Below are 144,179 nucleotides of genomic sequence, written 5' to 3' on the forward strand. Positions count from 1 at the left end.
TTTCGAATGCATTAATGGATTATATTCCAGAGTGTTTTTCCTTTACTCCAGGCGATCAGAAATCAGCCTAGAGATTGCCGTTTGGAGGATTATCATGTTATTGTCTTTCAAACCTCATGCCCTGAATCTTACAGGATCGAGTGTTGTTAGCACAGGTTACCCTTTGAGACTAAACTGGAATAAGATGTGCAATGGTCCATGACAAGATTAAGGCATTTTCCCAAATCAGTGTAAAATAGCAACACATACTCGCAAGAATTTCGCAAGAATGTGTGTGCATTTCTATTTTTGTAAGGCCCTAGACGGATTACACAACACATTGGCCCTCATTTATCAATCTTGCGTCGAAACGGGCGTATATGTTGGCGTAAGATTATGCTTACACTCCTCTCACCGCCTGATTTATGAAGCTGTGCGTACCTTTGAAATTCAGGTGTACGCAAACCTGCCTCTTGATAAATGCCGCGGCTGAAAACGATCGTCATTAGATTAACACGCCCCTATATATTCACGTCTCCGCCTCCCCCACGCCCTCATTTTACGCCATGGACACACGGAAGACGGCAAAGAGGAGAAACTTCTCCGGTGGAAATCCAGTTTAAATCGCTGGTTGGTTGAGCAAATTACCTATCACAAACAATGCATTATTTTACAGCACGTGTTTTGAAACTATTAGCGTTGAATTTCGTATGACGTCACATGTAATAGGGTGTACAATAGTGATGATGATGTGAATAATTGCATGACAATTTGTAATATTTTTCTTATTAGTAGCCTAGCCTATTATGATTTTGATTATTAATGACGCTTATTGTTATTTAGAAGAAGAATGTCTTTGTCATTATTATTATTATTTGTATTAGGCTATAGGCTAATTATTGTTTATTTTATTAATTTAATAAAGAACTCTGTCTCTTATTCCAAAAGATCCATGTATAGGCTACTTTTGTGTCTATTCGTATTTCCTTTTTAAAGTAGGCTAATTGAAAAACGAAAATTAACGGTTGTCTTTTTAAAACGCAAAGTTGAACACCAAAAGTTTAATTTGAACTGGCTACACCAACTGCTGCGCAAAAAAAGTAAATATCGACGAATTTTCAGATTTTTGTTTAATGACTTTTTGCCCCTTTATTAAACATGTAAAATATACACAAATTAATATGGAAAACATGTCGATTTTACTGGTTTTCTAAGGTCAAATTAGAATCTGGAATTGATATTTTCCCGCAGTGATGAATGAGAAGAGCCAATATTAAACTATTGTTTTCTAAGTCGGCTAAGATCTCCATCTTCGCTGTTAATGCGCTTTTAGAGAGAAATGCACCTTTCATACGGATTACTTAATCAGAACAAAATGTATTAGCTTTCGATTCGAATTTGTTCGTTTTAAAGTGGACATTTCAAGCTTTAGATAGGCTATATTTTGTTTCAGTTCTCGCGCTCCAGTTCACGGAGATCATGAAACTGATTGTTTTATTTTATTTTACAAAAGCACAACGTTTTCTTGTAGTTACAAATAATGTATTATTATTTTCAGTATGACCAGAAATGATGGAGTATTTTAAATTGTTTCACTATTGATAGGAAAAAGTGTTCGCGCGCGCGCCTCCGTGCCATCCAGTGCGCGTTCCACACTCCGCTCCACAAACCCTTGGATATGCGTCAAAATCTTGTGTTTATTTGTGATAATCTTAGTCCTGTATTATTATTGTCTAACCCGTATTATGAATGTCATTTGACGAATTGCTTTGTTCCTTTTTTGGATAAAAGCGTCTTCTAAATATAGCCTAGTAATAATGATGATAATTATTATTATTTGCGGACACGGACCCCAAACACACCGCGTCTTCAGGTGACTGTAAATGCGCAAAAACTGTTTCCATTGCAGTTTTGCGAAATATTCCTTTTTCGAATTGCCTGAAAAACCACCTCATGCGAGCGTAAAAACTTTTTTTGCGATAAACGCCAGTTTTTGCGAAATTGACGTGTTTCCATTGGGCGTATTTTCAATTCGCAATTTCAATTTGCGCAATTTGAAGGGTAATGGAAACGCATTACTGAACCCAGTCCGTGCGCGCATGCCGGGCTTAACTCACAAAAATAAACACTGAAGTTTATAATTTCTGTTGTTGTTTTTTTACAGGGTCATAATATATCATATCTTTAGTTTGTCAGTGCGTTTTGTGGTGTTAGGAATTGTTTTTCTGCGCATTTCAGCACTAACTCAAAACGTGCGTACATGTACACCACCTCCTGAGGTGGCGTAGGATTTGAGCGTGCCGTACGCCAACGTCCATATTGATAAATCGCAAAGTCACCGTGGTTTTGGGTGTACGCCAGGTGTACGCTGGAAATTTGGTGTACGCACTTTTGATAAATGAGGGCCATTGTGATGAATAAAGCTGTAATCTTTTTTTTATAGTAACAGAGGACAGAAAGGTTCACATGCGTTTGCATGCACAGGTGAGGAGTAATGATTCTAAATTTGAGAACAATTTAATGTGGATCTTGATAATGTCGCCATAGCAGATTAGTCTGGAATGTAATTGGTTATAAATGATCTGAAGGATGCCATCACAGTTGAGCAACAGCACATACTCACAACCTTCAATACACCAATCTCTTCACTTCTTCCTTCAGCATTAGAATAAAACACGTTGCGTTGTTCGCGTTTAGCGTCAGTTTCAAAGTGAAGTGTCCTTGAGTGGCGCTAATAGTGTGTTTAGTTTTTTCCAGAACAAATGAACGTGAACATTCAAACGTTTTATCACTTTGGAGTTTGTACGTATCACCGCAATCCTGAGTTGAAATGACCGATGAGTGGCGCTAAAACATTACATTTATGCATTTGGCAGACGCTTTTTTCCAAAGTGATTTGCATTGCATTTCAAGGTACACATTTACATTCTTATTAGTTCTTGCTTTCCCTGGGAATCGAACCCATGACCTTGGCATTGTAAGCGCCAACACTACTGTTTGAGCTACTGGAAAGATTAATGCTCCATTGAGTTTTAAAATAGCATACACTAAACCCTAAACCTACCCGATAATGTAACATAAGCAAATGTGACACAAAAACGCAATCGTTATCATGGCGTTTTAGCTTGTTTGTGAACTCTTGTCTTTCACAGGATTCGGACCCGATCACAAGTACAATCCTGTATCAGCTGAGCTACCGAGCAAGCTTAATATGCTGGAAAAGAGAAGCATATGGAGCTAAGTTAAGTGATGCAAACCCAAAAATGTATTTGTTTACAAATCATGCACTTAAAAAATTAAAAGTGTAAAAGGTGTTTTGAGGTCATAATAACATAATTGTGCAACGAGCCCCGTGAAAAGAAGTCTTTATTAATCCATAATATGCCTTGTAATCATAATTGTGTATGAAAACGATTAAAAGTCCTCGCTGTTTTACTGCCTCTAGTGTTCATTTCTGTTGGAAACTGCAGTGATATGTACGTATTGGTACGTATTTTGCGTTTTGCACAAATGTTTTTGTTGTTTATCAGCTGCAAAAATACCTAGTAAAATACATAGTTACCGTCCTTGAACAGGTCTTAACTGGGCAAATGGGTTGTGTTTAAAGTAGTCTCGGCCGCAGACGGCACACCCACGGATCATTGGCTGAACTTCTGATGCATATGGCATGCAAATTTTAAGCACTTTGGAAGTTTCAAAGTCGCCTTCTGATTGGTTGAATTCTACAGGCTTTTCTTTAATAATCCACTGGAAACAAAGCTGTCGTGATGCCAAACCCCCTTATGGAAGAAGAAAACCGTCATGTTTAAAGCGGTGACAATGAGCGCTAATCAGGATCAACTAAACGCTGGAATTTCAGAAGCATGTGAACTACAAAAACATGAATTTGTGAAAACTGTGACCTCATGTGCATGTGTATTACGCGCTCAGTCTATAGGCGCGTGTGTTCCTATACAACGAGACATCGCCATCTACTGGCCTGACAGCAGAATACAGCATTTTTAATCGGTTTTGCGGTGAATGTGGATCGTTTTGACAATGTTGTCAACTGTACGTGAAAAGCTCAAAGGAGAAGCGCTGCAGTTTTTAGGACATCATTGTCGTGTAAACGTACCCCAAGATTCATACGAATTAGAATTCAGCAAAACATAAAATACACTCAAACTTGTCATAATTTACCCACCTTCATTTCATTCAAAACGGTTTTCTGTAGATCTCAAAATGAAATATTTAGCGTATATTAAGTGAATAATAATATGTAATATAGCACAAGTCATATAGACTACTATTAGTAGTTTGTGTCAATTTAGGGGGCTTTAGTACTTTAAGTATGGAAAAGCATAGTTTGGACATCAGAATTGGGTAATACTCATTGGCCTCTATGTTAGTCTAAAGGTTAATCAGTATTCATTTACAGATCTACTCTTTTATGTAACTGACATGAAAAAGTTATGTCCAGTTCTGAAATTTTTTTTTTTTAAATAATGAAATGACTAACTTGTAAATCTAGTCTAACCAACCAAAGGCACTGTTTAGATTTTCCCCAATGATATTGGACAAATTAAGCCACCTTTGAATACATAGTCCTGGTTCCACAGACGGGGCTTAGATTAAGCCAGGATTAGGCTTTAGTTGGAAACGTGCCTGATCTTGAGTCAAAACAATGGCACGGACATATTTTAAGATATCTCAGAGCGAGTTAAAACGGCTCAAGCATGCATTTTAGTCTGGGACTATAGACTTAAGCCGTGCAATAATGTTACATTCAGTGACTTAGAGAACCCAACACAGAAACATTTAAGTTTGAACATTGCCTTTGTAAAGTCTTTCATCTTTCTTAATGAAGAGGTCATGTTCGGAAAGTATACATGTTCAGTTCAATAACTTGACTAAATCATGAACAACAGCAAAAGGGAATAGATTTAAAAAAAAAGTTTTACTTTAAAAACCATTATAAAATGCTCAGTAAGTTCACTGTACAATCAGAACTGTTCAAAAAAGTGCTTTTTGTCTTGTTTTCCAGTTAAGAATATCTGAATATCATTAAAACAAGCTAAATAAGCAATGCATCTTAAGTTAATTGTTTTTAGTTTTTTCTTTCTTTCCAGATTGTAAGCATAAACCTTTTCAAATGTTGTTTTGCTTAAAACTAGGAAAAATAATTTTTCATACTTCATTCAAGATATGATCTTAAACCGGTCTGAATATGCAATTGTGCTGAATATCGTATCGTATGAATATAAGCATGTTTAGCCATTAAAAAACTGATTGAGGACATTATTATTATTATTATTTGTTTGCAGTGTGTTGAAAGTTTAATGACATTTTTGATTGATCTGTTAACCATTCTCTAGTACAGGTTTTCATTGAAAGCAAAACTCTAATAAATGTTTGGGTCAAATATGGACAAACCCAGCCATTGGGTTAAATTTAATTAAAGCACTTTTTGGTTGGTTATTTTTAAATTAAGAAAAAAAATGCTGGGTTTTAACCCAAATGTGGGTTGAATGTGGACAAACCCAACCATTGGGTTAAATTTAATGAATGTAATTAAAGCACTTTTTGGTTGTTGTTTTTTTAATTAAGAAAAAATAAATGCTGTGTTTTAACCCAAATGTGGGTCAAATATGGACAAACCCAACCATTGGGTTAAAATTTTCGAGTGAATTATGAAGTATTACCCCAAACTTTAGTGGAGCTGAAGGCTTCCTCTGAAGATCAGCCGGGGTGAGCTGACCGCTGAGACCCATGCCATTCTTCTGTTCTGTCTGGACAAAGGAAAAAAAGAAAGAAAGAAAGAAAGAAGTGGTCTCACCACTGCAATGTGACAAAACTGAGACAAATATTTAACATTGGTTTGGCCCTGTTTAATGGTAGGTAGCAATTTTCTGCTGTCTGCGTGTTCGTTTACACCAAACAAACAGAGAACAAAAGCTCTCGTGGCATTCCACACCAGCCCTGTCTCCACGCTCCACACAGATGGTCTGCCACACAAAGGTGGACCACCTCAAAGAACTGAGGAAATCAACTCGCCAGCAATTTATGCAGAATAGCGCAAATTCCTAGTCTTTGTCCTCCTCCATCCCTTTCTCACCGGCATATTTGTTCCTCTTTTAGAGGGGTGCGTGCAAACGTCAAGTTTTCTTTCACACAGTAAATGACGTCCAGTAACACGTTACAATGCATAATGTACTACTGAGGGTTACACTTTATTTTAAGGTGTAATTGTTAGTGTATACTGAGTGATAATAATGGACAGCATGCACTGACTGTAGGGTTAGGATTAGGGTTTGATTGAGGGTTGCATGCAATTATGCAAAGTTACTATGGTATGTAACAAGGACACTGTAAAATAAAGTGTTACCCTATGCTGAGATATTATAATCAAGTACATGTGCTTAAGGAAGCTTGTTATTATTGTATTGTAATTATTATTAAAATGAACCTAATTTATATAATGCAAATAATTTTCTGTATAAAAATCCATTAAAGCAAATGTTTCCACTAGCCTGCCTCGGTGTCTTCATTTTTAACTAACACTTTACAATAAGGTTCCATTATTGTAAAGCATTAACTATCAATGAACACAACTTTTGTTACTTTGTTTAATAATCTTTGTTAATGCTATTTAAAAAAATGTTGCAATTTATTGCATTTTAGTAACTAAGCTAGTTATCTAATGTTAACAGATTGAACCATATTTTAAGGTAAATCATATTTCTAAATTAGGTTGTGTATTTATTTTGCTTCATTTTGATTCCAAGTATAATAACGTTGTCAGGTAACACACTAAAAACAAATTACTTAATGTGGTAACTGCTTTATTAAATTTAGAAATATTATGACTTATTCAGCCTGACAATATTAGACCAAATAATATTTTTTTGCAGGGCTGTACAAGTGATCCAGTGAGACTCTTGTACTGCGAAAACTTTCAAATGAATGAAATTGTTTGAATTGTAGCCACTAGAGGGACACACACACACACACACACACACACACACACACACACACACACACACACACACACACACCCCTTCCCAACTCTGGAAACACTATCCAACACTCTTGGAGGAGCATGTGTGTAAACGCTCCTGCCGTCAGTGCTTTACCTGTGACTTCAGCACATCACGAGAGGAGGATCGCAAGGAGAGAAACTCATGTAGGACCGAAACATGGGCTGGTCTGCTTCCATCACAGTCTCACTCTTAAAAGACTGAAGGATCCTCACCAGAGCTCACAGCATACATGAGCTGAGATCCGCGATGCTCTGGACACCTCCGGACCTCCTGCAGACCCGCTCGTTGACTTCAACTTCAACTTCGGCACAAACAGCATCTGAATGTGCTCCATCCTCAGATATGACAGCCCGTCATGTTTGGACGTGTTCTGCGCTCACGAATTGTTTTTAAACATTGTTTTGCGAGTAGAGAAAGACAGAAGTGCACAGAGTGTGAATGAAGCTCCTTATTCATTGATTACTGATCGAATCAAAGAACCAGAAAGAAGACTCACTTTTGCCTGCAGAAGGAGTAAAAAGAAAAACTCCAGCTCGTAGAGCTTCATGGATTTGTGTATCTGGAACATTCGTCTTTGACAAAAGATTGTGAAAGAAGAGGAAAAGAAAAGAAAACAACAATAACAAGTGGAAAGGACTTTGGAGAGGAAGAGTGCGTCCGTGCGCAATTCTCTGGCCATCCTCCTCATCATTATCATCTCTCTAGTTTTTAATAAAATGAAAGTTTGGACTTTTCTCCAGTGTCTCGCCATCCTGCTCGTCCTGTGTGTGGGGTCAGACTGCGGGACGGTCCTGAGAAAGACCCGATCCAAACGCGAGCTGGTGAAGATCAGAGAAGCCAAAGCGGTCTTCCCGGGGGCTTGTGCCACACGGCTGCCCCGGGGCAAGCGCTCTTTGCCGGCACTGGACCGCCGGTTCCCCCGCCAGCGCGGCCGCTCCTCTCCAGCGGAGGATGCGAGCTCCTCTCGGGGGAAAGCCGTGTATTTCACGGGCAGAGGGGACCAGCTGAGACTCAAGCCCGGCGTGGAGATACCAAAGGGCAATTTCACCCTCCAGATGTGGGTCAAAGCGGAGGGTGGGCAGCGTTCCCCTACCGTTATTGCTGGTAGGAACACATTTATGCATTTTACGTGAGTTTGAATGTTGGTGGAAGAGTAATGTGAATGATGGCGCTTGACCGGGTGACTTTGACAGTATTAACTTCCAGATAACATCCAGATCGATCAATCAATCAGGTCCAGTAATCACGTCAACGCAGAGACTCCACGCGCACTTTAACTCATTTCTAATATTAGCTAACGAGACAGGAAAATTGTGTAGCTTAGGTTTGCTGTTTCAGATCTGAGCGAGCGCGCGCGCGTTTGAAGAGGCACCGGGTTTACGCGCACGACCCTCGAATCCCTGAAAGACCCCAACACCCCCCCCCCCCCCCCCCCCCCCTCAATCCTCCATTCAGTTCGGAGGGAAACACATGAGAAAAGTGAAGCTGTTCTCAGCGCGCAGATGTCTGAAGCGCGCGCATCGGTTACACACATTACCAAATCGCATTGCATTTACGTTCTCATCCAGTAGCCGCAGACTTCAGAAAGCACAATTCTGAGTTTGCAAACACCACAACTGTTCTGTACGTTGACGCTGGTTTTTCAGTGAGTAAGCATTACACCATCGCTTTCGATTCCGCTTTCTGCCGACAGAGAGCGTAAAAGACACAAAACTAGTCTTTTTCTGAAAGTCATGAGCAGAATTTTTTTTTTTTTTGCTGGCTGCTAGACGTGAGTTTTTTCTAACGCTGTCACGCACGACTAGAAAGACCAGAGTGAGAATCCACTAGTGATCCGGCAGTGGGCATCACTGATTTACGCGGGGCTTCTGATGTCAATGCCCCCCCCCCCCCCCCCCCCCACACACACACACACACACTGAGATGGGATGACATCATCTGTTTCAGGCTTGCAGTGGGTTTGCATTGGACTGAATGCCTGACCAGCACAGTATTACATCTCCCACACACACTTGAAAAACCAAGAATACAATACAAACTTTGTGTAAATTAAGATTCTGCACTATTGAACTGATTTCAAAAAGCTCTCACTAATCATATTTATGAATTATGTTAACCATGTGGAATGTTTTGTTCAGAAGGGCAGATTTCCTTGCTTCTGCACAAGACGTGTTTTCAAATCATGGTTATAACATGGATCTTCAAAATTAGCATATTATAGGGTTAGTTCACCCAAAAATTAAAATTCTGTCCTCATTTACATGATTGATTGATTGTTTGGTTGATTGGTTTATTGGGCACCATTACTGTTTGGTTTCTAACATTTTTGAAAATATCTTCCTTTGTGTTCTGCGGAAGAAAGTAAGTCATAAATGTTGGGAATGACATGATATTGAGTAAATTATTTCATAATTATCATATTTGATATTTAAACACATAGCAATTTAAATTGACAAAGCAAAAAGAGGACCATTCCATAAACGAAACTTAAATGAATGAAAAAAAAAAAAAATGATTAAAAAGTTTTTTTTTTATGTGGATGGAATTAAATATGGGTATCATAAATCAATGCATTATGATGTTTTGACTCATATAGATTTATTTTTGGCTGTGATGTACAGTATGCATTGAACTCTATATAGACTGACTCGCCCATAGACAGGGAGGGCTGTTACCTAATAAATTCCTTTAATATATATATTTTCAAGGTATTTCAAGAGCCCTTGTCAGCGCATATCTGTTGTGTTAGGATATAAAAAAAAAATAAAAAAATAAGTGATTGAAGTGGACTCTGGCTTATGTGGTCATGGTTAATCTTTTAAATCTAATTCATGCCTCTGAGAATGAAGACATAAGGCACTTGTTTTGAGGGAGGCCAGCGCTTATTTTCAGCAATCATTGTTCTTGTTGTTGTTTTTACGCAGCGCTAGTCTTAATGTCAAGACTTAATGTTGTTATTGTCTTGTTTTGTTTTTTGAGTCATGTTTTCAATCTATAGTGCAGAAGGTTGAAGAGTGTGTGGAGCGAGGCTGCTGAATACGAGTATTTGACAGCATTTGACGTAGGAAACATAAAGCAAAATTCAGCTCTGCAAAACGCTTATAAATGTCCTAACGCCAGTAAGTTCAGCACCCCGAACAGCGCTGAGCTTGTGTCTGCAGGACGGATGCTAGACTCGTCTGAGTGCTCTATAGACCGTGCACATTATTTACAGTCATGACTTGGCAGTTGGAGAAGAACCTGAGACGGACATCACCAGACAGCAGATTGGACAGGAGATCTAGCTTGTTTAGATTGTTGAGTTGGAAACCGTACAGGAAAAACCACATTGTCTTAATGTCTCCAACGGTTCGCCGCGTTAGAATGGTGTGAGAGCAAGAAAAAAGTGCTTAGCTGACACTGATCTTCCATAATGATGAGATAAAAAATTGACTTGCACAGCAGATCAGATCTGAGATACATTGCAAGCTTGACCGGTTAGGAGACATCAAAGGAAGGACATTTATGCTTCAAGATACTCAAAACATGGCTTGACAAAGACAACATACTGGACTGTACTTGTTTGTAATATAAACTTATGTAATGCATTTAAATCCCTAACCCAAGATAATATTTAAGTGTGCCACGTGCAAAGTATTCTTTTGATCTGGGACTGGCCCAAACACACCGACAGCCCAAGTTGTGCTCACTACTCATTCTTGTTTTTGGGTGCATTGTTCAGTGGCGCCTTTATGCAGGTTCATGTCATTTCCTGATCCCATCCCTGATCCCTTCCTCATGTACTCCGTTGTTTCCTGTCAAAGCAGATTTTGCATTATTGTTTCCTGACTTGTTGCGATTGCATTTCCCTCCTGATGCATTTGTTCTTGTGCATTCTCCACCATAGGTCTCTTCGACAAATGCTTCTATGCCTCCAGTGATCGTGGATGGCTGTTGGGAATTAAATCTGTGAGTGAGCAAGGAAACCGCGACCCGCGATTCTTCTTCTCCCTTAAGACGGATCGAGCACACAAAGTTGCCTCCATTCAGTCGAATGCCCGCTACTTGCCCAGCCGCTGGGCACATGTGGCTGTGACTTACAATGGCCTCTATATGAAGTTATATGTCAATGGTGCTCAGACTGCTGTTAGCAGGGAACAGTCAGGTGATGTCTTCAGCCCCCTTACTAAAAAGTGTAAGGTACGTTTAATTCTTTCAGCCTTTCAGAATTTAACTTTTTGAACAATCTCTTGGAGAGTCGCACACAACCATTTCTTTTAATATACATGTTTGTTATTAGTTAATGGTGAAGTGTGTAATTTCTAGATGAACCGAACTTTACAGAACAGAACTTTAGAGATATTTTTCCAAAAATAGGTTTCCAACCAGGCTCATTGGAAAAAATGTGTCTGTGGCAACATTTCTGCAAAATAAAACTTTACTTCTTGCAAGTTTCGTTACATTTTCAATGTGTCTCACTCTAAAAAGTGCTGGGTTGTTTTAACCCAAATCTGGGTCAAATATGGACGAACCCAACCGTTGGGTTAACATTTTTAATTAAAAAATGTAACCCAACGGCTGGGTTTGTCCATATTTGACCCAAATTTAGGTTGAAACAACCCAGCATTTTTTAGAGTGGTAAGTTGCACTACATGTGCATTCAATTTTATTCGATTGGCTGTTTGGAAATGAAACGTCCGATGAGTAGCGCAAAAAAGTTAATACTCTATTGTGTTTGAAAATAATGTTCCACCTTCCCTAAACATAACCGATAGTGTTAAAGGGATAGTTCATAAAAAAATAAAAATAAATCCTTTATCATTCCAAACCTGTACAGTATGAATTTCTTTAACCAAACAGTTCATGAGCCCCTTTGACTTTCATAGTATTTGTTTTCCATACTATGGAAGTCAATGTGACCCATCGACTATTTTGTGTTCAGCAGAAAGAAATTCATACAGGTTTGGAACAACTAGAGGGTAAGTAGATGACAGAATAGAGTGAACTATCCCCTAAGAAAAGCAAACATAAGAAACACATTTCCTGAGGCAACCGTGATATCTTAGCAGCTTCTGAAAGTCTTTGAGCTGTTTTATCATGATTCAAGTTTAACAGGATGTTTACCCAAGCTCTCCACATCGCAGCGCAGTGCTGTACCAGGTGAGCTTCCGAGCAAGTTTACTACATCAGAAAACCACAGGTTATGTGATGCAAACCTCAAAATGTATTAGTGTGCAAATCATGCACTATGGTAAATGTTTTGAGGTTATAACACGCAGTATTGTGCAAGGGGTCACCTGAAAATAAGGCTTTATTAATATGCCCCTGTAATCATAATTTGTGTGAAAAGTTGAGGTTTAACTGCCTCTAGTGGTCATTTCAGCAGTTTTGCAAAAATGTAGGCAGAATCACCTTTTTCCAATGAGCCGTTACTGAATTGATGTCATTCCAGCAAATTGTACTGATAGCACCACAATATACACAAATCAATCTACCAAAGGCTAACTTATAGAGATCTCCACATTTAACACTGGAGTATTTTATAAAAAAAAAATTACACTCTTCACCTTTGAAAAGCTGCCAGATCTTACATAATGCATGTACTGTATGCAATTACAAGTTAACAGATAAATGTAACGAAGTGATCTGATCTAAAACTCAAGGTGCTGATGGTGGGTGGAAATGCCTTGAATCATAACTACAGAGGCTCTGTGGAACGTGTCGGTTTGTGGCGACAGGCTCTCTCTCAGAGGCAAATCATGAGGGACATGCATGGACAAGAGGACCCCGAGGACCTTGTTGACCTGGTGATCCGCGAGACCTTTGAACACCCAGCGCGCAAATGGCTGGCAGTGAAGGACGGCAGTTTCCCGATACCTGATGAGGGTTCTCGTGCTGGGTTGTGGTCTTTGGACACCACCCTGGAGCCTCCAGCCTGCGGACAGACGGTGTGCGATAACACTGACGTGGTGCGCAACTACAATCATTTCTGGAGCTTCCGTCGCCCCAAAACAGTACGATACCGCGTTGTGAACGTTTTTGACGACTTTCAGCGTAAACCCACAGTCACAGATCAACAGATTCACCTGCAGCATCAGCATCTGAATGAAGCCTTTAGCATGTACAACATCAGCTGGGAGTTGACTGTGCACAACGTCAGCAATTCCTCTTTGTATAACCGACTGGTGCTCGCCAACTGTGACATCAGCAAGGTGGGCGATGAGGATTGTGACCCTGAATGCAACCACACCCTGACCGGCTTTGATGCTGGTTACTGCAAGCCCAGGACGCGATGCCCTGAACATAAGCAAGGAAATGGCATCTGTGATCCAGAGTGCAACTGTGAGAACTATGGTTACGATAATGGAGATTGCTGTAATCCTACCATCACCAATGTGACCAAGACCTGCTTCAATCCAGCTTCTCATTTAAGGTAAGAGCTTAAGACCAGCTGTGATTTATGACGCCAACTTGTTTAGCGAGCTGCACAAATATTTCAGATATTGTCACAAAGTCACAAAGACATCATAGTTGGTTGGGGTGAGTGAAGAAGAGGGCAGATAAAGGGCTTTTATTTTACATTTAATTTAAAGGCATTTATTTGATTTCAAGCCCTTCCTGTGTGGTTTGCTCCCTGTGTTTGTGTGAGTTAGGCATTAGGCATTTAGGTATTATAAACATTTGCATCATTAACTTCTGCTTCGAAACAATGTGTATTGTGGAAAGCACTATACAAAATAAAGCAACTTGACTTAGGTTAGGGTACAGGTTAGCGGTGGGGTCCGTTGGCCTACACAAGCTTCACTTCAAGTCCAGGCATAAGTGCAACTTTCCTAGCGGCTTGACTTCAGATTTGTCAGTCAACAGTGAATAGGCATGTAACAGTAGTCATATTTGCCGTTTTAGGTCTTCTTTTTTATTTTCAGTGTATTGTCATAAAGAGTTCTGAAAAATTGTCAGTTACATTTACACGACAACGATATGCTTGAAACGGATAAAAAACACTGTATTTTGCTGCCAGGCCATTATATGATGAAACAGACTAAACATGTAATATGCATGTGCATGACATTCACGTTTTTTGTTGTTTACATGGAGACTTCTTTCAAAAACTTGCACTTTGAAACCCGTTTTCAAAAATTTGCTTTTTCAGGCACCCAAATGGTGTTGTCGTGTAACGGACAAACAGCATAAAAAGTTTTACGTTTTTAGTTGAAAACGGTGTCGTGTAAACAGCCCATTAGTGTGCAGTCCGGTTTCAGGAGGGCCACTTTCCTACAGATTTGAGGTCCAACACACCTGCCTGGAAGTTTCTAGAGATCATTCAGTCCTTGATAATCAGGTGTATTTCATTTGCTAGAGTTAAGCTCTGCTGGATGGTGGCCCTCCATGAGCAGGAATTGACGACCCTGGAAAAGAGCAAAATTGGGGAGTACAGATTCATACCACTGCTTCCTCTTGGTATGATGAAGCTAAACATTTCTTTCAAATCTCCAGATCAATCTCCACACTTCAGTAGCATTAAAAGTTTATTGAAAGGGAGAAGCTGAAGAGCATGTATGAATAGTGGCCATGTCTCACTAGGTCAAGGGTAGCCCACCCTGCCATCCTGCAGAGTTTGGCTCCAACCCTAATCAAACACACCTGAACCTGCTAATAAATGCCTTCAGGATTACTTGAAAACGACAGCCATGGTGTGTCGGAACAGGGTTGGAACTGAAGGGTGTAGGAAGGTAGCGTACCCCTTGCCCTAAGCCAGTGTTTTCCCCCAGTACAATCTTGAAGTCTCTATGAGTTGAATCAGGTGTGTTAGATGAGGGAGACATGACAGGTATGGGAAGCACTGGTCTATGTAATCTGCCAAGGCAATTGTGGTTTATTACTGTCTCTCACAACTCTTCGTTTATTACAGTTGGATATTTCCTCCATGAGCACTTCAAGAAAAAAATGTTTTATCAAGGATTTTGTCTGGTCCATTGTATGATGATTTGCCCCAAGCTTTAAACACCACTATTTTCGCCAAAAGAAAAAAAAAATGATCCAAGGAAATTGGATTTCTAAGTCTGAGTACCTGAGGCCACTGGATAGAAAGCACAACATGTTTACAATTCCACCAGAATGTAGATGGTCTGGTTTAACTTTTGCTCTATGTGAATGGTAGCAGTGTTCATTTGTTTCAAAAAGCAGGTATAGCCCAAGGACACATGTAGTAATCCAAAGCTATGAGATTTGTTTTAAAGAGGATTTATTACCTTTAGATGTAGTTTTTTGATGCCTTTTTATTTTAGTTGGGTGGACTACAAAGTAGAAACCACAATTTCAAGGAAGCTTATTTCATGTTTAGAGTAGTCTCCAAGCAACTATTTTGTTTTCAAATTGTAGTCGTAAACGATTGTTTACAGGAGTGCTCGCAGCTTCATGGGAAAAGTTTAAACATTCCATGTTATGAGAAAATAGTGAATGAATCGATAAGTGAAAACTACCTTTTACATCTTTGTTTTGATCTGTATGATTCATCCAAATATTACAGTACTGTCCTTGAATTTCGTCACGCCTTAATTGAGCTTCTCGTTCAAGAGAAAGCGATGTTTTCTATTAGCCGTTTTGAAGGCTTTCCAGGCCGCAGAATCGCATCCAATGGTATTCCTGAAGCTCTTTAAATGACTCTGTGTGCGGGCTATGAGGTGACATCAGTCACAAAAAAACACGCAGGTGGTTTTTCCAAAATATTATCCCATCGCAATCATCAAGAGACTGTTTATCACTGGATATCCAATCCAGTAACAGAAATCAGCAGTTGGCCAATCCTGAGCATTCAATGGAAATATTGCAACTGATGGATGAAAGATGGTTTAGAAAGATTAGAGTGAGAAGAAGCAGAAGAAGAATTTTCAGATAAGCACCCCAAGTGGTTGTTTATTTTGTTTTGATTATGGGACGACTAGGGAGACAGACTGATGGCTGCACCGCGAACATTCGTCAACATTCCGTCTTAATTGTGGAATTCTGGAAGAACATTGCGCTGCATGCGTGGCACAACAATGGCTGTGTGGTCGGAGGTTTATTTTTGTAGACCCGAAGCCTGTTACCACTTTTCTTGTTTGGAAATCTAGCTAACAGGAGACATCGGGTTGGAGTCTCTGAAAAATGTGAATGATATCTGCTTAAGTTGTCTAACATGTTTTAGGCATGTGTTTTAAGTTATTTCTCCATGCTTTTTGAAGAATGTATACAGTGTCAGATTGTTATTACAAGCAAACAGCCTGTCTATAGAGAGAGAGAGAGAGAGAGAGATTTGTGTTTTTACCTTCACAAGCTCACTGATCGGATCTGACGGCATATACCTTTGTGGTTAACCCTGAGCTAAAGTTAAACACTTGTGTGAATCCTCACCCTGTGTGCATGCTTTATGCAGTAATTCATTCCTGGATTTGGATCCCATTGTAAATGTCTGTCATGGCTTTGGTCCAAAGACTAGTCACAGGTGAAAGGTGATACTACGTTATCATTTGGCTCTGTCTCGACGTCCATGCTTTCCCCTTGGCTATTGTGTGTGTTGGGTTAATTGATGATAGGGGTTTTCTGAGCTGTCACATGGGTCATCTCAGGGAGGTCCTTCATCAGGTGCTTTACAGTCGTGTGAACTCTCAGTGCCAATGAAGCCCATAAACATAACATAACCTTAATGGTTTAGCCCTAATGGAAAGCTCTTGTGTAAAACGAGCTCTTGGCATGTTAAGTTAAAGGAGCTACACACTCATAAAAGCACCTGTCTCTGGAAAGACACTTACATGTGCACGCCTGGTTTGGTCTGCTAGCTTGCTGCTAAAACGTTAATGTGGACCAGACTAGGGAGGCAGAGAACAAGGTGAAATGGATTTTTGAAAGCGATGTTAAGAGTTGCTATACAACTTCTCCACAGGCATAGTAGAGAGAGTGCTAATGAAAGAACAAAACTTAGTGCTGATTGCTATTGCAGATAAAACATTTTTAGTCAAGGGCAAAGATTAGCTTTTTTTCAGCCACTTTGCAGTGAGGGAAATGTAGATTCATGGGTGTGTCATAATGAGTGTCAAATAAGCAGTGAATGCATCAACCAAATAAATGATCTCTGTCTCTGGCTCCAGGGCCTATCTGGATGTGAAGGAGCTTAAAGAGATCCTCAAGCTGGACGGTTCAACGCACCTCAATATCTTCTTCGCCAATTCCTCAGATGAAGACCTGGCTGGAGTTGCTACCTGGCCATGGGACAAGGAGGCACTGACACATCTAGGTACTGGAAAATTACTACATAAGCATAGTCCAGGTCAAGAGTTTGAATTGCGTTCCTGCAGTCATTTAATGCTAAAAATATCACTGTCACAAACTATTCCTATTCTTCTATACCTACTCTTACTTGGGTTCCTACTCCCAAGACTCTCTGTTTGCTCGTCATAAGTGATTACATTTTTATAGAGGCCTTGAGTAAATGATTCAAAGAAATAAGTAAACAACGGAAGTCAAGTAAACAATGATAGCTATGAAGAGCATGCAAAAGAATATGATCAAAATTCAAGTACATTTCGGCTACATTTACTCTGCAAGAAAGTGCACAGTTCAGGGGTGCGTTTCCCAAAAGCATTGTAAGCCTACGTTGATCATAGAACCATTGCTACCAATTGTCTATTTTTGACCTCCCTGATTACAATTAATTACAAAGCACTCTAATGACTTCTTACAAATATTGAATATAGACACGACCAAACATGATGTTGATGCTTTTAAAATATTTTTTGTGGTCAACCAAACATCAGAACACTGCATATGATTGCAAAGGAAGACGAGAAAACATCTCAAACAATGATCAGGGATGCGTATCTCAAAAGCATTGTAAGCCTAAGTAGATTGTGGAACCATTGGCACCAATGGTCCCTACGATTAACTTAGCTCACAATGCTTTTGAGCAGATTGATCAAACAGATGAGTTGAATGTGAGACTCAAATCGGATTTCAAAATATCAGATCTTCCAACAAGAGCTAATTCACTTCAGTTTTTTACAAAAACTAAATCTGCTCAAAAAGAAAAGTTGAAGGATAACCTGTTGTAGAGTAGATCACAATGCAAGTGCAAAGGTCTAACATTTCAAAGGATGTAATTTAAACTACATGCAACCAAATTTAAGCTTGTTTGACATAAACACATTTGTATTTCAAATCACATAGTACTGTGACAAGAGACAAGCATGAGTATTTAAGTACCAGCACATCAGGGTTTACATTGTGTTTCTTCTCTTTTCATAGGCGGTATAGTTCTGAATCCATCTTTCTATGGTGCATTTGGCCACACTCATACCATGATCCATGAGATCGGTCACAGTCTGGGACTGTACCATGTGTTCAGAGGCATCTCAGAGATCGAGTCCTGCAACGATGCGTGTTTAGAGACAGAGCCCTCGCTGGAAACCGGAGATCTGTGTGCCGACACAAACCCCACACCCAAATACAAGCACTGCAGGGACCCTGAGCCTAGCAACGAAACGTGTGGCAACCAGAACTTTGTTAAAACGCCCTTTAATAATTACATGAGTTACGCAGGTAAGAACAAATACATGGAAACTCCCCTTTCTCAATCTGTCTTTTACTAATGAAATCACAAAGCCAAATAGTAAACAGATAGAAATACTGCTATAATTAATACATTGACTTATTATTATTCACCACAACAGTGTGACTTCTTAGTGACTTCTTATTGGTCAGAAACTTCACCCTTCTCTCACCTCATGCTTGTAGCTTGCTTAAAGAGCACTAAAGGCTTAAAGCATTGGTAGACATTTCCAAAACTACTAAATGGATTCTGGGATGCGCACAATAAAATAAGACTACAAAGCATCCATACATTTTGAAAATAGCATTTTAGATATGGTCACTAAAAATAGGGCTTTTTTTGAATAATCAGTCTAACATCTTGCCTAAAAAAAGTCAAGCAAAGATAAAAGCTGAGAGGGTAGGGCTGTCAGGTTGGAATAGCAGGTGAACTGTGTATCATTTGCAGATCAGTGATAAGAGCCATGTGTTTTTTATGCTCACTAAGCTTGTGTATGTCGAGAAAAGGAGGGGACCAAGCACTGAACCTTGAGGCACCCCAGTAATTTTACGACCTCTCCTGGAAACTTTAAAGCAGGGCTATGCAGTTTCGGGAATTTCTTCGCTGTATTCTCGCTTTTTGCTCGCAGTTTTCTCTATAGAGCTCCCCCTACAGCTTCGGAATAGATATTTGACAACACTGTTGAAAAACTTTTTGGCGACTCTTAGATACCAGAGGCTAGTAGACCAACGACATCAAAGCAGATGGGACATTCTTTACAATGTCTTCTTCATTCGGGTTAAAACAGCGTGAGGGAGCGCAATAATTATATAATTTTAGCTTTTTGCCGTAAAGCAATTCTTTACATTGTGAGACCTGATATTACACGATACTTCCTGACGCCGTGTCCAGCGGCCTGCCGGCTCAAAGTTGCAAGTGTGTTTTTTCCGCTCACAAGCGACCACCATTCAACCCGAAAAAAGTAATTTAACCATTCCAATGACTCCGAAGCTGTTCGGTTAAGGTAAAACAACCTGCATAGTTCACCTTTAACAAAATCTTATTCTTTATAAGTCTTTATAAGACAAGACTTAAGCCACTGAAGTACCATACTGGTGCGCTCAGGAGGATATCACATGAGGGCTCCCACTTCTGTGGCTGTAATTCTTGGACTACATTCCAAACAATTGTCTTACTAATGCTAATATCATAGCTAGCATTTTAAGTTCCGTTTACTAAATACACACTGTTAAATAATATTTTTATGCTTTTTGCATAATTGAAGACTTGTTTGTAAAAGACATAAAAAAGTATTCATATTTGCCTTTGATTTTTTCTCAACATGTCTCAAATATCATCTCAAACTGTCTCTTCACTGATTAACTGAGGGTCTGTGTAAAAATGGATATGATTTTTTTTATTTTTTGCACAGTGTATATTTGTTTATTTCACTCTTTATTTTGATTATAATAGTTCTTCAAATGTAATCAATATTTGTGTAATATTTTAAATTATGGGACATTTTAATTAACTTTTTTACTCAAGTTTGTCACATTGCTAAAAGTTACTGTTTCTCATGTCAATTCAATTTGCCAACTGTGAAAATTTTTAATTATCGATTTATACAATGTTGTTCTTTGATCTTCTCGAAAGGATTGCCTTTTTATGTGCCATGTGCTATCAGAAACTATGTAAAATATCTGAACTTACACATTTTTCCCCAGATGACGACTGCACTGATTCCTTTACACTTAACCAGGTGGCTCGCATGCACTGCTATCTGGACCTCATCTACCAAACCTGGCAACCCGATTACCGGCCCCCTCCAGTCCCCATGGCACCCCAAGTGGTAGATCAGGAACAAGACTTCATTACTTTAGAGTGGTTTCCGCCCATCTCTGGCCACTTCTATGACAGGTGAACTCAGGTTGCAATGGCATAGCACATATCCTAGTGACTATTTTAAGAATATATTTAGCAATATATATATATATATATCAGCATTTGTTGTGCTCTCTGGGAAAATGCAATCTGATATATGAAAAGACGTGGAATATAAATGTGGACGTAGGCAGAGAGGAGACATGTCTAAGCATGTTCTGTTTAGTAAATATTGAAAGAGGAGAAGTCTGAGAGATTTTGTAATAGTTTTTGAGTACAGTGAGAGGATAGATTGCAGGAAGTGCAAAACAACCGAGAATTCTCAGCGTCTGCCAAATCGCTAACACATGCTATCAATTAATAGCGCTATTTCTAAACTGTGTTTAACTGGCTGTGTTGTAGATACAGTGGAATTGTTCACATTGCCTTCCAAAATCTTCTTGTTGGCACTGGATATCCACATTTGATGACTCAGACATGTGGAACTTTGTTGGGTTGAGTCTCTTTGTTATTTTGCATCAGTTTCCTTAGAGCTGGATGTAGTCAGAGATATTTATTTGTGGGCCTGCAGACAGTCCACGAGGGACCGTTATGTGAGAGACAGGTGGAATTCACCAAGGCAAGCGGCAGGGGAATCCCCTCAGAGGAGCATGTCCAGACATGTCGCTCTGAAACTCTCCACTTGGACCATGTGACATTGTTTACTGAATATCCATATAACATTCTAACACCACAGTCTGACTGCTTAAGCAGCAACCAGATTTGTCATTGCCCTCTGACTAAAAGTGCTTAATGAGTCATTGAGGCTGATAAGCGACTTCTCACACCAGAGCAGTCTTGGGGTGTAACATTTTTAAGTAGTGTGACAGAGCATAACTGTTTCCAAAAACAGTGTACAGTCGTTTTTCAAACAAGTAGTGGTGTAGCACAACAAAAACTCTGTGATGCATTTGGTAGATGCTTTTATCCAAAGCAACTAAGGCCCTAGTTACACTTAGTATTAAGATGCGTTTTGGTCGATCCAATCACAAGTAGACGAGGGAGACACACACCTGTTTACACCTGGTGTTTTAATCTGTCTCTTTTGTCCACTTTCAACCACTTCTGTCCTGATTTCTTCGAGAGGAGGGTCTATGGGCGGGTGAATGTACGTTTTTTTTCCCAGATCTTTCAATCTAATGGGCAAAATAAGCTTGTGCAATTTACATATGAACACGATTGGAGACGACGGAAAACATGTAGAGCAGCAGCTTTCGGTCCTGCTCTGACAGCCGCAAGATCGCGTTTGGTAGGCTACATTTGTCGTCTTCAAACCAAACTTGGGTATTAATACCGACAAAGTTTAAATCCCATCTGGCCAGTACGCTTCCCATAATGTCTTTTGAAACTGTTTGAACACATTCAACCACATGAGGGTTCATACTATGAAAGCAATCCGGTCTAATGAGTTTTCGACTACCTCTGAAAGTGGTCGAAAGTGGACAAGCTCAAAATGTTTTATACCCTGTTTACTCCTGTATTGCATTCAAGATGCACATTTTATCCCTTGTTTCCCTGGGAATCAAACTTGTGACCTTGGCTTTGCTAGTGATCTATTGCTTGAGTTACTTGAAGGCTTTATATAAATTGGAGAGAACAGAATTTGTAATTTTTTGATTTTTGGCTTTTTAGAAATTGAAATATTTTGGTAAATGCTGCTATGCAGTATTATGTTTTCAAAGTTTACAGTTTTTGCCCCCTATTGAATATTCCCATCTAACTTGCCATCTACTTGAATTTGCTGTATCTAAGTTGCATTTTGTCTGTCTCTGTTGGTTTCCTAGAGAAGTGGGATCAGTATGTGATAAATGTTCAGAGGGTCACGTCCTTCTACAGTACGCCTCCAATTCTTCGTCCCAGCGCCCCTGTTCCCCGTCTGGCCACTGGAGCCCCAGAGAAGCCGAGGGTGAGTTGCCTTTGGCTAGTCCTGCACCCAGTCAATGCTTCTTTAGAGAATCGACGTACTGACTGCATCACAGGCTATTGCGTGTGTTGTGTCTAAGATGCAAGTGCCAAAAGTGCCTGAATATTACACATTTTTTCAACTTTCCCGTTATAGAGAATGTGTCATAGAGTTGATTAACTCGTCTACTGTCTGCATTCCGGATAAGTGTGATTTAGACTCAAGCAAAAGCCTTGAGAAAATATTTGTGGTCTGTGCATGTCCCTGGACAGACGCTTGTGTGAATTTCTGGTCCAGAATTTGTAATACTGAACTGTCTCTGCAACCAAAAAAGAAAACCTCACTGTCTCTGGCCCATTGAAACTCAATGCAAAAAGGTCTGTATGTCTCAACGGGATACTTGCTTAGCAGAGTCAAACAAGTGTGCCGGCTCTCCTGGTCAAAAGCATGTGATTGCCAAAGTCTCATGAGTTCATGGCGGCAGCATCCCAAAGGAAATGTTTGTTGTCTGTTGCCATGGCAAATTTGCATCCCAAGAGCAAGATTCTCATTTAATATTCCTCTGGTATAGTAGGGTATCCAAACCCGTAGATCTACACTACTTGTCAAAAGTTTGGAATAATGGATTTTTTTTCAGGTTTTTGAAAGAATACAGTTATTTTGTGAAATAATATGATTCGAATTTAAAATAACTTATTTATATTTTAATACATTTTAAAATGTAATTCATTCCTGTGATGCAAAGCTGGATTTTCAGCATCATTACTCCAGTCTTCAGTGTCACATGATCCTTCAGAAATCATTTCAGTGAAAAGAGGAGTGTGTTCCGGCGCAAACGTTCCTTGGTGATATTTTCCAGTTTCAAAAAACAATTCCGCCACTGACCAGGAAAAACCCAGTCTAAAGACAGTGGCGAGTTGCGCGTTAGTCATATGCTACTTTAAGGGCGCGTGCTTGGCCATTATGTAGCGTGTGAACAACACACACACACTTTGATTCTCTCATCTAAACAGACGCAGCAGTTTTCATTTTTGCAAATCATACATTATTGCAAGGAAAAATATTAACACACGAGGGAAATCATTGTTGTGTCCATGAAGATGTGAAAAAAATAGGCATAAATCTAGATTACACATTTACCCAAATTATTATACGCCTGTTTAACCGAAGATAATTTGTGTGTGTTTCTCCATCATCCTCATACAATGTCACTTCTCTGTGTTTTACGGCCCTGACAAGAGCGTCGGTCTCCTCGGCTGTGAACCGCTCCTGGCGTGCGCCGGCAAACCCGCCGTTATAATAGCGATCCGCCTTGGAACAAGCGCGCCGGCTCTTAAAGGGAATGTGAGAGGACGCTCTGATTGGTTTATTTCACGTTACGCCCAAACCACACCTATGAATAATGAAGCAACTTCTAAAGATTTGATTGGTCATGTGAATCACAGCACTGATTGCCACCAAACACTGATCCTAAACCTACCCGTCATTGTAACCTTTACCAATGAAATTAGCTGCAGGGCGGGTTTTCTGCTTAACTGGTTTGCGCCCAGGGGTAAAAAAAAAAAAAAAAATAGAAACGGGAAAATATTTAGATGGGATGATAGCGTGATAGGAAGGTAAAATACGGGAGAATCCCGGGAAAACCATGAGGGTTGACAGGTATGCTGTTTTCAGACAGGTGTCTCGAACACTGTAGTCCTGTCTCAAACTCTCACCTCTAAATGTGATTGTTTCCATGTGAGGTTGCTCAAACAAACCGACAGGGTCGATGTTTGGCGGGTTAGCATGGTCCAGTTAGTCCCTTTTAGTTTACGTCCCTGTTCAGGATCCCAGTGAAGGATTTCGGACTATGTGTGTTCTTGCGGCAGCATCAACGATGCCATGATGGAGTTTTCTATGTCTGTGTCCATGTAGAAAAACGTCAGACTGCGAGTGGCTGTTGTGTGCCAGCCGAGCAACTGCCATTGAGGTGAATGAATTGCATTGAAGGCTTTCTCCAGGTAACATAGAGCTCAATGAAACAAACAGAGGAATGTTCTGATAGTGCCATGGTGAAATCAACCCACGGCTTATAGTTGGCTTGGTAATTTACAGTGTTCTTGTCCAGTGTAGTGAAGAATGATTTAATGCATGTGCACTTTGAATAATTCCTCACCATGTCAGGGCATTGTGACACTGGCTTCTCACACTGATCTCATCAAAAGCACCCTAGATCTCTAACAACACTTTAAATCTGGGATGAATGAATGCATCCATTTTTTTCTCTATTTTCGTATCTTTTTTCCCCCTCTCAATATGTCTTGTGCTTGTTCTCAGTGTAACTGTGAACAGCTAAGTGAACAGTTAGCTGGCGATGGAAATTTTTTCCTTTATAAATAGTCTACACAGCTGTGCTGCTCCAGAATTTGCAGACAGCTGCTTTATTAATTATTGTTTGTGAGCATGGCTGGCATAAAATAGCATTGTGTTAGGTATACTCTTACTCTGCACATCAGAGCATTCTGGGTTCTTGTGGGAGTTTTGGCCGGTGATATATAGCGTATATGTTTTTGTGCTGTTTTAAAAGCATTCCGGTCATTTTTTTGGGTGCTTTCATGAGACATTGCATTTCTTTGCCATTAAAATTATTCTGATAGTCAGGACGCATTCGTTCATGCCTTTTCGGTGAAATGGTGTCTTGCAGTTTTGAATCAAATAAATGCGGCCTTGGTGAGCATACAAGACTTCTTACAAAAGAAAAAACGTAATTATGACAAACCTTGGGGAAAGATACTTTTAAAAGTAATGCGGTACAATATTGTGTTACTCCTTAAAAAAGTAACTATATTGACCCCTCGCAGGGAGTTTGATTGACAGGCGATCATAATCCCCCATCCGCCGAATCCGCCATTTTGTCTGAAAAGCAGTCAGGAGAGTTAGTAGATTAACGTTGGAGGATTTGAACTTGAGAAGCGGAGTGTACTGACGCCTTTCCGCGGTTAAAACAACATTCCTTCTGATGTTCATTCATGTTTATTTGATGCTATAAATGAACTAGAAGGAAGAGATGATCGGTTCACGAGCGGCTTTAACTGAGGCGACACAGCGATCTGTCAGACACATTAAAGAGACACTAAACGCTATTTATTGTTTACATTTCTTTTAAAAATGACCAAATTTGAAAGGTGAGACTTTGTTTAATATCAAAGGTAACCGAAAAGTAACCTGGTCTGTCCTGTCTGTCAGTGTGTTGTCAGTGTCCTCTCTGCTCCGCGATGTATTTTTCACTGCGTGAGAACATGGTGTGTGTGAGAGCGGCATGGCTTGTCGGACATAGCAACAGTAACTAAGGGGGGCGGGTCTTTGCGAACAGTCAATTGTGTTACTTAGTAACTTTTTATGGAAAGTAATGTCACCTTTTCTCACCTGGGCTGCGCTTGCTTTATTGTTTTAATAATAAAAACACAATGGCTCTATTTTTTGGCAAATGTAAAGGCCATTTGTACTGTAGAGGGCGCTGCTCAATCAAACCTTTTTAGCTGCTTTTCTGGATCACAGTAGAATAGGACATGGGAGAGGACATTTCATTACTCTGACTGCATCCGAAATCGCATACTTCCCTAATATATAGTAGACGAAAAACAGTACGTGACAAATTAACTATGTTCGAATTCACAGTGCATATGATGGACACTTTACTATCCCATTCATTCATACTACACAAATTTATACTATATAGAACATACTTTTTACGGAGTCGTTAAGTTATTACTTAACGCGCTTTCAGACACCATCCCACCAAAAAGTGTGGTTGAATTGGATCATCAAGGGTCAGCAGCAAACACATTGGTTAATAAAGTGAGATTAAATACATAAAGTATATTTGTAATATTAAACATGTTTAATTATTGCAGGTTTGCAAATTATTTAACTCAGAATATTAAACAGGTTAAAAAAATTAACTCAGATATTTTGTTGAAAATGTCAAAGTAATGTGTTACTGTACTTGAAAAAAAGTAATCTGATAACATAACTCAACACTGCCTATGACCGGTACTGTAATTCAAATCATATTTCAAATTGTAGCGCTTTAAGTTCATGAGACATTTCATTTCTATGCAATTAAAACGATTCCCACGGTCAAGACACGTTCGTTCATGCCTTTTTGGTGAGATGGTGTCTTGCAGTTTTGATTTATATCTCTAGCAGAAGGAAAGGCTCATTATCAATTGGAGGAGTGTTTCCTCTCTAAAATCCTGCTTTGATGATAATGAACTCATGCAGACAGTGATGGATGCGGGTCAGCGATTGCTGTTAACCTTATGAGAGGGCACTTCACTTCAGAACACATCATTTTACTGAAATGTTCTACAACTGGAGACAGACCGTAATTTATAAGTTCCTTGATATGGCACTCTGTTTTTAGGCAGCACACGTTCACAGTATTAAAAATAAACACACGCGCTCTCTCACACAAACATTAACACTTGTTGCAGTGTTGCGGAGACATGCCTGGGCTTGCCGCTGCTTCAGCGTGTAAACGGCTCTCTGTTTTCCTTCTTGGATTGATGCCCTGTTAATCTCCGTCCCCTAAACGCGCCTCTCTTACGCCAGTACTCATCCTGCGTGACGTGCCCCGAAGACCCCAGCACAGCTGCTTGGCGATCTGTTTGTTTGTGCTTCTTTGCAGCGTCCACCCTTTTCTCCCGATGGCATTGCCGCTCCACCTGCCGGCGCTGGAGTTCACAGGGTTTGTGGCTCATGTCCTCAAGCCACTCCTGCTGTTTGTATTCGCAACCTTCATGAGTCGGAGTGCCTCTCTCGTAAATCTTTATGGCCAGGAGAATTATAGCAGACAAAGAAGGGGGAAAAAAAGCACGGGAGAAAGTTAGAAAGGGGGAAAAAAAAATGCAGATTGGGGAAAACATAAAACCCACTCTTGGCACTTTAGGCCACAGAAAATCACATGCGGTTTGTGCCGTTTGCAGACAAAGGATGCAGAGCAGAAGACTGAAGGGTGGGTTGGGCTGATTGAAGAGTGAAAAAGAAAAACTCAAAAGATTCATGTCTTAATGACTAACAGTCTATCCGCATCTGGTCAATCTACATTTTGTAGCAATTTGTCCAGATGTTTGAGGCATGTTTTAATCATGGAACAAACAGACAGTGCTTCTTCTCCATGCTTCCCCAAATGTACGCTACTGGTCAAAAGTTTGGAATAATTACGATTTTTTTATGTTTTTGAAAGAAGTCTCTCATGTCAACAAACTGCCTTTATTTTGATTAAAAAAATACAGTAAAAACTGTGAGATATATTTTACAATTTAAAACAGCTTTTTTTATTTATTCCTGTAATGGCTAAAGCTGAATTTTCAGCATCATTACCCCAGTCTTCAGTGTCACATGATCCTTCAGAAATCAGTATAATATGATGATTTGCTGCATTTTTTATTTATTAATATACATTTTGAAAACATTGTTTTTCTGCTGCTGAAAACACTACATCAATGAAAAAAGTTTAGAGGAAGATAAAAAAGAAAAGAAAAGAGAAAACAATACTTTTATTCAGCAAGGATGCACGAAAGTGACATACAAAGACAGTAAATACATTTTTAAAGTTACAAAAATGTATATTTCAAATTAATGCTGTTAATTTAAAAGAATTCAGAAAATTCCCACATCAATTTTAAGCAACAAAATTGTTCTCAACATTGATAATCATAAGAAGCATAATAATTTCAGTTGCTCAGTTGGGGATGTTCAATTTAATTAATCAATGAATAATACTATTGATTAGCATTACCAAACATGGACGTTTTATTATTATTTTAATTTAAAACTGTGAAGCTGCTTTGATGCAATCTGTATTGTGAAAAAATAAAATTAGAATGATTTCTGAAGGATCATGTGACACTGAAGACTGGAGTAATTATGCTGAAAATTCAGGTTCGATCACAGGTATAAATTACATTTATATTATAAATATAGTAAAATAGGGAACAGTCCTTTAAATTGTAGTGCTATTGTGTTTGACTATTTGTATCAAAGAAATGCAGTCTTGGTGAGCATAAAAATAAAAAAGGTGGCAATCACATGCTGTAACTATCACACCACATTGAGGGAGTGCATCACAGTGTAAAAATGTCAGTTCCTGTTGCCAGTAGGTGGCGCTATGATGTGACACCCATGTGATCAGCCCCTACGAACAAACATACCGCACAAGTTTGATCTCAATAAGACAATGCACATCATAGAAGATATACGTCTTTTACTATTTTCCTTTTTTGCTGTTAAAAATGTTGAGTCTTCTGGCTCAAATAACTGTTACACAGTCTTTAGTTGAGGCTTTGATCTCATTCAGTCACTCAGCCAGAAGACTCAACATTTTAAACAATAAAAATAATCTAAACTGGTTAAAGTAGTCTTTAAATATGTCTATGTAGATATATATCTTCAAATACACTACCTTATAAAATGAAGTAATTATTTCTGAAAACATAGTTTTCAGCAGCAAGGTATTGTACAACCCTGTTTGAATGTAGGGCTATATTAGTTGACAATCTAGTGGTTATAATATGTAATTACATTTGATTTATTATGTTGACCAAATTTGGGGGTGAAGGCATGAATCCCCTAAGAGTATTTTAAAGTTCACCACATGTGCTTTTCAAACGATCCAAAATTAATTTTTACGTTAAATAAAGTTACAGGAAATGCAAAGTAGAAATGTTGCCTGGGCAACCCGCTGAAATAAAATGTTTAAGTTTATACATATACTTTACTTCAGTTAACTTTTACTTTATCTCAAGTGAAGAATGAGGGTGTTTATTTATGGCTTTAATTTGAGTTTATAATCCTGGTCACTATCAGTCACATGGCTCTAGGAAATATGCAGCTCACTTCAATCGGAATCTGTTTACTGTTTATCAGTATCATTTACTCAGCTTGATCTCAGCTGTTTTCACTAGGCTTTTCCCAACATTGTACTGAAGCAAACCTGTGCTCACAGGTCAACGTACTGCAATTACCTTAAGCGGGATGTTTTCAGCCATATAACGCCACCCCCCCACCTTCCTTTTTTTCCATGAATGAGCACTTTCCTAGACAAGCTAATACCCTGATGGGATTAGCTAATCAAGTGAAAATGCAAGGCCCTAATTCATGGGCGAATTGTCAGGTCACCTTGAAAATCAGCCCACCGCTGCTGTGGCGGCTGAACCCTGACTTGAATGCCTCCGGGACAGGGTTATTAGTCCACCGTGGAGTCATTTAGATAAAAGATGACAGTTATTCAACTTGTGAAATGACTACCTGATGAATGCATTCAATGCAGATGTCTAGGCACTCTTTTTTAAATGTGCTTGCAAGAAGATATGCTCCCATCTTGAAAAGTTCTGTGGCCGGTCAAATGCAGCGTAAGCAAGGTTAGAACGTAAACCTGCGGTATCGAAGACATTTTTATTGTATGTTTACTTCTATTCTGGCCACACACATACTCACAATAATAAACGTGTTGAGATGATGTGGCCTGGAAAGCCAAAAACTCAGTGCTCAGTTGATTAAACACTGGAATTTTGTGCACTGCCCAGAAATGAGGTTAGCAAATGGCGTTTGCTGTTTCCAGTTTGGAAGTGCACAAAGGAAAAGCAGGAGAACACACTGTCTACAGTGCCCTGGCTTCTCCCCACATTTGATGAATGTTGGGGTACGTCACTCCCCGTAAAATGAGTTGCTGTTGACTCCAAATATGGCTGGACTGCAGCACATGAGAGGTAATTGCCAGGCTGAAATCGAAAGCCTTGTGCGGGCCTCATCCTCAGGTCGCTCGGATTTCTGGTTCTTGCCACAGAAACGAGAGAGAATGTGGAGGAGAAATGGACAGACAAGATTTAACAACATGCATCAAGTGTGTGACTGCGTTTCTCATTGTGCATGACTCCTTTTTCTGCTGTACCTTATGATTTATTGTTCCTGCTTCACTTCAGACACTGCACAGTACTGGGTTACTGGTCTTATTTTATTGATAATATGATGCAATGTTTCCTTGAAATGTTTACTACATCAGCTCTTTACACTGTCAGAAAACATCTGCAACAATTGTACCTTTAGGGGTACAATAACTTGTCACTGGGTTAGTACCTTTAAAAAAGACAACTATGTACCCTGTCAACCCCTGGAAGGTCCTACTATGAACTTTTAAGGGTAAATAAGGTACAAAGTTGACCTTTTAAGGGTGCTACCACATTGACAAGATGTCGTATCCCTAAAGGAATACATTTTTTTTATTTTTTTTTATAAGACTTATAAGGATTATTTTTTTAATTTATTCAATATTTGAATGCAATAGTAAGCGATCATATCCATACGATTTAAGGCTCTCTGTTTGCAAAAGCTTGGCTTGGGTGCCGTAGAGTTATTATTCTTGTTTGAAAAACTGGTTCATATCCTTCGCTGAACAAGATAAACTGTAGAAATCAGGAAGCCTCAAGTTAGTCCCCCTTCTACAAAAACAAAAGAAAATGCTTAATTTTTTTTATCTGTATTGTAAACAGTAGCCTTTCCTGTTAAAACAAGTTAAGATACGATGTACAAGTTAAAACTCTCTCAAACTGAACAGTGATTTGAAATACTCTAATAGATTTTCATGCAATTGATGCATTTCTTAGGACCACCAGATGTGGAGCAGGCATGCGAGCCCAGCGTCCGCACGTGGAGTCCGCATAACGGCATGGATCTGCGCATGGTGCCCCCTCCCTGCCCTCTGCAAGGCTGCATGTTACAGCTGGAGTTTGCTCATCCGGTTATCCCTGACTCGCTCACGGTGTGGGTGACCTTCTCATCCCAGGAGGAAACCGTTCTGCCTGCCATCCACAATATAATCTTATTGACTATAAGTGGCAACAACCTGTCTCTGGGTCCCAGCAATTTGTTCTGCGACACACCCCTGACCATCAAGCTGGATGTGCACGAGAAGGTGTACGGAGTGCAGTTTTTCACCATGGAGCAACATTTGGAAATTGATGCAACTCTGCTCACGTCCAAACCTGACTGTCCTCTGTGTCGAGAATGCGCGCCGCTGCACTATCGGCTTCTACGGCAGCCGCCGTTCATGCACGCACCCAAGGGCATCATCCTGAGTGACTCGATGCGAAAATACATGGATAGGTGAGTCTTTTGGATTTAATAATGCTGTAACAAATTGCTCATTTACACCTGATGAATTAATGAATGTTGACCTTACTGTGAAGATGGTAACAGTTCTTTGAAAAAATATAGCTGTATTCCTGGTTAATTATTTTCTGTCATTACATGATTTTAGGTCCTGGCTAGCGTTTAGATACTCTTGTCCTGCCAGAAAAAAAAAGTCGTATTGACTTTGGAACTTGTCTACGATTTGGAACTGTTTTACCATAGAACAAAAGTAACGTAATTCAAAGTTGGAGTGTGAAATGTGCCTGGTCAGTATAAGGCACAGCAAATCCCTGCTCAAATATTGCGGTGTGTCTCTGTACTTTTTCAATACTCGAAAGAAGCCAAGAGAAACAAAGAGAAGGATGCAGCTGCTGCTTGATTTCAGTCCAGGGCCTGGCTTCAGAATGCCAGTTAACATGCTCTGCTGTCTTGAGGTTGTTCTGGCCTCGACTGGGCACCTCTGGTTTGGGCAGTATTACACTAATGCTTACCCATTTAAGGCCAGATACTGGGTCTCTGGTCAGCGTTTCTGTATTGGCCACTTCTGGATGCATGTGAACTTAAGGGTTTAGCTTTCCACCCACTGATATAGTAGCACAACGTGTTTCCAATAGTTGAGGAAAATGTGCAGGTCCAAGATTTATCTACTACCAGCATTGATTATCTTTGCACAGACATTTTTTTCAGTAATGCTGACCCTTCTGTTTTGTTTTAGTTTTTTTATGAGCAACAAAGTGCAAAATATTTTCTGCACACCTGCATCCAATTTTATGGTAGAGGAGACCGGGGATGGTTGTAACATGGGGTTAGTTTTAACACTGTTGGTTTACTGTAGAAATTCATCAATCCAAATGAATCCAAACTGAATGTAGTATCTTAAACTTTGCATTAATTTACATGTGCATCACATCTATTCCAAACAAAACATCTTGCATCAGTTGTCGCATTCAGAAACGGAGAAAGCCACCTACTTTCATCTGTCACTGCCACTAACCTCAAGCATGACAGCAGTTTTTGCCTTGATGATATGTTAGAAAAGCTTATTTAGCAAATATTCAGTTTCTTCCACTGACCAAATCTTTCCACCTGCAGCCACGTTTAATACCTAGTATAAACAGATGCAACTCAGCACTGTGCATGTTGCATGGTGCAGGTTTGCAGATGCATCTAATAGGCACTTTTTCCCACTTTTTCCACCTTAAAGGATTTTTTCTTCGCTAGGCTGTAGCTGAATAAAGGAGACATGTTTTTGATCTGAGGTAGGTAAGGTTTTGGCTCAAGTAAACTGTGGTCAACTCACAGCTGGGTTTGAGAGTCTGTTTTCTGAGTGACGTTGATTCTGAGATCTGAATCAATTATAATCACTTCTTCTCATGCTGAATGAATTCTTTACCTCAGCTCTGATCCAAGAGGGATATTGATCTTTGGTAAATATGTTCTGACACCTCTACCTAATTTGGGTCACCCATGTCTCTCTCACTTGGCACTCGCTCGTTAATTTGAACAGAACGCCTTCGGTTTTGGATTTATGTAATATGGAACGTTAAGGTCTGTTCAGAAATACGAGAGTAGGGTTGAAGCTCTGGGATATAGAAGTAAATCACTCTTGGGTTGACCCTGCATGTGTGTGACACTGGCCTTCAGAAACCCCCCAGCCATCTGCTATTCCCCTTCCTGACCTGGCCCTCTTTGCTCTCATGGCTTCAAAGGGCACCCCTGCTTTGAGCTGACAGGACCCCCCTGCCAATGAGAAAGAGGCCAAGACAACTGGCCAACTCATCCGCTTTAGGGGCCCCAGCCTCCTGGAACCAGGTCCCCCTTGGTCTAAGACTCTCACCTCATGACACGGTTGTGTCAAGTCCACTGGTTATGGCATTCCAGAAGCTCCACCCTCCTACCAGTTAATAATGCAATGATTGCATTGGTTTGATGTTGTGCCCCATAGTCTTTAATCTCACTGGGAAATTGCTTTATCCAGCTTACAGGATAAGTACATTTAATAGCAAATTGCATGGAAGCCAACTGACATTTCTAGATTTTGGAAAGCAAGTCAACTCTAGATCCACTAGATCTTTTAGAACAAGGTGACCTTTGGAACCAGGTTATTTCATAACCACTTCTGTAGGCGACTTTCACGTTTCCTTGAAGATCCTCCTAACTCCTAATTGGTTTCGGACCAAAACGTTACAAGAATTTGGCCTAGATTATATGTAAACCAGTTGCAAGTTGCATAGGAAATGTGCATGTGCTATACACCGCTGTAGAGCTTTTGACGTCATAGCTGACCGCAGTAATCCCTGTTTACCAGAAGTCATGTTCCGAGGGAAGATTTGCACTGTGGAAATGTTGGAGTTTCTCTCTAAATTCACCACTATAAGGTGATTTCCTTTATATGTGATTGACATAATTTATCAACCAGAACAACTAGGGATAACCCAACTAATGATTTATCTTCGTTGGGGCATTCACTTTATTACTGTAGTATTATCATCCCCAACTGAATCCCTAGAAATACAAGGAAAACCAAATCTTCTGTGGTTTCGGAAACATGACTACATGCGGGCACTGGTGGAATTGGAATTCTTTGAAACGTAGATTGTTTAGTGAGAACTCCTGACAGCCTGGTGAGATGTGGGCATCTCATTTAAGACCACCAGTTGCCGTTTTCCCAGAAACAACTAAACCTTGTCTATTCTGTTGCAGAAGACCCTTGTGGTGCTTGCGTATGGTGTTTCTCTTGAGGAGGTCACTTGAATAGCATGCTTTCTCTTGTCTTCAAGCACTTCATAAGTCTTGATGTGTTTCTGTGGAAGTCTTCCAACAAGTATCGAGTCTCTTTTTGATCAAGAATTCCAGGTTGGCTTTCTATTAAACGAAGTACTGTCTGAATGGGAAGCTTTCCTAAGCATTCTCTTCCTCTCTCGTTCTCTCTCCCGTCTATAACTTCAACACGGTTTCTATAAGTTAAACACAGAGAATGCTCTGAGGTGCAAACAGATGGTAGCATCACACATTTAACTGAGTCAGCGTTTGACCGATGAGCTGCAAGTGCAATTCTGTTGACATGTTAACTTATTTCATGCCATGTCATCAACATATATTTATGCCATAAGCATATTGGCGGGCCTGTTGATCTGTCAAGAGTGTCTGGCTCACATGACGTCATACGACATATCATCAGCTGCACCAGTTCAGGACAGTTGAGAATACAATGATACAATGCATTAATAAGACACAGATGAAGTTCTGTTGAAGGGTGGAGGCCGAGCAGACGATGATGGCATTCTCTGAGACTTCTTTCTTCAACACCTCAGCACATGTGTAACATAGAAAGTCTGGAGGCAGATGTCTCTTTATGCAATAGGAAGTGGAACCTTGTTATCCACAGGGATAGGCATGTGCACTTAGAATTAAAAGCAATTATCAATTACATAATGATCTGATAATTTTTTAGCTGAAATTTAAAATGCATTTTCCAGTTTGTCAGACAGCACTTCAGAACTGCACATGTTAACTTTCAATCAGGGGCAGCAACACTGCTAAACGCTCTGTAGGGTGTATATTTGAGTATTATATATAAAGGGTGTGTTTTTCCTTAGCTGAGTAATGCATTGGCATTAGCACAGTTACATATTGTTCACTGATCAACGCATCATATAGTCTAGTGGTCGGCCGATATTGATTTTTTTTTTATGGCTGATGCCGATATCTTTGAGAGCGGGGAGGCTGATATAAAGTCAATGCATATGATATCACACTATTGAATTTAAAGATCATAAAAACACATGATCTTGATTTCACGCCTAGTCAGCTAAACAGGGTTGAGATGTAATATTAGTCCCATTAAATGCCATGTCATTTTACATTGTGGCCTAACCAGGTGCGATATGATAAGTTTACTGCAAAAATCAATGTCTCTCCTTAAAGTGAAAATGTTGTGCCATGAGATAAAAATCACAGCCAATCAGCCTGGCATTCATTTACACACTTGAGCATGTTTAACATAACTTTACTTTGTTCCAGAAAATGTGGGCTGTTGCAACTATTCTCCATCTTTTTCACTCTCCATTTTTTGAGCACATGCAGTATTTACAGCAAAGATAAAGAGTCATGTAATTGAACAATATTGCGTTGCTTATTTAAACTAGCATAGACAACTTCACTGAAGATAGCAAGTAACTTAGTTAAGTGCAGTATTTTATCTGAACTTTTAATGTGGCATAGATAGCTATCTACCGGTACAGTGGAATATTTATAAACATTTATTGTTATAACTGGATTTTGCCACTGAACTGTGCTTAGATTTATCAAGATACCCAACATTTCTCATTACCGTCCCATAAACCCGTAACTCTCGGTTGATTTCTTGTGGTTACCGGTTTCAATAACTTAGTGGCAGTACGTTCTAACATGGCTGGGATTAACTACTAATAGATAAACAAACAGACTGCTGAGATCATGTAAGATATGCTGCTGCTGCTGCACAAATACACATACAGTATATAAATCCCGTATCAGATCTAGGCAGGTGGAGCTGGGGATGTGGAGGGTTTCAGAGGAACTCTGATGGTGCGCTGCAGGACTACCCTACAGAAAACCCTGAACCAGACTATTTAAATGCTGAGCAAGCAATCTCATTGGCTGCAGGATCAGCAGAGGCCAATTAGCGTGTGCCATTAGGTAATGATTTGATTGCTTGCAGATTGCATGTAAAGGACAGATCAGCCTAGAGTTTAATGGCTGAAATACTATACTATACCACACAAAAACGCACGCACGCACGCACACACGCACGCACACAAATACATGATTTATTTGTATTTATTGATGATGTCTCACTCTCATGTGAGCCTTTCATGATCATTGGCCAGGACTTGCAAACTCAAAAACTCCCTTTCAACGCACTAAAATCTCAGCTTTATGTGTGTACGTGCCTTTTTGTGTGTTGTGTAATTTGCTTTTCTCTGTGCAAATATTATTTGTGTTTTCTGTTTCATTTAATGGGACTTTCACAGACGTTTTTCCCTTTTCCAAAACACAGGAAAATTGCAGTTTAAACCTCTTGCCGGTGTCATTCATGTCAAGTGCTAATTTGAATGATTTGTTTAGCCTCTTATTAAACGTTACTGCTTCCCTGCCCATTAGAACAGACACCGTATAACTCTGCTGACGGCAGCACAAATACACTTGGCCTCACGTGAACCTGCGGCGTTCGTAATAAACGTAATATCCGTGGCACTCTGGTAATTTGGCAGTGTTGTTTTGTTAATCAGCAGAGATGTGCTTGCGTTTCTCTCTGGGAACGTGTCCAACGTAAATGCAAATAATGAAGGCTTTGTGTATTTTCCTCTCGCTCATGTTGACCTGTGTAGGTGTAGTTTTGGAGATGGAAAGCTGAGAGACTTGGGGTTCCTGTCTAGTAGTTAATGCACATGCTGTTTTGTAGCTTTGTGGGTGGGTTGTAGTTTACAATATTAGTGGATATGAGTGTAGAAAAAAATTTAGATGGATGTTTTGTGTGTATGGCTTTCTTTGTATTTCTAGTGATCGGATTTGTTTAGACTTTAAGAAATTGCTTAATGGGTGCAACAGTTTAGCTGTTTATGATTGCTGAGTAAAGTCACAGATGTTTGTATATTTGTTGACTGTTTAACAATGGCTTTGAGTGTGCAAACCCCCCCCCCCCCCCCCTTGGTAGAAAGAAGTGCACTTAATTGTATTGAATGTGCACTTAAAGTTCAGTCTTTTTTTTTTTAAAAGCAAGCTAAAGTGTGCTTCTTTTTCACAAGGGCCCCCAGAGACCTGAGCTTGGGCTCTTTTCACTTGGTTCGTGTGAAGGGCCTGCAGTAAATCTCGGCATCTACTGAGTAGCATAGAGGAGAGGTTATCTACTTTCATCACTTTATACAGTTTTACTGACCAAATGCAAATGTCCCCCAAGAGGTGGACAGCACTCCAATTCACTCAGAGAAGTGTTGAAGATGCGACTTGTGCTTGTTTACAGGTGTCCTCTGAGAGAGGAAACATGTCTGGCCTGTTTTGCTGGTTATCAGCCGCCGCAATCGTTCGCCGTGACCCTTTCCTCAAAGCCCAGTGCTAACTGAGCAAGTTTTGGTTACATTGTCTCAGCACAACTTCATTCCTCATGACATCCCACATGGTTCAGCTTGAGTATAGATCCACTTTCCTCTTCAGACTGACACAAGATCAGATGTCTCTTATCTCTGATCTCCACCACCACCAGCTGATGGTTCAACGTGATAGCTCATGTGCTTAGAATCAGCACTAAACCAGCACTAAAAGTTTTCAGGGTGTAGAAGGAGCTAGGTTGGATTGACATAATTCATGTAGTGTAAACTCTGGTGTCTTAGCATCCTAAATCAGACTTTTTCAGCAAGGAATGATTAGAATGCTCTGATTGACCACTGTTTGGAAGTGTCTGAGCTATGCTAGAAGCTATTTGCACTTGTGTTGTGCATTAGGTGGACACCTTAAAGCAGGGGTGTCCAATCCTGCTCCTGATGGGCCACTGTCGAGGAGAGTTTAGCTCCAACCCCAAATAAACACACCAGAACCAGCCAATCAAGAAACTTCCAGAACCTTCCAGGCAGATGTGTTGAGCTAAACCCTTGCAGGACAGTGGCCATCCAGGAGCAGGTGTAGACATCCCTGCCTTAAAGTCAGTGAACTGTCGGTCTAAGGCAATACAAGGCAAGGCAAGTTTATTTATATAGCACATTTCATACACAGTGGTAATTCAAAGTGCTGTACATAGAAGTAATTGAAATAATCAAAATAAATTAGAACAATTAAAACAGTTTAGAATAAAAAGGAAATAAAATACAGTGCAAACAGTCGGACGAACGGTGGCACAGTGCTCATGCATTAAATGCACAGCTGAACAGATGTGTTTTGACTCTGGATTTGAATGTGACTTCTGTAGGGGCACACCTGATCTCTTCTGGAAGCTGGTTCAGCTGCGGCTGGCATAATAGCTAAAAGCAGACTCACCACGCTTTGAGTGAACCCTTGGTATTTCTAGTTGATGTGATCCTAATGATCTGAGTGATCTGTTAGGTTTATATTCAGTGAGCATATCTGCAATGTATTGAGGTCCTAGGCCATTGAGTGATTTATATACCAGTTAACTCAATCCGAAATGTTACTGGAAGCCAGTGTAAAGACCTCAGGACTGGTGTGATATGTTCATATTTTCTGGTTCTGTATGAGCTGCAACTGTCTTATTGTATTTTTAGGAAGGCCAGTGAGGAGTCCATTACAATAATCCTGTTATATAATAAACCCTGCTGGTGATGAAAGCATGCACAAGTTTCTCAAAATCTTGACTGGAAACAAAGCATCTTTTTCTTGCAATATTTCTTAGATGATAGTATGCTGATTCAGTTATTGTTTTGACATGACTACTGAAGCTAAGGCCTGACTCCAGAATCACACCGAGATTCCTGACTTGATTTTTAGTTGTTTGACCCCTAGCGTCAATGTATGCGTTCACCTTGAGAACTTCATCTTTGTTTCCAAACGCAATGACTTCAGTTTTGTCTTTAACTGCGCAGGCTGATCGGCCCTTTACCTGCAATCTGCAAGCAATCACATCATTACCGGATGGCAGAAGCTGATTGGTGTCTGCTGATCCTTTCAGCCAATGATATTGCTTGCCCAAAATTTAAATAGTCTGGTTCACTGGTTGTTAGCTTGTCCTGCAGTGCACTATCAGAGTTTCTCTAAAAACACCTCCACCTCCCCCAGCTCCACCTGCCTTGATCAGTTTTTTTTTTTTGGGATTATGGTTTTGGTTATGGTATGTCTATTTGTGCAGCAGGAGCATCATATCTTACATGCTCTCATGTAAGCGTGTGTGTATTAGCTGTAGCAATAGCAGCAGCAGCAGAGTAGCAGATCTAGTCCTCCAAGGCCAAATACATTAAGAGTGTGTTCACACTTGGCATGTTTGTTTAGATTAAAATGAACCCTTGGTGCGATTGCTCTGTTAGTGCGGCTCATTTGAATAAGTGTGAACGCTGCCATCTGAACCCTGGTGCGCATCAAACAAGCGGACCGAGACGCTGAAACGAACAAACTCTTGTGCGATTCAAATTAAATAAGAAATGTTAACAAACCAAAAACAGGACATGATGTCACAAGATGCGACATTAAAAAGGAAAATGAAAATGTCCTGATAATTTACTCACCACAATGCCATCCAAGATGTTCATGTCTTTCTTTCTTCAGTGGAAAAGAAATTAAGTTTTTTGAGGAAAACATTTCAGGATTTTTCTCCACACAATGGACTTCAACCGCAACCAACATGTTGAAGTCCAAATCAATGCAGTTTCAAACGGCTCTGCACGATCCCAGCTGAGGAATAGTGTCTTATCTTGTGAAACGATCGGTCCTTTAAAAAAACAAAAATATATACTTTTTAACCACAAATGTCTTGTACCATCTCCGAGGTGCGCTACGTGTGTCGGACGATTTTGAAGTTGGAGGAGAAAATTAGATGATTTTTCGCCCTTCCCTACTTTTTTGAACCGGATTACACAGACAAATAACTTGGACAGATGACGTGACCCGTGACCTTTCCAGCATGATTACGTAATGCCTGGCGCGTCGCAGACCAGAGCAGCACAAGACGAATAATTGTGGTTAAAAAGTATATCAATTATTATTTTATTTTTTTAAATGACCGATCGTTTCGCTAGATAAGACACTATTCCTCAGCTGGGATCGTGCAGAGCCGTTTGAAACTGCATTGATTTGGACTTCAACATGTTGGTTGCGATTGAATTCCATTGTGTGGAGAAAAATCCTGAAATGTTTTCCTCAAAAAACGTAATTTCTTTTCCACTGAAGAAAGAGAGACATGAACATCTTGGATGGCATTGGGGCGAGTAAATTATCAGGACATTTTTATTTTGAGGTGAACTAATCCTTTAAGCAGTCTGTGTGAATAAACATAAATGCCATGTCAGATGTAGCTTCTGTTCCACCTTTGCAGTGTAAAGATTGCTTTTGATGATACAATTGAATTGGTTGCAGGAAGCCTATAGTATTTTCCTAGTGGCTCAATGTAAAAGTACATTCCTGACAGATGTGTGATATTTTTTTTTTGCATTTTTCCACAGGGATGTTGAGTATGGTGGTGTGTACACATACCAGGTCCAAACCATCTCCAGTCGGAGCGAGAGTGAGCCATCACCTCCGTTCACACACCGCCTTGGAGCGCCGTACTGTGGAGACGGTCTCATCCAGAGGTGAGATTGGATGTGTTTCCACAGCCTTTAGAGCAGTGGTTCTCAACCATCATTTGAGACAGAATTTGACAGAAATTTCCTGGTTTTCATTGTTATACGGTAGGGGGCGCTATGACGCATCTTCTTAAAGAGTACTCAATCTCCTGATCAGAAGACATGTGAAGAAGAAGCAGAAACAAGCAATAGCATATGTAATCATATGCATTTGTAAAACAACGCGATCATCAACATTTAACAGAATATAAATCAAAACTGCCTAATGTTCCTGAATGAAATGTCGACCCAGGACGAGCTACAGGACTGTGAAGCTTTAGGAGTGTTGATGGACTCGATTTACTCCATCTGTGTTTTGATCATCGCTCTGAATCCGATCGGGATGTAGTCTTTGACGAAAACAGATTTTCTCAGCTTTTTGCTCAAAATGTTGCTTTTTTAATTTAAGTTTTGATAAAAAAAAGGAATGCATTAAGCTAGAATTTTTTTGTTTTGTTTTGTTCTTGTTTATAAGCAGATGTTTTTTTTGGGATAAATTGCATGTTCAGATATTACAACAAAATATTCTGGGGCCCATGAACATTTTGTGAAAATGATCAGAAATGCTGGTGCTGGCTGGGAAAGAGTTAATCTAGCTTAATTAAAATGCTACACAAATCATACAAGAACCCCCTCAACTATACTGTTTTATTAATTAACGTACAGTTCTTGAAAAATCGGGAATTACAAAATGAATTGTGGTTCAATAGCTTACTTACAGTACATCAACTCTCCTAGAATCTGTTAATATATTTTATAGTTATTTGAGTGTCCTCCGAGTCCTCCGAGTCGAAAGATTGAGAACTACTGATTTACTGGATCATCACATTAACCTTGAGGCTCATCCACTGCCTCAACAAAACATTTTAAAGTTGTTGAAAACATACTGTCATATATCTACTGCACGAGGAGGTCCATGCTTTTAACAACATAGATTTATATCCACCAAGGGAAATCATCATTATTATGTTTATTATGTATACATTGATTTATTCCAGGTCCCAGGGAGAGGAATGTGATGATATGAACACTATGAATGGAGACGGCTGCTCCGGCCATTGTACGAAGGAGCCGTTCTTTAACTGTATTGGTAAGTGTGGAGAGAAACCGTGAGTGCATCATCTGCTCATTACAGCCGTCTGTCAAACGCTACGGCAAAAGTGTGGCACGCTTAAACGTACCCAATGCTGTACGTCAGTTTTGGTTGACGGTTTTGCGAGATGTGTTACCGTCTCGCTCCGGGGGGAAAAGCATCTTTGAGAGCAGCACTTTAGGAGTAATAGCTTAGCTGCGCTCTTTTATTCACTCCCTCCAGAGCCATTTTTTATCACCAGCATTATGACATCCTTGTAAAATCTGTAAGACATTTAAATTCAAAACGAACACACTAACAGATTTGTGAAGGATGCCTTGGCACCTTCTCTTGTGCTGTATTATTAATAATAGAAGGCTTTCCGGTTTCTGTTTTTATGGTCGAGCCTGAGGAAAGGTTACGTCATTGGAAGACAGCAGTAGGGAAATTTAGTTTACTTTTAGACACAAATGCAAAGCCTTTCATGAGTGTAAAATAGACAGCAATACTGCTCTTGATATGGAGCTCATCAATGACACCTTCAGTGTTCAGCAGCTTGGCTCGCCATGGGCCGTGCTCCCGAAAGCAAACTTGTGAGTGGAAGTACTTACTTACTGTATTCCACATGGTTAGAAATACAGTAGAAGTCTTAAAGGTACAGTACCAAAATAAAGGGCCTATTTGATCACAAAGGTCAGAGAGACAAACGAATGTAACTAATAAAATGGTAAATGTACTACCTTTCAAAAGTTTGGGTTAAGTAGAATTTTTAAAGGAATTAATACTTTTATTTAGGAAGCATGCATTAAATTGACCAAAAGTGACTGTAAAGACATGAAAATGTCAAATAAATGTAAATGTAAACTATTTTTCTATTTTCGATATAATTTTCTATTTCTTTTGAAATGTCTAAAATGCATCACTTTCTACAAAAATATGAAGCAACATTTAAAAATGTTTATTGGGCAGCAAATCAGCATATCAAAGTGATTTATGAAGGATCATGTGACACTGAAGACTGGAGTAATGGTGCTAACAATTCAGATTTGATCACAGGAATAAATTACATTTTAAAATATATTAAAAAGGCAACAGTCATTTTCAAATCGTGATAATATTGCACAATATTACCGTTTTTACAAACCCGGTCACACTAAATGCATCTATAGCATGCAGTGTGTTTATCGAAAATTAGTTTTTACGTGCATAGGATATGTATGGGGTGCGTGTGTATTACACTCAAATGTAGTGCGTATCAAATGCACGCGTAAAATGCGTATTATATGCACGTAAAAAAACTAAAAATGCAACCTTGGTAAGCAGAAGATACTTATTTTAAAATATGATTCCTCTTTGTAGACTGCTAGTGATATACTTAAGCGGCATTTTCAGAATATCAGGCATTGCATGTTTTTGTCCGAGAGTTTATTTCTACCATTTGCTGAAGGAGCCACATCTGTGTGGCAGCTTGAAATATTTGTTTTTGTGTGGAACCATCAGGCACCATCATGAATGAACCGTTTGTCTTTCTGACTGTGCAACTGATTGTTTTTTTAGCTGGATTCCGCTGAACCAAAAGATAGTGTTTGGTTTACCTATTGTGTTTGAATTAGGTTGTCCAGAGACAGTAAATTGCTCGTCTCATTGTCTCTGAGGAATATAACGATATCGCGGGTACGGTGTGGCACACACGTGCATATGGCTGTGTGCAATGCCATGTGGACGCTAGGTGTGTGTGTGTGTGTGTGTGTGTGTGTGTGTGTTTGTCCCCCTCTGCAGCCCCTCGTTTCAACATCAGTAGAGCTGAGCAAAGGGGAGCTCTGGAATTTATGTGAAGGCTCGAGCCAACTTGGCGCGGCATGCCTCCGTCCTCCTTGCTGGAAACCCTTACACTGAGTGAGAGACAGACAGACAGACAGACAGACAGAGATAGACAGACAGACAGACAGAGACAGATAGAGAAAAATATAGATTGACAGACAGACAGACTGACAGAGAGAGAGACAGACATACAGACAGAGTGAGAGAGAGAGAAAGACAGACTGACTGACAGAGAGAGATACAGAGAGACAGAGAGACAGACAGACAGACAGACAGACAGACAGACAGACAGACAGAGACAGACAGACAGACAGACAGACAGACAGACAGACAGACAGACAGACAGACAGACTGACTGACAGAGAGAGAGACAGACAGAGACAGACACACAGACAGAGAGAGAGAGAGAAAGACAGACTGACTGACAGAGAGAGATACAGAGAGAGAGACAGACAGACAGACAGACAGACAGAGAGAGAGAGAGAAAGACAGACTGACTGACAGAGAGAGATACAGAGAGACAGACAGACAGACAGACAGACAGATATATATATATAGATAGATAGATAGATAGACAGACAGACAGACAGACAGACAGACAGACAGACAGACAGACAGACAGACAGACAGACAGACAGACAGACAGACAGACATTACCTTCCATGAAGTGTGTAATATAGTTGTTTGTGAATGTAAAAGTACAGCAAAGATCAAAGTGCAGATAAATGGAGTTATTGTGGAGAAAGAAGCGATTCTGAACCCCCTAAAACGAGTCGTCAATAATTACAGTCTTGCTTCCTGCACGAACCCATGACACGAACCCATGTCATTTTGTTATTTTGTGACGAATTTGCGTAATGCCAGCCTAAGGTTTTCATTGGCTGCCAGTGAACAACGTCAACTTTGACCCTCAAACACTTTTTGCTGTTGAAGCAAATCCACTTTAATGCACTTCAAAAGGATGAGGATCCAAAGCAAAATTCAGATATGGTAATGGGCGTTTGGTTTCCGACACACACTGTAAGGAGCCGACCAATCACATACGACTGGGCCATCTGACCAATCAGAGCAGAGCAGGTTCTCATAAAGGTGGGGTTTAAAGAAACCGAATCCTTAATCGAAACGTTTCAGACACTGTGAGAAAAGAGCTTAAGCTGCAATGTGTATTATGAGAGTATAAAATTAAAGTGTTGCGTGCATGATGCATCTAATATAGCAGACCTCCAAAACTAAATCAGAAGCCTTTAAAATAATACAAAATTACAATGAGCAATACGGATAGAGAATATTTTAATAATGTATTAGTAAATATTAGAAATTAACATTAATTAATTCTTTAGTGTTAAAGTGTTGTTATTGTTTGTTCATGTTAACCAATGGAACATGTGGAGTGTTGCCATTGGATTGTTTAAATAATTTTTATCATTTTTTAAATGGTCTCTTTCTTAGTGTATTATGCACTGTTTTTATCATTCATTTTATTTGCACCACTAATATTCAGTTTGTTGATAAACTGCCAGACAGACAGAGTAGGAGTGGATGGAGACACAATGTGGGAGAGAGAATGTGAAATGGTGAGAGACGGACAGAGGAGGATTGGTGAAGGAGAGGAACAGCGGCTCCAGAGCCTGGAAAACTCATCCCAAATATCCCGAAACTCAACAGCTCTCCTGTCTCACTCACGGCCCTGGAAAACCTGATGGATCTTAAAACCTGAAGACTGCTGCCTTCGGTGGTAGGAAGGCATGAAGGCAACATCTTGTCTGCCAAGATGCCTTCATCTGCTCGGATTCTGACGGCAGCATAGATCCAAAATGAACACAAATCTGAGAAAATACTGGCCGGTAACTTTATTAGGACCTGCAGCATCATGGATTTAAATGGTATTTGAGAAGGACAATCTGACTCTCTCAGAAATGCAAGCCGCCTGCTAAATAAAACATGTGTTGACATTCTTTACAGCTCCATGTGCTGACACACCTGTTGAGTATTGCTCACATTAAGCCGTCGAAGTGAACATTTTAGGAGAACAATACAATTTTGGATCACTTTCACTTTCTTCTATGATATGATGCTGTGAGTGTAACAAAAGTCAAGTCAAGTCGCCTTCATTTAAATAGCGTTTTTAACAGTATGGATTGTTTCAAAGCAGCTTTACAGTGATAATAGAAATTGGCGTAACAGTGAAGTTGCGAAGGTCATCAGTCATTAACTTAGGGTGCACTGACATGACACCATGTTAACAGAAAACCCTTAACGCCGCCCATCCGCAAAGAGTGCCCGGTGTCTCGAGAACGCACTCCCTGAAATGGGTTCGAAGGTACAAACGAGTATCCTCAGCGCAAACCTCAGAAACGCAAACCCGCGGAAACGCAGACATGCGGATCACGTGTTCGGTCGATAGGTGTGTGCATTTGAATATGTGTGCAGGCGTGTAGTCCTTCACAAATCAACCCTCAACAAACTTGTTAGGCCTTAAAAATGTATAATGTTTGTTGCGTCTGCGAAGAGCTCAAAGAAAGGAATTTTATCTTTTATCTCACATTTGCTTTTGATCGGGTATGATTAGGGTTTAGTGCAGGTGGAACGTTATTTTTAAACGCGTTAAAGTCCGCATGAACCGGAAGTTGCAAACGACTTTTCTCAAGTGTTGTGACGCATTTCCGAGTGAAAGGGAATATTGAACAGAGGGCAGGGTTTTACTTCAGCGCTCCTCCTCTCCATCTCTCGCCCACAGCAGAGTAACGGTTTGAGGGGAGTGGTTAAGCGATTAACCAACCCAAGCCGTCAAGCCTACGTCATCAGAAAAATAACCATTCCAGACCCGGAAGTAACTTTTCAGACTTTGATTAAAGATAACTTCGGCAAACAATTGTTTTCCATGTATTAACTTGCACGGATTAATTGTTCACCACAAGACTAGTAATATCCGCTAACAAAGTAAATATAGGGTCAATTTTGATTTCATGCCGACTTTAAGCATAATTTTTTGGAGCTCTCACCAGACTTTTGATTTCCGAACTGCTGTGATGCGTATAACATCCAACGTCATAAAACACCGACAGATTCACTTTCTGTTTCGAATAACACTGAGCTTGCTTTCAGCGCCACTCACTGGATATTTGTGTTGCGGAAAGAAGCAGCAGCGTAATATCATTTTGCATGAATATATTCACATAGTGCTGTAAACTTAACTTTTAATTTAAAATTTTCTTCATTTTATTACATTTGATAACATTATTAAGTCCAACTAATTGTAATGGTACGTGCAGTTTAAAACAGGATACCTTTCCAGACCTTGATGGATAGAGTTGAGTGGTGCATTTTAGCCTGGCCCTTAAGAACTTGAGTATAGTAACAAATACATAATTTATGATATCCTTACATTTGAAAGCCATTAAAATACCGTAATAATTATTGATAGGATATATCGATATCAGTATTTTGTGTTTAGTCATACGATCCCACATTCAATTTTACTATATATATATTTGCAATAGCCTATAATGTGGGAGGGACAATGGAATTTAACAGATTATGTTTTTTTCTACCAGTAAGATCTACCAGGAGATCTACCAAACACCATGGATTATTTCCTCCTTTTTTACATTTTAAAAATGCACATGAAAAATGAGAAAAATTAACATTTTCCTTAAGAATATAAGCTAAAGCTAAAGCTAAAAGCAAAACAATCAAAAACTAAACAAAGACCATAAGCTATCAACCATAGTGTGAAAATAACTAAAACTAAACCATATTGTTATGAATAATTGAAAATTAAATTAAACCTAGGCCTACATTCAAAACTAATAAACCTTAAATACAAATGTCATGTGATTGATCTGCTGAAAGAACAAATGTATAAATGTCAGTTGTTTTCAGCATATTCTCCTGTGATCTTTATTTCCTCTTATTATTATTCGGATGAAGATGAAACTGTGAGGACGGGGTTTTCAATCTGCACACGGAAACCAAGAGAATGCTTTCTTTAGTTCAGGCTTTATTTACTGTCATATTACTGCACCTTTTTGTTTAAATAACAGTATATGTTAGTATATAATCTTTCTGAAACATGAATATGTACACGTGTGTGTGTGTGTGTGTGCAGATGAGCCGAGCATGTGCTACTATTACGACGGCGACGGCGTGTGTGAAGACTTCGAGCGGGAGACAGGAGTGAAGGACTGTGGCCTGTATACACCCAATGGTTTTCTGGACCAGTGGGCCACCACCGTGGAAGTGTCCAATGAAGATCGGCTGTACTGCCCAGCCGACGTGGCTGCAGGATATCCTGCTATTACTAAGGTTTGTGTCCACAGATTCAGCCTTAAGATGCATTCACACCGACAGTGACTTTGTGAGGAGGCCAGTCACGTCAACTCACTGCATTACATCACTGTGTGTTTGTATTGCTCGACTTTGCATTGCCAGCGGTTGCTCAACTGAACAATTCTTATTGACAACGGTCGCTTTGTTGTTATAAATTGGGGTCAGCTTGAATTATCTTTATGTGCTTTGAACATTCATGGACGAGCCACAGTCTTTTCACCTGCTATCTGATGCATGTCGCTCACTATTTTTTTTTTATAAGCTGTGATGTTATTGGCTGACTTGTCACAACTTATGCTATTAGAGCTTTTTACCAGTCCAATATCGTTGTTTGCAGGTTTGTGAGACTGATGAGAAACCAGATTTCATTCATCCTAATGGGAAGCATTTACAGAAAGATTCACTATCCTCTGTTTAGGGCAGCATGTGCCATTCTTCATACAGGGAATAGGAAATATGTCAACAAGTTAAAACCTAGAAACGCCCACTCTAAAAAATGCTGGGTTGTTTCAACCCAATTTTGGGTCAAATATGGACAAACCCAAACGTTGGGTTAAAAATGTAATTTAAAAATGTAACCCAACGGCTGGGTTTGTCCATATTTGACCTACAATTGGGTTAAAACAACCCAGCATTTTTTAGAGTGACAATTCAGAACATGCACGTAAATCTCTCTCTCTCTCTCTCTCTCTCTCTCTCTCTCTCTCTCTCTCTCTCTCTCTCTCTCTCTCTCTCTCTCTCTCTCTCTCTCTCTCTCTCTCTCTCTCTCTATCTCTCTCTATCTCTCTCTCTCTCTCTCTCTCTCTCTCTCTCTCTCTCTCTCTCTCTCTCTCTCTCTCTCTCTCTCTGTCTCTGTCTCTGTCTCTCTCTCTCTCTCTCTCTCTCTCTCTATATATATATACATATGTGTATTTTTTGTGTACAAAATTGTATTAAAACTATTTACAACCTTTTACTCCGTAAAGCCTGACATATGAAATAGTTAACTTGTAGGCAACATCTATTACGGTGCATATTTTGCATATGTGTTTTTGTTTAGTATGAAATATGATCTATCAGGCTTTTGGGGAGCGTTCATCTCTCAATCATCATTGCATTGCATTATATGTTTTGCCCTCCACAAATTAAAACTAAACAGAATCGATCATAGCTAAGCATTGACATATCATCTTACTGTTTATTTTTTTAGTGTGGAGGGCAAAACATGTAATGCAATGCAATACAATGATGATTGAGAGATGAACGCTCCCCAAAAGCCTGATGGATCATATTTCATACTCAACTCGTATAAAAAAATGATGTATGAACAGGCAAGTAAACAATAAGGCATGTGGTAGATTGTGAGCATCTGTTTTTCTTTTCTGCAAAATTGGGTCTTTTGGAAATCTTGTGGACTTTTGCAAAAGATGGTCCTTTTCATGAACATTGGCTTGCCACAAATACTTCCTCAGTTCCTTCCGTAAGACTGGAGATAAAATCTCCATAGCTGAGAGGACCGTAAAGATGTCTGTGAAATTACACGCCGACCTCGGTGTCAAGCAGCCCTTGTGCACAATGTCCCGGCCTGTCTCCTTCCATGAACACACAGCGTGAAGTTTTGCCGAGGAATGGCTTTTTCCTAAAATGTCAAAGAAATAAGCATTTCCAATAAGTATAATATATCCTGAACATGTTTCCGTGGGTCGATCCATTTCATTCACACTCCTAAACATGTAGCACACGTGGCTTTATCCTCATCTGACTCTTAGTGCCATCTGCCGTCTGTAGTGCGGTCTGAAGGCAACACAACCCAAGGCACGTCGGACATGGCTGTTTAAAGAGCTTTCAGTACTTGTGTTGTTTGGTTTTCTTCGGCTGTTTGTTGTGTCCTCTCATTCAGAGGGGGTTTGGACATGTCCCGTATACCTTCAAGTGCCCGTTCACCCCTGTAGGGAAAGAAGCGTAGCTGATAGGGATCTGCCGGGATGTTTTCAGAAGACGAGTGCAGAAGGGGAGGAAGAGTCTGTGTCTGTTTGCCAGGAAGAACAAACCAATCTTTAGGTCATTTTCATTCACTGAAAGCCACATCTGAAGACTTACACACTGTAACGTCTCTGCTCCCCACCTGACATTTTAAAGACCGTCTGTGTGTCTTACAACAAGAGAGAACACAACGTCTCTTCTTCTGTGTGGCCTGGGAGAGATACTCTTGATTTAGGTCATATACAGTAACACTATAGCCCAGTTTCATCCATTTGAACTAATTAACATTTAATACCAATTAATCTCAGAGATTCCAGTGGATAGTCAGTGATCTGTCTTCTACATCATGAGTGCAGAGGAAACGTAAATTATGAGTAGCTCGACAATCTTCAGTTTCAATTAAAGTAGTTATCTTGTGTCGGCATTCACACTGTTCATACACTTGGATTGACAATTACTCTTCGATATTCATAATCTGAGTTTGTAAATAATTGATTTTTCGACAGTATTTCCAGTGTAGACTTTTTGGACAATAGCTGTAATTATTCCAATAACTGTATTTACTCCAATTGGCACATTTTGCATTGTAATATTTTTTTTAATTAAGCATATTAATATATAGATGTTTATATACATATGTACTTTAATATACCAACATTAGATATGTTAACACAAGAAATCCCATTTTTAGATAAAACTATTATAACTAAGATATATATAAATGGGCTTTTTATTATTTATATATATATATATATATATATATATATATATATATATATATATATATATATATATATATATATATATATATATATATATATATATATATATATATATATATATATATGAATTAAACTCTTGATGTTAAATAAAGCTTCATAATAATTATTATAACCATTTCAAAAAGTAAAAACAAAAATGCATCATTGTAGTATCTCACTATCTTCATTTACTGTTACTCTTAAAACTATTATAACTAAGATATATATATAAATGGGCTTTTTATTATATATATATATATATATATATATATATATATATATATGTATATATATATGTATTTTTTTTACATTAAACTCTTTTATGAGCGTTTCAAAAATAAAAATAAATGCATCATTGCAGTATCTCAGTATCTCCATTTACTGTTACTCTTGACAAGTTCAGATTTCTAAAAACATGCACATTAATAAAAGATAAAAATGCGTACATTCGATTTGAACTTGATTTATTTTTCCATTTATCATTCATTTTGATGGCATTATTTGTGCCTTTCTGAATAGGGCATTCAGGTACGGGCACATCCCCATTTTGCATAATAATATAATATAATGCATGCAATGTGTGTGTGCTACTCACAATGACGTAAAAACAACTATAATTTGGCAAGTGTTTACAGTTGCTTTTATATATAGAACATGTTTCTTAAATACAACAGTGTGTGTTTGAAAGCATAGGAAGAAAGTCTTCGGGTTGTTACACAGACCAGCTAATCGAGCATCGGAATTACTGCTGAATTATTTCAATAATTACCTGCTCCTAATTTTACCTGTCTCCTGGGCAAACTGCTACCGGGATCATTTGAGGTACTTCTTACACCTGGCCAAGCACAAATGGGACTCCGCTGTAATAATGCTCGAACAGAACATCTTGTTCATGTAGTGGCACCATTAGGATTCTGCTTTTAGCTGACGCTGGTCCTAAGGGGAATTCACCAGTTAACAGTAAGTAAGCACATGTTAGCATAGCGAGGTCACATAATGCAGCCAGCTGATCCCTAAGGCGCCCATGTTCCTCAACGAGCGCTGACGCAAACGCCATTGCCCTGGAGGCGTAATGACGGCATACAGGAGAGCATTGTGCTGCTGGAGTCTGCGTGTGAACAGACTCTACCGCAAAACGCTGGCAAGGTCTTGCAAGGTGGGAGGGTCAGATGAGTCACGCCCATTTCTTGCTGGGTCACTAATCGTCTTCAGCAATGCTTTGATTGCTGTAATGTGGCAAGATAACTTTGTGCAGTCATCTCAGTGCAACTAAAAAAGGCGCCATTGATTCCTGTAGCTCAACCAGTAGAGCATGGCGCTAGGAATGCCAAGGTCATCGGTTCGATTCCCAGGGAATGCATGTAATGATAGAATGCATTCATTAAATGCGACGGATAAAAGTGTCCGCCAGATGCATACATGTAATGATTTGCCATATACTGTTGAGTCTTCTCCTGCTTCAATTATTCCAGATGGTTTCCCCATTAAAGACTGGACTTTAAAAGGCAACCTCCATTTACACTGCTGGCTGTTAACATGTCAGGGTTTTTGGAAGCCTGTTGAACTAGGGCTGTTTATGTGATGTGGAGTTAGCTCACAGACGGAGTGCTCTTGGGAAGCCATTGGCCAACCACACATTTTCCTTGTTTGCCCACAGAGGCAAGAGCCAATGCTTCAGGCCTGACACCCTAGACGAAGCCGTACCCGGTGCAGTCCTACACTGTAAAAAATGTGGCTGCGATTAGTTGAAATTTGTTGAGATAACTTAAATATCCAACTTAACCAAACTAAACTTAAGTTAACTAAACTTAATATTTTAAGTCAAGCTTGAACACATACTTTTTAAAGTTGAAACAATGTTGGATTTTAAGTTGTGCTAAATAATCGCAGCAATTTTTTTTACAGTGTAGTCCCAGTTATGAGATCAGTGCTGTCATAAACCATCTGGGAGAAGTTGATATGGCTGAGGTTGCACTCCCAACACATTTCCCTTATTCTGTGAGCACTTTTGTGGCAGATCTTTGAGGCTTGCTGCATGGCTAACGAAGGATGTTATCTCACATGGCGAATGTTGCGCAGGGTTCCCTCATGATGTTGGGATGGTGGTTTGAATCTCACAAAGGTCTCTCAATAAATAGCTTGCAGATGTTAATTGGCTAGTTGGCAAAGCCTCGTCTTATTTGTCCCAATTTTGCTGGAAAAACAAGTTCAAGTTTATCCAATGTGGGCAGGGAAAATAAACAAGCAAATATGCAAATAGATTCCAAATAAGAAACATTCATTTCCCTTGAAATGGTTTGTGTGTGTGCAGAGGAAAGTTATTTAGCAATAGTAGAGTTGAAAGTCTTTAAGCTTTTGGAAAACAAAGACAAAATGCCCGTAAATGTTCACTGTGACTCAAGAAGCCAAAAGTGGCTCATTTGTAAATAGTTAGCAATAGCGCTCAGTTGCACTTTTCATGCATATCACCTTGCAGCAGATCGAGGGAAATGCTTCTCCTTTGAGGCATCTTGCAAAATAAATGATTTCCCCCTCAAAAAATGCATGTTTGCTCAAAGACAAAATGACACTTAATACCTAAAAAACAGTTTCTGGTTCATTTAAGCCGCACTGTTAAAGGGGGAATTCACCGCTGGCAAGATGGGCTTTAATGAAAGTGTCTGTCTATGCAGTAGAAACTCACTTCTACATGACTAGAGAAAACAGAGTAAGATGTTTTGTTCATTTTTTTTTTTGCCTAAAACTTCAACACCCATACTGCACTTTTGATTTTGGAGCCGACTCTTTGTTGATCTTTGGCGGAAATACAAAAATGCGGAAGTTCGATCTGTAGTTTTAACAAAAGTTCAACAAAAGCAACATTATGCATTTCGTGTCATCCGATAGACTTTTGCTGGCAAATGGGGATATCAGGGTCCAGGCAACACAGAACAAGAGTGTATTTTCTTTCTTTATAAATACTACCGACAGTGTAACAATACAAAGCTGGTTGCAAATCTGCAAACTAATCCTTTAGTGAAGTGATCCAGGGGCTGATTTGTTGCCAGGCCGCACAGCTGAATGTGTTTTTGCTGCACCGAGAAGCGTGGGTTCCTCTGAGAATTGAGGTTTGCGGTGACTGAGCACTTTGTTTTACCTTTGCAGAGAACACCTGTTGGATGTCCACATCTTTTCTGAAGGACTGTTAAAAACATGCTCTCTTTTGGTGCAGCAAACATGGACACTGGTGAACTTTGACTGGCCTGAATCATTGGCTTAGTTCACATTAGGGATGGAAGATCTTCCCAAAATGACATATCACGATCTTATAACAAACAATCACGATCCACAATCTGAATTACTGAATCCCAATTTTGAGATGTACTATCAAGAATTTCCAGACTGGAACAAGCCAATGACGCAGTATTGCATTAAACAATCAGTTGTCAAAATAGTCATTAAATATACATTGATTCTTATTAAAATACTAAAGTTATTCAGTCAAGAGCAGTGAGTGATTTTGTCTTTTGTTTAACATTTAACGGCTTTAAGACCGAATGCATGGATCTAATATAATGACACATATCCGATTTCTTTCCCAACTATTCATCCGCTCAAGACATAACTGACTGTAAATACTTGCCAAGACATACATTTTGACATATTTCTGCATATATTTGATCATTTAGGCATTCCTGAAACCCCAAATATACTTTGCTCTTTCGTGTTGATCAGTCTCTTTTGCAGTTTAATACGCTTTTGATAACACTTTTTAAAATAAAGCATGTCCCACAGAAGACTGCATTTTTTCGACAGTCACGTTACATGATTCGACTGATCTGGATGTTAAGTTTAGGCTTTTAAGGACGGGAGAAAGCACACTGCTTAAAAGGAAAGAAACGGCATGCGGTACAATGATCATTTTATCTTGATTATCATGCTTTCATAATCGTTGGAAGCCAAAATCGAACCCAAAATTTGGTTCATCCCACAGCTGTTAAATTGTTTTTCAAATGCGTCATCACGCATGAAAGACACATGTTAGAGACACATGATATAATTTGGCCACTCAGCAAAGCCATCCAGTAGGCGGTCATTGCTGTATTTTAGCATTATTATGAAGACAAAAAAGATCACAATCTTTATTATTCACCAAAAAAAGTAGATTGTGGACGTCTTTAAGATCGATCACCACATAAAATCGTTAAATTGCCCACCCCTAGTTCACTTTCATGCTATTTTTAATGAAGAAGAGGTACGGTATATGTATTTGGCTTGATGTCCATGATGGAGGGTTCGAGCTCAAGACTCCACCCGAGCCCGGAGCACCAACTACGACTTCTTGATTGTTTTTTGTTGTGGTGGCGGAGGGATGCCGGAAGTCGGACAGAAGTAAGCAGTGGCTTATATGCTTGTTCATGCACTGATTGATCAGACTGCATAAACATGTCTCTCCCGAACGTTTGTTAGGAATCCAGTGAGTCCATATGGAACCTGACAGTGTAGCCTTAACCGAACTTTTGCCGAGTTTTGCCCTTGCAGTCTGAGGAGAGACGGCCTCCCCCTGTGGCTCCCAATGATTCTTCTCCATTTCCCTTTTATCTTAAGTGGTGATTTACAAACAAAATCTTGGGGTTTGGCTGTGGTTCTGTGTATATGAGTCTGTAGTAAGGTGGTGGAAGGGGAAACTACACAGCTGGTACATATTAGCTCTTGGACACAATTATTAAACCATCCAGGCTTACTTTGTTTTCAGGAGTGAACGCTTGAGGTTGTTTGCTTGTAGTTAAATTCACATCGAAACATCCAGTTGCTGGGCAATAAGTGCTATTTTTCCGCATGTCGCCTGCTCTGTATAAGACGGTGTGGGACGTGGTGACAAACACATCCGCAATTACATCACAGCGCAGAGACTGGCCTGGCAAACCGCACCGAGTTGAACTTTGCAGCTGTCAGTGATCCACCTTACTGACAGGACCGGCCTCACCACACAAAAGATCTCAATTAACTTTTTTCTTCAGATCGGTTTTCCCCAACCGGCTCCGAGCAATGAGTGTTGATTTTTCCAGCTCCTTTTATAATTTACAGCCTGTCCTCACATTCCAGTAACCTGTGGTTTGAGTCAATAAGTTGTAGATCATTTGTTTTATTGGTTTATTTAGCCCCTCATGCTGGGCTATTGGTGGGCCTTTCCTGGCGGTAGAGTTGTGGTTTTACAGTGATGTCACAGGCCTGCTATGCATCCGCAGGGAGACTTCCACCACCCACTGATAGGTAGCAGTTACTCCAATGATCTCATCAAATCAATGATAAGTACACGTGGATGAGCCCAGAAGCCAGTCTAAAGTGTTGTACCTTCCCTTGTGAAAAACAAGTACACTTTAGCATACTTAAAAAAAAAAAAATAGTACTTTTTAGAATAGACTTAAGTGCGAACTGAATGCAATGTTGGTTTGCAGATGTTGTTTATGATCAAACAGCAACATTACACACTAACTACAGTTAGAAAAGTGAAATCATAATCAACCACCCCTTTAAATGAAAATATGTTTCAGTTTAAATTTATATTAAAATGCAATTTGCCAAACTTTAGAGCGATTTTTGCACTCACTTCAGTTTTACTTCTGCACTGCCGAAAGTACCAACAGGCATTTATGGTAAACTAAAATATATTTTAAAATAGTAATTTCTATTGAAACTTTTATGTCATGTATTTAAGTAAATTTGCACTTATACATTTATAAAGATTAAATTTCATTTTTGTACATTTCAATTATTTTAGCTTTAAATGTAAAATTGAATAACATTCTTCAGCACTTAAGTACTTTACATGTGGTTTAGTATGTTGGTCAACACTTGTGTACTTGCTAAGGAATGGAAAAAGATTATTAAGACATAATAATTTAAAATGTACTTTAAATGAAAATGAACATTATTATAGTGTGCTTTTTAAAAGTTTCTTAAGTGTGTTAATAAACATAGTGCACTCTCGTTAAGTACACTTAAGTGGCTTTTTATTTAATTAATATTATATTGGTTTCACCTTTATAATAGGTGTCATTAACTACTATATACTTGTTTTGTACAATCTACGTATTGTGTTGATGTATTGCAAAACACTTTTTCTGCTATTGAGGTGGGATACTGGTAAGGATAGGACAGGTTTGGGGATTGGTCAATTATTAGAGATCGACCGATATGGATTTTTTAACTACTATATACTTGTTTTGTACAATCTACGTATTGTGTTGATGTATTGCAAAACACTTTTTCTGCTATTGAGGTGGGATACTGGGTAAGGATAGGACAGGTTTGGGGATTGGTCAATTATTAGAGATCGACCGATATGGATTTTTTACATTTTAATTGTAATAACCGATACCAAAATACCTAATATATTAAACCGATATTTATTTATTTATTGTTTTATTTCTGTTTTTGACAGTTATAACAACAGCACTGAACTGAACAAACAGTTTGAACAAAAAACACAAAAAAACCCCACAAACGATACCCGATTATGGGTAAATGCTTAAATATCGGGAAAAATACGTAAAACCGATTATCGGTTGATAGAAATGAATTACATATGTCTTTACATGCAGGTATTTTTCAATATAAGCACAATGTAAAAACATATGTACACAGTAATTGAACTACATGTGCACATTCAATACAATTAAGCACACATCTTTTCCACAAAGGGTTTCCATTACACTAGCGTATGATGTTTATCCATTGGTTTGAAGGCTTTTTGCTTTGCACATACATGGAAAAAGTGCATTCTGTGCATTCAGGGAAAAAAGTGCCACCTGCTGTTGCAATACTTGGAAATGCAATATAGCTTTATTCCTTGAGGGACCAGATCATACATGACACATCAACAGATCTCTTGGTCAGATGCTTCATTATTTTTCCGTGTGGTTTCCATAGTGTCTCCAATTACATGTGTCATATTTCATATGGTCAGGAGATTGGGCGAAACATGGTGTCCTTGTCTAATGTCATGATGTGTACAGCTCTTTTTTAAGTGAGGTTCAATAAAATCACTTTCACAGTATTCTCAAAACATTACACAATGCAGAGTATTGTAGAGTAGACACTGTTTTCTAGAGCTGTTCACCTAAAGTAGGTCTCTAACCAAACAACACTGACACCAGCCTCATGCTTCCTCCTTTCCAGTCAAATCGTCAAGACGTGTTAAAGACTATACACTTAAATTGGTCTTTGGCCCTTCATATTAACAGAGTAACAAACAGAAAAAGGCATAAACAAGACTGTTAGGGAACTGCAGGGAAAGCCCCCAAAACATAAATAAATAAATGAATAAATAAATAAAATCGTTAAAATGCCGTATCCTGTATTCTAGCTTTTGTAAAATCAGCAAACTACATACATTTTTTTTCCACATTTTTTTTTCCCAGCAGTATAACATTACCAACATGTAGAGAGAAAAAAAGAGCAGAGTTTGTCAAGACGAAGCCATCTATGTGTCACGGTCATGTTTAGTTCTCTGTCTTGTTTATTTTTAGTCTTTGTTTTCATCATCTCTGTGTTGTGTTTGGTCGTTTTCACACCATTTGTTTCTGAACCTGGTGCGTTTTCTCCCTTAGTTTGGTTCGTTTAGGCGTAAATGAACATGGCAATCGTGTTCCGATCCGCACCAAAACTATTGTTCCAAGATCGCGTGAACGAGGCGGTCTCAAACCCGGTTGAAAACATACTCTGGAGTGGTTCGGTTGAGCTGAGAAAGCAATCTGACCTAACGGAACAACGAACCAAGCAGTATCATAATTCATAACGCAAAATTCATAGTTTTTGTGATTGAGAACCTTAAAGGATAATTCCGGTATTTAACACCTTGAGTCTATATTGTAGTTTGTTTTGGATGAACAAGAGTGGTGGCCAAATTTTTTTTGACAATGGTTCCTCTCTCGAGTTTTTGACTATAAAAGAATTGGCCATGGACCCATTTAACATTGGAGTCAATGTGCATGTCCGAAAATGTCATTAAAACAGCCAATGATGTTCGTTTACAAATCTGTTAAACTCACCGAGTGGTTAGTGGTGTTCGTTGATGATTATAAACAATATATCGTCGCAATATATGATTCCAATCCGTTTATTTTGCTATAGTGGAACTATTTTTTCAACAATGGGATTTTACAAAATGACGAATAAAACACGACAGAAACTGTATTTCGCAACACTTTTTGTTTCTGGAACATCAACTAACATCACTAATCACTCGGTGAGTTGCACAGTTTTGAAAAATAATGTTAAAGGCTGTTTTAATGACATTTTCGGACATGCACATTGACTCCCATGTTAAATGGGTCCATGGCCAATTCTTTTATAGTCAAAAACTCGAGAGAGGAACCATTGTCAAAAAAATGTTGTCCACCACTCTTGTTCATCCAAAACAAACTACAATATAGACTCAAGGTGTTAAATACCGGAATTATCCTTTAAGAATCTTGAGAATCTTACAATGTTGTGCAATTGCAAGAAGGCTGGCCCGACGAAGCCCTGATTCCCGCTCTAATTGCATTATAATATATATCATTTTAAGTATATTGAAATATATATAATTTATCAGGATAAGTCAAGTCACCTTAATTTCTATAGTACTTTATATAATACAGATTGTTTCAAAGCAGCTTTATATGGTTAACCATGAAAATGATTCAATGATCTAAACAGAGTTCATTTTAGCTGTACAGCAACTCTAAAATAAATAGTGTCATTGTTCAGTGTTGATTCAGATCCATGGTAAAGATCAAGTATTAAATTAGTTTCATCTTTAAAGTAGCTCTGCAGAAAACAACTACTACAGGTAAAGCCACAATAAACCCGCAGAGCTAACTCGATCCATTTTGATGGATGACACAGGTGAACTCTTACCAATAAGAGGACAGTTTTACTCACATGTGACTTGCATAAGCACATTTCGGTACGCTTTGAAATGTTGCCTGACTCAAACCAAGAAGAAAATGCAACATTGTAACAAATTAAGGCCCTTTTCTGAACAAAGCAGACGCTCTGAGTTCCAGTCATCCAGTCGTCGTCATGGTTTCTCATTAGTTTCACCTGTTTCCTGTTTCTGTTGATTGGCTTCCTGGTGTATTTAAGCCTTCTGTCTTCCTCAGCTCAGGGTCTTGTGTTGAAGTTACGTTCTATTGCTGTAGTGTTCCTGGTGTTATATTATTTCACAGTTTTTCTGCGTCATGCATGTTGGTTTGGATTATCACTACAGCTAAACAATGACACGTTGAACGTTTACGAAAGTTAAAAAAGCTTTGATGCCATTTCCTGTTTTTCTTTATGTTTCCTCTCCCCAGACATGCCAGTCCAAGGTGTTTGACCTCTCGGATGGAGTGTCTCAGTACGCCTGGTTTCCATGTGATCAGGATCATGGTGTTCCCTGGTATCCCCTTTACTGGTTGAAGGTGATATTTTTTTCTTCTTCTAATCATCATAATTGTATTTGACATGTTGAGAAATTTCAAATGTAAATATGCTTCAAGCCAAAGCAGTTGATACATTTCCGACTGTGAGCTGCTGTGGTATAAAGGTGTATTAAGTGCTTTAAGGCAAGACACCACAGGTGTAATTATAAAAAAGTTTTTACTATACTTCCCCAGTTAATGAATCACCGTACATTAAGACATACAATTTTGTATCAGAAGTTTTAAAAATGAAAATTAGGCATGGCAAGTTTATTTATGTAGCACATTTCATACACTATGGCAATTCAAAGTGCTTTGCACAAGGAGTTAAAATAATATCAAAATAAAAGCAAGGGAAATTAACAGTTATAAACGGTTATAAAATGAATTGATATATATATATATATGTGATACAGTTATAAAATGAATTAAAAGAGTAAAAAATAATATATAGATAAACTTCTCATCTGGCAAAACACTGGTGTATCATATTTTTCACAACTCCCATTGAGATTTTCCCAAGAATGATTACACTGTGTCTGATTATGAGGCAATATCCAATTAAAAATGCCCTAATATTCATACATTTTTAGAACAAAAGTCTGAACATTGGATAAAGCCAGGTTCAACTTTTATTGTCATATTGGAGTTTTTATACTGGGGATTTTGGATATCTCTTTATATCATTCCATAAAGCTGACAATACAGTCAACAGGCAGGAAAATGAACACATTTCCACTGTGTGTTTTAGAAATAAAATTATATATGGACAAACCACTCCATACAACCGGTATATATTTGGTGTATACAGTAAGTGCTACGCAAGTGGCTTAAACCTTTACAGATATGTATTGTAATTGAAATCTACAGATGCAAATATATACATTATAGTAGAATAAACTCTTCATTTTTTTTTGTGTGGATGTTTTCTTTCCACTAGTCTGAACGAAGACGTTATTGAAGCAAACCAGTCCAAAAATTGACCAGTACATGTTTTTGCCTGTAGTGTCTTGCCTTAAACATGTGATGTGCTTTTGCTACAGTGGTTCTCTGAAGGTTAGACCCATGTCTCAACCTAAACACGCAGTTAGTTACTACAGTTTAGTGTTACTACAGTTTAGAACAAGACTTCTGCATACATGTAAACCAGATCTTGTCTCCAACAGGCATATTTCTCACACCCTATGGTTGCTGCGGCTGTTATCATCCATTTAGCCGCGGATGGAACGAGCTTCATCGACCAAGCCCAGTACAACATTACAGTCCAGCTGATCGACACCAAAGAGAACAACCACAGCTTAGGTGAGATCTGGTGACGTTGCATTGTTGTTTTTTGTTGGCGAGTGCAACTATTTGACTTGGATTCTAATATTGGCAATTGGCTAAATACGTCTATTACTTCCCCTGAAATGTTCAGGTGACTGGCGTTTGAGCTGCCGCACCAATCCTCTGGTCATCCCAGTAAGTCATGACTTGAGCATGGCCTTCTACCACACCAAAGCCATTCTCCTCAAGTTCCGCTCCGATCTCGTGGCCATCTCCGGTGTCGGCCTGCGCTCTTTCCAGTTCTTTGACCCAATCACCATCAGCGGCTGTCAGAGCAATGAAATATACAACCCCATGGGCCAGAGGTGAGCTATAAGGCCTACAGAGTCAGACCACTGCTTTCATAGACCTCTCACGCTCTTAGAAGAAAAGGATCTTAAAAGGTTTTGTCAGGTGCTGTCATCTTATGGATTAAGGTTTAATTTCATTTTAGGAATTAAACAGCTTGTAAACAGTTGAAAAAAATTTATGAAAGTATTATTCTGCAGTCATTTAAGACATTTCGCCACCTTGGAATTATAAGGTTCTATCTGCATTCTGACTGGTTTTGAGATATTGAGCTTTAAAGTTTTTGAAAATAAAAAGTTCCAAAATGTACACAACTTAAAAAACAACATCACATAATGTAAAGAAGTGGTCACAGAATAAGAATATGTGAATAACAAAATTTTTACAAAAATGTCAGATAGAACCTTATCATTCCAAGGGGACGATTTCTCCTTACATAGAACCTTTTTGCCATAAAATTATTTTTTTAATTGAATCAAGAACCCTAAAGTTCTATATATTATATATATATCAGTATATATATATATATATTTTTAAGGGTGTATAAGGTTTTCCTGCAGTGACTCATCAGTATCTATGCAGTTTGTGATGGAGAGTAAAACTAGATGGTAAAGTTTGTAGACAAATTTTCATTTTGGCTTTAGAAAGTCTAGCCAGATTTTAACAGCTTTAAGTTTGAAGATTTTAAGTTTAAGGTATTAAGTTTGAAATAGTTTTAAGTTTTAGTTTAGTAGTTTTTCAAAGCTCGAAATTTGGATGGATGAATGGATCATTTTAAATAGGCTAGTAGAACAGTTGGCTTTCTCCAACCAACACAATGAAGAAAATCTGAAACATTTTAGCTTGAATGATGAATTTGGTTTTGAATGTAAACGAAGTTTTATGAGAAAATACATTTTGCCTGGTCTCACTGTAACGTTCAAAACTCGAAACTTTCCCCCCGAGTCCAAAAGAGCATTCACTGAAACCAAGGCAGAACGTTTCGAAATCCTCAAGTTTCTGATGTCACAAACACATTAATATAAATTACCTCCCACATTTATTCATAATCAGCCTTGCTCAGAACTACCTTTAAGAGTAAAATGACCTTGTGCTATTCTTCTCTATCTTGTTTTCTAGGTAAAATAAGTATCTGTACACAATGTACAGGTAAGCTACACATATTTGAGAAAAAAAGTGAAATACTATCTTGTTTTCAGGCACATAAAACAAAACATGCCTAATTCAAGAAGAAAAATGGAGTATGAGAAATAAACATAATTCAAAGGGAAAACAAGTTTATTTTTTCTGCCCCACTGCCAAATAGCAAGCACAGCACTGTTGCTCAGCCTGTTTAACTGGTCAGAAAAAGGCTGGAATATGGTCATGAACAACTAAATTATGACATTTTTATGTATTTAAAAAAAAGTTTCAAATGACCTCTTAAGATAATCTGTTTTATATTGTTTCCTAATGTTTCCAAGGCATAACCTTCACTTTAATCTGGCTGTGCCACATTTACAGTCCATATGGATACTACAAAAACACAACAAAACACAAAACTAAAGAAATAAACTCAAAAACAAAAATGACTCGTGTATATATAGTTCCGTTCTGTATACATCCATTCTGTTCTGAAGCTCATGTAAGAATGTGCAATAAACATAATTTGCTTGATTTATAGAATGAGGTCATTTTGAAAGAGTTCCATTTGCATTCAGTTAACGCAGAAAATAATTTGTTGGCCATGAATAATCTGGCCTTTGAATGCAAAGTGACGCTGTATCGACAGCAGTTTGATTTGCTTCAGGTCCATAGTGTACTTTATTGAGTGGTTGATTTTCTTCAGATAATGCTCAGAGGCACGCATGCTGAATATTCAGACCTTGCAATATTTATCAGTCAGTATTTAATATGGAGTCATCTTTGTCCACCATATTCCCTGTAATACCGCCCGATACGAAACACCATGTCCCGGCTCACACTGTTTTTAACAACAGGGGCCGTTAACATGGTTTGGTTTTATGTGTCCCTTCCCTTTTCAGTTCTGTATGCCACTAAAGCATTAGTTTAATGTGTTCAGAGGGCTGTGTTTGGCTCTGGGATTTGGCTCACTGGTTAATGGGTGTACCATAAATTAATTTGCAAACTAATAAGATGAATTTAGGCCAATAGTAGCAATGGTAAACTCAAGAATGCAGTGTTTTGGAATCTTTGCTTAACACGTGTAAACATGTGGTTTATATACCGCATTATATTAATATAATTTTGAATGCCAAAATCTTAACGTTGCATCGTGTGCTTTGATATCTTGTACCGATAAAAATTAATTGAGCAAATGCTTACAATAAGCTGTCGGGGTAAATGGGTTGTCAAATAACTTTTTATAGGTGACCTTTTATGTGTATGTTTTAGGGAAAGTGTATATCTTCTGAAAGTTTCTGGTGTTACATCATTTGTTTTTGGTTCTGCAATGTCATTAAAACATTTAAAGTACACAATTGCATGTAATCAATACCAATTTATAAAAAATGCATCCACAACAGAGAATATAACTTTCTTCTGGAAAATATATCAAATCACAGGAAACTTCATGAAGTGAGGTTTGTGACATGAATCATTGGATACGTGGTGACTACAGTATAAAAGCCTGTAGTTTGTCTCCTGAAGTGCGTCATGGTCAAAGCCCACCTCTTCCTTTCGTCCTGGGGTTACGTGGCTTTAGCTGTTTAGCTTAGCTGTGTTTTCCAGTGACATTATGTGATTTTACTTAAGAGTGATGTTGAGCTACCGAGACTGTGTGTGTGGTGTGCTGCTTACACTCTGGTAAGTTTAATGCTGTGTGTTCGGGGTGTTGTGGGAAGTTTGGTTGGATTTAGCTTGAGCTACAGCTGTGTGTCAGTGCGGTGTGTCTTTAGGGCTCCCATCTGTGCGGCATTGCAGTTTAACATAGCTCGGGTCGGAGCACCAGCTGTCGCTGTTATAGCCTCTATAGAAGCTATTGTATGACTTATACGTGCGTCGTGAGTATTATGTCATCAGATCACGGTAGCTACCTTTTTTGGTTTCACTTTATTTTGATGATCCCTTTAACACATTCTGTTGACTATAACTAACGTTGCACCTACATGTCAACTAACTCTCATTAGAGTATTAGTAGATTATTAGGAGACTGGTAGGGTTAGAGTTAGAATAAGTTGACATGTAGTTGCAAAGTTACATATAGTCAGTAGAATGTCTGTTGGGGGGAGCATCACAATAAAGAGTTAGCAGATATTAAGCAGGCCGTCTATTAATACTCTAATGAGAGTTAGTTAACATATAATTTCAAAGTTACTTATAGTCAACAGAATTTTCAAAAGGGACCATCAAAATAGTGTTACCCATTTTTATTTTTGTAAGAGCTAGATAATCTTGCATGCCTTCTAAATTGAGGTTGAAATGTATGTCTGTGGTTCTTAAGGTCCTTTCTGACTGTGTTAAGGCAAGCTGAGTGAGAGCAGTCACCTTAACGCCGCTTTGCATGAACAGTGTTGCTCCTGATATTGTTAGTCCCAGCCTCCGTCTCCATTAGGATATGCGGTGGTTCATTGTTCGACTGTGACCGTTATGCTTTTGCCTCTATTTGGATGGCTTGTTGTTGCTTGCGTTTCTCCGGTATGTCTTGAATAAAGCCTTCGAACGCACACTGCAGCCGCTTTTGCCTACTTCTATCGGACACTTTATTTGCTGCTTTATAAAAGTTTGATAAAATTTCAGCAGGAAGAGCCGTCACAGCATAAGCCATGTTGATACCAAACCAGAGCCCAGATGAAGTTGACGGGCATAGCAACAGTAACTAAGGGGGGTGGGGCTTAGCCAAAGATGAATTAAATACATGGCTCAAACAACAACTGGATTGCCTAAAACATTTGAGTGATTCCATTCTCCTGCTTTAAAAAATGTGTCTGAAACCTTAAACCATGTTTCTTCATTTCTTGTTTACTGAAAAGGTCCAGTGCCTCATGATTGCCCCTATGACCACCGCCAGATCTGCCACGATTCTACTTGGTCAGCTAAGAGTTTAAAAATGCCAACTCTGCATTTACAAACTGACTCCAATAGAGATTTATTTTTCCTTCCCACTAGCTTTTTTTCCTCTTTCTGTGGATAGAGTTTAGCTCTCAATTTGTCCAGCATTGTTCATCTGGCCACATGAATTACTCTTTATATAACAAAGAACAGCGTAGACATCTGACACCAAAACTCCCCCACGATCCTCTCAGTTTCCTAACAAACATTTTTTTATTTTATCTTGTGAAAGATAGATATTGACTTTCATAAAAAAAAAAAAAAAAAAAAAGTGTATAAGAGCATCTGAAGGCATCCGGTTAAACTGCATTACTGTAAATGTGCTAAAAATCTGTGGTTTCATGAATAGGTACCAAAGCTGTTACAACTTTTTTTTTTCTTCTTCTTTCCAGTAAGTAGTAATAAACATCCAGAGTTCATTGATTTTAATAGAAGTTCTGACTCAATGTGTGCACTTCTCAGAATGAAAAGCTTGAAGCTTGGTAACACTTTATAATAACTGCACGCTATTAATCATTAGTTAAGCATTAGTAAACAGTTCATTCATAATTTATAAAGCATTAATATACATTAATAAGCAGTTTGTAAGTACAGCTATAAATGCTTTATTCTTGATCTATAAGCACATCTGTAATGCGTTTAATAATTGTATTGTCATACTTTATTAATGATCAATGAAGTATTGCATTATTTAAACCAGTTGTTTAGAGTTGTCAGTGGTTCATAAGATCACTTAGAAAGTGTAAGTAAATGATTAATAATCTATTTAAATGTACATTCACACATCTTATTATTCAGACATAATAGTTACTTAGTGTGTTAGTAAATGCTTTATCAACATGTATTTCTACTGTAATTCTACTGTTGTTATAAAGCATTTTGTAGTTGTTAGTTAACTATTGTTGTGATCTCATCTAAAGTGAGGACTAGTTATGTCTTATAAAGCATTTACAAAGGAGATTTAAAGGCTCATTTGTCTTCAAACTGAAAAAAAGAATAAAACACAATAACACATTGATACAGAACATAGAAATATTAAACATCTTTAAATCTCAAAGGCATAACTAGTCCTCACTTTATATGAAGTCACAAACATAGTTAACAGCTACTAAATGCTTTATAACTACCGGAATTAACCCTGAATTACATGTTAATAAAGCAATATCTAACACACTAAGTAACTATTACTATATTTCTGAATAATAAGATGTATGAATGTACATTTAAATAGTTTATTAATCGTTTACTCACACTTTCTAAGTGATGAACCACTGACAACTCCTAAATAACTGGTTTGTTAATAATATACTTCATTTAGAAATGATACATTGATCATTAATAAAGTATGAAAATACAATTAATAAACACATTATAGATATTCTTTTAAATCAAGAATAAAGCATTTATAGCTGTATTTATAAACTGCTTATTAATGTCTATTAATGCTTAATAAATTATGAATGAACTGTTTACTAATGCTTAACTAATTATTAATAGCGTGCCGTTATTATAATGTGTTACTGGATATGGATAATGTACATCATAATACATTATCTTTTCAAACGTAATTTTTACTAAAGTTAAAATGCATTACAATATCAGCAGATTCCTTGTTACATATGAAACTGGATATTTGTCTTGTTTTAATGCAGTATACTTTCTAAAGGTGTAACAATGAATAGTTAAAAATGATACCCGCGGTTATAATCATTGATGCGATCATTAAATGCATTATAAGGTGCATTAATGGATAATGTGGTGATGGTTGAGATTAATTGTGATGGGAAACCGATTGTAGTGCGTTGATGTGCAGCTCACTTGTTAACCTTCTCTCTTCCTCTCCATCTTTTCAGTTGTGTTCATTACTCCTGTGAAGCCATTGATTGCCAAGAGCCGTTGATCCGGAATGCGGAGGTGCAGTGTAGCGACGGCGGCTACTTCAACGGCGCACGCTGCACTGTCACGTGCAACTGCGGCTACGTCCTACAAATCCACCGGGACGATGACATCATCAAGAGCCAGGTAACAGATGAACGAGAATGATTATATGTTTGGTTTGTCTAAAGCTGGTCACACAGAACAATGCAAAAGAGTTTATATGTAGAGTTGTATCTCAACTAAGTTTAATGGTTAAACGCAACAATATTCAGTTGTGCATAAGTGCCCCTTCACGTCAAAACTAGGCTAAGGTGTAATTTACGCACAACTGGTGCAACTGGTACATCCATAGAACATTTTCCATCTGTTTCAAGCCAAGAATATTTTTTTGATCATCTCTCTAAAGAAGAAAAGCTAAAATACTGTATATGAAACAAACTGCCATTTTTGAGCTCTTGCGATTTATATACAGTTATAATTGACCCTTCACTAAGCCACGCCCGAAAACCGCCACAGGCCAATCGTGGCTTAGCAACAGTAACTAGGCGTGGGAGGTCTGACAAGCTTTCGAGCGAGGGAAATATGCTGAAGCGTTGTGCGTATGGATTGCGCAGCAAATCTGATACCTGGTATCCTAAAAGTTTGGACGGTGGGGTGGAATTTTTTTCCTTCCCAAAACCTAAAAGCCTGGGAATGTCTGACACCCATGCATACACACTGTAATAGACGTGCCAGGTGCGAAAGCTTGCCAGGTGTAGCAACAGTAACTAAGGAGGGCGGGGCTTAGCGAATGGTCAATTGAAACTATACAACCCCCATTATGTGGTTAAAAATAAGTCAAAAGAATGGTCCAAAAAGTTAAGAGAAGATATCATCGCCCTTCACAAACAAGGAACAGGATACAAAAATATAGCGAAGGCACTAAATATTCCTAGAGACACCGCTGAAAGTTTATTTGCAAGGTCAACGTTAAAGAAACAGTTGCTGGGCAGAAAAAGGAAGCTATCAATGCCTGCAACCAGATTTCTGAGAAGGCAGGTTCAGAAAAACCCTTGAGTGACTGCACAAGACCTTCAGCGAGACTTGGTGGCAACAGGCACTGAGGTTTCAGCTTGAACAGTGAGCCGCATATTAAACGCACGCGGTTTCCATGCAAGAACTCCAAGACGTACACCATCACTGACCCAAAAGCAAAAAAGAAAAGTACTCAAAACCATATAAATAAGCCAAATAAGTTTTGGTGTTCTGTTCTGTGGAGCAATGACACAAAACTGGAACTTCTCGGCCCGAAGGATCAGCGGTATGTCTGGAGAAAGAAGAATGCTGAAAAGAACACCCTTTAGCCCCGTTCACACCGCCAGCGATTTTGTCGCTGTATGTCGCTAGTCTCTGTACTGTGAAGTTGCTTGTTGGCGTTCGTAGTGCTGTCGCTCTAATGTTATTGGTTGACTGGACATCTGGCCATATCTATATTAAATACCATCACAAGTGATATACAACTATATCATTTTAATTTAACTAGGAATTATAGGCTCAAAAGAAACAGTATGATGTTGGGAGAGTGTTTTTATATTACCACAGCAGTGTTCAGTGGATTAAATCATTTACTAGATTAACGAACGATCAAGCAACCAATTAAACTCACTCATACTGCCATACATTACTAAAACGTCATTCGTATTTGACAAATAATACATTTTCTTGTCGTCAACATAATTGGGCAAAACTGTAAAGTGAACTGCAGCAGTGCTAAACTTGCATCACAAAATTACAACACTCGAACTATAAATGTATGAATTAAACTCGCTGAGACTGTCGACAGTTTCTTTTCCATGCATCATTTTATAATATCCATGAATGTGGTTACAGTAAAATCATATCAAACAGTGAAATTGCCCTCGAACTCTTCTGTCTTGCCTGTACTTCGAGACGGTGACGTGAGCTCCTCTGAAAGTCTTCTTTCCTATTGGTTGTTGCTCGCGAAAATCGCTTCTCATTTGCATAAAGTTTAAATTTCTGAAACTTTTGTCGCGTGTCTCGCATCGCTTGACACGCCCACATTCTGTCGCCAACGGTCACTGTCGCTCATGTCGCCGGAAGTCGCCAGCATGGGATAGATGGGATCTAGTCGCTTTGTCGCTGCGTGTCGCTGGCGGTGTGAACAGGGTTTTAAGTGTTTAACTTAACACAGTGAAGCATGGTGGTGTTCGATGATGCTCTGCGGCTGCTTTGCGTCCTGTCATCAGAATGATTGACCTCGCTGAAGCATCTCACACGATTGCGTTTCCAAACACCAGCATCCGAATGCAAGATAACATGACAGCATTTATTGGGTTTTGTCAGCCAAGTCATAGCACTCCCAATTAATTCCATTTCTGCAGAAATGTTTTCTTTGTGGCAATTCTGTGCGGGCCTGTTCAAGACGCCTCAGATCACCAACTCTCATTGAAACCGGTTGATCTGTCACTGGTTGATTTGTCGTTCTGTTTCGCTTGCAGGTAGAATGTCCCCTTTTGGTTTCATCGGTTGCCATTGCAGTAATTTAAGAGATTGATCAAGCATTGCCCAGAGAGATATGATCACGCCCTCGTGTTTGATTTCTTCATTCTTCGTCTCAGCAGCATTGATGACGAGGTCATGCAATAGAATGTCAGAACAGTGTGTTTCTGTGGCATCAGCATGGGAGCAAGGACAGTGGTATCAAGTTGCATCTTGTCGAGCTTCATTAGAAAGTGCACTCGCTTCAGTTGTGGCACGAAGCTTCCAGGAAATCTGCTTTAGATGGTGCAATCTTCAAAACGATCTGTTCTCTCCACTTGTTTGTGTCCTTGTTTGTTTTCATCATTGCAAAGACTATGCTCTGATGTTTAATAGATAACCAATATGAAATCTACAACAATACCAATATTTCATGGATCTCATCTAATCAGTGCTTAAATGATTTTGCCTAGAAAAACTATACTATATGATCTTTACTTGCCAACTTGATCCTTAAAATATTACTCAGTGTCTCAGAGAAGTGCTATAGTGGGCATTGATGATTTGTTTACAGCTACAATAGTTGTGTATATAACAATAACACATCTGGAATAATTTGTGTACCGAGAGCATGGTGCTATAAATGGATAGTTCACTTCTGTCACATTTACTTGGTCCTTTATTGGCATCTATGGTTCTACGAAGGATTGCACAAAATGTACTTTATAGTGGACAAAGTTTCAACGTCTCTAAGTGGCGTCTTACCTTGTTCGGCTTCATACTGTCAGAAGCTAATATTTTGAGACACACAACACACTGTGGTCTCTCTTCAGTAATCTCTTCATTAATCACCGTTTTACTGGTGAAATATGTCACTGTGTCTGCGCGAGTGCAAACAGGGCATCAGTTTGCTGTCTGGGATTGGTCGTGTCACACCACATCCAGTGTAGACAGCATCACTGATTATAATGGTTTTGCTTTTGTCCGCTTGCGTCTGGTGTAGACATGTTGTTCAAGTAGTTGTGACGAAAATGTATCATCTCGTGCAGCCAAAGGGCAAGTGGCACAGTTGTAGAAACTTCAAATACGAGAGGAGAATGAGTCAGCAAATTTCCTGCTGACATTTTTAATGCTTTATTTAACATCACAACTCCCAACACTCAATTCTGATTCTTCAGTTGCGCCATTTATATTGGTCTGTTATTGGACAACAACAGCCACGACAAATGATAACAGACTGAGTATTTCAGAAACTGCTGGGGTTTTCATGCACGACCATCTCTAGGGTTTACAGAGAATGGTCGGAAAAAGATGTCAGAGGATAATGACCAGACTGGTTCAGCTGAAAGAAAGGCAACAGTAACTCAAGTTAGCGCTGGTTACAACCGATGTCTACAGAAGAGCATCTCTGAACACACAACATGTCCAACCTTGAAGCAGAAGAGCATCTCTGAACACACAACACGTCCAACCTTGAAGCAGAAGAGCATCTCTGAACACACAACATGTCCAACCTTGAAGCAGAAGAGCATCTCTGAACACACAACACGTCCATCCTTGAAGCAGAAGAGCATCTCTGAACACACAACACGTCCAACCTTGAAGCAGAAGAGCATCTCTGAACACACAACACGTCCAACCTTGAAGCAGAAGAGCATCTCTGAACACACAACACGTCCAACCTTGAAGCAGAAGAGCATCTCTGAACACACAACACGTCCAACCTTGAAGCAGAAGAGCATCTCTGAACACACAACACGTCCATCCTTGAAGCAGAAGAGCATCTCTGAACACACAACACGTCCAACCTTGAAGCAGAAGAGCATCTCTGAACACACAACACGTCCAACCTTGAAGCAGAAGAGCATCTCTGAACACACAACACGTCCAACCTTGAAGCAGAAGAGCATCTCTGAACACACAACACGTCCAACCTTGAAGCAGAAGAGCACCAGCAGCAGAAGAAACACACCGGTGTCCGCTGAGAACAGCAAACTGAGGCTACAATTTGCACAAGCTCACCAAAACTGGACAACAGAAGATTGGAGAAAGGTCAGCTGGTCTGATGAATCTGGATTCTGCTGTGATATTTAAATTGTAGGGTCAGGATTGGTGTAAACATTATGAAAGCATGTATCCATCCTGCTTAATATCAGCGGTTCAGGCTGCTGCTGGTGTAATGGTGTAATGGATATTTTCTTGGCACACTTTGGGCCATTTAGTACCACCTGAGCATCATTTAAACGCCACAGCCGACCTGAGTATTGCACAGTGTACCATCTTCTGATGGCTACTTCATCTCAATTAATCATCTCAAACTGGTTTCTTTAACATGACAAGAGTTCACTAATCTCAAATGGCCTCCAGTCACCAGATCTCAGTCCAACAGAGCAGCTTTGGGATGTGCTGGAACAGGAGATTCACATCATGGATGTACAGCCGACAAATGCAATAATGATATCATGACAATATGGACAACAATCTCTGGGATATGTTTCCAGCACATTGTTGAATCTCTAGAATGAATCATTAAAGCAGTTCTGAAGGCCAACACGTGATGGTACTCCAACCCGGTACTAGCAAGGTGTACCTAATGAAGTTTTGTTGATGTTTTATTTTAGTATGTTTATTTTATTTCAAGTAACTCAATTGTTTTTTATGGTTAGTTTATGATGACTCTGATCCAGATGTATTGAATTGAATTGTACTTTAACAGATATTGAACAGGAGTTTCTTGCGTGATTCAGACTTCCTTCACAAAGGGCAGGATTTTATTTTGATTATTATATTATATTATTCGTTTTTTTCAGCTGTGCTATGATGCACGCATGCCTAAAGGTCAGCAGTTACCTTCATACCTCGTGTCCTTAACAAGAGCATACAACCTTGTCTGATTATATAAATTGTAATTGAGCACTCGCTCTCAGTTCAGGCACTTTCGGGAATTCTGTGCAGATGTTCTAAACATATTGATTGAGTTTATCATGTGGAAAGCATATGTTTTATATGGAGAAATAAGAAAGTGAGTAATGGCTGGGTAAGAAGATATTGTTATGGTGTATTAAATAATCAAAGAAAAAGCTGAAATATATGAGAAAGATAGAAAATCTGCTCAAGCGCATCAATAACTTGTGTGTCCAGTGGTGTATTACTAATTAGTGCTTTATAATGAAAGTATAAGTTCTGTTATGGGACAACATTTGCAAGTAATGGTTGTTACTAAAATGCTTAAATGTCACAGTGTATGTAATTCAATGTTAGAGATCCCTATCCAAAGATTTGCAAATTCAGAAAACATTGTCCCGGATGACATGCAGATGTTTGCAGGGTTGTTTGAAGTGCACGGGGTCATGTCGAGGTTCATTAGTGGTTTTTGCCAAACCAAACAAACTTCAATGCTTACGAATGAATGTATAACCCAACTTTGACCATTGTGAACCTTGGATTGGGCGGTTAAGGAGAAGGGAGCTGTCAATTTTCTACTTCACTAAAAAAACTAAATCTTATATTACATTTTCTTATATAGGTTTATCATGGATGCACCCAATCAAAATAACGGGCCGAAGATGCTTTTTGTCATATTTTCCTCAGTATTTCTTCGCAACTAAAAGCTACCAGGGAAGAAATTATCCGCTTGTTATTGTATTGAAATCAGATTCCAAAAGATAGTCTCTGTAGGTATTTCAAAAGCACATTATACATTGAAGTTACGACGAAATCCTGGGTCAGAGATGTGTCGAGCTCTGGAACCAGATGTCAGGTTGTTTTGGGGCATTTTTGGAATAACAGAGTTTTGGTCAAGAGTATGTGCCAACATTTTTGCACAGCGGTGTCCAAACTACACACATTGTCTTCTTATTTTCAAAACACTGTGCATCAAGTGAAGCTTTAAAGGAAGATGAATCTGTATTTTCATTGGATTGCAGCTGTCTGAAACGAGAGCCAGTAAGTGACTGATTTGGATGGTAGGCAGCAGCTCCTCGCACCACCAAACAGGAGCTCAGATCATTGCATTGATGGTCAATTATACTAAAAGGCCTTTCACTTGTTTAAAAAGTCTAAACTATCAATCAGATGACAGAAGACATAGTTTGAGTACAACAGTTTTTTTTTTCAGTAAAGTTTTCATCATGTTGATTATTTAGAGGCCATTTGGGTATCAAACATGAGGGTTAAAATTAGGGCTGTAAACGATTAATCGCGATTAATCGAATCCAAAATTAAAGTTTGTGTTTACATAATATATGTGTGTGTATTGTGTGTAATTATTTTGTATATATAAATAAACACACATGCATGTATATATTGGAGAAATATTAGCATTTATATACTGCATATATATTTTTATATGATTTAGATAATTTTACTATTTTATATATAAATAAAACAATTTTCTTAAATATATACATGCATGTGTGTGTATTTATATATACAAAATAATTATACACAACACACACACATATATTATGTAAACACAAACTTGTATTTTGGATTCGATTAATCGCGATTAATCGTTTACAGCCCTAGTTAAAATGTAATCTAATCTGGTAGGGTTTTGTTATCTGCAGAGTAAATGATAAATATGAATTGTATATACAGATTCAATCAACATTCATATTGTAATCAGAAGTATCACTTGCAAAGGATATTTTGTTCCTTATTTTGTCATAAAAAAACAAAACAATGCAAGACTTGGCACTTCAAACCTCATGCACAATACTAATGCACTAGTACGGCTTTCAGACCCATGCGTGAGAGGAAGAAATGTGTGTTTTTGAAGCTCCCTACATTGGTGTCAGCCGTAGTGCACTGTGTGGTCAGCATGACATATTGAACTCTAGCTGAAAATCTGACGTGTTTTCTCTGCAGACGGATTCAACCGTGACCATCACCTGTGCTGATAGGAAATGGAACAAGCAAGTATCGTGTGAGCCGGTTGACTGTGGGCTACCAGATAAGTACCATGTGCACCCTGCCCAGTTTGATTTCCCAGAAGGCACCACCTACGGCAAGAAGAGCACGTTCCAGTGCAAGGAGCCCGCTCAGCTTGTAGGTGAGAAATGCTGGAAAATCCCAGTTACCAGTGAATAGGTTACCTGGTAAAACTGTCCATTTTTTTATTTTTTCTATATATTTTTTAATTTCCATACACATTAATACGTACTTGATTCTAATGAGCATCCCCAGCATAAAGGAGGATAAATGGCTCATTGCAATAACAAGAACTACATCAAGAATAGAAATCTTAAAAAAATAACAACTCTGATTGTAATAATCAGAATAAACAATTCCTCCGCCAAGTAATTCGTGACTTGCAGCTGTTTGCAATTGCAACATCGGGCATTAAGATGGAATTCAGTCATGTGTGGCCACAGGTATTTCTCAGAGGTTTGCTACGTGACTCATCCAGTCAGCATTTAGTGGAGCTTTCGATTTTATAACACTTAATTTAAGTATTCTCACTATGGTTAACAACTATTACTATACTGATAGTCAGACATCATTTGCACTGAGATTTATGTAGTTTTTAAAGCAGTGAATTCATCACAGTCCCTAAATAATAATGATAAAAATAAAAATAAAGTATATATATAAATATATCGTGTGTGTGTGCCTGTGCGCGTGTGTGCGTGTACACATATAAATATACAAATTTGTGTAAAAGTGATGGTGTTTTTTTCTTGTTCCCCAAACTAAAGTTAACAATATGTTATTATTGTGATTATATATTATTAAAAATACAGAAAAAACTTCAATACTGTGAAATATTATTACAATTTAAAATAACAGTTTTCTATGTGAATATATATAGTAAAGTATAATGTATTCCTGTGATCAAAGCCGAGTTTTCAGCATCATTACTCCAGTCTTCAGTGTCACATGATCCTTCAGAAATCAGTATAATATGATAATTTGATTATCAAGAAACATTTCTTGGTCACACTTTAGTTTGGGGAACACATATTTGGTGGTAATAACTATGACTTTTGCCTCAACTTTACTGCTTATTAGTTATTAAGGTAGTTGGGTAGGATTATGTGATGTAGAATATGGTCATGACGTTAATGTGCTTTATAAGTATTAATAAACCGCTAATATGCATGCTAATGAGCAACTAGTTAATAATGAGAATTGGACCCTAAACTAAAGTGTTACCATTTTCTTATTATTATAAATGTTGAAAACAGTTGTGCTGCCTCATGAAGACTGCTGATTTTTTTTATTTTAATTGAATGAACTATTTTATTCTGTGATATTAATACGAGTCTGTCGCTCATCTGCAGGCAGTAATAACACACTGACCTGTATGGAGGACGGCCTGTGGTCGTTCCCGGAGGCTTTGTGTGAGCTCCGGTGTCCAGCGCCGCCTCCCGTTCCCAACGCCGTGCTCCAGACCAAACGCTGCAATGAAACGGGCCTTAAAGTGGGAACCCTCTGCAAATACAAGTGCAAACCCGGATACCATGTGGCTAAGAAGCCAAAGAGGTGTGCATACGAGTGTTCACAGATCAACAGAGGGACTGGATAACGCACCCAATCCAAACCATCATGAGTTGTCTTTATCATCAGAACAGTATCTTTCTCCTCTATATCCCTCCAGGAGAGCCTTCAAGAGGCAGTGTACTGAAGACGGCCGCTGGTTAGAGGGCTGGTGTGAGCCGGTGACCTGTCCGCCGCCTCCATCGGTCTTCTATGGCATGTACCAGTGCACAGACGGCTTCAGGTTCGACAGCACCTGCTGGATCCACTGCAACAGGGCCAACCACTCGCTGGGACAACCGCCGCCATGCAAACAGGTCTGTCTTTAGCCCTCTCCGGACGGGATTACCTCTACAAGGGTAGATGGAGTAATGTCATTTAACCACAGGACGTCTGTAATAATAATGGCGATTCGCACGTGATAAGATATCTCAGTAAAACTAGCAGAAGTGGATTAAAACACTCCTGTCGTCATGTGTGTATTACGTCATGTGCTTCCTTATATCACGTGTGCAAACCTATATTTATATATATAAAAAAGTGATGTCCGGTCGAACGATGTATTAATTAACTTCAGATTGGATTGTGTTGGTAATAGGCCTAATGCTAAAAGATGTTTCGTGCCTCTAACAAGTGCTGTCGATCTTCTTTCTGCTCTGAATGGTGTGTGGAAAACACTTGAGTTTGTCCCACCGTCTAGAACGCAACTGGATGCTTTTTCAAGCGTCTCCATACTCAAAGAAACGTGGAAAACTACTTTTAAACAGGAAATTATGAAATATTGACGTACATATTTACAGCAGGTCTATTCGCACAGGATTAGTATTACCTGAGGTCATTTTTCCAGACCTTTTTACTGAAGGTAAAAGTCGCCGTAATCTTTACTGGCACTGTCCGTGATGATCACTGAGATGCACATTCGGACGGGACTAAAATCACTAATTATTACTTATTACCCCACCTCTCCATGTTAAACCAGTCCCGTCCGAATACACTGTAAAAAAAAATGTTCATGATTTGTTATCACAACTTTTTTTCTTTTGTCAAATCAACTTCAATAACTAATGTGTGAAGATAACATACTATTTTGAGTTTCTGATTACTAAACCATTCTTCTTCATTGTATTAACTAAATGTTTTAATTACAACAAACTCAAAATTTTAAGGCAACAAGGTAACTTGCTTTTTTAAGTTAAATATATATTTTTTACAGTGTAGGGTTACTCTGTGGTTCCTTTTGTTTTTGGTTCTATATCCGGTAACACTTTATTTCGATAGTCCACTTTAGACATTCTACTAACTATAAGTAACTTGCAGCTGTCAACTAACTCTCATTAGAGTATTAGTAGACTGTCTGCTTAATATTTGTTAACACTTTATTTTGTTGGTGCCCCCAATAGACATTCTACTTGACAACTACAAGTAAACTTATTCTACTAACCTGGGGTCTCATTTATAAAACTGTGCGTAGGATCCTTACTAAAAGTGTACGTGCGCCCGAAAGCCCAAAATGGCGTACGCAAAAAAATATTCAGACTTATAAAACTGTGCGTATGCCAAAAACTGCACAGGATTCACTTTAGAAATCCCACTCAGTGGAAGATTGTGCGCACATACGTCTCCTCCCCGAAATAATCATATATGGAGCTTACAACGGCTAGTTTTACTATGCATATCCTCATCTGCATATCATTTGCATATGATTATTCATCCACGTGATAACATGTTTAACGATACAAGACATTAGAAAAATATGAAATACGGATGTGCCGTCACATTACATTAATAAAAATCATTTAGTAGCCTATCCTTGCCTTGTTTTTGAATAAATAAATCAAATAGTGTAAAATACATTTCAGAGAAAGTTTTTCTCAATCTTTTCCACTGACCAAATAGTATTTTTAATTGATTTGTATTTTTAATGGAAAAAGATCGACCTTGTTGTGCATTATATTTGCACAATCTGCTATTATCATGATAAGCAATTATCTCTGTAGCTAAAACATTAAAACACAGCATGCCAAAGGAAAAGTGTTCAAAAGCATTGCATCCACAACAAATATTTATAAATTTCATGTAGTGTAAGTTTAACTCCATTAATGAGAATGTCATATTTAATCTGAATGTTTATATCAGAAGTAAAACAGTTTAAATCAATATTTTATTTAAACTGTTACTGTGAACACGCACTAGCCTATTTATGATTAGGACTCATAATGAAGATTTACAGTTTTACTTCATCTGCCGTTAGATATGCGTCAGTTTCACTAAACGGCCAAACGCGCTCGCAGGCGCGGACATTCAAGGTGTGGATATTTGCTTCAAGTGATAGGCTTGGTGAGTGAAATTATATTTCTGTATATGTATAATTAATTCGAATAATCGAATAATTTAGATTTTCTGTCTAAAAGTGACCAAAAAGACATTTAACTCCAGCTCACCATCTGTGTCGCCAATTCCCTTTGTCTCCAGAATGTGCGTACGCACGGCTCAAAGTTTGCTTAAAGGTGCGTACATTCTCCCGTCAAGTTTGTTTTTTATAGATCACAACCTTTGCGTGGGAACTGGCGTACGTACGTTTCCAGCCCCGTTTTGTGCGTACGCACGCTTTATAAGATGGCGGATGTTGCTGCAACAAGTGCTCCTGGGTTTGCCAGAGCTCGTCTTAAACCAGAAATATATAAGACCATTGATGGCAAAGTTATAGTTGAAGATGAACTTTTACACTTCCTTTCGATAAAAATGAGAACTTTAAGTCAAGATGAAATAGTCCTTTTAGCTGCAAACCACTTCGGATCTGATTGGATTGAGGCTTCAAAGAAAATGTTGTTTGAACTCTGTTCCACTACGCAAAGGAATATATCTCACAAAGGAGCACAGAAAGACGCCAATAACATCAAGAGCTGTCTTAAAGTCCTTAATGAATGTGGGGACAATATTCCAAAATTTGTATCATATTATCTGGACGAGCTGCCACCTGTGACTTTTTCCAGCATGGACGTCTGTGGCCTTCTTCGGAAAGTTGAGCAGCTACATGCTGATGTATCCGTCTTGAAACATGCGATACACCGACAATCTGAAACAGGTGAAGATTTGAGTGCAGTCGCGGCGGACGTGAGCCGCCGGGTTTGTGCCCTCGAGCGGAACGCTGCCCACGGTGGTGCGGGCTTTGATGCGCCGGTGAGCTGGAAGAAGAATGCAAGCACCACGCGCCCTACTCACTATACGGATGTCGGTGACGCGGATGGTTCGGCGGAGGTGCCTGAAACAACAGGTGACAGTCGCCGAGGAGAGGCTCCAAGACCCGTGCTTCAAGCAATGGAGATTATGCCAGCAGCTAGCCCTGGGTTGACGAGGCTGTCGCCTGGTTTACCTAAGTGGAACCAGGTTGTAAAAAGGGGGCGACAGAAACGCACAGAGGAGTCCCAACAGGGAGTACGCACAGGCAAATCAGTGCTGGAACGGAGGGCAGTAAAAATTGTTGTGGGCACTGGTGCGGCAAGAGACATCAAGATGATAACAACAAAAAGGGTGAGTGTCTTCGCCAGTAGGTTTTCACCTGATGTAGATGTTGAAGTACTGCGTGCTCATCTTATGCATAAACTTGGGCATGAAGTATCATGCGAAAGGATTGTTACTGTAAACAGCAGATATGCATCATTTAAAATAGCTGCTGAATGCAAAGATGTTGGTGATATGTATAACCCGGAACTATGGCCAGAGGGAGCGTATGTACGGCGCTACTTTGAACCACGGAGAGCTGGAACCGCGGGTGCTAACTTTAAAGCGGCTACTCTACCCTCTGCCAATACGAGTATGCCTGATAACTGCATGAGTGCCAAAGTATGATGTCGCTATGGATATACGCGTCCTATCATATAACTGCCGTGGCCTGCGCTTGGGTCAAAGTGCTGAGGATAAAGCTCGCCGTTTTATTGTTGATCAGTTGCTGGAGCACAGTGATATTCTGTGCCTACAGGAAACATTTCTTGCAATGCAGGATTTACCGGGTCTGAACTCAATCAGTGACAGTTTTCACGGTGCTGGAGAGTCTACCACTGACCTCAGTCTGGGAATACAAAGAGGCAGAATTCCAGGAGGTGTGGCAATTCTGTGGAATAAAAAGCTGGACTCAGCGATTAATGTAGTTAGGCTTGGTGTGGACTGGTGTATTGCTATACGTCTGACACAGTGTGATAAGGAATTTATTATTTTAAATATTTACACTCCATATGAATGCCAGCAAAATGAAGAAGATTATGTAAATAAGGTTGCTTTTATTAGTTCCTATTTACAAAATGAGTGTTTTTCAAATATCTTTATTGTTGGGGATATGAATGCAGACATTTCAGACAACAGGTCAGTGTTTGCTAAACATTTAAATAACTTATGTACCGATAATAAATTAATATTGTCCAGCAGAGAGCTCCTGCCTGATGATAGCTATACACATATAAGCGAGGCCTGGCACACCACGTCTTGGCTGGACCATTGCCTCACTACAGCCGATGCTCATGCATCCTTGGCACATATGGAAATTTTATACGATGTATCCACTTCTGATCACATTCCTGTAAAAATGTTGATCAGGTCTGAGTACATACCGTCAACTATAAAGTGTGAAAATAACTCAAATCATGTTTTTTTGGACTGGTCCTCTCTTACATGTGAAGAAATGTCTTTGTACTATGAACATACTGATCAATTGTTGAATAATATATATCTCCCTAGAGAGGCACTCATGTGCAAAAATGGTAATTGCACAAATAGTGAACATATCACAGATATCTCTGCTATGTATACTGCTATTGTCTCTGCTTTACTTGAAGCGAGTAAGTCTCTTCTTAAGCATAAAAAGGGAGGAAAAACTCGGCCTGGCTGGAATGCATATGTGGCTGAATTCTATGCTGAGGCTCGTGAAGCTACTAGATCCTGGGCAATGGCTGGTAAACCAAGGCAGGGACCTATTTTTGAATATAAGAAGAGCACAAATGCAAAATGTAAATATGCAATACGTTTTATTAGAAAAAATGAGCAGCATTTGAGGGCAGAAGCTATGGCCAAGAAACTTCTAGATAACACAAATAATGATTTCTGGAAAGAAGTGAAACGTACAAATAACTGCAAACCCTCAATACCATGTTCAGTTGATGGAGTCTCTGGTGCAAATGCTATTGCTGAGCTCTGGCGAATGCATTATAGAAAATTGTTTAATTGTGTACAGACTAAATGTTTTAAAGTAGATAATGTTGACGAAGTAGATACAATCAAATTTCATGAGGTCTCTAAAGCTATTAGGAACTTAGCAGCTAATAAATCAACTGGCCTGGATTCTATCTCGGCTGAACATCTAAAAAATGCAAGCATACGGCTATATACACTTCTTGCACTAGGCTTTACTGCCTTCATGATCCATGGCTTTCTTCCTGACTCAATGATGTCTGTGATGTTGATTCCTGTGATTAAGGATAAAGCAGGAAAAGTGGGTTCTTTAGAGAACTACAGACCCATCGCCCTAGCTAATATAATATCAAAAGTTGTGGAATTAATTCTCCTGGATAAGATTAATGAATTAATTATCTCTGCAGATAATCAATTTGGTTTTAAACCGAAGCATGGTACGGATATGTGCATATATGTCCTGAAGGAACTACTAAGCAACTATAAGAGAAAAAACTCAACTGTTTTTTTATGTTTTTTAGATGCATCTAAGGCATTCGATCGGTTGAATCATTGGAAATTATTTAAAAAATTGGATGCAGCAGGAGTCCCTAAATACATTGTTAGAATACTATCATATTGGTATGCCCAACAGACCATGCAAGTGAAATGGGACAGCTGTATATCGGCTCCTTTTCATATTAGTAATGGAGTAAGACAAGGGAGCATCTTATCCCCCATTTTATTCAATTTTTACATGAATGATTTATCATATAAATTAAACCGAGGTAAAACTGGCTGTATGGTCGGCAGTACAGTGATGAACCATCTTATGTATGCAGATGATTGTGTGATTTTTAGCCCGAGCTCAGCTGGACTGCAGCATCTTCTTAGCATATGCTCTGTGTTTGGGGAAGAACATGATGTAAAGTACAATGATTCAAAAAGTCTTATCATGATTTGCAGAACCACAGAAGACAGACATTTAACTTTTCCTGTGTTTAGGCTTGCAGGTAATGTTCTTAATGTCTGCAGCAAAGTGAAATATCTTGGTCACCTGATTACAGATCAGCTTACAGATGACAATGATATTAATCGTCAGTGCCGTATGCTGTATGTGCGGGCAAATGTTCTGGTACGCAAATTTGGTTGCTGCACTGCTGGAGTCAAGTTGACCCTATTTAAAGCATACTGTTCGCCTTTGTACACTGCACATCTGTGGCTGAACTATAAAAAAGCTAGTCTCCAGAAATTGCAAGTAGCTTTCAATGATGCTCTGAGGATGCTACTAAAAAAGCCCAGATCAACTTGTGCGAGTGAGTTGTTTGTGAGCAACAGAGTGGACACACTGCAGTCTGTCCTGCGAAAAGAGATGTTTAGGTTCATTTGTCGACTGAATGATTCTGTAAATCAAGTTGTTGTGGTGCTGGTGAATGTTAGGTACAGTACCACACGCTGCATGTCCCAGTTTTGGGAACACTGGTATAAGTGTCTTTTTTTAAAAACGAGTCATTTGTAACTTTGTGTTGTGTATTTGTATTTGTATTGTGTGTTATTTATTACTCTTTTTGTATGGATGGACCATGAGTCTGAAATAAAGGATACTACTACTACTACTATAAATGAGACCCCTGAACACTAACATCTAACTAAAGTCTACTGAAAGTTTACTACAATCTACTAATACTCTAATGAGAGTTAGTTGACAGCTGCAAGTTACTTATAGTTAGTAGAATGTCTAAAGTGGACTATTGAAATAAAGTGGAACCCTTTTTTTTTACACTGTAATTTTTTTGAGCTGCTTTACAAACTAAAATTATATTTATTTCATAATTGGAGAACTTTGCAACATTAATACTGTTGTTTTCTTTATGAAGCATTCTGTAGTGCATAAAATAAATGTGACTTGACTAGAGAGTAAATCGTGACAAAAACAAATAACTATTCAATTGACCGGTCGCAAAGACCCGCCCCCCTTAGTTACTGTCGCTATGTCCGACAAGCTACGCCGCTCTCACACACACCATGTTCTCAGTGAAAAATACATCGCGGAAAAGAGAGGACACTGACAACACACTGACAGACAGGACAGACCAGGTTACTTTTGATATTAAACAAAGTCTCACGTTTCAAATTTGGTCATTTTTTAAAAGAAATTTAAACAATAAATAGCGTTTTGTGGCTCTGTAATGTGTGTGACAGATCGCTGTGTCGCCTCAGTTAAAGCCGCTCGTGAACGATCATCTCTTCCTTCTAGTTCATTTATAGCATCAAATAAACATGAATGAACATCAGAAGGAATGTTGTTTTAACCGCGGAAAGACGTCAGTACACTCCGCTTCTCAAGTTCAAATCCTGCAACGTTAATCTACTAACTCTCCTGACTGCTTTGTCGGACAAAATGGCGGATGGCGAAGTATGATTGGTCAGATCACCTGTCAATCAAGCTCCCTGTGAATTGTGTCGTCGTATACGCTGCGTTCTCTATCTGTCATTTCCATCGTCTGTGAGTCAGACAGGAGTGTGGTAGTGATGTGTGTTCACCGTCTCCACAGGCTGTCGGCACTAATATCATCCGCTGCAGAAAGGACGGGAACTGGACCGGAAGCTTCCGGTTATGCCCTCAGCTGAAGGGCCGCTGCTCTCTACCTCAGAACCTGAATCCCAGCATCCGCATCAGCTGCAAGAAGGGCCACGGCATCGGTGACAAACTCTCTCCTCAAATTATGACAAATTATATCCTCCCCAACTCACAACCCACAATTTTCTAGTGACTGGTCACATCTAAATTTTTCAATTAGATTATTTGATCAATTTAATTTAATTTGATCAATTTGCAGAATTTCACTTGGGCCTATTTAAAAAATTAGATCAATTGAGTTGGGTAGGTACATTTTTTTTACAGTGTACTGACACCATCATACTTCAGGAAATACATCTTAAGTTTGAAAGTGTATCATCAGAATGTTAATATAAATCTCTAAAGTTTTATAAATTCATAACAATCCTGGGTTGAGAACCATTGGTCTATTCTAGATTTTTATATAATTTTTGTTTGCATGACAAAATGTAATTCATCTTCTTTTTAGTAACATCTCTCTAATCTATTGATACCGTATTGCTACTGTACATCTTATTTCATTTCCTTATCCTCTTTTTAATCAAAGCAATGATATTTGAAATTGATATTAAAGCAATTGATATTAAATAAATTAAAACTTATTTTTAATCAGCAAGAACAAAAAAAATATAAAAAGTAACAGTAAAGACATTTATAATATTACAAAATATTTCTATTTCAAATAAATGCTGTTATTTTGAACTTTCTAATCATCAAAGTATCCTGATTTTTTTCCCACCATTTTAGTATTTTACATATTATTATAACATTTGATATACTCTCTGTAATAAGTTATAATAATAATAAAACTAATTGTCCTTAAAAAGATTTTTTTTCTATTATGCAGTGAAATGTGATGTGAGATTCACCCACATTTACCCTTCAATATACCCTGCAATTTCCATAAATAATATACATAACACACCACACTGTCACAGTAAAGTACTAGACACAGTAAACAGTACTTTACGAAACGTGTGCATCTTAACATGACGTTCAGATCTCAACATGTTTAAAGTGTCTTTATCATTCCTGAAGTCTCATGGTCTCTAATGGCGTCAGACAAACTGAGCATTTGATGCATGTTTAGCAAGTCTTGAACCGCATGTAAATCTTCTTCTTCTTTCTGTTTCCCTCAGGTGAGGAGTGTGAGTTGTCCTGTAGGGACACTAACAGCGATGTGGTCAATCTGCCGAGTAACATGACGGACGACAGCATTATGAGACATCACTGGATGAACCCTGCCAAAGTCAAGGTTTGTGTTTTCAGCCGCTCAGCTTTACTGGCAGGGACGCTGATCTGAGTGTGACTCAACGCTTGAGGTGACACAGATCGGACAGCAGATATTGGATTGTGCCTGATGATTCATCAGTGTCGTTCATCAATGTCTAGGCTCGAGACTTTAGGGTCAGACAGGGGCATTGTCTATGAGGAATTCACCTCTAAAATGCAATTCATTACATTCAGTGCCTTTTCATGCAGTTATAATGATGCTGTAACGGTTCACAAAATTCACGGTTCGGTTCGATTCGATTCACTTGTATCACGGTTCGGTACGGTTCGATACGATACACTCGTGTCACGGTTCGATACGATACACTTTTGTCACGGTTCGATACAATACACTTGTGTCACGGTTCGATACGATACACTTGTGTCACGGTTCGATACGATACACTTTTGTCACGGTTCGAGACGATACACTTGTGTCACGGTTCGATACGATACACTTGTGTCACGGTTCGATACGATACACTTGTGTCACGGTTCGATACGATACACTTGTGTCACGGTTCGATACGATACACTTGTGTCACGGTTCGGTTCGGTACGGTTCGATACGATACACTTGTGTCACGGTTCGATACGATACACTTTTGTCACGGTTCGATACGATACACTTGTGTCACGGTTCGATACGAAACATTTGTGTCACAGTTCGGTACGGTTCGGTACGATACACTTGTGTCACGGTTCGGTACGATACACTTGTGTCACGGTTCGATACGATACACTTGTGTCACGGTTCGATACGATACACTTGTGTCACGGTTCGATACGAAACACTTGTGTCACGGTTCGGTACGGTTCGATACGATACACTTGTGTCACGGTTCGATACGATACACTTGTGTCACGGTTCGATACGATACACTTGTGTCACGGTTCGGTTCGGTACGGTTCGGTACGATACACTTGTGTCACGGTTCGGTACGATACACTTGTGTCACGGTTCGATACGATACACTTGTGTCACGGTTCGATACGATACACTTGTGTCACGGTTCGATACGAAACACTTGTGTCACGGTTCGGTACGGTTCGATACGATACACTTGTGTCACGGTTCGATACGATACACTTGTGTCACGGTTCGATACGATACACTTGTGTCACGGTTGCAGTGGTCCAGTTTGGTCCAGATAAACGGTCCGTCAACCACACAATAACGAGTAGCTCAGTTTCGTTCCGCTTTCATTACATTTGCCATTTAATGTGGGGTAATGTTGTGGTCGCGCCAGCGTCTCTTACATTATGAGCGCGCTTGCCACGCGCAACGCGCCTACATTTGAAATAACGAAAATTTTAGTCGGCAGGAAAAATGGTCCAACTAACCGTTCGGTTTGAAAATGCGTACCAAAAACTGAACCGAAAGCCTCGTACCGAAAGCCTCGTACCGAAAGCCTCGTACCGAAAGCCTCGTACCGAAAGCCTCGTACCCGAAAGGTTCAATACTAATACATGTATCGCTCGTTACACACCTAATGATGCATATGAAAATAGGCATGAAAGCATTCGTTCAAAAGCAACAGAATGAGGTGAAACTCGAAAAATTTGAATATCTTGCAAAAGTTAATTTATTTCAGTAATTCAACTTAAAAGGTGAAACTAATATATTATATAGACTCATTACATGCAAACTGAGATATTTCAAGCCTTTATTTGTTATAATTTTGTTGATTATGGCTTACAGTTTATGAAAACCTTTTCACAATATTCTAATTTTGAATTTGGGGTTTTCATAAGCTGTAAGAGATGTATAAATGATGTAATAGGTGGGCATGGCTCTGAGGCCCCGCCTTCTTTCACGTGTAAATCTCAGGTTCATTACTTCTGTGCAGTCTGTCGAGGTCAGACATCCATGAACACAATGGGGAGCTGCTTTAAAGTAGAAAATAAAGTTGCAATTTTTATTGAAAGAGACACTGATTCTCATGTTTAATACTGTAAAGCTGCTTGCTTTTAAACAATCATTAAAGTGATATATGGTATATTTACCGGATTGCTGAATTGGAGAGCTCGCTATGATCAGATGTTTTCTGAACTGCTGTTTTCTCACGCTGTCATTTTAGTTGTATTTATCCTTATTAAGAGGAAAGCGTGCAGCACATATCAACTTCTTTACCCCAAAGTGAAGAATTAAAAATAACTTATTATTGTCATTCTAAACCCCGCTTGTAACCCCGGGTAAAGAAACATTTCACTCTTGTCCGTTTTTGAGTCGTGGTTATGAAACCCTGCTCCGCTTTTGTTGTTTTAACCCTACATCGTGGTGCCAAACGTGTACAGTGTGAAGCGAAGCAGTGTTATAATTTTACGGATGGATGGCTATCAACCAACAGCCAATCGAGTACTTTTGGACAGTCACACACTGAGCATTGTATAAACAGTAGTTTCAGCGTTTGAGGGGGAACATGTCAAATGGTGACACAACATGACAATTGTATTGAAGAAAACTGACCATTTCATTTTTACCTTTATAGTCAGATATATTTCTGATAAACTTGATAGTACAGTCAGTAATATATAAGGACGACACTGCTAGAGCAAATCCATAAATTATCCACCAAAATGTACGTACACTACACACACACAGATATTATCTCCCCTTACATTAACCCTACCCCTAAACCCATCACACAAAACTTTCTGTTTCTGTGCACACAAAAAAAGTCCCCAAAAGGTCAAAATTTGCTGTTATTTCTATACTTGTAGGGACATTTGGTCCCCATAACATAGGGAATACCAGGCACACACACACACACACAGAATTACATTTTGCATGTCCTGCAGAAGTGAACTTCAGGCTCTGCTCCGCGAACACATGCAGCGATTGTAACTTTGCATTGAATGTCGCAGTTCCTCCAATTACTGTTCATTAGCCGCAGGCTCAGGCATGCATGGCTTTCCCAATTACCTGGCATTGGTAAAACAGGGTATGATTACAGTAATCTCTGAACTCATCTGAACCACAAGGAGGCAGGGGCCAAGTCATAAAAGTTAAAAAGCCATCTGTAATCACTATAATTTAAACAATGACCCTGTTACTGGCATTAGTAGAAAGACTTTATATGCTTTTACCTGTCAGGAGTGTTGCAGTGTTTTAGTGGCGACTGCTGGATTCGACTAGCGGTGTTACGATGGCAGTCTTCAGGCGGTTTTGCTGAACTCCTTTCATGCAGGAACATCGAACTTCGTTTCTTGCTCAATTCATCAAAAGGCTGGGATACACTACACAACTTTACAAATCTGAACAGATTTAAAACACTTTTTTTGTGTATGGTTAAAGAGAAAACCTGGGCATCACACATTAAGTGACTGAGGATCACATTCCAATCGCATTCAGAAATATGCACATAGGAGATGCATGAAAAATAAAAAAACAATATGTTGTCTAAATGTGGCTTAAAATATCAAGTACGTTTGATTTCCATTGACTGTACAGATTTATAGCCTCAGTCTGTGCCCATCATACACCGGACAGAATCCTCAAGCAAACCTGTTTTTTTTTTCTCATCATAGTCGCCAAGTTGTCCATGACAGTTTGTTACAGGCATCAGAACCGCGCAGCAGATCTGTCTGTGTGTGTGTGTGTGTGTGTGTGTGTGTTTGACGGAGGGATTCCTGCCGCTGTTTTGACTCCTTTACACATTTACTAAGCTCTTCACGTGTTATCAGTTCCATCATATACAATCATATGTATGCAAACACATTGCATAACACAGCATAGGTGTGGATGTTCAACAAATTCCGTCGCAAAATATGTCATTAAAGCCATTTTTTTCTTCTTCTTTTAGGTTCGGTGTTAAAAATGACAGCGTGAACGCTATAGCGAAACAGGACTAAATGTATAATTTTTTGGTCCGGACCAAAAAACCCCAAAGAGAACCGAACTAGTGTGAACTAGAGCTTAGATTCTCTGCCCGAGCCCGAGCCCGAACCTGACCCGACCCGCGGGCCGAGTCGGGCCGATATTTCCCGCCACTATCCTCGGGCCGCGTCGGGCCCTTGATAAAAGCATATCACGTGTCATGCGCAGCGTCTCCTTCACTCGCACGCATCACACCGGGACTGCTGTGCCGTATTGTGTAGCTCAAGTGCAAGCTTGAAGATATAAATAAAAATAAATAAAAACAGGAGAATTCACTTCGAGCAAGTTTGGTGGAAAGTCGGAGGTATGGAACTATTTAAACAAGTTGTGGGCAGTGACAACATGTGTGTTGGCTTTGTCGAGTGCATTGTGTGTGCGCTGCTCGCCTATGACAGCAGCGCCGAACGAGAGAGCAGAGGAGGACTGCTCTGAAACCAGCAACTGTGGACGCAATTTTGCTTAAAAAATATTCTATATTCTAAAACCTTGTTGAATTATATTAGAGTAGTAGGTCCAAAGTTCATTCTTGTTCATTTTCTGTGTTCATCATTGTTCACGTTTTTTTTTTACGTTTCTTCATTCGGATCCACTTGCGATCCATTCCATTCTGAATAAACAAACAACGCAGTTATTCATTAAGATCGCTCTTAACAGATTTCTGTAACGTTAGTTCAAACAACTCGGAATTGTAGTTGAGAACGTCAGTTATAACGGCCCATGTATTAAACAAATGGTCGGGTTTAAATCGGGCTCGGGCTCATAATTACAGTTAATGTGTCAGGCTCGGGTAGGGTCGGGGTTGATTTTTTGGGCCCGATCTAAGCTCTAGTGTGAACACACCTTAAGATGAGGGGACTTTAGGATTGATCGAAGACTCTAGAAAGTTGGAAACAAACTCACTGCGATCAAGCTGATCGGCGTCCCCCCCACTTCTGTTGTGTTTAGATGGGCATTTGTGTCGAGTCAGGCGGTTTTCGGCAGAGAAATGAAACAACACGTTTCTGATTGATTTGTGTAATTGATATGATCTTCCCTGGGTGGTAATTCGAGTCTGGAGACAGAGTGTGAGGGGAAGAGGAGGCCAAATCGATGTGGCTGAAATGTTCCAGGGTGGTCGACTGAGGTCAGATCAATAACTGTTCTCTCAGCAGCCTGTGTCAATCGATGCTGTTTGAATTCCACCGCACCTGTTCACTTCTGCTCGCTGTGCAAGGGCACGCTCCGTCCCGTAACCCCCGGGCCCTGATTGACACCTGCGCTAATGCTAATGGACATGCTGTGTTTGTTGGCCGGTGCTGCGAGAACGTCCTATATATCCACACCAGCCGAGGCGTCCAGGAGTAAGCTGGCGATTGCACACCGCTGCAAGCTTTACATTTACATTTCATAATTTGTGACCCTGGATCACAAAACCAGTCACATGTCGCATGGGTATATCTGTGTCAATAGCCAACAATACATTGTATGGGTCAAAATTATCGCTTTCTTTTATTCAAAAAATCATTAGGATATTAAGTATAGATCATGTGCCATGAAGATATTTTGTAAATTTCCTACCGTAAATATATAAAACATGTATTTTTGTGAGTGAATGCAGCACAATCGTGAACATAAATGCACAACTTTAAAGGAGATTTTCTCAATGTTTCGATTATTTATTTTTTTGCTCCCTCAGATTCTAGATTTTCAAATAGTTGTATCTCGACCAAATATTGTCCTATCCTAACAAACCACACATCAATGGAAAGCTTATTTATTAAGCTTTCAGATTATGTATAAATCTCAATTTCAAAAAATGGAACCATGTGACTGGTTTTGTGGTCCAGGGTCACATTTAGGAGACGCTTTTATCCAAAGAGGAAGACAATAGAAGCAATCAGAGCAGCAAGAGCTCAACAGTATAAAAGTGGAGTCTCAGTTAGTCTAGCACAGTACACATAGCAATTTATTTATTGGGTTTAGACGTTTTTTTGTTGCAAATGGCAGGTCATCCCACCAGCAGGATCAGTCCAGATTAAATGTCCGTGATTTTGTGTCTCTTTGGGATGATGGCACCACAAGGTGTCGTTCACCTGCAGAACTCAAGCTTCTGGAGAGCGCATACTTCTGAACTAGTGAATTTAGGGATGTTGGTACACTTTAGTAGCCATACAAATCCAGAGTCTCGTTTCCCATTCTCACTTTCTTTATTTTATCTTTCCTGCTGAGTCGGTCGAATGACTTCTTGTGACGAATCGGCCCTCGAGAACGGTTCGTTTCATGTTTCACTGCTGCCCTACTAAGAAGCTCTTCTTATTTTCTCACTTATTTGCTTTCCTGACATCAGCAAAATGACTGTGCACATTGCTGATGCATTCGGCTGGCTTGGCAGACCGTGGCCTTTACGTGATGTCGGCGTCTCTTCGGAGAGTCGATTGTTCATGCTGGGTCCGCTGAGGGGAGTACTAATATTAACCGCTAATTAATAAACCAAACCTTTATTAAAGGCCTGAGAGCTAAATGGGATCTCAGGAGCCACGGGAGAACAGTGTATGACCGTCTAATATGATAAAAGCTCATTCAGATGATGATGGCATGCTTGTCTGAGGGAAACAAAGCAATCTGCATTTTATCAGTGTGTGGTCAGTCAGGCTAACAGTGAATAATGTGTTCACTAAAGTGAATCTTATGGTATAAAGGGCTGGGAACCCTTCAGGCCCCGGTAAAGGTTTATTCATCAACATTATAACCACTGTCCTCTTGTGGAAAGTAAAATATGGACTAACCCAGCTGTTGGGTTACATTTTTATAATGCATTTTTAATCCAACGTTTGGGTTTGTCCATATTTGACCCAAAATTGGGTTAAAACAACCCGTTTCCCCACTGATTTCTTTCTGATGAAGTCTTTTCTTCAGACTGGATGGTAAAATACTTTTTTCTTCTGCAGTCTGATGTTTTTTAAGAAAGAAAATATTGGGCAGAATTGATTTGGATTGTGAAACGATTGATTGGAGGGGTGGGGTTACAAAAAATGTTAATGAGCATGTGAAAAATAAGTGCACTTAATTGTATTGAATGCACTTGTAGTGTATACTTTGTGTGTATTAAAGGAATAGTTCACCCAAAATTGAAAATTTTACTCTGATGTTGTTCCAAACCCTTAAGACGTTCGTTCATCTTTAGAACACAAATTAAGATATTTTTGATGAAATCTGAGAAATTTCTGTCCCTCCATTGACAGCTACGCAACTACCACTTTGACGCTTCATAGAGAGATCGTAAAACGAATCCATTTGAATTGAGCGGTTTAGTCCACATTTTCTAAAGAGACTCAATCACTTTATAAGATGAACAAACATTGATCATAAACAGAAGCTCAACCGAACCTGCTTGACTTGCGAGAACAAACCTCTTGCTGAAGCTCAAACGCACAGCGTAAAGCTACGTTCACACTACAAGCGTCTTTGTCGCTGCAGGTCGCCAGTGGCTGGCGGTGAGGTCGCTAGTGGGCGTTCCCGCTACTGGTTGCCTAGTAATGTTTGTGAGTGACATTCACGGATGTTTCTCCATGTTGTAGACAACAAATCAGAGAGACGGATGATCACGCGCGCTCCACTGACTTCACTCCTATTGGTTGTCGCTCCAGAAAGTCGCTCTTTTGCATAGTTAAACTTTGTCGCGTCGCCAGACACACCCCATCAGGTCGCCACCGGCTGCGATCGCGCGTGTTGCCGGAAAACGCCCGCTCCACATCGAAATCAATGGTAATGTGTCGCTTTGTCGCTTGTAGTGTGAACGCAGCTTAACACGAGAATAAACCTCATTGGTTCTTTCTCTGAAGCTCAAATGTGTAGTTTTACAATCTCTTTATGAACTTTTTAGAGTGTCAAAGTAGTAGTTGCGCAGCTGTCCGAAAATGAACGAAAGTCTTGAGGGTGAGTAATAATTAATGACAGAATTTTTAGGTGAACTATCCCTTTAAAAACAATAAATAGGATTCCCTGTGGTTCCTGCATTAATCCCATTGGCATGCTATACACACAGTATCCCCTACACATGCAGTTTATTTATCAGCACTACGCAGTGAACCCTTCCCCACCTGTCCTGAAATGCTTCAGTGTTTTCTGTTCCTTCTCATTCACTGACAATATTTTTCTCTCTTTTTTTGCATTGATTTGCTGACTGGCATGAAATGAGAAATACCTTAGTTTGCAGTGGTGGGTACAGCACAAGAAGAGGCAGGTGCGCTCGTGTGTGTGTGTGTGTGTGTGTGTGTGTGTGTTACCTCGACGGGGAATGTTTAGGAGCTCTAGAGGTCAGAGAGTCCTTTTCTTTTGGCCAGCCTCATGTCAGCCTCACTGAACCCTCGAGGTTTTTTCATGAGAACATGTGCTAATGAACATATATGTGTGTGAACACATCTCTCTCTGTATCTCTCCTTAACTTGATGATAAACCTGCTGGAAACTCTAACTTATGAGTTTACGCAATTATACATGTTTTGAAACTGGTAACATTTTACAAGCTATTTAATCTGGATGGGTTCATGAATTAGAGTTTTTTGTTTGGCAAGACCTGATACCAGAGGTGGACAAAGTACACAACTTCCTTACTTGAGTAAAAGTACAGATACTACTGGTCAAATATTACTCCGTTACAAGTAAAAGTTGTAAAGACCAATTTTAACTTAAGTACAAGTATAGAAGTACTCGTTTTTAAAAGTACTTCAGTATAAAGTAAATGTCAGTGCATTGTTTTATTATTGTTGCATTGTTGTATATGTAATATTTACAGTACCATATGCCTCTGAATATATTCCTGCCTACCAACCCTGAATCTATGCCTGTCTACCCTCATATGAATATCAAATTTATTTCTAGAACACAGTTCCAGTAGTGGGATTAAATAAGTGTACTCAATAACGTCCACAATGTTTATATACAATATCCGCAATAACCACCCAAATGGCTGTTCCCAGTCTTTTGGCTTTTAGTATGAATATGTTAGCCTTACTGTTATCTTTAAGCTAGTGTGCTCCAAAACAATGACAAAGTTTGCATTTAGAAGACCAAACCCAACGTTGAAAATGAAAATCATGTTGATGTCAGAATCCAATGTCAGATTGACGTTAATCTCCAACGTTGGACAGATGTTGTATTGTGGTTGAAAATCGGTTGACGTCAGAAACCAACATCAGTTGAGTTCTGACGTCAACCTGACTTTCATTTCCAACCAAAAATCATCCCTGACGTTACTACTTTCTACTGAAGGACCTTGACAGAAATGTAGTGGAGTAAAAAGTATGATATTTGTCTTTCAAATGTAGTGAAGTTAAAGTAAAAAGTTTCCAGAAAAAAATAATACTCAAGTAAAGTACAGATACTCAAAAAGTTTACTTAAGTGCAGTACTCAAGTAAATGTACTTTATTACTGTCCACCTCTGCCTGATACGCTTGTAAAGGCCATTGCACACTGAGTCAGAAAATTTCTTATGCGTTTTTTCGTATTCGTGATTTGGTGGCTCTGAATTGTCAAAGCACCATTCGAACACCATTCAAACTGCTTGTTACGGATGTGAAAAACGCAGAAAATCAAACCCGTTTAAAAAAAATGTATGACGGACGAAAGTTTTGGAGGCAGTGTGCAAGCGTGATTGACATAACGTGAGTTCGTATTTATTTTTTAACATGCGAAAATTTCGGATGCGAATTTCGGACTCAGTGTGCAATGGTTTTTAAGGTAAACATTCTTGTTTTGCCGGGTTTTTTTTTTTTTTTTTGGGTTGCAAATATAAGACCGATTGAAATTCTGCTGAAACGCAGCTGTAGCGAAATAATGGTGTCATTATTCAGCTCAATTCAATTCAGTGTAATAATTGTGCAAAGCATCTCTACGGATGACAATAGTGCTATTATTCAGCTTCATCCGCAGTGTCAGTACAGTCAAATCAATCACTGCTAAGTTTCCCCAACTGAGTAAGAACCCAAACTCCATCAGGTGACAGAAATGGAGGATAAAAACTTGGGAGAAACCAGTTCTCCTCTTGCCTTGATGAACGAACATCGATCGGGATACGTCACACGGGCATTAGACGGGAAGCAAGAGTTGTAGTTGGTCACTTTGTGGTGGCGATGCTACTTAAAAACTCGTCTTTCTGAAAACCTCCTTGTTTTGTGTCTCTTTTCAGCACATAGTCTGCACCATGGGCCGGAAGTGGTACCCACATCCAGAAGTCCTGCACTGCATTAAAGGTTGTGAGGTAAGAAAGTCCAAATCCTCTCAAATGGCTCTCTATCTGAGTCTTCCCTCCCTCACTGGCGACACTCTTGCCTTGACCTCCATTTGCAGAGGCCCAAGAAGATTCATGAAGATGAAGATGTAGAGGAACTCTTCTCTAAAGTCAGTATATGTACAAGTGACTGTGATTTACAGTGCTCTTTCTGTCTTTGTTCCCCTCTGTGCTCGTCGATGCCTGTCACTTGGTTCAATCTGTTTGTAGTACGAATCTCTACAAATGTTTAAGTAATTCTCACCTACACCATGTGTCCTCTTTCTTGATAAGAAAGGATCTGCTAATAAAAGGATTCCTTTTGGAAGGAGGCCATATATCTTATGGAAGCCCATTTTTACTTTAGTCTTAATTTTGACCTTTTTATCTCAATTATGACTTACTATTGAATTCCTGTCATAATTCTGTCTTAGTATCACATCATTTTGACTTTTTATCCCATAATTTTGAATTTCTAACTCATAATTTTGTATCGTGTCATTTGGACTTTTCGTCATAACCATGACTTGGTATCTCAATTTTGACTTTTTATGTTATAATTATGAGTTATGTCAGAATTGCTACTTTTTTTCTCATAATTTTTTATTTAGTATCATAATGATGTTTTGTCATAATTTTGTCTACAATGTCAACTTTCACCTTCATAGCTTTTAATTCTGATTTCGTATCTCATAATTTCAACAATTGAATAACTAATTTATTGCTTATTATACTTTATGACTTATGACAGATTGTTAATTTTTATCTCATCATTTTTATTTAGTATCACAATTTTGATGATTTGTCATAATTTTTACTACAATATGTCAACTTTTTGTGTCTCATAATTGTGACTTATGTCATAGTAAAAATGATACTGTCAATTATGAGAATCAAAACTATGACATATGTGCATACATAAGTCTACATCAAGTTTTTAGATTTAATAATGATCCTTATTAATGATTCATTCATGTAAGAGTTTTATCAGAAGTACAAAAAAAAGTATTTTTCTTCAAAAATGGTGGGTGTTGGAGAATATGACTTGACTTGGCCATACTTATGAGACACAAACAATGAAGTATTGCATGTATTTAGGATGGCAAAGCATCTGTGTTCATCATATACAGTAGATCAGTGTGTCTCCATTTCTCATGCTAGTGGTGCTCTGAGTTTCTCTCTCTGTTTTTATCTCAGCCTTTCATGGGGGACAATTACTGTGATGGCGTCAACAACAGAGCGTACTGCAACTACGATGGAGGCGACTGCTGTTATTCCACTGTCAAGACTAAGAAGGTGCAGTACACATTACGCAACATTCCTCTCAACAGTTTTTTCTTTATACATTTCATGTGTATATTATGAATGTCTAACATCAAAACCTCACTGAAACTGACTGAAACTAAACTGTCATCAAAGTTTTTCAGTTGAATTACCTTCCAGAAATGTTCTTACACAACTGCGTTCCCAAACACCAGGTCTCAGCCTCCGAAAACAAGATAACATGACCGCGTTTATTGCGTTTCATTCTGTCTCACTGTTTTTCTCTGTCTCACTGAATCGAAATTATGCTTTATTCACAAATGTTTTATGTGATATTCCAACTTTGCGCATAAGTTACATTCGCAACGTTGGATGGACAAGAATGAGATGCTAGTTGTTACCCACTAACCGTCTGACACTTACTGCACGGCAAACACGCTCTGGCAAGCTCTAATCTGATTGGCTGCCGATACATATATTCTTGGAATGGTATTTATTAGTACGCCTGAAAGCAGAGTTGTGTTTACAAAGTATCAGGTTGTTACGATGACCGCTTCTGAGAATCTAATCCCTGGATTTACCAATGTCTGCCAGGTTAGTGGCATGCAATCTTTTAAAGGGATTCAGAGTTTTGTTTGATACACTTTTTCAGATTCCCATTTCCCAGAATTACTTTGCACATGAACTGGATAGCAGTTGAGTGAGTTCTTGTCTAGTATTATGGTATCATCTATTTAAGATAAAACTGCCCCTAAACCACTTGCAAAAACAAACTGCGATCAGTCAGTTTAAGTCATCCTTCATGTTTACCTTAGCAGGTGACAGACAACAGCCGAAATAATATATATTTTTAAAAGGAAAGAACATGTATCATGAATTCCTGTGTCTTGTTTTCAACTGGCTTTTGTCAGCCGAAGATTTGGCGGTGTCATTTTCAGCATAGTGCTAAAATAAAGTGTGAATGCCAAGATTTCACACACTGGAATTATTTTATTGGTGACAACACGCATTCAATTAATATTTAAAAATATGGAAATGGCATAAACTGCACAATATATAAATCCCATCTCATCCATCTATCTTTTCGTCCTAAAAAGCCTCACCAACTGACAACACATTTGAACAATTGTTTGGTTTCTGGTTTCACATCCACGCAGCTGTATATTAAATATCAGATATCTTTGAAATTGGCATATAATTTTCGCTTTCAGTTCAAACACTAAACAGAGCAATGGCACCAATGCCACAAGGTTCTACAGATGGGGGTTCTTTTTATTATCATAAAATCATTATTGCATTTAATAAATAAGTTTAGTAACTAATAATATTGCATATTTTGTCTCTTACCAAGTAAAATACCAAGCTTGCATTTGGGTGCAGATGAAAATGTACTTTCATTAACAACAGTGATGTATGTAAAAAGTATAAATACCTTATTTTTAAAGCATAAACTTTAAATACCGTATTCTGACTATGTTATAATATAAATATACTTTTACTGTAAATATTCCGTGAAATTTACAATTTTTCTTCCACAGTATCCATACATTTGTACATTACTTTCTACAAAACGATGAAATTACAACACATTTAGTATAAATACAAATGCTAAAAAAAACAAATATACGTAGCCCCTGAAATGACATGGTGGAGAAAAAAAAAGTTGATTATTAATCAATGTTTTTGCATTCTCTTGCAAATGTTTTGCATTCCTCCGGGAAACTTTGCATTCGCTCGCAAAGAGCTCAAAAGCTTTCGCAAGCAAACGCAAAGTTTCTTGGGGGGAATGCAAAACATTTCTAAGAGAATGCAAATTCATTGACTTATTATTTGTCCTCCTATCTCCCATTTTTTCCCACCACCATGTCCCTTTGGGGGCTCCGTACACATAATAAATACTGTAAATATTCTCCATAACCTTTGTCATATTTGTGTTTCATTGGGCTTTAAACTAGTTTTAATCAGAGACATCCCCCCTGTTTCACAGACAAGGCTTAAGCTAGACTAAAATGCATATTTGAGCTGTTTTAAATGGAAGTAACTTGCACTGGTATGTCTTAAAATATGTCAGTGGCATTTATTTTGCCTCAAGATGCGCACCAGTAATGTGTTTTTTTATTTCTAATGCATGTTTATAAAAGCTACTTAAATGCCGTACTTGAACTAAGTCCTAGTCCCGGTTTAGTCTAAGTCCTCTTTGTGAAACTGGACCATTGGGTTGTGTAAAGGAGAATTCAGTGGCAAATTCAAGCTGTTCTCATTGGATCTCGCAGCGCATTTTATGGCGTCACGTGACCGAGATAGACCGCTAGTAAACGTATTTGCTCTGAGCTCGTGGAATATTCTGTGAAATCACAGCCAATCAAAATGCGCAGCTACAATATTCAGAATTTTCATTCGTCTGAAGCGATAGTGTGGCATTAGCTTTATTTGAGAACAGTTTTTTCAGCAATAGCTCTCTTTACTCTCAAAGTCACTGTGTAATTTCCCTCTCTGGTTAATTAGGCGGCTCTGGGCACTGTCATTGTCTTAAATATTTGGCATATGGTCCGAGTGTGAGTGCATGAACAGATGAATCATTGAATCCAGTCTACAAGAGGATGCTTTTTGGGAGTTTCACAATGTGCAGCCTACGTCATTGAGCAGACAGGGATCTTAGCGGGAGTTGACCATGCGCCAGTGGTTAAATTGTTCTCCAGCTATATCCAGACTGCTGGTGCCTCCTTCCTTCTGATAGTATGTCACACACTTGGCAGGCGAACGCCAGCAGAATGGGACGAGATAAAGTCATCTTTTGATGAGCTCGAACTTTTTGGTTGCGTTGCTTTGCATTGTAACAGTATCGGTTTGCTCACTCCTGACGTCATGCACGTGGACATCTCGTTTGATAGTTATTTGAGAAACTTTGTTGTAAATATTTCTCATTTTAGATAATCCAGTGGGTTCTTTAAAGAGATAGTTCACTTTGAAATTAAATTTTGGTATGTTTTATCTTACCTCAAGGGCATCCAAGATGTAGGTGTCTTTTTTTTCCGCAGTAGTTTCAATTTTGATATTTTTAGGTCAAACCGTTCTTGTCTGACAGTCATATCATGCAGGTCTATGGTCACTGTCTCAAAGAGCACACACAGAGTCCAAATTAAAACAATTCCCCATCGTCCAAATTAAACAATTCCCTATCGTAAGTACACATTGATGGCCTAAGACACGAAACAAGCGGTTTGTGTGAGAAAACGAACAGTATTTATATCGGTTTTACCTTGTAATACAGCCACGTCCAAGTGATCTGAGGGCGCGAGCGCATCCTGGTGTGTGACATGTGCGCAGACTGGCACATAGATATATATATATACACTAGATGTCGCATTGGCTACGGCAGTTCATTGGAACGAATGTCTTTAACGCGGAATCTAGTGTGTATATATCTATGCGCCAGTCTGCGTACACGTCACACACCAGGATGCGCCCGCACCCTCAGATCACTTGGACCTGGCTGTGTTACAAGAGGTAAAAACGATATAAATACCGTTCGTCTTCTCACACAAACCGCTCGTTTCGTGTCTTAGGCCAGTGGTTTTCAAAGTGGGGGCCGCGGCCCCCTGGGGGGCCGCCAGGGGGCGCCAGGGGGGCCCCAGAAAGTTGGACGATTTTTTTTTTTTTTTTTATAAATATTTTAAAAATATATAAAAATGTATATTATTATGAGGTTATGAAATAGCATTATAATAATTAGTTGCATATCTAAACATTAAACTTTTAATGGTAATCTTTCTGATTGGCTGGTACACCATCATGTAATCTGTCAGTGTAGCCTTGGTAACAACCGCCAGTGGTCAGCTATTAAGCTATTTATTTAGTTAGCTGGCTAGCTCTATCAAAATGGATAGATTTGTAAAACGGACTAAACCTAACGAGCCAGCTATCGAAACCGCAGATAAAAAAAACAGAAAACGAACTCCTGGCCGAATAAGACTCGTAGGTATGACGCAGCATACATAAAGTATGGATTTACCTGCGTCACTCAGAAGAATGGACATGAGTGCCCCAAATGCGTTCTCTGCTTCGAGATCCTCTCCAATGAATGCCTAAACCATACAATGTTGAAATATATATACTATATATGAAGATCTGACATACAAATGTTATTATTACAACACCAATAAAGGTTCATGGATGTTCACAGATGTTTTATTTATTTATTTCTACATTTGCAATTGCCATAGTTTTGTCGATGGGTTCAATAACACATCATGCGAAAGGGGGGCCTTGGCCAGAACCTAGTGGTATTTGGGGGGCCTTGTCATGGAAAAGTTTGGGAACCCCTGTCTTAGGCCATCAATGTGTACTTACGATGGGGAATTGTTTAATTTTGGATGATGGGGAATTGTTTTAATTTGGACTCTGTGTGTGCTCTTTGAGACAGTGAACATAGACCTGCATGATATGACTGTCAGACAAGAACGGTTTGACCTAAAAATATCAAAATTGAAACTACTGCGGAAAAAAAGACACCTACATCTTGGATGCCCTTGAGGTAAGCTAAAACATACCAAAATATAATTTCAAAGTGAACTATCCCTTTAAGGCCAAAATGCCCACTTATAACCCTTGAAAAACAATATTCTGTACTCAAAAGATCGAGTCTGTGTCTGATGTTGGGAAAATCGGCAACTGATAGGAGAATCACCTGGCATCCTGAGCCTAGTTCAGCGTCCTGGCAGTCCTTGAAGCAAATTATATCAGCAGGGTTTTGCAAAACATCCTGTCCCTGGAAATAGCCAGGGTTTAGGGAAGAGCTGTATAAAATAACTCTGAAAGAAGCAATCATATTGCGATGGATGGAATGCCAGAGTTGGATGTGATGAGGGGGAATCTGAGTTCTAGTGTTTGGCTCCGGGAGTTTCACCACATCCCTTTCCCAATGTGTCCTATATTTGCACCACTTTATCTTTATCTGTTTAAATTCCCAAACTCATTCATACATTTCCTGGTCAGGCCCACAAACACAAGTGCAGATCAATGGAGTTCACGCATTAGTGCACAGATAAGCGGCGTTCTGCTTTGTTTTGAGCCTCTGATTTCAAATTGCACTTAACTTCTCTGCGCCATTCCTGGAGTATTTTGACGTGATAATCACTTGAGATAGTATGTGACTGTTTGTTGTCCCTTGAAATTTGCTCCTAGTCATCCCAGCCAAGAACTTTTGTGACCTCACCACCTGATTTTCATTGAGGATTTCTTGAGGGTTGCGAGGAATAAAATCTGTTGAAATGTTTTAAGAGCCACTGGAATTGGGAAGACCAATATGCAGGGATCAGTGTGTCAGAAAATGTTTAGGATTTATGCAGTACAACACAATGCGAGGTTTGGAAGAATTGATTGAATTGGGAAAATGTAATTAGAAAATGTCCCCTATCTACCAACTTCCACACGTTGGATAGCCTGTTTGGTGACTATATATAAATTCCTCGATGTAAATGCATGGTTAATCTAGATATACACATCATTGCTTGAGGTAATTCACCCAGTGTGATCATTTCTGGTTTGTGTTTGACAGCATCAGTTCAAGCGCAGATAGGTAAACGGTATATAGCAGTGCTAAATTTCGAGATTGACATCACTAGCCACGTTTCCATTACCGATCAAATTGCACAAAATTGTGAATTGAAAATATGCCCAATGGAAAAAAGTTAAATTTCGCAAAAGCTCCCATTTATCGCGGAAAAAGTTTTTACGCTCACATGAGGTGTTTTTTCTAGCAATTCGAAAAATAAATATTTCCCAAAACCGCAATGGAAACAGTTTTTGCGGAAACACCCAGAAACACTCACAAGTATAAGAGTTTTTCCTTGCCATTAATGCTAATAGCACACACACGGCGGCTGGGATTTACATAAACCTATCAACATCCGTTGCCATGATTTTTGGAAAGACTGATCGTTAGGCTGATCGCGCCTACTGAGGGTAATGTTAAATTCAGTTACGCGAGTCAGATTCAGGAACTGCTCTGACTGATATAATGAGTTGATTCAGTGAAGGTTTCGTCAGACTGATTCAAAGCAGTAATGTGAGTGAGTCATTTGTTCATGAATCGGACTAAACTGACTCTGTGTTTATTTTTGCGTGCAGGAATAATCGTGATAGAAGCGATACTCATGAAATCTCTCCATCTACTCAGCCTCTCGTTCTAAACATGTATGCTATTGTTTTCAGTAACTCTTTTCACTTGATTCTTTTCATACAGTGACATTTCATAGTGACCAAATCTGTCAAGCTCCAACAGCTACATAATGCAGAGATGAATGCATAGTTACCGTATTTTCCGGACTATAAGTCGCTCCCGAGTATAAGTCGCATCAGTCAAAAAATGACCCATGAAGAGGAACAAAAACATATATAAGTCGCACTGGACTATAAGTCACATTTATTTAGAAATTTATTTCACAAAATCCAAGACCAAGAACAGACATTTATTGGACATCAGCTGCACAATAGCACACAGAACAACAGGCTGAAGGTGTCCGGTGTGTTAGCGTAACACATTAACAGTTATTCAGCTGCACAATAGCACACAGAACAACAGACTGAAGGTGTCCGGTGTGTTAGCCAGCGAGTCCAACAGGTTACCGGTTAGCAAGTTCACCAAGCTCCCGATCTTATTCCACACAACACTTGAGTTCTTCATCCTCGGTGTCCGCTAACTAGAGCGCCCTCTCGCTGCTGTAGACGGTAATGTTTTCTCTTGGTTCATCTCAGTCCGTATGAATTCATTTTGATATATAAGTCGCACCTGACTATAAGTCGCAGGACCAGCCAAACTATGAAAAAAAGTGCGCCTTATAGGCCGGAAAATACATATGTGACCTGACCCTGGACCACAAAACCAGTCACATTGGTCATTTTCTTTTTAAATTTACATTTATACATCATTTGAAAGCTTAATAAATAAGCTTGTTATTAGGATAGGAGAATATTTGGCCAAGATACAACCAAGAAAATTGCAAAAAAAAAAAAAAAGAAGAAACATTGAGAAAATCTCCTTTAATGTTGTCCATTTATGTTCGCGATTGTGCTGCATTCACTCACAAAAATACATGTTTTATATATTTACAGTAGAACATTACAAAATATCATCATGGAACATGATCTTTACTTAATATCCTAATGATTTTGGCATAAAAGAAAAATAGATAATTTTGACCCATAGCCTAAAATGTATTGTTGGCTATTGCCACAGATATACCCGTGCGACTCGTGACTGGTTTTGTGATAAAGGGTCACATATTATGTTAATGTTGCCAGACTCTTGGCCATGTTCTTCAGTGAGGTATGTCTCTCTTTGGGCGACCCTCTCTTTTGCTACGATGACTTTAAAGCAAAGGAAGCCGAGGCACTTCCCTGCTGCTTGTGTGTTTGTTTCTCTTCCTTATCTCGCCCTGCCGTGCTCTCGTCGTGTTCTCTCAAAGGTTTGCGTATTAACATGTTCTGGATGGCTGGCTGTATATTATTCCTCTCGGGGACTTTGAAGGTGCGAGTCAAACAGCATCTAAGGTCACTGCAGGACGCTTTACTAATCACTACAAGCTGCTGGCATGAGGAAGGAGGCCAGTGGGCATATTAGGGCTAGGAAAGAGAAAGCCTTCGGTTTTATTCAGAGGAGATTCCTTTCTGCCTGAGAATGGGAGGTTTTTAATAAGTCAAAAGCTAGGTTTTCATTTTTAGCTGTCAAGTTTGGTAAAGTAGAAGGACGTGTCCTTGTAATATTAGTTGTTAGTTTTGCCTTTTACTCATGATCATATGGATGGTGGTTAGAAATGTCAACAAATCCCTAACCATTGCGTTTTGACACATACACTCTAAAAGATGCTGGGTTGTTTCGACCCAATTTTGGGTCAAATATGGACAAACCCCAAAATATGGGGTTTTATAAAAATAAAAAATAAACAAACGGCTGGGTTAGTCCATATTTGACCCATAATTGGGTTGAAACAACCCAGCATTTTTTAGAGTGTAGCTTGTTTTGCACCTACTACACTGAATAACATTTGTTGTAGGATTTACTTTGAAACCATTCACTCTTAAATTGCCAGTACATTTCACAAACAAAAAAGCACGTAACACATTGCATTAAACACGACAGTTTGCAGTAGAAAAATAAAAAATAGTAAAAGAGTACACTCTAAAAAATGCTGGGTTGTTTTAACCGAAACCTGGGTCAAATATGGACGAACCCAACCGTTGGGTTAACATTTTTAATTTAAAAATGTAACCCAATGGCTGGGTTTGTCCATATTTTACCCAAATTTGGGTTGAAACAAGCATTTCTTAGAGTGTAAATAGCAGTAAAAGTACTAGTAAAGTAAAAAAAAAAAAAAAAAACTTGTGTAACATACTCATATAACCTTTTACAGTCTATTCCATTGTACATTAAAATAACCTAAACCCAACCATTCCCGAATCGTCACATATGGACGTTAAAGGGTACCCTTTTCGTCGTATGTTGCCGAATGGTCAAGACGCGTCAGTATGTGACGTTTTGGGGTGAGACTGTGTTAACCAAATTCAGATTCTCAGTGGCTTTTTCAGACGTATGAGGGACAACCTGAATTCAGTGGGTTCTTGTTTGCATTCCCAACACCCAAAACTGTGCCAAGGTAATAAATGTAAGCAGGGGAACTCCTCAGGGGCCGGCCTGCAGTCGGGCGGCAGCAAATGTGTGTCTCTTACCTTTTTATAAGACATAATTATCCACGCTTTTTGTTGGTCTTTGCCCTGCAAAGTTTATGGCTATAAAACCACATTTCCAAATGAGCTTTTCAGTTTTCCTAAAATCTTTCCTTTAATCTAAGCTGTTTTAGGGAAAAGTGTCAATTAAGTGCCAACCGTGCAAGATTGGAGCAAGATTGCAGTTTCTGCAGCAAAAAATAAATTAAAAAATGAGGGGGAGAGACTTTCCGAGACTTTCACAACAAGGTTTCCCCTATCAAGGCTGAGACTGAAGGCTGTGCCTCCCATGACTTTCCACATGTTTACTGGCCTGAACACACGAGCACCAGTTTGAACTGAAGGAAGGCATGTTGTAAATGCTAAGGACGTACCAACAAACCAATGTTCAATCCATCGTTAACTTATTAACTCTTTCCTCGCCAGTTTTTGTTGCCAGCCACCGCCAGCATTTTCATAAAACTTTAATGGCCCCCAGAATATTTTGTTGTATGAATATCTGAACATGCAACACTTAAAAAAAAAAAAAAAAAAAACTTTTATTCTAGTTTCAGGCATTTATCAACACTTGAATGTGGGTAAGATTTTGAACAAAAAGCTGAGAATTTTTGTTCTTTTTCAAAGACTAGAGCGTACATGAGCAATGCTTTTATCGCTTGTTTTGGCTTTTTGCATGTGTTTTGAACAAGAGATTCTCTACTATTTCAGAGGATGTGTTACAGCGCCCCCTACCATATAACAGTGAAAACATGGAAAGCCGGAAAATTCCAACAATGGCGGGGGAAAGAGTTAATATTAATAATCGGAATAATCAAATTTCCCGCTTAGTATAGTTAATCAGCCTAATTGTGGCCTATTTATGTTTGACAGGCCATGTAGAAATGTAAACCATTACTAAAGAATATGTAGCGACGTGTGCGTCTAAGATCAGGTAACTGCAGTTAACATTAGTTAATGCTCCGTGAACCAACAAACAGCGAACTGTTCTATTTTTTTTATTAATTATCATTAGTCAGTTTATAACTATTGCATTAACTAATGTTAAGAAATTAGACTTATTGTTAGATTTGCAATAAAGCTAGTTCATTGTTTTTTTTTTTTAATAAATGACTTTATGAAAAAATTACTGTGATTTTTATTAAAATCTTATATTAATATATTATTAATATATACCTTTATGGGGCTAAGTAAGCAATCAGACCTGCAAATGAACCCTTAGTTGTTCTGAATTGTTGTTCAGCCAACGTGAGTAAAAATACAGAAATTCTGCTCCCAACTATAAGCCCAATGTTGCAATATTACAACATTTCTCTAAAAAGGTACATAATATATATATATTTTTAAAAACTCTTTATTTTCTGCATACAACTCCTACAACAACATCTGAAAGGTAACATTTTTTTTATTTTTATTTTTTAGGTTTTTCAATATTTGGGTCTTACAGGGTTAATAAAAGTGTTAAGTAAAAAAAAAAGTTTATTTAGTTTCAAATAAAGAAAATAATTATTTCATGGTTTCATTTTTAGTAAACAATAATAATTGCTCTCTGAGTTTACAGTGCAAGCAGAGTGAAACTAATATTTCTCATTTCATAAAAATTAGATTCATATTCTTACGATAGCAAGAGTAAAACAAATGATCGTTGTTTCTCAAACAATAAACAGATGCCATTCAAATTCTCTCTCAGTTTTGAATGCAATAAATCACGGTCTTCCGAATGGCGTGACGTGCGTGGCTGAGCCTCAGTGCAGACCAACATTATTCTGGTCTGTTGTGAAGCTCTCCGTCTGCGCCCCGATCCCCAGCCCCCTTCAGCTGCAGTCTGACACATACGTGCGTTCTGCCAGGAGCCCTGCAGAGCTGGGGGGGTCGTGCGCCGTGACGTGTGTGTGTGTGTGTGTGTGTGTTCTGCACTGGCCTCTGCCCCATGCTGACATTCCCAGCCACCATCGATGAGCCCCAGATGTGGCAGCTGGTCCAGCCACCCTAGGGTCAAGGGCAGAGGAAACCATGTTAAATTTGCCACCCACATCTTAGTCTGATGGTGAGATAAAGACAGGGTGCTAAACGAGAACTGGAAACGGTTGTGTGTTGTGTGTTCGAGAAGTTATGAAAACCACTGCACACCTTTATTAGGGGGCTTGATAACAATCCTCGTTGATAACACGTTTGATGGGGTTTAAGGGAACTGGTCCGCTGGTTTCCCATCCTGGCCAGTAAACGACCGTAGGGTGTTTTTTCAGCAAGGTTAGCAAAAGCCGATGTGAATGTGTTGGAAGGTGAGGGAAGGCACACGGTTGGACAGGAAATGCCATGCGGGGCAATGACGGCTGGTTTTGATATGCGTCCGGTTCATGCTTGTAAAAGCTTCACAGGAAAGACTATGTGCCGCTCACACAAACATGTTTTGTTTTCATTACTTAGTCATACATGCCATGTCCGTCTGGATCACTGCACTCTCACACTACACAAATATTTTTCTTCATCAGTTGTTATCCAGTATATATATCTTAAGTTCCTTAGTAAAAGTTGTTTTCTGTAACACAAATATATTAAACTATAAATATTAGAATACATTTTTATTATCAAGGTCATATAACACAATAAATCTTGAATTAAGTATCCAATGCTTATTTCGATTTCTCCTGGAGAACAAGTCACACATGCTGATTAAGAAAACCTCTTTGCTTGCATCTACTGTACATGCAATTTCATTTGTAATTAAATTCAGTGATTAAAGGATAAAAACTGGGTAACGTGCCTGTAAAACGTTGTTGTTGGTGCACAATATTATGCAGCTCTCTGGAATACTTTTTATTACTTTATTATAACATTTCAATAATCATTGTCAACGATAGGAAGATTATATATCAGCCTCTTGAATTAAACTGCAGACTCGCACTCTCGATTTTCACACACACATTACTGATTGCAGCAAAGGCCTTTGGCCAAAGGCCAAAATCAAAATTATGACAAATAAAGGCTTGAAATATCTCACTTTGCATGTAATGAGTCTATATAATATATTAGTTTCACCTTCTAAGTTGAATTACTGAAATAAATTAACTTTTGCATGATATACTATTTTTCTGTTTCACCTGTAGATACATCATATTTGTTTACCTGTATAAGAACATTACAAAAAAAAAAAAAACATAGCTCTCTGAAACGTGAAATCCGTCCTTGCAAAGTCTGTGCTTGAAATCCGTTGTTTCTTAATATTGTCAGGGTCTGTATCGGGCTCGAAATTGATGCCATCGTTAATATTGACATCTCACTATAGCTTGCGGATATGAAGGGGCGCGACATTTCCTGAATGCATGATAAGCGCTGCCCAATCACAAAACACGGGGGCCAGCTAACCAATCACAGCACATTTCGTATTTCGGAAGGAGGAGCTTCATCGAAAATGACGCGTTCAACCAGACTGGGGAGATGGGAGTTTTAATAATGTAAAATATGTGAAAAACAATGCGTTTTTTTTTTAACAATCAAGCATGAAAACATAGTATAGTACACATAAAAAAAACTAAATCAAGGGCATAATAGGACCCCTTTAATATTACTGTAATATTGGTGTATTGAGTTTTCGACTTGTTTCAAGGTCGATTGTTTTGTACAATGTGATGGACTACGTTTTTCTTACAAGAAGCTTTAAGCTAATTTACCTGAATAATCCAATTACAATTGCAGTACTCCACATATCTTTACTCCTATTATGAGCATAATCCAATTATCATAATCACAGTGAGCAACATTTCAACCTGGTTTACATAGTCACGCCAGTATGAAATCCGAAACTGTGTACGCTGGTACAAATAGACATGATGTGACTCCATAATCGATGCTTTGAGTTAGAAAATCCTCTTTGTTGTGCACCAAGATAAATTGGCATACAAGTTCACGTCATGAGCAAATCAGTCTTCTCGGCCTCTAAGACAAATGGTTAAGTGAACGTGCAAAATGCGAAGTGCACATATGGTCCTAGTTTTGAGCGACTGGAGATACAGTTTATCCCGAAAAGCATCTGAGGCCTGCCTCGAGGGAGACGCACCACAGCAGCTGGTGTCACTGACGCACTGCCAACATTCAATCGTGACGTCAAGTGCCAAACGCCATTCAAAGTCTATTTTCAATCCCTCCAAGGGGCTCGTCAATTTCTCCAAGTGCAGAGCATGTCTTGACCAACATGTGTTTGTCTTTTCTCCTTCAAGGTGATTCCGTTCCCCATGTCTTGTGACATCCGGAGAGAGTGCTCTTGCCGGGACCCCAACGCCTTGGAGAACCGAAAGGGCGAGCACTTGCACTCACTTGGTTAAAACGCTCCACCAAGCCGGTGCGCGGACTGGGACAGGATTCGATAATCTTCCCAGAAATGCTGCTGCTTCACAGTTGTACCTCTCTCCTCTTATAGCTGTTCATCCTTTCCAAGTCCAAGTCTACCTGCTATCTCATACAATACACTACGTTTGGAAAAGGATCCCAATGCCATGACCCCCCCCCCAAAAAAGGACTGAATCTGGTTTGTGTAGAAGCATCGACATCACTCACGACTCCCACCCCAAAAAAATAATTAAAGCATGCGAACCAGGACGAAAAAAACGAGAGATAGATTTCCATACTGATGTGATTTGACCAAAGGCCGAAAAAAGCATCATCTCAAAAGAAGAAAGAACAGTTTGATTTGTTTGATTTCGTCTCAGTCATGTTTAAGGACGTGACCTCAGTTGTGAAGCGGACTTGGTCCCAATCAAGGATAGCGCGGATCACATGATCGCAGGCCATTTTTAAAAAGACTAATCACTGATTCTTTTGATGAAATCTTTTCTTTCAGAAGTCCATCAAATATAAATGTGCAACGGGGAACGGCTGCAGGTCCCGTCGCACACTTATTTATGAAATAATTGTGATTTGAGGTTTATTTAAAATGCACTCGGATAGATCCGTGCATAAATGAGGCGAGAATGAAGCGGTTTCTTTAGCATGGCTGCTGCTGTTGTTGCTGCTACGATTGCTGCTAATTAGTCAAACAACAGACAACAGGAATACACAGTGTGTCGTCAGTCTGCCTTAACACTTACCTCTGATCAATATAACCGCCAATGACCGAACACCTCCCATTACTGCGCCAGGCCAGTGCTGGACTGTAACTCGAATGCAGAATAGACACAATATATGAATGTAGAGGCCATTGTCGTTAACCTTTTTATTTAACATAAAAGATTATTTCACCCAAAAATCATCATTTACTCACCCTCAGTTTTTTTAATGCATTTTTGTGTATGTGAAAACGCATATAAAAATAAGCATGTCCATAGAATAAGTTAAAAGCATCATGAAAGCAGTCTTTCCGAAGCTGTAGCTTTGTGTGATGAAAGACTGAAATTGAAGATTTTATTCAAAGAAAAATCTTTCCATCTGCTGCCGCTCTCAAATGTCAGTCTCTGGTTACAACACCCATGGGAACCAATGACATTAAACCGCAGTGTGTTGTTCAAAGGTGCCACACTTAAATCTAACCTTTGGTCTGTTCCGCACACAAATCCATCAGCTTCTGAAGACCACAATGGACTATTATTGTGGTACTTTTCATTATTAAATTGACCCTGATAATGTAATCCAGAAAAGCAATGGAGACCCTTTCACACTATTTCTAATGTCAGTGAACGTTCCCAGTCGAAACCACTTTTTAAAGGTAACTTATCGCACACGTGCCAACTTTTTAAACACCTGAATGTGTTTTTAGCCCATTTGAAACAAGTTAAAATTGCTACGGGCGCTTGTGCCATGGATGTGCTGCCAAAAAAAAAAAAAAACGCGTCTATCTTCACCATAATCAGAATTACTTTATATATACGCAAAATCACCATAAAACAAAACTTTATTATTATTATTTATAGAAAAATGTACTTCAGCTGCCCAGCCCAAAAAAAAAGAGTTGCTTTTGTGATTGGATCATTATTGCAGTGATTATTGTGTTTAGCATGTTGTGCTGTATGTTTGGCAGCAGTTCATCTAACCCTAATTGATGGAGTGTGTAGCTTTTCATTTCTTAAACACTCATGTATGAAGACACATCATGGCCATATTCCAGGATCATAATGTCAAGATTCATCAGGCTCAGATTGTGAAAGAATGGATCATGAAGAATCATTTACACACATGAATCTGCTCCTCTGAGTCCACGTCTTACATTCATTGGAAGTGTGTGTGCATTGACAACACAAGATCTTGACCAAACATGTATGCATCTCTTCATGGAAATAATATCACAACATTTATTTACATCAAGAGGTGTGATGTGTCTTCCGACATGGTTGTTTAAGAAACATTATTACATTATTTGAAAGTGTTCGGGATGTGCTGGAGGAAGAGCTGGACTCTTGCATTGTCAACACAAATATTGATGCTCCTCTTAATGGAAGTCAATGTTAATATCATCAAGAGGTGCATACATGTTTGGTCAATATCTCGTATTGACAATGCAAGAGTCCAGCACTCTGTAAAGTCTACCCGGAATGAAAAGCTACACACTCCATCAATTAGGGTTAGAAAAACTGTTGCCAATATGCGAAAAACGTAATAATCACTGCAATAATGATCCAATCACAGACTGTGATCCAATCTTTTTTACACCGGCAGTGTATATATAAACACACAGTTTTTTTGGCTACCAACTGTGAACGTTTCCTTCAAACAGACCTCGTTCCCTTCATGGCCTTAACAAGTTTGAGTTTTTCCCCGTCTGTGTGTCAAACCTCCTCCTGAAGACTATAGTTGCCCTCGGGCGCTGAACTTGACACCGCGGATCTATTCTGATGATGTTCAAAATGCCCCGACTCATAATGTTGAGACATGCGGTAAAGAAAGAAGTTATTGTAGTATTCCTCTGCTGAACAACTATTAACACTTTACAACAAGGTCATGTTAGTTACATGAACTAACAAAACAGTATTTGTTAATCTTTGATAACACAAGTTGATAAAAAAAACAGATGTTCATTGTTAGTTCATGTTAGCTGAGGTCCATTACATCATGATAATAACAACAGATACAACATTGTAAAGTTTTACTGAACAACTATTTCTGATAAGGTTTGTCCTCTATCCCTAATGTTATGAATTTAGTGCGATCGGGCCATGGCTGAAGAAAATGGCTCCTTGAATATCGGGCCCTTGAAACACTTTTCACGGCTGTTTTATTGGCATGGAAAACATTTAGGATTATTTTGCCTCATGTTTTAATAACGGGCATCACTTTGTGCAATTGTAGATATGGTAGTTAAAGTATAATAACTTTATGAAGTTTATAATTAATAATAAAAAAACTAAAAATGGAAGCAACACTTATTGAAGGAAGTCAAACAACCATATCATTTTTTTTATGCGTTTATTATCGAGTCTTCGTATGTATGGCATAAAGACTTCAAGAAGTCAATCGTTTCTTTTTATTGTGCTTGTTGTGTCACAAGTGCAGTCATTTATATTTCTAAAGAAACGGTAAAATGAAAAAGACAAAAAAAAAATGATAATAATAATCGTATATGTACCAGTAGTCAGTATTCGTGTCATTGACCTCAGTTTCTGCACTTTGAGTAAATCATTGATCGAACGGCAGATCTTCTAGAATCGCTGCTATTATAAGGCAGGACAAATTGGGAGGGAATGTGTTTCTGGTGTTTTCTGTTCCTTATTACTGTATGATATTATCATATGCCTCTGATTACTGATGATTATTGTGGTTCCACTTGCTTCACGTCTGGTTTTATTGTAAACAGCAGAGCAATGTGACATATGGACGCAATTTTATTGGATTTAAATGCCTTGTCAGAACAAGCGTTTGGGATCATGGAAAACTGGCTTTAATATTTATGTGTGGAAAATAAGTCTTTAATTGGGTCATTGTATGTATGTATGTTTTTATGTTTTATTTTTTTTAAGATTTGATTTGTTTGTTTGTTTAATCAGCCATCTCATGAATTACGTTGAAGGATTTATTATACATTTTATTAAGGAACTACAGCACCCAAAGATTAAAGTGTAGGAAATATTTCACAGAGATAAAAAAGCAAAAGCAAATACTATACAATGCACAAGAGTACAACAATTATAATAGTGATAAGGTATGAATATTTAGTTTGTTATATATTCTTGGGAGAACAAATACCTGAAATTATGTAACTCACGATACCAATAATCAGCATTTATTGCCAAGATTGACAGCAAAACTGATCAGCATCCACGTTGCCAAATGAACACACACATCTTGCCAACTCCCTGACGGCGCTTGTGACGGACGGGCCTGTCAGACAATGCTTGTGTTTAATGCTGCAGAAATGCACTGGCCAACTGCCCGAGGTTTCCTTTTTTAGTCATTTTCTCACTCTTCTCACACTTGTTATGTTTCTCCATCACTGCGTGCAAATCAGCGATCCACAATACCAGAGAGGAGTTACACCAAATCCTCACTTTCATTTATCTCCAATCCCTCAAAGCGTGCAGGTCTAAAACTGTCTGGTGGCTTGTTTAATGAAGTTTTCAGTGGGATGTTACACACACACACACACACACACACACACACACACACACACACACACACACACACACACACACACACACACACACACACACACACACACACACACACACACACACACACACACACACACACACACACACACACACACACACACACAGAGACGGAGACATATGCACACACACAGACGCAGACATATGCACACACACAGACGCAGACACGCACACACACACACACACGCACACACACACACACACACACACACACACACACAAATGCACACACAGATGCACACACAGACGCACACACACAGATGCACACACAAACATACACACAGATGCACACACACACACACACATACACAGATGCACACACACACACACACACACATACACAGATGCACACACAAACATACATACACACACAAACATACATACACACATACGCGCGCACAGACGCACCTACACACAGACAGACAGAGACACACACAGATACACACAGACGCACACACACAAACATACACACAGATACACAGACGCACACACACAGGCACACACACACAGATGCACACACACAGATGCACACACACACACACAGATGGACACACAAACATACACAGACACACACACACACACACACACAGAGATGCACACACAAACATACACAGACACACACACACACACACACACACACAGAGATGCACACACACAGGCGCACATAGATATGCACACACACAGACGCGCACACACACAGATGCGCGCACACACACACACACACACACACACATGCTCACACAAACAGATGCACACACACACACACACACACACACACACACACACACACACACACACACACTACTGTATGCATAGGATTTCTTGCTGTACCTCATGCCTGTAATGTTTGCTGCTTCCATATTTTAGTGATTTGCGTCTATTAGCAACATATAGTAGTGTACATAGTAGAACTATTTATTAAGAGTGTTATACTTTTGTAAGTTATATTTTTTATTATGTAAGTTATTTGTACAATGGTCTTATAAATGTAAAATCTAGTTATAGGGGCTCTTGTATTATTTTTCTTTTCTTTATTCTTTTATCCATTGCTAAAGTTGAAGATCAAATACAATAGTTCAGAATTATATATTCAATAATCTCTCTTTTTTTGTTGATGTTGTTGTTGTTGTTATTGTTGTTGCAACAAACAAATAGAAAACAAAAAGTCATATAAGAGAAACGGCGTGTGTTTCTGTCACAGAATGTCACTCTGGAAATACTGCCACTAATGCAGTCGAGACATGATTGTAACTTCTATGTTGTAATATATGTATGTAATTGTTTGTTAACACATTTATTCTATGGCATAAAGGAGAATGGGATCATGACATATCTTGCAGTTTTAAGAATGAAAATCAACTTCTGTATACATTTCGAATGTCTCTTTAGATCAGAAACACACAGAGCTCACATGCATCCGCACTGGACATGGGAAGAAAACACTCCGCAGTTTTATATTGTCCTGCCGAAGTGTGTGTCAAAACATCAGCGTTCGGTGAGCCCTGACTAGCGCTCACTATTGGGAGTCCTCAAAGTTGACATATTTCTTTGAAAAGTTGGTTGGATGGTGTGAAAAAAAAAAAAAAAAAAAAAAAAAACCCGAATGGAATTGTATCAAGAGTTTTATAACAGTTTAATATGAATGTCTCAATTACGAAGATGTAAATAGTGATGTGAAAAAGTGCACCAGTAAAATTGCCTTGTATATTTAAAGAGATTCATCATTAGACACAACGATACGTTTATGACTTATTTAAATCTGAAAAGCGCCGTACACATCATCTGTCTTGTACTTCAAGTGTCCTTTACTTTCCGCCTGTGTTTTAACTTCTCTTGAATCGCACGTGTTTGTGCCTGTTCAACCCATCTGTGTGTGGTGATGGTGATGCTGGCCGTGTCTGCTCGCGACCTCACATTGCTAATAAATTATGACCAAAATTCTGCCGATATTTTGACCTGTGCTTGATTCATACACATAATGTATATCTCTCTCCAGTTGAGGGGATTCCCAATCCAGTAGTGTGGATAGAGTAGATGTCTTTCCATCACAATTCACACATATCGATTCAAGAAACAATGCATTTTAAGGTGTATACACATCTCTATAGATGATATATGTTGTGACATGCTTGATTTTGCTTGGGTAACATTACAATACCGTTCTATATATTAACATTAGTTTACAATGCAATAGCTAACATGAAATAGCAATGATTATAAACCTAGATTAATACATTCTGTAAAACTGTGTCATTGTTATACAGATGAAAATCGAAAATGTTTAATATAGTGCAAAAGTTCATTTATTTCAGTAATTCAACTTAAAAGGTGAAACTAATATATTATATAGATTCATTATATGCAAAGTGAGATATTTAAAGCCTTTATTTGTTATAATTTTGATAATTATGGCACACGAACAGCTTATGAAAACCCCAAATTCAAAATTAGAATATATTAACATTAGTTTACAATGCAATAGCTAACATGAAATAACAATGATAGTTTTACAGAAATGTATTAATCTAGGTTTATATTCATTCCTATACAGATGAAACTCGAAAAATTTGAATATCGTGCAAAAGTTATTTTTTCCCCATTAATTCAACTTAAAAGGTGAAACTAATATAGTATATAGACTCATTACATGCAACGTGAGATATTTCAAGCCTTTACTTGTTATAATGTTGATGATTATGGCTCAAAATTAGAATATTGTGAAAAGGTTTTCATAAGCTGTAAGCCATAATCATCAAAATTATAACAAATAAAGGCTTGAAATATCTCACTTTGCATGTAATGAGTCTATATAATATATTAGTTTCACCTTTTAAGTTGAATTACTGAAATAAATGAACTTTTGCACCATATTCTAATTTTTCGAGTTTCACCTGTACATTAACATTAGCTAATAATATATGAAAAAATATAAACAATGAACAGTAGTCTATTTATATATTAACAAAACAAATCTGCAATTGTTTTAATAAGCCGTTGTTTAATGCACTAATGTTAACAAATTGAATCTGATTGTAAAGTTATATATTTTGGGTGCTCTGGATTACTGCAAACATAGAAAAATGAATGATTATTTCTCCGTCATGTATTGTGTGTAAATAAAGCACTGGTAACTTGGCGGTATCGTCCACTCTTTATTCCAGCGTTTCGGGGTTGGATTCGGTGTATGTGGGATTTGGATTTGGAAAATGCTTTTTTTTACTCATTCAAATTGACACGCATTAAAAATAAACAGAAAATTCAGGTAAATATGATTAAATATAATATAAGATTTAATATATTTGGGTTTCATCCGACTTGGAAGAACCTGAACATGTAATTGAATGTTAAAGAAACATTTCATGAAGAAATTAATGTTAGCAAATATTATGGTTGTTTGCTGTTTGTGACACTTGAGCAATTCAATGCACTCATGTTTACATTTATTATGTTGGTTTGACAAAGACAATATACTGATCTATAATTTAAGATAATCTTAGCCAAGCTTCTTCTTCTGAGACCAGATTAATAACCGTAAATCGTCCTATCTATCAGACTATAGACAAATCTATACGGTTTTCAAAAAAAAAAAGTGATCAAATCTATGAACAATCCCACAGAGTTTCATTGAAAGGTTAAAACTTGAACTTTAGCAAAAGCATGTAAGCAATGTGATAAAACATGCAAATGTTATAAAATGCAAGAAAAAGTATTAAACATGTAAGAAACATGTGAGAAAAATGTTAGCAACATGCACAAACATTATCAGTGTTGACACATACTTAAACATTTAAGAAAGACATACTAACATGTTAAAAGGTTATCAATGTCTTAACAAGTGAACATGCAAAAACATAAGAAACACGTTAGCAACATGTAAAAACATTAATACTGTATTAACACATACAATAACCCGAACCTTACATGCTAAATGTTACGGTTTGGGTTTTGTTCCTTGTTCCTGTTTCATGTATGTCATGTGATCCCTTGTGCTAGTCATGTGATCCTGCCATGTGTTCCCTTGTCTGATGTGTCATGTTGTTATTGGTTCATTGTTAAATTGTTCACAGGTGTCCCTTGTCTAGTCGTTAGTCTTGTGTTTGTAAGCTCTCATGTTTGCCCTGTGTCTTTGTCTAGTATTGTTTTGAGTATTGAATGTTTCCTGTCGTCATTGTTCTTGTTTGTTTTATGCCTTTGTTTTGTGTTTGATTACGTTTGTTAATTAAAGTTGCATTTGGGTTCACGTCAACTTGCTTTCAGTGGACCTCATTCATTACACTAAACATGTTAGCAAACGCTAAAATGTTCTCAATGTGTTAACACATGTATATTAGTATACTTAAAAAAACTCCCCAGATGGCCTTCTACTTCCGGGGAAATTACCAGCTAGATGTGATAAATATATAAAAATATTTTTTTTACTCACTACAGAAAGTGGAAGTCTGATTTAGGAATACCACTGCTTTGGTCCCTGAGGTGCTTCACAATGAGAAACAGACCATATATATTTCTTTTGATCACCTGAAAATGACTGATCACTTCCAGTACCTGTGTTCAGCCATACGACCCTTGTGTGTCTCCTTAAAGATCAATCTCTGAATGAGAATGTGCACTGTATATCTGAGCCTATGAATTCATCTTGAGCAATTTAATTTACTAGGGCTTGATTATTATGTCTCATAATGATAGACAGAGAAGTCTCAAGTTTAAGATGGATCTCAGGAAAATGCTAAATTAACTCTTCCTCTGCCTGCGTCTTTTAGAAAAAATCCCAGCTACCTCCAGCATTTTGTATCATTTTCAAAAAACCTTCATGGCCCACAGAATATTGTGATGAATATCTGTACATGCAATATCTCAAAAGAAAGAACAGACCCCCCGCTACCACGCGCATAAGCAATTTCATTGCTTGTTTCTGCTTTTTTCCAGTGTTTTGATCCAGAGATTTTTTTTTTATTTCATAAGATTCGTTATAGCGCCCCCTATAACATATAACAATGAAAACATGGATTTCCGGGAAATTCTGTCTGTGGCGGGAAAAGAGTTAAAGCCACTCTTGCGCTTATACAAGAGCGTTCATAAACGGTGCTAAATTAGCTTTAGCATTTAATCTCATGTATAGTAAAACATTAGTAAAACACATTGGGCCCTATTTTATCGCTCTGAAACGCAAGTATCAAAGCGCAAAGCGCAAGTAACTTTGTGGGCGGATCCCGGCGCTGTTGCTATTTTCCCGGCGGGATAAACGACTCTTGCGCTCGACGCAAATCTAAAATGTGTTGGTCTGAAGTCGCTTCATTACTCATAGGTGTGGTTTGGGCGTAACGTGAAATAAACCAATCAGAGCGTCCTCTCACATTCCCTTTAAGAGCCGGCGCACTTGTTCCACGGCGGATTGCTATTATAACGGCGGATTGCTATTATAACGGCGGAACGCTATTATAACGGCGGATTTGCCAGCGCACGCCAGGAGCGGTTCACAGCCGAGGAGACCGACGTTCTCGTCAGGGCCGTAAAACACACAGAAGTGACAATGGGGATGATGGGAGAAACCACACAAATTAACTTCGGTTAAACAGGCTTATAATGTCTAAATGTGTAGCATAATCTAGATTTTTTTTATTTTTAAAATTTAGATAGATCTTTTTCACATCTTCACGGACACAACAATGATTTCCCTCGTGTGTTAATATTTTTCCTTGTAATAATGTATGATTTGCAAAAATGAAAACTGCTGCGTCTGTTTATATTAGAGAATCAAAGTGGATGCGCGTTAACACACCAGGGAACTTTTGCGCCGGAACACGCTCCTCTTTTCGCCAAACCGCCCCCGCGAGCGCAAGTTCATTCCCTAATTTACCGACGTGCGTCTGTGGAGGGAAAAGTCCGCTGTGCGCGGGTGCAGAATAGGACCCATTATGTATGGTTCCTCAATCATCAAAACAACATAATGCTGAGGCATATTAAACTACATCCAGGAAACAAAAATGCAGTTCCTTAAAGTTTGAGAGGAACATGTTCATGTAATCTGATCGATCCAACGCTATCTCACGACCAATTCGTACGAATTTGTACGAGTGATTAAAAGGTGGCTAATTCGTACGAATTTGTACGACCTCACTCGTACGAATTTGTACGATTTGTCTAAACCCACGTGACGGTTGGGTTTAGGGGCGGGTTCAGGGGTAGGTCATTCGTATGAATTCATACGATTTTGGCAAATCGTAAAATATTTACGATTTAGCAAAAAACGTACAAATTCGTACGAGTGAGGTCGTATGAATTGGTACGAATTAGCCACCTCGTAAAATTCGTACGAATTGCCGTGAGATCGGGTTGGATCGATCACAACGCTATCCTTACCTCTCTCCTGTGACAAATCTGCTGTGTCTTTAAAACGATTGCCTCCTCACATCTAGTTACTGAATTTAAGAGAGTCTCACATTGGCCTCTTTGATGGATGTGGATCTCCCAGTCATATCCCGTGAGGTTTGTACAAAAAAATGTTAACTAAAACCATAAAGTGTTCCTGCCCCATGCTTGCTAATAACTAAAGGGTAGTTCTGCTGGATTCACTACATGCATATGGGGGACTGCCTTTCAGTCGGGGTGTAATGGTACACGGAAAACAGCGGTTTGGGATGTCAAGTTTCTGTATGTTTTCAGTACAGTAGAGGAAAACAAAGGCAAACCATGTTTTGTGTTTGCTTTAACAGTGGGTTACTGAACAAAAAATGTCAGTCTGTCAATATTGCTTCAGTCAGAAGCAACATCAACTTCAGTTTATGCTGCTGTTCATACTGGTGGAAGAGATTCGAAGCAGTTACACTTTGGATGCAAAATATGTTAGCAAAATGTTTTACATTTATTGTACTCCCATTCTTACACGGATGGGCATGCATGCATGCACGCACTGAAATGGAAATACTTGCATGCATTGTAACATTTACAGGTATGTTTACAACCGTAAGATGCATTAAACAACACATTATGTGTTGGGCAAGCCATGCATGCAGGGTTATGATTTAGTTTTTAAACACTTAATATAAAGCATGTTGGATCGTGCACTTATCCAGCTCTGTGTGTTCGGCACCATCAAAGTATTTCGATATAAACAATATTGTGCATTTCAGTACGCTTATGTTTACCATTACACCTCTACTATTTAGCATGCTATTTACATGTTAAGTCACTTTAGTTCAACTTAAGTCAAAAGGCTTAGGAAGGTAAAGGGATTTAGAAGAAACAATGCTAAGTTGAGTTCAGTTGGTTACAAAATTTCTTCAACCCTTTTGCTTTCCTGAAGTACCCTGATCAAAATGTGTGTCCTTCAAATGAAGACATGAACTAATAATTGGAAGTTATAAATAAACAGGACCCTATAGGGTTTCACACAGGGTACAGGAGGTCATTGTACATGGAAGACACCATCTACAGTAAGCAAAATATCCCTGAACTCTCAGATATGTATTATGTATGCTGCTGTTGTGGCAATCAGACAATCGTACCAGTCGCATTGAGAGATTTCAAATGATTCAATATGTGGTATTGACCAAGTACATTATGTTTTGCATGTTAAGTTGTGCATATGTACCTGTATTGTGTTTATGCTTATTCCAGACGTAAGGCCGTGACACACCAAGCCGACAACAAAGAACTAGCGCCGAAAAACCAATGCTTGAACACACCACAAGAACTACATCCGACTCCCAACTATGTGTTCTGCACTTGAATGTATGGAAATAACTGTATCAGCAGGAATCAATAGTCTATATTTGTCATTCGAAAGGAGGAACTGCATATATACAAACCTTAAACAAAGCAGTTACCATTTGTCAATCATGCTGATTGCTTCTTCATTCCTGACGGCTCATGTTGTAATGAAAATGTAAGATGCTCAGATAACAGCCGTCTTGACTTCATTTCTCGCTTTTATTCTCGACACGGACTCATTGGTCAGTCCTCAAGTCCTTTAAAACCTTTGGTTGTCTTGTATGCTTTACACATTTGACTTCTCTCTCAATGACGGTGGACCAATGGCACTGAGAACCAGTCTTACCACTTAAAGGGTAAAGGTGATGGCACCCAGCATTGACTTCCATGTAGTATTTTTTTCCTACTATGGAAGTCAATGGGGTCCATCAACTGTCTGGTTACCAACATTCTTCAAAATATCTTCTTTTGTGTATGACAGAAGAAAGAAACTTGAACAGGTTTGTAACAACATGAAGGTGAGTATAGATTATGACATAATTTTCGTTTTTGGGTGTACTATCCCTTTAAGGCAACCAAGGAACTCATAGACAACTATCTCAAAATGCTGCAAACAAGGATATTTTGGATATTTTAACTTCTGAACGGTGTAATTTGAGTTTTCCACTTCATCTTCAGCAGGTGTTGTGTTCTACAACACAGATTGCCGTGAGGTAGTGTAACAGGTTTTTATTTTTCAATATTTAATTGATCCTTCACATATTTGAGATAAAACTGAGAAAACTTCTTGAGATTCTATATACATATTTAATAGACCCTTTCCCCCCACCCCCCACACACAAAAATCATATTCACTTATTACATACTGCATTTACAATTGTATGTACAATAGTATAATTAACTATCACAATGAATATAGCATGGAATATAGCAACTTACTTACTGAAAATGTGTTGAGGCGAAGTTCTTGCCATTCCTTCAACTGTGTTTTCAACAAACACACATTGTTCCCAGACAATCATTTACAGAATAGTTCTGCACAATTCTGCTTTCTTTCGTACCACATCCCTTTGCCAAATACATTAGATGATTCACTTTGATGAAATCTGTTTGTCTGATTGGCCTTTCATTTCTTTGGACACTGTAAAAGGAACATTCTTTCGGCTAAATATAATATGTGTGAACGACAGGACTATACTTGTTCTCAAAAGCGTTTTTTTGTGACCCTGACAATATTCTTAGTCAGTTCTCTCAATTAATTGTGGCAAAACTATAAAAAGATCAATAGACTTGAATAGAAAAGAAGGAAAACCACCGAGAGATCATGTTCTCGTCTTTGCTTGGCTAAGTATTCCAAGAGATATGTTTGCAAAATGAGTATCAGGGAACCTGGTTTGGAGATCTGCAGCACCATGCAGTTGAATTCTTACATTCATAAATAGTCCATCAGTAGTGATGTCCTTGCAAGAGACATACACACACACACACACACACAAATTAAAATAAATCATTCCGAGGCTCTGCATTTGGAAAGCTCCAAAAGGAAAAGAAAAGCAACAAACAAAGCCTCCTCTCACAGTCTCAAAGTCATTTGGATTTTTAAAAAAAAGACCAGCCAAGCGTGAGACCATAAGAGAGAAGGTCAAGTCTCATCGTAATTTTGACTTTCCGTATATGTTGCGCTGCACTGATATGACTTTCTCCAGACAGGCTAGCCGGGTTTCGTGAAGTGAACTGTGCCATAGAGTGCCGCCGGGTCTCGTGTCGTCACTGCGGCACAGCATGTACGGGACGCTCTCGGTTCGGCTCTGGATGAAGCCGCTGCGGAGCAACGAGCGACAGAACAGACTGATCCGATCCGTCCGTCTCAGGATCAGATGAGCCTTCCTGTGTGGGACAGAGAGAGAGACGAACCAGTGTGTGTGTGAGTCGAGTTCAAGCCAGGATCATTGGAAATAATACATGACAGAACCTGAAAAGCTTTGCTCAACACAGTCAAGAACTGTATTTCCAAGCCTGGGATGGCCATGTTCATGCATTGCTGCAACCTCAGTTAGTGTAATTGACTTAAAGGGATGGTTCGGAGTAATTTCAATAGGGACCTTTGCACCATGACCTCGACCCCATAAGCTTCTGTTCCCTTGGTCGAACATTATTAAAGTTAGAGCTTATTTAGAGATATCAGCTGAATGGTTTAGTGCAGGCGCTAATGGATCAGAATGTTGTATCTGGTAAATTACCTCACTAATAATGCCCTGAATGTTGCCAAACTTCTAGAGTAGTACAAATAGGTTATGTACTCATGAAATGAGGCATTGGGAAGTTTGTAAGTACATCAGGAGTTTATTTAAATAACACTTGCCTGACGGCTTATGCTAACGCTAACCCGGACGTCGAGGTCACTTCTGTGAGTTGGGAAAAGCCCGTAAAAGTCCTGGCAGAAAGCGATGCATAAGGATGTAGTGTAACAACCAGTTCCAGGAATGCACTAATATTTTGTTGGTAGTACCAGTTTGCAACAACTATTAGTTAACACTAAGGTGTCAACACTTCGGGAAATATTATACAAATTTTTTGGTATATCTTTTTCACCAACACCGCGCAGGACTTTTACAAGCTTTTCCCAACTCACGGAAGTGACCTAGACGTCCGGGTTAGCGTTAGCATAAGCCGCCAGGCAAGTGTTATTTAAATAAACTCCTGATGTACTTACAAACTTTACAATGCCTCGTTTTATGAGTGCAGAACCTTTGTACTACTGTAGAAGTTTGGCAACATTCAGGGCATTATTAGTGCGGTAATTTCTGAGATACAACGAGATAAAAAAAATATGCGCTTTTTGTAATCTTGACATAATTAGAATATATTAATCTTTAAATTTATACTATACATATATAATAAAATGCCATTATTAATACAATTTCATTAATGGATACAATGGGCTTGGTGAAAGACATAAATATTTGAATGTGGTAAAACTACACAGTCCATTATAAAATTGTGTCTGCTCAGCATTTATATTTTTTATCTTTAACTCAAAATATGATGAAAATGTGTTTTGAAGTAATTTTTATGAAACATGTGCCCTGTTTTAGGACAATCATTACTTACTGCTCCACAAATATTGAATCATAATGCAAAGCCTGTGTTGATATTCATAAAGATTATTGGATCCTTACACAAAGGGAAAGCGAGCTGTAATTGGTGGTCTCTGCTTCATTCCTCTGGCTAGTTCTGCCAGCGAACAGATTACACAAACATTCACAGAGAGTTTAGGATGGCAACCTTCTGATGGCCTCAAACCAGGGGCCCGTGTGAGGGACGGCGCACACTTCCTCTTCGTGTTTTGCTTAATAATATACAGGGCTGCGTTTCCCAAAAGCATCGTAAGCCTAAGTTGACCGTAAAAACGATCGTACGACTGATCTTAATATTACGGTCTGTTTCCCAAAAGCATCGTAGCTTAAGTAGCACTTGAAAATCTTCGTAGAACTACGAGTGCTCTGGAGTAATCGTACATCCCCAAGTGCATCGTAAGAAGACAGATTTATGAGGTCACCTGCAGGACAACCGGCAGATTACACTTTTATCTAGATTTAACACATTGCAACGTAAGTAATATAATAATGTTTTGATTGTAGGCTACTTTATTGTACACTTCATTTTACTCGTTTTTTGTTTAGCCTACATGAATTTATAAATGAAATAATTAAAAAGGGAAGAAAAAGATAGAAATACACACCTAAATTAAATGAATTAACAAAAAAATATATAAAAGAAGTAATGTGGAAAATATGCTTCAAAGACTGGGCAAAATAGGGATGAATTCAAAAAAATCTGTCAATGACGTGCACGAAAACCAGCCATGTATTGGCGATTTCTTGGTTGGCCATCATATCCCATGCCATCTTAGTCGTCGTCCTCCTCTTCCACCTCCTCCACCTCTTCATCTTCCTCACTCTTTAATCACTCTTTATAGGGCACTCTTTAATGTAATCTTTTTGAAAGGTATCTATTATTTTTTTTTGCCATTTTGTAAGTGCCTCCGCCTGTGGGTGCTTTATATAGACTTGTCTTGATTGCTAATCCACAACAAATGACGATTATTAGGTTAAACGTTCAGAATAGGAATCCATATAAGGTTATATTTCAGCACTTCGCAAATGGACAGCGGCTCTTAAGTAGCACGTAGAACGCGTTCTCGCGCGTTCATGTTAAGTGCATTTTTGGGAAACGCGCGTGGAATTGCCGCGAGCGTTCGAAACCTTGCACGTAGAGAGCGCTCTTAAGAGCTGAGATACATCGTTATCGGGAAACCCGGCCCAGGCCGTTCCATAAAAACATACACATTCTCAAACAACACTCAAGTAGCCTCTTCAGTCCGAAGAGTCATTTGAGAATTTCTTCAATCAAAAAAACAAAAGTAATTTACCGTATTTTTCGGACTATAAGTTGCACTTTTTTTCATTGTTCGGCTGGTCCTGCGACTTATAGTCAGGTGCGACTTATATATCAAAATGAATTCATACGGACTGAGATGAACCAAGAGAAAACATTACCGTCTACAGCCGCGAGAGGGCGCTCTAGTTAGCGGAGTTGTTCAGAAGCGACACCGAGGAAGAACTCAATGTGTTCAGTGTTGAGGAGTGAGATCGGGAGCTTGGTGAACTTGCTGACCGGTAACTTGTTGGACTCGCTGGCTAATGTTAATTTAGCCTATTCAGCCTCAGGTATATGTTCTTTATGCTATTGTGCAGCTGAATAACTGTTAATGTGTTACGCTAACACACCGGACACTATTCAGCTGTTGTTCTGTGTGCTGTTGTGGAGTTGAATAACTTGCCTTTCCAGATTAAATGTCTGTTCTTGGTCTTGGATTTTGTGAAATAAATGTCTAAATAAATGCGACTTATAGTCCAGTGCGACTTATATATGTTTTTTTCCTCTTCATGACGTATTTTTTGACTGATGCGACTTACACTCCGGGAAATACGGGTAAGTGTATCAAATCAGTTCATACAGGTGTAGTTCCCCTTGTGAATAACTGCACTTAAGTGTATTGAATGTGCACTTGTAGTTTACTTCAAATCTAAAAAGTACATTTCATGCATACAATATAATATTAATTACATAAAAGGCCACTTAAGTGTACTGAGAGTACACTTTCATGACCATGACACTAAAGTACACTTTAGTCAAAATTAAACTTTTACTTTAAAGTGTGTTTTAAAGCATCATATTTTTAAAAAGCACACTTATTTTGATGTAACTAACAAGCACTTGATTATATTTTTAACTGTAGTGTGTTGTTTGAAATTACATTTCAATTTTAAATTCACTAAATTGCAACTTCATTACAAATGTGTAATTATGAATATATATATATATATCTGTTTAATTAGAAATTACATTGAAGGTTATTTTAGTTTATCATAAAAGCTTGTACTTTCGGCAATGCACTATATATTTCAAATATATAAAGTACTTAAGTGGATGAAACAAGAAAGTTCAGCAAAATGCATGTAATATAAATGAAAATATAATACATTTGTATATGTAATACTTCATATTACAGTGTCCTTGTTACACGTTACACGTTACTGGAGTAATAACTATAATAACTATAAATTGTGCGTAATTACATGCAACTAACCCTCAACCATAACCTGATCCTAATCCTAACCCTATAGTAAGTATGATCATTATTATTACACAATACTTAAATGCATAATTACACTGTAACATGGATACCTTAAAATAAAGGGTTACACTTTTTAGGTGTCATTGTTACAGTGTAATTATTTATTTATGTACTGAGTAATATTAAGCAACTACATGTACTTATTATAGGGTTATATGATTAGGATTTGGTTGAGGGTTAGCAGAGGTGGAAAGAGTAATAAAATATTGTACTCAAGTAAAAGTACTACTACTTCAATGAAATTTTACTTAAGTACAAGTAAAAGTACCGGTCTAAAAATCGACTCAAGTAAAAGTAAAAAGTAGCTCATTTAAAATTTACTCAGAGTAAAAGTTACTTAGTTACTTTTTTAACAGCGGGGGTGGGGGGCTCTCCCGTGTAGGGTTGTAACGGTATGAGATTTGCACAGTATGGCAATGTCTCCGAAAATATTACTGTTAAAGGGATAGTTCACCCAAAAATGAAAATAAGCCCATGATTTATTGACCCTCAAGTCATCCTAGGTGTATATGACATTCTTCTTTCAGAGTTATATTTAAAAAGTCCATTAAAGTGCCTCTATTCACCATAAAAGTGCTCCATACAGGGTTAATAAAGGCCTTCTAAAGCAAAGCAATGAGTTTAAGAAAAAAAAATCCATATTTAACATGTTACAAAGTAAAATTCTAGCTTCCGGCCAAACGCAGTCTACTTGCGTCTATAGCACAACTTACGCAATTTATGACGTCGAAGTAGCGTAGTGCGTCATGGCATAGCGTAAATATCAGCAGTACGTCGCATTCCTCGCATAAATTGTGCTTTAGACTTAAAGAGCACCTATTATGCCCCTTTTCACAAGATGTAAAATAAGTCCAACACACATTTATGTTCAAACATCATGTAAAAGTGAATTTTGCATAATAGGTGCCCTTTAAGTGGAATCTGTATGTTCGTGTGGCTGGAAGCTAGTTATTCTACTTTGTAAAGTTTTAAATATGGATATTTTTCTAACACAAATTCATCGCTCTGGTTCAGAAGGTCTTTATTAACCCCCCGGAGCCGTGAGGAGCACTTTAATGATGGATAGATGCACTTTTATGGACTTCAAAACAGAAACGGCCATTCACTGCAGGATATTTGTTAATATAACTCTTGAGGATGACTTGAGGATGAATAAATCATGGGCTAATTTTAATTTTTGGGTGAACTATCCCTTTAATCAATTAATAAATAAATAAACGGTATCATTAAATTATTGTTATTATTATTATTATCATCAGTTAAAAAAATGACAGTTAAATGAATGAAAACAGTTTTTTGGTTTAACAAATGCTTTTATTATAACAAACTTAAAATTATTTGTTTGTTTTGTTTATTAAAATTTCAATAAAACATGTCTAATTAACTAAATTAAATAACTGACCAATGACCATTAGATTAACTCTTTTTAACATTAATAATATATTAAAATGTTTAAGAATAATTCCATGAAATGTATTTTATTCAGAAAATGAATGTTTCTTTTTATGATTTAATACTAATGAATGTAAACTTTATCCTTTTATTTTTTGGGGAAAGTTCTGCAGAACAGATTTATTAAATTAAACTATGGACCCAAAAAAAGATATTCCTTAAATAATGTTACATTTTTTTAAATTCAAATTATTGTTGTTATTATTTTGAGAAGTATGTTCTATTGTAGGCATACAATAGTAATACACCGGTAGGCTATTTCTATCATAATTTCTCCTAGTTACACTAAACTTTTATTTTGACGGGTTCTAGTGAAGACCTGTTTTAGAGTGTATTTGACAATGGTTTTTCTCAAATAAAATGATGAAAATGCTCATTAGGCGTTCTCTCAGAGCAGCTCTCTAAATGTTCATGTAGCCTATTTCATGTCCTCATATTGTTTGTGAGACGCTGAAAACACAATGAGCATCAGGCATACTTAAGTATGTAGTAGGCTACAGACGCGACGCAGCTCATTCACACAGAGGCACGCAGAACAAGCATATTTACATAGCAGTCTTTTTGCGCTTTAATATTCAGAGACCATGTCGCGATTTATTGCACAGCTCTACTTTCAATTTATTCATATAGCCTACATCATTGCGTGTTTTACGTGGAACCTGCGTTATGTAAATTGAATTTTCATTTGGATTTTGGATTCGGGGATTCACTCTGCAAACGGGACATACCTTTATCTGCACGGATGGATGGTGTTCTATGTTTCCTCCTTTTGCAGCCACATTGCGTCCACATTTTTTGCAAATTGGATATCTATCCTCGAGGACAACCACACGTTTTTCCTACATCTAAAGTATTCACATACTGCCCATATGGTTCGCTTCATAAGAATTCGACAGCGTTTCACTTTTAGCTGGGTCTGCATCACCTTTTTTGCGCGTTTGTTCTCGCCATAGACGGTTCTCCCGCCCTTCAATCAATGTAGTAGTTTCCGGAGCGCGATTTTTTTTCCCCCTTGTAAATTATTATTTTATTTATTTTTTACTCAGTAACGGATATGATTTAAAAATGGAGCGAATTACAATACTTCAAACAAAACGTACTTAAGTAAAAGTAAAATTACAGATTTTAAAAACTACTTAAAAAAGTAGAAGTACACAAAAAAACTACTCAATTACAGTAACGCGAGTAAATGTAATCCGTTACTTTCCACCTCTGCATGTAATTATGCATAATTAACTGTTACTGTTATTACTTTGGTAAGTACATGTAACTTATGGAACAAGGACACTGTAAAATGAAGTGTTACCAAATAAAGTATAATATTTTTATGCAATTGTAATTACAGTTTTTTTCAGTCGCTAACAAGCGTTTGTCCAGCCAGTTGTCACATTTTCAAAACTCTAAACACAATTAGCACAGCATCGGTCTTTTGTGGCCATACCATTCACACATTTCATGTCGTTTTCAAACAATATGCAGTCAGTGAACACATTTCCATAATGCTTAAATTTTCTTAACAGACAAGCTATACCTCCCAACAAAACTATGGTTTGTTTTTGTAGTATTTACGAATGTTAACACACAACATCCCACAATAGCAAAAACAATATTCCAAACCTTAGATACAGTATAAAAACCTCTGCTTCTGCAATGATCAGTTCAAAAACAATATATCTCAGCTGATAACAAACAAACAATTGAATAATTGACACAGAGCTTATTTATGTTGGGTAAATTGGGCCAACCACAGCTGATTCCAGTCTGGCTTAGACTGGCTTAGAGTGGCAGGGGTTATTTTTTTTCTATTACATTGACACTTATACAGTAAAAGAAGGACTGTGAGGAGTGATGTTTTTGGAAATAGAAACAGAAAAAGACAAACACTGTAATGTCTGGAAGAGGAAGAGTAAGAGCAAGGGGCCCAGTGAGAAGAGCCGGCCCAGTGAGAGATGCAGTGAGAGATGCAGTGAGAGATGCAGTGAGAGGTGCAGTGAGAGATGCAGTGAGAGGTGCAGTGAGAGATGCAGTGAGAGATGCAGTGAGAGGTGCAGTGAGAGATGCAGTGAGAGGTGCAGTGAGAGATGCAGTGAGAGATGCAGTGAGAGGTGCAGTGAGAGATGCAGTGAGAGATGCAGTGAGAGGTGCAGTGAGAGATGCAGTGAGAGGTGCAGTGAGAGATGCAGTGAGAGATGCAGTGAGAGATGCAGTGAGAGATGCAGTGAGAGATGCAGTGAGAGATGCAGTGAGAGATGCAGTGAGAGGTGCAGTGAGAGATGCAGTGAGAGATGCAGTGAGAGATGCAGTGAGAGGTGCAGTGAGAGATGCAGTGAGAGGTGCAGTGAGAGATGCAGTGAGAGATGCAGTGAGAGATGCAGTGAGAGATGCAGTGAGAGGTGCAGTGAGAGATGTAGTGAGAGATGCAGTGAGAGATGCAGTGAGAGATGCAGTGAGAGATGCAGTGAGAGATGCAGTGAGAGGTGCAGTGAGAGATGCAGTGAGAGATGCAGTGAGAGATGCAGTGAGAGGTGCAGTGAGAGATGCAGTGAGAGGTGCAGTGAGAGATGCAGTGAGAGGTGCAGTGAGAGATGCAGTGAGAGATGCAGTGAGAGATGCAGTGAGAGATGCAGTGAGAGATGCAGTGAGAGATGCAGTGAGAGATGCAGTGAGAGATGCAGTGAGAGATGCAGTGAGAGGTGCAGTGAGAGATGCAGTGAGAGATGCAGTGAGAGGTGCAGTGAGAGATGCAGTGAGAGATGCAGTGAGAGATGCAGTGAGAGGTGCAGTAAGAGATGCAGTGAGAGATGCAGTGAGAGATGCAGTGAGAGGTGCAGTGAGAGATGCAGTGAGAGGTGCAGTGAGAGATGCAGTGAGAGATGCAGTGAGAGGTGCAGTGAGAGATGCAGTGAGAGATGCAGTGAGAGATGCAGTGAGAGGTGCAGTGAGAGATGCAGTGAGAGATGCAGTGAGAGATGCAGTGAGAGATGCAGTGAGAGATGCAGTGAGAGGTGCAGTGAGAGATGCAGTGAGAGATGCAGTGAGAGATGCAGTGAGAGATGCAGTGAGAGATGCAGTGAGAGATGCAGTGAGAGATGCAGTGAGAGATGCAGTGAGAGGTGCAGTGAGAGATGCAGTGAGAGATGCAGTGAGAGATGCAGTGAGAGGTGCAGTGAGAGATGCAGTGAGAGGTGCAGTGAGAGATGCAGTGAGAGATGCAGTGAGAGGTGCAGTGAGAGGTGCAGTGAGAGATGCAGTGAGAGATGCAGTGAGAGGTGCAGTGAGAGATGCAGTGAGAGATGCAGTGAGAGATGCAGTGAGAGGTGCAGTGAGAGGTTCAGTGAGAGATGCAGTGAGAGATGCAGTGAGAGATGCAGTGAGAGATGCAGTGAGAGATGTAGTGAGAGGTGCAGTGAGAGATGTAGTGAGAGATGCAGTGAGAGATGCAGTGAGAGATGTAGTGAGAGGTGCAGTGAGAGATGCAGTGAGAGATGTAGTGAGAGGTGCAGTGAGAGATGCAGTGAGAGATGTAGTGAGAGGTGCAGTGAGAGATGCAGTGAGAGATGTAGTGAGAGGTGCAGTGAGAGATGCAGTGAGAGATGCAGTGAGAGATGCAGTGAGAGATGCAGTGAGAGGTGCAGTGAGAGATGCAGTGAGAGATGCAGTGAGAGATGTAGTGAGAGATGCAGTGAGAGATGTAGTGAGAGGTGCAGTGAGAGATGTAGTGAGAGGTGCAGTGAGAGATGCAGTGAGAGATGCAGTGAGAGATGCAGTGAGAGATGCAGTGAGAGATGTAGTGAGAGGTGCAGTGAGAGATGCAGTGAGAGGTGCAGTGAGAGATGTAGTGAGAGGTGCAGTGAGAGATGCAGTGAGAGGTGCAGTGAGAGGTGCAGTGAGAGATGTAGTGAGAGGTGCAGTGAGAGATGCAGTGAGAGATGTAGTGAGAGGTGCAGTGAGAGATGCAGTGAGAGATGCAGTGAGAGATGTAGTGAGAGGTGCAGTGAGAGATGCAGTGAGAGGTGCAGTGAGAGGTGCAGTGAGAGATGTAGTGAGAGGTGCAGTGAGAGATGTAGTGAGAGATGTAGTGAGAGGTGCAGTGAGAGATGTAGTGAGAGATGTAGTGAGAGGTGCAGTGAGAGATGCAGTGAGAGATGCAGTGAGAGATGCAGTGAGAGATGTAGTGAGAGGTGCAGTGAGAGATGCAGTGAGAGGTGCAGTGAGAGGTGCAGTGAGAGATGCAGTGAGAGGTGCAGTGAGAGATGCAGTGAGAGATGCAGTGAGAGGTGCAGTGAGAGATGCAGTGAGAGGTGCAGTGAGAGGTGCAGTGAGAGATGTAGTGAGAGGTGCAGTGAGCCAGTGGACCCTATAATACCGAGCGCATCCTTGCCTTTCTCAATGATCTCCACCAGCGCCTGGGTCCAGAGCAGGATCAGGAGGGTGAAAACATGAGGACCTTTGTAATTACCTGGGACAATGTGGCTTTCCATCATTCGCAAGCAATAACAACATGGTTTGAAGTCCACCCAAGACTGGTAAGTCTCTTCCTTCCACCCTATTCACCTTTCCTCAACCCCAGAGAGGAGTTATTTTCTGCATGGAGGTGGACGGTTTATGACCATCAACCACATGACCAGATGTCCAGATGTTGAAGCCATGGATGCTGGTGCAGGGACATCACAGTTCATGATTGCCAAGGGTGGATCCAACATACCAAGTGGTTTTATCCCAGGTGCATTGCCTTGGATAATATCAGATGTGATGTTGATGAAAACATGTGGCCTAACCCTGAAGATCGCAGAGATTAGATACAGTAATTTTGTGCTTTTTGCTGTTGTTGTTTTTTTTGTTCAGAATGCTCTTATGTGTTTCATGGATATTTTGTTCACTGTAAGCAATACTGTAAAACTTTTTCTGTTCTATCATACCGTGTTTCTACTGTACTTCCTGTAGTAAAGAGTAAAAGGAAAAAAAATGATTTGCTTTTTACTGGAATGCTTTTGAATGAGAACATTACTGTACATGTGGACATACAGTTTCCAACCAAGACATTTAGTGTAAAAACGGTGGATTGAATGGTTTGCATGCAAATACCTGTAAAACTGAAACATAAAAGTCTATGCAGTTTTTGTAATGTCAAGAATAGCCAGTATTCTGAAACCTGGTGTACTTTGATTGACTGCATGTACCTTGTGAAAAGAAATCAAGTGTTATTCTTTGACAGAATAATTTCATTTTGAGTCAGATTTCCAGTGTTTTGGTAAAGTTAGTGTGTGGAGAGAAAGATGTGTTCTATTTTGAAATGAAGAGTTAGTATATATTTAACAAAATGTGTTTTTGAGAAGAAAATTAACCATTTGGCCAATTGTGTTTTGTAGGTGTGAGTCTGTGTTAAGAGTTTAGAAAAAATATCTGAAGTATGGGTAAGCGCTTGTTAGCGATTGAAAAAAACTGTAACATGCGATTAAGCATCCGAAGACTTTGTATATTCACTTTAGTATATTCTAAGATCTGATTAAAACGGATGATATTGTATTTAAGATGCAGAGAGAGACTGCAGCATTGCTTGTTCATTCTCTTGCTCACCTGGGTCCGAGTTCATCCTCACTTCTCCACACAAAGTCTCCAAACTTCTCGTAGTGTGAGTTGTAGTGATGCTGAACGCGGTAGAGCAGTGGCGGGGAGATCTCCATCAGCGTGTTGTAGGCCGTCTGCTGCTCCTTCCCACTGGTGTAGCCGTTGTACAGGTTATACACTTTATCTGCGATCTCTGTGGAGGAGAAAGAAGGTCTGACGTCCAAAAGCTGAACTGTCACAGCACTGGATAAAAATTAATAAAGGTAATTGCACATTTTAATCTGGCAAGTCTGACTTTTTTCTCAAAATTGCAAGAGAAAATGTCTGAGAAAATGTCAGATTTTTTTTCTGAAAATTTGTGAGTTTATATCTCACAATTCTATCACATGCAATTGCAATTTTATATCTTGTAATTGTGAGAATTTTTTTACGTAATTATCTTTTGTAGTTTGTTATTCCGTTGCAGAAACAACTTCAATACACTCTAAAAAATGCTGGGTTGTTTCAACCCAATTTTGGGTCAAATATGGACAAACCCAAACGTTGGGTTAAAAATGTAATTTAAAAATGGCTGGATTTTCACCCAAAATTGGGTTGAAACAACCCAGCACTTTTTAGCGTGTAGTATTCAAATAAACATTTTAAGAAAATCTTCTGTTCTTTCATCTTTGGTGACAAATGAAATTATGCAGTGTTTTGTGAAATCTTCAGTACTTGTTAGTATGAGATAATATATTTAAGTGCAAACTGAATGCAATGTTTTTAATATCAATTAAATTAAATTAAATCATATTAGCTTTTTTATTTTATTAAAGGGCACCTATTATGGAATTTAGAAATGTACCTTTCATGTAGTGTGTAACATAGATCTAAGTGAACAAAAACATCCTGCAAAGTTTGAAATATGAAAGTGCACCGTATATAAAGTTATTGTCTTTCAAAAGTAAGAGTCGACTCGGAGTCATTTTTATGAATCGTTAGAAGACCGAAGCTTTTTCTCTGACTAGATGACGTCAACTTGTCAAGTTATTTGAATACGATACGCCCACTTATTGCGCTCCAAGGCCAGCAGGGAAACATCATGGCGACGAGACGCTGTGTTCTGAAGTGCGGCTCAAAATCAAACTTTTTTCATCTGCCCAAGGAGGAGCATTTGAAGACTAAGTGGCTACAATTCATATATACAACTATACCACAGAAGTATAGTCCGAGCCTTGTGAAGTATTTGTTCGCGCCATTTTGAAGACGATTGCTTTACCAACTTAAATGCAATCAAACTTGGATTCGCGAGCCGGCTGATATTGAAGGAAGATTCAGTTCCAAGTGTATTTGCATCAGCTTCCTCCTCCGTATCACAACCTGTAAGTGTTATTAATAATTGTTGCTTTTATGTTTTATGTAGCATGCTTAATAATTATTTTGTTTGTTGTGTAAGCACCGTTTAGCTTCTAGGTCTAAAATGGCAATTGTATTGAGATATGTGAAGTGTTTGTCATTGTTTTCTGAGTTGTCTTAAAGAATAGAGTAATACCTCGTAACGTAACTGCATTTTTTTTTGTTGTTGTTGTAAAACCGTTATGTTTATGCATCGGGCTAATGCAAACAAAGACTGATTGTGCTTTTACAATATGAACTCTAGGATATGCTCGCTAACATAACATTAAATTCTTCATCTTATTTTTAGTTTTTTACTACAAACTAAAGCAGTGGACTATAATCATTATTATAACAAAATTGAATTGATAAAAGCATCATTGTACTCCGTGTTAAAAATAAGTATTATCACTGTAAACACTGCTGGGTCATCTGACCAATCGCAGATTAGCGTCGCGCAAAGGAGGTGTTTGGAAAAACGAGTCGTTGAACGAATCATTTGGGAGTCGGTGAGCAAATCAGGTAAAAATAAATGCATATTATACGACAAAAAAAGTGTTTTTTGTCATTGCATACATGTAAAACTGTTGTTGGGGACTCCAAAAACAATATTAGGAACATTTTAAATGTCATAATAGGTGCCCTTTAAATGCAGTTGAACTTTAGTGTTTTTGACCCATTACTGTAAGTAGGACTTATTAGAATCATAATTACTTTTGTCGTCTTTTGAATTAACTTCAAATGCATTATCTAGTTACATTTATAATCAAAAACTTTACATGTGCTTTAGTGTTTAAGTGTACTTGTTTAAAAGGATTGCTAAAACATGATGACTGAACTTTGACATTACTTTTTAAAAAGTGTACTTAAGTGTGTTAAGAAGGTGTCATGAGAGTGTAATCTCTTTAAATACACTTTCTATTATACTTTCAGTAATTTAAGTAGGCTATACTCTAAAAAATGCTGGGTTGTTTTAACCCAATTTGGGGTCAAATATGGACAAACCCAGCCATTGGGTTAAAAATTTTAAATTGCATTTTTGATCCAATGTTTGGATTTGTCCATATTTGACCCCAAATTGGGTTAAAACAACCCAGCATTTTTTAGAGTGTACATGTGCACATTCAATGCACTTAAACACTTCATTTTCACAAGAGAATCAGAAGTATAAGATTTCCTAACATGCTTTAATTGTTTCTTAACACATCATCACTTTATGAGGTAACAGTTTATTTTACAGTGTAATTGTTACATGTAGTTACTGGAGTAATAACTATAAATGATGCATAATTACATGCAACTAACCCTTACAGAATAATTTGCCTTTTCAGGGTAGATCTGCACCTGACATCATTTTTCAAGTCACGGCTGAAAACCTACTTTTATTCACTTGCTTTTAATAATCAGTCATGTGTATCTGTTTTTTTAAAGGTAATTATTTTATGAATGTTGGCTGTTTGAAAAAAAAAAAAATGTCTTCCCTATGTCTGTCATGTTCATGTGTCATAATGATTTGTAATTCACATTGCCCTCAAAAAAATAAGCTGTTGAACAAACTTAATTAAATCAAGGAAAACTTTTCACGAAATTGAATTACATTTTTCCAACAAAATCGAATTTGTTTGAAATGATTTGTTAAATTTTGTTGAATGAACTTAAATTAATTTAGTCAATCCTGCTAGATGAAGTTTAGTCAGGTTAGTTTTTGTCCTGCCTAAAATCGCCAACATTATAATTTGAGCTAATTTGACTCTACAATCACTTCTAATGCTATATGTTACTACTGTTCTATTGAATTAAAACCAGGTTTTACAGAGTTATATTAAATATTACTTATGCAGTTCTGCGAGTGAGGTTTAATACAATATAAGTATATCCTGAGTGCCCACAACCCTAAACACAGTCGCCACTCTTCTGCATAGTGGTAACCACAACATTCAAAAACATTACAGAAAGTCCTCTAAGTTTCTAACATAACTGAACATTAATCACTAACATTAACTAACAACATATTTCCATTTACTGAAAAACACATAAAATAACACTTTAATCCCTAAATTTATGCAGTCCCTTGCAAAGCATGCTGGGAAGTTCGGCTGTATAAATTGTGCTACATAAATAAACTTTGACTTGACTAATAGCCTAACCCTATAGTAAGTACATGTTATTATTACTCAGTTCTTAAATGTGTAATTACATTGTAACACGGATACCTTAAAATAAATTGTTACACTAATTATAAATCTAAGTATGAGTAATATTAAGCAACTGCATGCACTTAATATAGGGCTATGATTTGGTTGAGGGTTAGTTGCATGTAATTATGCATAATTTACTATGGTAAGTACATGTAACAAGGACACTGAATGGCTTTCATGGTAAGTCCTACTTTTCCTTTTCTTTGAGTGAACTTTCTGTAATCCTATTTTGACTTTGATATCGATTTTGACAAGACCTGTGAACTCAGTTGGAGTAAAATCCTCCAGCCACTATGGATGACGTAATGCTAAACCGAAACATGAAGAGCTGCCACCTCGGATGGGTGCGATGATGGCATGTCACGCGCCTCAATCTCTTCATTCACGCGTGTGGATGGAGTGAAGGAGAGCGGCCCTGTACCTTCAGCTTTGCTGTCGTCCACCATCGGACAAGACGTGCGGACGGTCACGAAACTCACGTCCGAACGACTCCCACGGCTGTCCACCGCATAAAGAGTGAACCTAGAAGAGAGGATGTGAGGAAAAGACTGCTTCAGTGTGTTTCCTAATCTCTGTTTTTAAGCTCCATGTAACTGAGACATTTGCATGGAACATTTACACCAATAAACAAATAGAGCAAAGTAAGCCAAATAACTGTGGGCTTCGGCAACATAAACACGGAATCTTACGACAAAATCATTACAAGCGAAAGGTGTCCCTGAACGAGTTCTTGTTTATGAGCCACAGACCACTATAAAAGCACGCAGGCAGGGATTCCAGTGGATTCTGTTACGTTAGGAAATTGCGTGCATGACGAGCAAAAAAAACGCAAGAAAAAAAACAACAGTCATTACGGCTAATAGCGGCTTAAATGGGACTCCCACTTCCTCTAATGACGGAGTTCCGTTTGGCAAATAAAAAACACATTAAAGCTGCAGCTCAGCGTTTTCTCAGACCACCCTGCACTAACCAGCCCGACTCCGCTGGTAATCACACGCGGTCACTGAGGTCACCGATGCCGACTGTGTCTACTTATTATTTTTAGCCAATATTTATTGTGCAAGACAAATATTTTTTGGTTTGTTTTTGCACCACAGGTGATAACACTTAGATGCTGTTTGGCGTGTGTGTGTGTGTGTGTGTGTCAGACTTTTCACCTGAGAAAGTATATATTAGGGTTGTCGCAATATACCGGTATTGACGATAATCGTGATATTCAAAGCATGAATTATCGACATCGTGTTAATTTAGAGTGTGACAATATACAGGTATTGGCGATAACCACAATATTTAAAATGAATAGGACTCTTATGATAAGATGACACGTAAATACTCCAGCGCCAGTACCTCGTTGACCTCTCAGGTGCCACTGTGGCAGTATTGCACCCGCTGACACCTATCAAACAAGAAGACGCAGCGCGCGCCCGCGCCGTTATTCTGAGAAGAACCGTGTCGTCTGACCGAGAGAGTAAAACGCTCTTTCCACACCCGAAGAAAGTAAGCTTGCCAGTTTGGGAGTTTTTTGGTTTCAAAGAAAACGCCACTTTAGACAGCTCAATCTGCAGAATATGTCGGGCTACGGTCAGTGCGAAGGGGGGAAACACCACCAACCTTTTTACCCATCTCTGTATCCATCACCCTGCGGATTTCGCCATTTTACATAGAGTAAGTTGTGATTATTTTACTAGTCATGGAATGGGAAATGTGACATTAACCTGTTAACAGCGGGTTTCTATGTTAATATATTTAAATAAATGGTGATTATTAAGTAGCCTACCTCGTTTTCTTTATTCGTCTTTTGTATGTTGTTTTGCACTTGATTTATTTATTTATTTTTGCGCTGGTGCAACGATAGGTTTAAGAGCTTAAAATATGGGTAACGTTACGCAAGTTAACAGGTTAAAGTATCAGTGTTGATGTTAATATTAATTCATCACACTGTTGAACTTGACAGTATTTTCTGTCTTTTTATTTCAAAGGGAGCTTCAAAGAAAGCCAGAGACAGAGTCTCAGGTCAGCTGATGATTTTTGAGTCTGTGGAAAGGAAAAAAAAAGCAGACTAGGTTTCTATAGATATCGTAATATATCGATATCGTGAATTCTTTTGGCCACGATAACCGTGGTGTGAAAAATCTAACATCGTGACAGCCCTAGTATATATAAATAATACTGTATATATTATTTGGACAATCACTTAGTCTTGCTTTGAACAAAACTCTGTTTACATCAATGTTTACATAATTTTTTTACATTTTTAACCCAACGTTTGGGTTTGTCCATATTTGACCCAAAATTGGGTTGAAACAACCCAGCATTTTTTAGAGTGAAATATCAATGCCAACCAATATTTAAACATCTTAAAGAGGGCCTATTATATGCTTTTTTTCCATGTTCATCTTTCTTTAGTGGGTAATGTTGCTGATATAGAGTTCTTCATAGTCAATGTTTCTGAACTCCTGAAACGCCTTCATTGTAGTCTTGAGTTTCTTCCAGGAACGAGCACGTCACAATATTCCTCATTTAAATAATTAATATGCAGAATAAAGGGGCGGGGCCTGGTTGAGTTAGTCAGTAGTGTTAAACTGGTGGTTATGGTAAAGGGGCGGGACATTTCCCAAACACACTCGAAGCGCTCGACCAATCACAACACACTGCTCCAGCCGACCAATCAGAGCACAGTGTGCTTTTCAGAAGGAGGGGCTTCATAGAGACAGGAAGTAAACAGAGCGTTACTGACAGACTGGGAAGAGAGGAGCCGCAACAATGTTCAAGCTTGAAACCCATAGTAGAGCCAAAACCAATACTTTGTGAAAGGGCATAATATGGCCTCTTTAACTGCCTTTGAATGCTCAGACATGTGCTCGACACTATTATAGATCTGGACCAAATATTCACAGGACTGCTTGTATCGTCATTTTATCATTCTGTATTGTGAATATAGTCCCAGCTGCAGTTGCAACACAAACCAACACCCTTGAGCATTGCCTATATTCTTAAATAATAAAGGCTGTTAAATGTTGCTGACTCATAACCTCAGCATGGCTCCAAATCTTGGTCCTGTACAGTACGTCAAGTGCACTGTAAACATACATTAAGTAGATTAAGCAGACTCTCCACGTTTATATGCAATGTGCCAGCATCAGATTAAATTGCAAAACACATTTTTTTATTAAAATTCCTTCATTACCAGAAATGCAGTCATACCATAAACCAACATCACATGCATCCAACCCGAGACGCCGGTTGCTCATTCCAGCTTTGTTGTATAACATTCATCCCTGATGAATCCGATGAAATGGATACGCTTTCTGACTATGCATAAGACAATGGGAGGATGCCAGAGATGTCCTTTCCCTGCTTCCAAGGAGAATTTTCTTTACACGGCAAGGTTTCGACACTTTGACTCTTCCTTTGTTTGGAAATCCATATTTCAATGACCACTAGCTGATTGTTTTGTTTGTAATACGGTCTGTTTATACATGGCTTGCATAGTTTGCCTGATCTTGTTATTCAGCGAATGAGTGTGGCATTCCTTTCCTAAACCTCACCAAAAGACATCACTCCAAATGCAGGCCAGCCACCATCCGCTGCCAATCTCATCAGAACAACACGGGCTCAACAATCACATTGTTTGAATTATGTGGTTGCCTATTGGAGTGTTTTTTATTTTATTTTATTTTTTTATATCAGACAATTTGTAGATTGGTTTAAGGACTTCAGAAGGGGAACTCTAGACTAGTTGCTGTTTTGGGCTGTTTAAGGTTTTGCAAAACTGCCAAAAGTACTTTTTGTGCTTACGTAGGCTACTCCGAATTAGCTCTCACTTTACCGTATGCTCTTAAAAATAAAGGCTTTGAAGCAATGACATAGAAGAACCATTTTTGGTTTCCAAAAGAACCAAAATCAATTGTTGGTAAAGGATATATTAACTCTTTCATCACCAGCGTTTTTTTGTTTTTTTCTTTAGCTGCATTTTTGGTCATTTTCACAAAATTGTCATGGCCGCCAGAATACTTTGTTTTATGAATATCTGAACATTAGGGGTGTAACGATACACGTATTCGTATTGAACCATTCGGTACGAGGCTTTCGGTTCAGTACGCATTACAAACCGAACGACCAAAATGTTGTTAGCAGTCGCGCTGACGCCACAACGTTGCCCAACAACCGGGACGAAACTGCGCTACTCATTATTGTGTGCTTCATGAACCGTTCATCAGTTTGGACCAATGTCAGTGCTTCACGAGTCGGTCTTGATCAAGCGACACTGTTACAACACAGCCACTGAATTCGCCACTGAAGTAATAACATCGCTGCGAGATCTAGTGAGAAGCATTCACATTTCTCCGTTATTAACCGTAGATCTCTATTAGATCAAACAGCGCTGATGTGGAAACCAGGAGAAACATTGTGCCTTAGGCTTTAGGTCCACAAATCGCAACATTCACCACCATGGATGTAATGTAATAACACTCACTGTAACCATGGAAGTGTGGCAGGAATAGTGAAATGCTTTCAAGTACTTCACACATCTTTTTCCAGCACTTCAAAACTCAAATATTATCCTATAATGTTATTTTTAATGTGATGACCAGAACATTATTTGTTCATCCTTCAAAGATTACCCCCATTTATAAAACTAAAAGTTTCAAGATGTAGGAAAACTCACCGAACCGTGACACCACTGTGACGTATCGAACCGAACCGAACCATGAGTTTTGTGAACCGTTACATCCCGACTGAACATGCAATATATCAGAAGAAAGAACAGACCCTATTCTTAAAAAAAAAAAAAAAAAACGCGTGTACGTCACTCATTGTTTACACAGAGTTTTCGGAAGTTTTACCTTTCACTGTGAAACCACTCCCGGATGAGTTCGCGCGAGCATACGCAATTGTTTTCTTTTACAATGGTTTAAACATCCCGGATAAGCGCAAATTTGTACCATTTTAATTAGCCGTCTTACCTAAAATCTCTCTGTGTAAACAATGAGTGACGTACACGCGCGAGAGATCATTTCCGGGGCTTTTTCGGCGCTTGCGCAGACAGTCCAGAGTACTTGGACGTGACTGTGATTACAAGAGGTAAAAACGATATAAATACTGTTGGTTTTCTCACACAAACCGCTCGTTTCGTGTCTTAGGCCATCAATGTGTACTTACATTTACGAGTCATTAAATCATGTTTAATTTGGACTTCTCTGTGTATGCTCTTTGAGGAGTACCCCATAGACCTGCATGATATGACTGACAGACAAGAACGGTTTAACCTAAAAATATCAAAATTGAAAATACTGTGGAAACAAAGACACCTACTGTACATCTTGGATGCCCTTGAGGTAAGATAAAACATATCAAAAAATTATTTCAAAGTGAACTATCCCTTTAATAATCGTTCTAATTTTATGAAAATAGGGATGTCCACACCACACCACACCACAACTATAACGTCAACGACACAAAGGAACGATATAACTGGAACCACTTTCAAAACGATAAAAGAGCCAATCAGAATACATCCTTTAGAATCCATCCACCAATCATCTCTGCCGCACAAACTTATAATAAACAGTGTTAGCGTGCGCGAGTGTGGAGGGTATAATATAGTTATCGTTATAGCTGTAAACGGGCCTTAAAAAAACATTTTCCACTATAAAGAAACTTTTGTTCAATGGAAATTGATGTAAAAGGTTATTTTTGGAAACTCCGA

At 38.8% G+C, this 144,179-nt stretch overlaps 2 protein-coding genes across 3 annotated transcripts in view; one reads left to right on the forward strand and one right to left on the reverse strand.

The window, feature by feature from the left end:
• The first annotated feature begins 7,223 nt into the window (after nucleotides 1-7,223).
• Nucleotides 7,224-110,378, forward strand: pappaa (pregnancy-associated plasma protein A, pappalysin 1a). Its single transcript, XM_079606408.1, has 23 exons — nucleotides 7,224-8,102; nucleotides 10,885-11,177; nucleotides 12,641-13,410; nucleotides 17,105-17,250; nucleotides 18,258-18,551; nucleotides 20,265-20,457; nucleotides 22,245-22,366; nucleotides 31,009-31,507; nucleotides 40,678-40,806; nucleotides 41,838-41,929; nucleotides 47,841-48,037; nucleotides 60,105-60,212; nucleotides 61,379-61,514; nucleotides 61,630-61,843; nucleotides 67,730-67,898; nucleotides 75,102-75,285; nucleotides 76,517-76,718; nucleotides 76,834-77,029; nucleotides 84,428-84,575; nucleotides 85,632-85,747; nucleotides 95,811-95,882; nucleotides 97,089-97,187; nucleotides 110,093-110,378. The coding sequence occupies exons 1-23, from the start codon at nucleotides 7,715-7,717 to the stop codon at nucleotides 110,195-110,197; spliced, it is 4,872 nt and encodes a 1,623-aa protein (XP_079462534.1). The 5' UTR covers nucleotides 7,224-7,714; the 3' UTR covers nucleotides 110,198-110,378.
• Nucleotides 110,379-122,913: 12,535 nt separating this feature from the next.
• The window catches only part of astn2 (astrotactin 2), a 506,843-nt gene continuing 485,577 nt past the window's right edge, over nucleotides 122,914-144,179 (reverse strand). For both annotated transcript variants that reach the window (XM_079606411.1, XM_079606410.1), the window contains 3 exons: nucleotides 138,891-138,991; nucleotides 134,907-135,090; nucleotides 122,914-124,063 (listed from right to left, as the gene is read on the reverse strand). In XM_079606411.1, coding sequence (XP_079462537.1) covers nucleotides 123,826-124,063; nucleotides 134,907-135,090; nucleotides 138,891-138,991 — 523 coding nt within the window. In that variant the 3' untranslated portion in view covers nucleotides 122,914-123,825. The remainder of the gene's footprint in view (nucleotides 124,064-134,906; nucleotides 135,091-138,890; nucleotides 138,992-144,179) is intronic.

This window comes from Phoxinus phoxinus (genome assembly GCF_949152265.1).
Source record: "Phoxinus phoxinus genome assembly, chromosome: 3".
Lineage (NCBI taxonomy): Eukaryota > Metazoa > Chordata > Actinopteri > Cypriniformes > Leuciscidae > Phoxinus > Phoxinus phoxinus.

Coding starts and splice junctions, on each gene's coding strand:
- pappaa (XM_079606408.1), top strand. CDS start 7,715: ATGAAAGTTTGGACTTTTCTCCAGTGTCTCGCCATCCTGCTCGTCCTG. Junction 18,552..20,264: donor TAATTACATGAGTTACGCAG/GTAAGAACAAAT, acceptor ATTTTTCCCCAG/ATGACGACTGCACTGATTCC. Junction 40,807..41,837: donor GGAGACGGTCTCATCCAGAG/GTGAGATTGGAT, acceptor GATTTATTCCAG/GTCCCAGGGAGAGGAATGTG.